The 144,179-nt window shown below is 42.5% G+C and overlaps 2 protein-coding genes and 2 pseudogenes across 3 annotated transcripts in view; 1 reads left to right on the top strand and 3 right to left on the bottom strand.

Annotated features, from left to right (window-relative positions):
• RNF7 (ring finger protein 7) overlaps window positions 1–971 on the bottom strand; it is a 9,203-nt gene extending 8,232 nt beyond the window's left edge. Inside the window, exon 1 of one of the 2 annotated variants that reach the window (XM_049785374.1) lies at window positions 764–971. In XM_049785374.1, the coding sequence (XP_049641331.1) occupies window positions 764–941 (178 nt within the window). In that variant the 5' untranslated portion in view covers window positions 942–971. The remainder of the gene's footprint in view (window positions 1–763) is intronic. The other variant, XM_049785375.1, reaches the window with a different exon arrangement.
• A 29,105-nt stretch (window positions 972–30,076) lies between these two features.
• On the bottom strand, window positions 30,077–131,882 carry RASA2 (RAS p21 protein activator 2). Its single transcript, XM_049785337.1, has 24 exons — window positions 131,762–131,882; window positions 108,527–108,644; window positions 104,016–104,119; window positions 97,908–98,002; window positions 88,071–88,147; window positions 78,136–78,219; window positions 75,142–75,214; window positions 70,429–70,505; window positions 69,382–69,483; window positions 64,641–64,797; window positions 63,666–63,814; window positions 61,865–61,979; window positions 60,408–60,482; window positions 59,143–59,266; window positions 55,693–55,799; window positions 50,459–50,542; window positions 49,868–49,945; window positions 45,470–45,543; window positions 44,893–44,999; window positions 36,957–37,039; window positions 35,677–35,885; window positions 34,740–34,843; window positions 33,209–33,398; window positions 30,077–30,456 (listed from the first exon to the last, which is right to left on the bottom strand). Exons 1-24 carry the CDS (start codon window positions 131,880–131,882, stop codon window positions 30,426–30,428), a joined length of 2,538 nt encoding a protein of 845 aa, XP_049641294.1. The 3' UTR covers window positions 30,077–30,425.
• On the top strand, window positions 109,078–111,397 carry LOC126026263 (heterogeneous nuclear ribonucleoprotein A3-like; annotated as a pseudogene).
• Window positions 116,917–117,061, bottom strand: LOC126026440 (uncharacterized; annotated as a pseudogene).
• Window positions 131,883–144,179: the final 12,297 nt, after the last annotated feature.

Raw genomic sequence — 144,179 nt, 5'->3', positions numbered from 1 at the left:
AAAGAGAGAAAGAGAGAGAGAGAGAGAGAGAGAGAGAGAGAGAGAGAGAGAGAGAGAGAGAAAGAAAAGCACAAAGCCCTCCGTTTCTTCGATGTCCCGAAATCTCTTAAAGAGATGCTCACAGAAGTTTTCAAACCCTTACTTTAAGGATGAAATCTGCATTAACACAGCGCCCGGGTTCGAGGGTGGTTTGAGATCTTTTTGTTTGTTTGTTTGTTTTTGGTTTTTGGGTCACACCCGGCATTGCTCAGGGGCTACTCCTGGCTGTCTGCTCAGAAATAGCTCCTGGCAGGCACGGGGGACCCTATGGGACACCGGGATTCGAACCAACCACCTTGGGTCCTGGATCGGCTGCTTGCAAGGCAAACGCCGCTGTGCTAATCTCTCCGGGCCCTGGTTTGAGATCTTAAAACAGAAACTAGGTGAGACCCAAGAGGATGGGGCTGTTTGCAAAAGGCCCTGGAAGCGACCCGGCTGGGTCCCAGATGCCAGACCAGAGGCCCTTCCCCGAGAAGGCCAGCCAAGCCGGGCGGGGGCAAGTGGAGCCTCGGGGTGCCAAGGAAGAAGGAAGGCCGGGTCTGGGGTGCTCAGTGAAGTCGCACGAAAGCGCCACGCGTCTTCTGGGCGGACACACCCAAGGACGGGCCTCGCGGGACCCGGCCCGGGCGCATCCCTGATCCCTGGCGCAGCGAGTTGCAGACCCGGGGCCCCTTTGCAGGCCCAGGCCCAGGCCCGGGCGCCCCGGGCCCGCGCTTGCGCTTACCCATGACCTGGACCCGGCAGATGGCGCACGTGTCGCACTCCACGTCCCAGCTCCACATGGCCACCGCGTTCCACTTCTTGAGCGAGAACATCTTGTCGCCGCCCGCCTTGGAGCCCGCGCCGCCCGCGTGCGACGCCAGCAGCGCGCACGGCTCCTCGCCGTCCTCCGCGTCGGCCATGGCGACGGGCTCGACGTTACCGGCGGCGACGGCGGCTCCGCAGCGCCACCTGCAGGCCGCGGGTCCACCCCGCGCTGAGCCCGGGGGTCGCGCGCGTTGATGGCGTCACATCCGGCCCACGCCCCGCCCCCTCTTAGGCCAGGCCGCTCGTGATTGGCTGTATTGTTTATGCGTCACATCCGGCTGTCGCCCCGGCTCGCTCATGCTCAAAGCCCAGGCCGTGCACGATTGGCTGACGTTTTTGATAGCGTCACATCCGGCCAGCGTTCCGCCCCGCTTAGGCCACGTCTGTTGCTACTGGCTGGCATCTCTTATTCGTCACATCCGGTTGTCGCCCCGCCCCGCTCAGGTTTAGGCCCAGGCCGCTCGCGATTGGCTGCCACCGCCTGGGGACTGTGACGTCATCACGCACGGCCGTCGCGTCGCCTCGCTCGCCCCGACTGCCCCGAGCTGTCAGAGTCCACCTGTCTCCTGCTGTGGTGTGCTGAGGCCGTGGGATGTGGCAATCGCGGGACCCCGAGAGGCAGACAATAAGCTCAGGCGCTTATTAACTTTTTTTAAATAGCTCAATATACTCCAGACCCTGGCTGGACCAGTAGCTGCATGCAGGGGTATACCCCTGGTATGGCCCTGGCCCTGGTGGTCATCTGTACCTGTGGGGTGCAGCCATCCTTGGCCCATACTGAGTCTTCTGGCATTGCAAGTCTTGATACTCATGAGCAACCCCCCCCAAATAATGCCTAGAAATATTATTAATACTTCAAAGAGACTTATTTAGTAGGAGACAACAATAGACAAGTGATACTATCTACGTGTGTAGCATATGATATATGCTATCTGTGTTTGTTTAAGTTTTGGGGCCACACCCGGTGGTACTCAGGGTTTACTCTTGGTTCTGCACTCAGTAATTGCTCCTGGCAAGCTCGGGGAACCATATGGGATGCTGGGGATTGAACCCAGGTTCGTACCAGGTTGGCAGCATGCAAGACAAACACCCTATCGCTATGCTATCACTCCAGCCCCTCTATCTTGTGCTTTTAATAGAAGAATTGTACTTGTTTAGGGCCAGAGCGATAGGAAAGCCAGTAGGACATTTGCCTTGCACAGCTGACCCGAGTTGTAAGATTTGTAAGATCCTCAACATCAAACAAACAAAAAGACAGAATTGTACTTGTTTATTTATTTTGGTTTGGGGGCCACACTCAGCAATATTCAGGACTGTTGGTTCTTTCTATGCACAGAGGTCACACTCCTGGCAGTGCTGGGGATCAAACCAGATTCAACCAAATGCAAAGCCAGTGCTTTAATATCTATATTATCTTTTTGGTCCAAGATTAAAAAAATTAAATATAGTGGTTCATCTTAACAGTAATTGGCCTGGATAGATAGTTCCTAGGGTGAAACACTTACTTGCATATGGAAGACCCAGCTCATTACCTGGCACAGAATGATTCCCTCAGCATTGCCAGGGCCCTATCCTTCCTTTTATTTGGGGGAGGAAGGTATGGGCCAGACCACAGTGTGCCTGGGGCTCACTCTTGGCTCTGTGCTCAGGGCTCACTTCTAAGGGTTTGGGGACCATATAGGGTGTTGTGGATCAAACTAGGGTCAGCTGCATATAAGACAAGCCACCTGAATCCTAATGCTATCTTTTCAACCACCCCTTTAAAAAAGTGAGAAACCATTTGTAAGATGGGACTGGCTAAAAACTCTAAACAAAGGCGTTTTCCCAACTTCATCTTTCCCTAACCCTCTTCTTTTGGCATGTAAAAGCCCACCTCGAGTACTTGACCTTCCCTTTCCTGGTATGGGGAATTGGTTTGCATAAAGAAAGGAGTTTTGGCTTTCAGCTGGGGCAGAGGGAGTACGAGGCAGAGAGACCAAGAAGTGAAATGCTGACTGACTCCAATAACTCTTTTCTGACTGCTTGGTATATTATTTCTTCGCTGCTACCCTGCTTCATTACACTCATCCACCTTAAGGGGTTAGAAATACTGCATTTGCGGTGATGTCACAATTTTTGGATACAATGATTGATGCTACAAGTGAAGTGACATCATTTGCAAAACTCCAATGTGTACACTCACAAGAGATAGTGGAAAAAAGACAAGTAACTGGAATATTGTTAGCCAACTAGTTTTGACCCCCTTGGCACTAGAAAGTATAATAGGAACTTCTGGAAGCAACTTGAAAGCCTTTGGTTTAAGTTTACCTTCTTATGTGCAGAAGAAAAGAGAAGAAGAGTCATGGTCAATTTAACAAAGAAAACATTGCTGCTTATATTCGGCTTTTTATACCAAGATTCTTCTGTGGCTAGCCATGAATCAGACTATTCATTATGTTTTTCCCAAGTAAAGCCAGACAACATCTCTATATAAAGATCAGAGGTCTGGAGGGGTGGAGAGGGCTCTCATGACTGGAGCACATGCTTTGCCTGCAGGAGGCCCAGGTTTCATCCCTGGCACCACATGGTCCCTTATGCACAACTAAGAGTTGCCCAGATCACAGAGCAGGAAGCAACCCCTAAGCACTGATGGATGTGGTCCAAAAACAGAACAGAGTGGGAGGGATGGAGAGAGGAAAGAAGGAAGAAAGGAGGGAGGGAAAGAAGGAAATAGGGAGGGAAGGAAGAAGGGAGGAAAAATCAGAATGCCAAGTTTGTGGGGAATCTAAGGAGAGGTCAGATTTGATCAAGTGGTGGAGTCCTAGTGTCTCAGGTTCAGAATCTGGCCTTTCTCACCTTTTTTATTTTTCCCCTTCTAGTTTTTGAGCCGCACCTGGCAGTGGTCAGGAGCTAATTTTGGCTTAGTGGGGGATGAGGCAGAAGCCACCCCAGGCAGTGCTAAGGGAACCAGGGAGGTGACCTTTCAAGGAAGTGAGAAGGTAGGTGGTGAAGCTGAAAGAGGAGCAAAGTGAGCAAAGCTCTTGGGGCTGGGAGCCAGAGCAGAGCTGAAGCAGTTGCATCTACTAAAGTTGCTAAATTCATAAGGTAGCTGAAAATTCCTCCATCATATAAAACACATGTTCATCTTGAGCCACCACACACCTAAAATCAAGATGGCTATAAATACTCATATGCTAGAATAAAGAAGCTGAAACCAGATGAGGATAGAAGGTGCCCATTGGTGAGATTGTACAAAGAGAAAAGGAGGGAAACACGGGTGAAAGGATGGAAGGCAAGGAACTGGGAAGGATGAGGAACATTGCCTGATCCTGTTGCCATCACATCTCTGACAAATGTTCTTAATTCCTCTTGTTTCTCCTCTCCAATCTAACCTCAGAGGCTGATTTTCCTCCAATTCTTTTTCTTTTTTTTTTTTTTTTTTTTTTTTTTTTTTTTTTTTTTTTTTTTTTTTTTTTTTGTTTTTTTTTTTTTTTTTTTTTTTTTTTTTTTGTTTTTTTGTTTTTTTTTTGTTTTTGGGCCACACCCGGTAACGCTCAGGGGTTACTCCTGGCTATGTGCTCAGAAGTTGCTCCTGGCTTGGGGGACCATATGGGACACGGGGGGATCGAACCGCGGTCCGTCCAAGGCTAGCGAAGGCAAGGCAGGCACCTTACCTTTAGCGCCACCGCCCGGCCCCAGCTCCAATTCTTTTTCTATTTGGCACTGTCTTTGCTCAAAATTGTTCTGCAACCCTTCAGTAGTATCAGGAAAAAAGCTGAATGTCCCTGCTGGTGATTACATCCCCAAGCACTCTCTTCAAGACCCTGATCCAAGTCTCTATCACCCAAACACTTCTAAAATGTCCTTTCTCTCCCCGCCCCCCCCATTACTTTTTTGTTTTTTTGTTTTTGTTTTTGTTTTTGGGTCACCCGGCAGCGCTCAGGGGTTAATCCTGGCTCTATGCTCAGAAATCACTCCTGTTAGGCTCAGGGGACCATATGGGATGCTGGGACCACAACCAGCAGTGTTCAGGAGTTATTCTGATTTTGAACTTAGGAGTGACACCAAAACAAAACACAAAATAAGACAAAGAGCAGGCATAATCTAATGTAACTTTCCAGTACATTGTGTATAGAAAGAACAGTGAAAGTTGTTTTGTTTTCTTAGGAGGGAGGGTTTGGGCTATGTATACTGTTTGGTGCTCAGGGGCTCTGTGGTCAGGAGTGGCACTGGTGGTGCTTAGGGGATTTTTGGTGCCAGGGTTTTGAATTGGTGTTGGTGAGATCCAAACAAGGCAAGCACTATCTCTATAGCCCTTGATGTGTGTGTGTGTGTGTGTGTGTGTGTGTGTGTGTGTGTGTGTGTGTGTGTGTGTGTGTGTGTATGATAGAAAAATATAAAGGTTTTAAGTCTTTTTTTTTTTTTTTTGGTTTTGGGCCACACCCGGTGACGCTCAGGGTTTACTCCTAGCTATGTGCTCAGAAATTGCTCCTGGCAGGCCTGGGGGATGATATGGGACGCCCCAGGCCTGTCCTGGGTTAGCCTAAAGCAAGGCAAACACCCTACCGCTGTGCTATTGCTCCAGCTCCTTAAGTCATTTGTTCTTTTCTATTCTCTGGTGTAGCTCTCCCAAATGAAATGATGAAAACCTTCTAACATTAACTAGCACAGCAAACACTGGTGCCACTAATATACCTTTAGAGCACATTCTAAGAAAAAGGAACTGGCTTAAAATGATTGATGAGCTTCATCTCATTCCATGTCCAGGAAATGAGATAGGTGCCATTCTTGTCTGTGTCTCATAGAAGGAGAAACTGAAGCACAGGAAGGCTTTCTGACTTGCTAAGTCACACATTTGGCAAGCAACAGGTTCCCAAGACATGTGGTTTCTTTAGTTCCCCACCACACATTTTCACCTCTGCACATTTCAATGATGTATGAAATGCTACTCATTCAACACGTTACTGACCACACCCCTTGTCCACTTCCCATGGAACTGTCTGTGATCTGAATGGGGAACATGGAGGCAGGAGCAATCAGAAGTTTCCCCATTTTGAGGGGCTGGAGTGATAGTACAGTGGATACATACAGTGGGTAAGGTGCTTGCCATGCATGCAACCAACCTAGGTTCAATCCCTGGCACCCCATATGGTCCATTGAACCCACCTGGAGTGACCCCCAAATGCAGAACCAGGCATCAGACCTGAGCTCTGTTGGGTGTGACTCCAAAATAAATAGTTGCCCCATTTGGAGACTCTCACTAGTTGTAGGGATGTTGTCTTTAGGAAGTGGTTTTTTATTTGCAAACTTTCCAATTGTTCCCAAAAGGAAACATTTATGAGAATTGACTCGTTCTCAGATACAGATTATGATTTCCTTCTAATTATATAAATAGCACAGGTGTAAAAGAAGAATGCCAATTTTTTTTTTACTAAGACATGGGTCTTAGTAACTGTGAAACCCACAGTTTAGAGAGAATAACAAGGGTGATGAGGTTAGCACTACTTAGAACTTTCATAAAATATTCCTAGCAGTTTAGAATTTGAAAAGGGATTAGAATTTGGTCATGTTCGCCTATTATAGAACAAGCAATCTTTCTAGTCTAGGCATGTTTAGTTAGCCAAAGAAATGGAAAGTATCTGAATGGAGACACAATTTCTGTGTTTAATTTTGTTTTTGTTTTTTGTTTTTGATTTTTGGGCCACACCGACAGCACTCAGGGATTACTCCTGGCTCTGTGCTCAGAAATTGCTCCTGGCAGGCTCAGGAAACCATATGGGATGCCGGGAATCAAAACCAGGTTTGTCCTAGGTTGTACGTATGCAAAGCAAATACCCTACTGCTGAACTATCTCTCCAGTCCTTATATGTTCAATTTTTTTATTTGTTTTGTTTTGGGGTCACACCCAGTGGCGCTCAGGGGTTACTCCTGGCTCTGCACTTAGAAGCAGGCTTGGGGGACCATATGGGATGCCAGAATTCAAACTACCTCTTTCCTGTTTGCAAGGCAAACACACTACCACTGTGTTATCTCTCTAGTGCTATGTCAAAAAAAAATTTTTTTTAATGTTGGGTCATACTCGGAGGTACTCAAGGATTACTCCTGGCTCTGTGCTCAGAAGTCGCTCCTGGCAGGCCCAGGGGACCATATGGGAAGCTGGGATTTGAACTGTCATCTTCCTGGATTGGCTATGTGCAAGGCAAATGCCCTACCACTGTGCTATCTCTTTGAATCCCCTATGTTCAATTTTTATTATTTCTTATTTAAAAAAAATTTTTTTTGGTTTTAGGGTCACACCTGTCTGTGCTCAGGGGTTACTACTGGCTATCTGCTCAGAAATAGCTCCTGGCAGGCATAAGGGACCATATGGGATGCCAGGATTGGAACCAACCACCTTAGGTCCTGGGTCGGCTGCTTGCAAGGCAAACACCACTGTGCTATCTCTCAAGGCCCTTATTTAAAATTTTTTAATTTTATTATTTATTTATTTATTGGTTTTTGGGCCATACCTGGTGACGCTCAGGGGTTACTCCTGGCTATGCCCTCAGAAATCGCTCCTGGCTTGGGGGACCATATGGGATGCCAGGGATGGAACCACAGTCCATCCTAGGTCAGCCACATGCAAGGCAAAAGCACTACCGCTGCACTACTGCTCTGGCCCCAGGAGCATAATTTTTAAAGTGTTTAGGTAAATGCACTGTTTCAGAGCCATAAAAGGTAGAGGGTCCTGCTGGAGGAGGAACTGGAGAGAGGTTGCATTTGTTCAGCTCTCTGATTTTGGTTTTTCTACTTTTCCCTAGATACAATTATCATCCATCAGAGTGGAACAATGGTTCTTAGCAATACCACCCAGAACTCAAATTGAGAACAAAATCTGCTTGTCCAAAAACATCTAAGAGCATATCCTTTTCTTTCTTTCTTTCCTGGGTTGGCCTGGATTTCTGGCTGTTTTTCCAACTAGATCTGAATGTTTCTGAAGAGATTTAAGGAGTGACTGTAATTTTTAAGACTGGCAGTTTACCTGAGAGAAGAGAGAACAATATAACAAATGGGTAAACAATCACATCACACAGCTGCATTTCATGGGTTGGGCCTTAGGCCTCTGAGATCTAATATCCACATTCTTATTATTTGACAGGGGAAGTGGTTTGGCACAGACCCAGCACTGTTCAGGGCTTATCCTTCTTTTGTGCTCAAAAATCACTCCAGTTTGTGGAACTAAAAGCTAATTTGGGTTGTATTTTAACTGAATAATTCTGTGAAATTTATATTCAGTTGGACAAGCAGGGACTCGGAAACATAACCAGGGTTAGCCACTGCCAGACAGGTATGTCAGCCATGTGCAAAGCAAATGCCCTACCCGCTGTGCTATCGCTCCAGCCCCTCTTCCTTTCTCATCTCTCATCATCCCATCTAATTTACCCTATGCTGGCTCTCTAGCCTGATGTTGCCATTTTTAAAATAGGGATAAGTTACTTCTGACTGTATTTAGGCTACAATTGGTAGTACTGGACTTTGGGGCAGCAAACTCCAGTTTTAAAGCAAAATAACTGGATTCATATTTCTCTGTTTTTTCTAAGATAAATGAATAATTTATTGTTGTTGTTGTTGTTGTTATTATTATTATTACTTTTAGTGCTCTGGGCCTTCTCCTGGCCCTATATTCAAGGGCTGCTCCTGGTGGTACCTGGGGGAGCCACATGGTACCAGATCTTGAACCTGGACCACCTGCATATGAAGCACGCACTCAGCTCCTTGAGCCATCTCTGTCGTCCCAATGAATCCTATTAAAATCTTAGAATTCTTTGCTTGGCTGATAAGAAATGGTGATGCAGGGCCATGGAAATGACCCAAAAGTCTGGAGAGCATGTTGTATTTTAATCATTTTTCTTTTGGGGCCATACCCAGTGGTGCGGTACAGGGGATTTTACTCATGACTTATGGCTACAAAGCAGACCCTTCTTCCTGGACATCTTCCTGGCCTTGAAGATTGCATGCTTGTTTGTTTTGAAGTGCCAAGTACCAAACTCAGAGCTTTGTAAGGTAAATGTATAGCTCTGAACTTTGTATCCAGTCCTTGGAACACATTCTTTGCATTCAGAAATCGAGTTGCCCCAGTGGTACCTGATATGTCTCTCCCGACACTCCCCCTCCAATCAAAGCCCAAAGAAACAAACAAATCAAACAAAACAAAACAAAGCAAAACAAAAAAACCCAGAGAAATATTATCCAGTTATTTTGCTTTAAAAGTGGAGTTTGCTGCCCCAAAGTCCAGTACTACCAATTGTAGCCTAAACACAGTCAGAAGTAACTAGTCCCTATTTTAAAAATGGCAACATCAGGCTAGAGAGCCAGCATAGGGTAAATTAGATGGGATGATGAGAGATGAGAAAGGAAGAGGGGCTGGAGCAATAGCACAGTGAGTAGGGCATTTTCTTTGCACATGGCTGACCTACCTGTCTGGCATGCGGCTAACCTTGGTTTGATTTCCAGCACTGTATATGGTCCCCTGAACACCCCCAGAGTGTCCCCTAAGCACAGAGCTGGGAATAAACCTTGAGAACTACGAGGCATATACTCAAAATACATTAGAAATATTTTAAAAGAGCAGTGCAGGTGCTAAAATGATAGAATAGTAAGTATTGTGTTTTCTGTGCATGTGGCTGATCTGTGTTCAATCCTCAGCCCTCCTTTTGTTCTCTTGAGCTCCGCTGGGGGTGGTCCCTGCGCACAAATGCAAGAGTAATTCCTGAGCACTGCTATATATGGCTGTAAAACCCCCTCCCCAAAGAAAAGAATGTAGTAAAAAGTAATATCATATTACTTCCCTCTAAAATGGCCTGTATTGAGTATAACTGAATAGTAGATGACTCTTTACTTCATTGAAAAAACAACAGAGACATCTTAATTCTCTCTACATAACCAAGAGGTGCTTCCCCTTTCCTAAGCATTCAGTATAGATTCTCAGTGGTTTGGGATGTCATTCTTTGAACTTTACTGCAGACACCAATTCCTCATCTTTGTAGTGCCATGTAGTTGTCATGCAGCATTTAAGGACAGCCACCCGCCCATGACAGTACTAGCAATGCATTGTACAGGTGATTATCTCCTTTTCAAAGGACCACAGGACCCTCAAATGTCCTCAATACTCCTCCTACAGCTATCACAAGTTGATTATACTTTGATGATGATACCAAAAAGCACATCAAAATCTCCGAGGTCTTGTTCCTTGTGATTGGTTTTCAGCCAGTTGGATTGGGAAGGAGAAGAGAGAATGAGAGTTCCTCCAAAAAAAAAAAATAGATGGGATGAGAAAGGAGAGAGAAAGGAAGAGGGGCCAGAGTTATAACAGAGCAGGTTGGGCATTTGCCTTGCATGTGGCTGACTCGAGTTCAATCCCCAGCATCCCATATGGTCCCCAAGCCATCCAGGAGTAATTCCTCAAAACAGAGCCAGGAGTATCCTCTGAGTATTGCTAGGTGTGACACCCAAGCAAAGCAATATCATGACTTAGGGGTCCAGATATAGAGAATAGCAGGTAGGGTGTGTTTGCCTTACTTGGTTCAATCCTTGGCATCCCATATGGTCCCACGCACTGCCAGGAGTAATTCCTATATAAAGAGCCAGGAATAAACCCCGAGTATTGCAGGATGTGCCCCAAAACAAAAGCATTAATTAAATAAAATTGAAAAAATCGGGGTCGGAGAGATAGCATGGAGGTAAGACTTTTGCCTTTCATGCAGAAGGATGGTGGTTCGAACCTGGGCATCCCATATGGTCCCACGAGCCTGCCGAGAGCTATTTCTGAGCATAAAGCTAGGAGTAACTCCTTAGCGCTGCAGGGTGTGACCCAAAAACAAACAAACAAACAAACAAAAAAAACCAAAACAAAACAAAAACCAAAAATTAAAAAAATCATGACTTAGATCAAAGATCCCACAAAGACCCCTAAAGAGCATCATTAAAATTCTAATACAAGCTCTTGGTAAGTTCTGACTGGAACAATGCTTCTGATTATCACAATTTGGGCCAGTGCTTCAGGCCATCCCAGAGCTCTGGCCAGTTACTAAAGTAAAAAAATAGAGTAAGCTTTGAAAATTGCAGCCGGCAGTTCTTACCAGCCAGGGGGTGGGGGGGTTTGGATGAGGGAGTAGAGGGAGATGATACCTCACCTGTCTTCCTGGCTCTTAGGGCTTCCAGAACTCCAACAGCTGCTTTTTCTCCCAAGTTGCTGCTTCCAAGGTCAATTTCCTGTAAGTAGGTGGAGTATTTATCAGGCTGGCCAAAGAAAACCACAGAATGAATGTTGTGTGCTGAGCAGATTACCAAAGAGCCTCAATCCTCTAGTTATTTTGGTCTAGGAGTGTCCTGTCAGGTGGACCCTCTTCACTGCTTTCCAAGATGATACCCTGGGGTCCAGAGAGATAGCATGGAGGTAAGGCGTTTGCCTTTCACGCAGAAGGTCATTGGTTCGAATCCCAGCATCCCATATGGTCCCCCATGCCTGCCAGGAGCGATTTCTGAGCGTGGAGCCAGGAGTAAGCCCTGAGCGCTGCCGGGTGTGACCCGGAAAAAAAAAAAAAAAAAGAAAAAGATGATACCCTGACCCAAAGTGAATCTGGAGATATCCTGAGTCCAGTAGGCTTCTTCCCAATCTAATCTTGCTAGCTTGCCTTGCCTCTCCCCGGTATTGGTGAGATAAGATCATTCAAGAAAACTTCCTTGCGTTTATTTGCTGAAACGGGTTATAAAGTATAGTGCAAAGGTGTACAGATCCATTAAACTTTATACATCAGTGAAATGTCCCCAGATCAGGGTAACTGATATCAAATAGTTTGCTAGCTCACAGAACAACAAAAAAATAACTATTTTTATATTATGTTTTAAATCTAGGGATGAACTTTGCAACCAAGGGAATAGACTGTGTGTGGAGGAAGAGGCCCTGTGAGCCCCCTTCCTGGGCAAAGGAGTAGAGAAAGGTTTTAAGTCCTCATGGGAATGGTGCATGAAATGCTTCACTCTGAGTTCTGAAGCCAGGTTATGGGGTCTAGCAAGTGAGCAGGAATTTGGGGGACATTCTGGATGCACCCCATAAAAGCGTATCCCAAATAGCTTGGGGGAAAAGTTCTTCCTCTCCCTTACCTGTCAACAGAGTTTACAACATGGACCCACTCTGGTGAGAGCCCTTGGGGAGGTGCTGGTGCTAGTTCATGAATCAGAAGAATAAGGACAGTGAGAGAAAGTGGGGGCTCTTTGGGGAACGAGGGTATGCCTTGGCTTCAGCTTTATTTTTTGCAATTAAGAAAAACAGTGCTCAGTGATTACTCCTGGATCTGCACTCAGGAATCATTAGAGGTGGTGTTTGGGGACTGTATATGATGCAGAACTTGAACCCAGGTTGCCGTGTACAAAGTAAGCATCCTACCAACAGTGCTATTGCTCAGGCACACTGGGCTTTAACCCTGAAAAATGCCAGCAGACAATTGAAAGAATGAGGAATTAATGCAGGAAGCCATCACTGCAGGCCACCCCAGGTAAGACAGGACCCCTACCTGGTGGGGCTGCCTGCCTTTGGGGGGAGACAGGAAAGAGGTCAAAACACTTGTCTTGTATGCAGTTGGTGTTATAACTTAATAATCTGTGAGCTCCAGTGTGGTAAGGGGGCAGCTGGTATGGCCATTCAGTTCCAGAAATGAAATTCTGAGGAAGCATAATTTTTAGTGAAAAAGTGGGGGAGAGATTTAAAATCTGGAAACAGATTGAGTGTCCAAGAACAGATGATGGGATAAAGCAACTATGGTACCTATAAATAATGGGATACACTTGTTATAAGAAGAGATAAAGGGACCTGAGAGATAGCACAGCAGTAGGGTGTTTACCTTGCATGCAGCTGACCCAGGATGGACGGTGGTTCAAATCCCGGCATCCCCTAGAGTCCCCTGTGCCTGCCAGGAGCGATTTCTGAGCACAGAGCCAGGAGTAACCCCTAAGCACTGCCAGGTGTGACCCAAAAACAAACAGACAAAAGAGAAAAGATGAAACTGGGGCCAGAGCAATAGCACAACAGAAGGGCATTTGCCTTAAATGCAGCCAACCCGAGATAAATCGGATTTGATTTCTAGCATCCCATATGGTCCCCTAAGCCTACCAGGAGAGTTTCTGAGCTCAGAGCCAGGAGTAACTCCTAAATGCCACCAATGTGGCCCCAAAACAAAACAAAACAAACAAAAAAGGGGCTGGAGTAATAGTACATAAATAAGGCATTTGCCTTGCATGCAGCCAACCCGGGTTCAATCCCCGGCATCCCATATGGGTCCCCTGAGCCAGCCAGGAGCAATTTCTGAGCACAGAACCAGGAGTAATCCCTGAGTAATACCAGGTGTGGCCTAAAAACCAATAAATAAACAAACAAATAAATAAATAAAGATTAAATCAAGCAATTACCACAATGTGGATGGATCTGGAGAGTGCCATGTTGAATTACGTTAGGAGAGGGACAGACACAGAATGATCTAAGATGTTAGAAAGAAGGAAGTGGGGCCGGGAAGGTGGCGCTGGAGATAAGGTGTCTGCCTTGTAAGCGCTACCAAGGAACGGACCGCGGTTCAATCCCCCGGCGTCCCATATGGTCCCCCCAAGCCAGGGGCGATTTCTGAGCACATAGCCAGGAGTAACCCCTGAGCGTCAAACGGGTGTGGCCCAAAAACCAAAAAAAAAAAAAAAAAAAAGAAAGAAGGAAGTGTGATAAGGGGTAAAAAATGACCAGAGGCCAAAGAACTTGAGACTACAGAACTGAGCTGTACCATGGCAAGGGGGAGTGGGGAGAGTGGACAGGGTGGAAATTTATGTATATGAAACTCTATCAATAATGGTACTGTAAAACACAATGCCTCAAATTAAGACAAAAAATAAAAAATAAACATAAGGCCAAATATTAAAATATGAACAGAAAATGAGAGAGAGAAAGGCTGTGCGGTAACGACAAATGTGCGTGTTTTCATGTGCTGCTTGAAACTCAGCCCTCTGGTGGGAGTTGGGTTGGGGAATTAGGAATTATATTAGGGGGACCGAAGCTATAGTACAGCATGTTTTGCATGTGGCTGACCTAAGTGCAATCCCTGACATCCCATATGGTTCCCTGAGCACTGCCAGGAGTAATTCCTGTATGGATTAACCCTTGGCCACTGCCCAATGTGGTCCCAAAACTAAAAACAAACTATTAGAGAAGCTCAAGTAACACAACCAGTTAGTGTGTGACATTTAGCAATATGTGCAGAGAAACAACATTGGGCTACCAATGGAGGGTCTTAGACACTTTGGTGGTGGTGAGGTATGAGCACACTGTCCATCAAGATAAAAAATTTGGGGACAGAGCAGTGGCGTATCGGTAGGGCATTTGCCTTGCACGAAGCTGACCTAGGATGGACCGCAGTTTGATCCCCCAAGCCAGGAGTAATTTCTGAGTGCATAGCCAGGAGTAACCTCTAAACATCACCGACTGTGGCCCAAACACCAAAATAAAACAAACAAAATAAAGCAAAACAAAAAAAGATTAAAAATTTTAATACTGCTATCAATATGTTACCTAAACTATAATAATAAAAACAGTAATTTAAAAAATCAGATGTATTGGGTATGCATGCTTTACATGCAGGACCCCCTTTATCCTCATTCCATTCCTAGCACCACCCTGAGCACTGAGACAGGAACTATCCCTGAGCACCATTAGGTGCAAAACAAAACAAAATATTCAGTTAATATTGTTCCAGGCTTTAACATTTTGGCTCCTGAGGTTACTTTCTAATCTCCACATAACAAAGTAGCCTCAGAATGACCCACATACTTGAGGTTCAAGCAATAGTACAGTGGGTAGAGGGTCTACCTTGCATATGACCGACCATGTTTGATCTCCAGCATCTAGAGCACCATAGGAGTGATTTTTGAGTGCAGAGTCAAAGAGTAACTTCTGAGCATATTAGGTGTGGCCCAAAAGCAAAAAATAAAATTATTAAAATTGTTATATCTTACAGTGGAGTTATTAAAGTCATTATCTGAGTCTTTATTGTATTGTTTGCTAGTTGTGCCTTTTGTATTATTGTTTTTGTTGTTGTGCTTAGTTGGCTTCTAGACTACTTTACCACATATACCATGTATATTTATACCACATACTTATATATACACCATATATATTTACCATATATACCATATACTTTGTTGTGCCCCTCCTGGGCTGTCAGAATTGTGGAATTTGGAGGTTTTGCAACTGTGAGCTCTAAGGTCTGTAGAACTGGGGTGATTCTTGGACTACTCTCTCAAAAGGAGCTCCAGAGCTTTCAGTTCAAAGACCAGTGTGTCCGTGAGTTGCAATGGCTTGGCTTGGCATCTCTTCCAAGATTAGTCATGAGACTCAGAACAAGATTTCAGAGTAGCTCTAATATTGCAATCCCTCCTCCCCAAGAGCCTATTTGGACACTATTTGGAGCGACTGTCTTATATCGGAACACAAGGCAGTGTCATGTCTATTATACAAAGAATGAGCAAACAAGACACAGTTCCAGAAACCACTATGAACGTGATGGTGAGTCAGAGCCAGTGGAAGAAAGAATCAGCAACACCAGACCATGAACTCATGCAGGTTGTTTCTACATCTTATAAAATAAGGAGATGGAATCAAATAAAATAAGGGTGTCTTTTATTCTTTTTTGTTTGTTTGTTTTTGTTTTTGGGCCACACCCAGCGGTGCTCAGGGGTTACTCCTGGCTGCCTGCTCAGAAATAGCTCCTGGCAGGCACGGGGGACCATATGGGACACCGGGATTCGAACCAACCACCTTTGGTCCTGGATCGGCTGCTTGCAAGGCAAACACCGCTGTGCTATCTCTCCAGGCCGTCTTTTATTCTTTTTAAGGAGAGACTGACAAATGACTGTTCACCTCCCCAATCACTTTCTTCCCCTCCTTTCCCCAGAAGTTATTTTATGCTCATGGAACACTCTTGTTTTATTGTAACTATAGTTTTTTATTTAGCTGAGCATAAATGCAAGTGTTTTGATACTGTTTCTGAGACATTTCCATTATTTTCACTTCATTTTTTATCTGCAATGTTGAACTTAGTGCATTTTTATTGCTCTTTAGTTGACCCTTGAACAGCTTGGCTGAAGGTTAAGGGTCATTTACCTCCACTCACCCTTCACCTCATCCCCTCAATAATAAAAAAAAAAGAGCCAATGTTTAGGGGTTGGAGTGATAGCACAGTGGTAGGGCATTTATTTGCCTTGCAAATGGATGGACCTGGGTTCAATTCCCAGCATCCTTTATGGTCCCCCAAGCCTTCCAGGAGTGATTTTCTTTTGTTTGTTTTTGTTTTTTTGTTTTTGGGCCACACCCGGCGTTGCTCAGGGGTTACTCCTGGCTTTCTGCTCAGAAATAGCACCTGGCAGGCACGGAGGACCATATGGGACACCGGGATTCGAACCAACCACCTTTGGTCCTGGATCGGCTGCTTGCAAGGCAAACGCCGCTGTGCTATCTCTCCGGGCCCCAGGAGTGATTTTCTGAGTAGAGTAATCCCTGAGCAACATTAGGGGGCTGAGTGTAACCCCAAAGTAACAACATCAACAAAAATTAACAAAATAAAAGCCATTTTTAAACTTTGAGGCAATTCTCTGGATCTCTGGAGAATACAGTTATGTGTACTGTTGGTTGAATCTGTGAATCTGAACAGGTAGAAAAATACGTGCAAGCGGGCCTGGACAGTTGAAACTGCTGTGGTTCAAAGGGTCTTAAAAGACCCCCACCATATTTATATAATCCAGTGTCTTTTTTTTTTTTTTTGGTTTTTGGGCCACACCCGTTTGATGCTCTGGGGCTACTCCTGGCTATGCGCTCAGAAGTCGCTCCTGGCTTGGGGGACCATATGGGACGCCGGGGGATCGAACCGCGGTCCGTCCTACGCTAGCGCTCGCAAGGCAGACACCTTACCTCTAGCGCCACCTTCCCAGCCCCTAATCCAGTGTCTTTTGCCCATTTCATTGGACATCTTGACAATTACGATCAGTACTTCCGGGAGTATTTCTGTTTGTCTTCAGGTAGCCACGTACATATACGAATGTTGGGCCTGTACGGAGAGGGTGGAGTGGTTGGGCCATAGATTGGCCATGTCAATAACTACTGCATCACCCTTTTCCAAAGTGACTGTAGTCATGGACCCTTTCCTTGTAACATGCACGTTTCAATGTTCTTATTTTGCCTCATGGTGATGTATTTTCATTGTTGCTTGCCAGTGACTAACTGCTGGATTCTCTCTTTTTTTTTTATTTTACTTTTTTTTTATTGTAAGAATTTATTCAAGAGACAAAATTGATTAACATAATGAGGTAAACTAACATAACATAATATAGTGACATAACATAACATATAATATAATTGATATCATAATAATACATCTAAGTCAAAGAAAGTTTCTGATTAAAAACACAATTTTTTTTCCATAATGGCTTACATATCTTTCACAGTAATATTTTAGGTACATATTAACATTGAATCAGGGGAATACCCAAGACCAAATATGTCCTCCCCCCATTCCAGTTCCCTTTCTACAACCCATGTACCCCACCATCACCCCCCAGGGCTACTAGAGTAGGTGAACCCCTCTTTGTCTGGCTTACTATTAGTGATCACATATCGGTTTGATCCTGGAACCCTCCCTTGTTTCCCCCTCTATTTAAGAGGCAGAGCTAGATAAATTGAGGTATGTGGTTTTGTTTGAAGGAAAGAAAAGCAATAGATTGGGGTACAAAATAAGAAGAAAAAAAATAAAAAAGAAGTCAAAAGTCAAATATGCTGAAAATGGGCGAAGTCCCTCTAGAGGCTTCCAACCTCAGTTTGAGAGAGGATGTGAAAAAGGTAATTGAAACACCACAACAATACAGAAAGAAATATCAAATTAAATAACCAGTGAGCACTACAGCAATAAAGACAGGCACCACACAATAGTCTCGGTTCTGAAATCAAATCATGCTCGAGTGCAAAAAGAAAGAGAAAGACAAGACAAAATAAAATAAAATAATATTGGAGACATCAACCTTATGGATTCTCTTTTTAATTTATAAAATCAGGTATCATAGTTTTCAAGTATGAAGTCATGGTTTGACTTTTCTAGAGTACTACAGCATTCCTCCTCCAGGGTTTCCAGGTCCCTCCACCATTATCCCAGGAGCCCTTCACCGGCTCCTCAACCCCTCAGTGTCCAGGTTTTTGCTATTATTCTTATGGTCTTTTGGCCACAACCGGCAGTGGTCAGATGTTATTCCTGGTTCTGTGCTCAGAAATTGCTCCTGGCAAACTCAGGGGACCCAATGAGATTTTGGGGATCAAACTTGGGTAGGCCGTGTGCAAGGCAAACGTCCTGCTGACTGCTATCAGTCTGGTCCCGGTTCCAGTCTTATTGATAATGTCTCAGGGTCTTTTTCCAATCGCTTTTTTTTAAGTTTCTAACTCCCTTCTTCATTTCTCTATACTCTGCAGAGGTATGAGATTATCCAGTATTTCTTTTTCTTTCTGACTCATTCCACTCAGCATAACACCCTCCGGTTCCAGCAAACTAGATTTTTAGCTTTCCTCAGAGCTGCATAGTTTTTCCTGGTAAATATATATAACATAGTTTCTTGATCCACTCATTATAGTTGGGCATTTAGGTTGTTCCCAGATTTTTGCTATTATAAAATAGTGCTGCAATGAAGATCAATGTGAATATGTTTTGTTTGTTTGTTTGTTTGTTTGTTTTTGGGTCACACCCAGCAGTGTTCAGGAGTTACTCCTGGCTCCATGCTCAGAAATCACTCCTGGCAAGCATGGCGGACCATATGGGATGCCGGGATTTGAACCGATGACCTTCTGCATGAAAAGCAAACGCCTTATCTCCATACTATCTCTCCGGCTCTGTGAATATGTATTTTTGAATGAATGTTTTATGTAGATTCCAGAAGGGAAATCAGTGTCACGTAAGGTCTTACTCCTGATGTGTTGAGAAATCTCCAAACCACTTCCAGAGATGCCAAACCATGCAGTAGTTGTTCGTGTTCATGTTTTTTTTTGTTTTTTTTTTGGGTGGGGGGCCACACCCGGTGGTGCTCAGGGGTTATTCCTGGCTATCTGCTCAGAAATAACTCCTGGCAGGCATGGGGGACCATATGGGACGCTGGGATTCGAACCAACCACCTTAGGTCCTGGATCGGCTGTTTGCAAGGCAAACGCCACTGTGCTATCTCTCCGGCCCCCATGTTCATGTTTTTTTTTTTTTTTTTGGTTTTTGGGCCACACCCTGTGACGCTCAGGGGTTACTCCTGGCTATGCGCTCAGAAGTTGCTCCTGGCTTCTTGGGGGACCATATGGGACGCCGGGGGATCGAACCGCGGTCCGTCCTAGGCTAGCGCAGGCAAGGCAGGCACCTTACCTCCAGCGCCACCGCCCGGCCCCAATGTTCATGTTTTTAATGAGAATTTTTTTCATGTCACTATTCCATTTTTATTGGCTATTTGGTGTTTATTTCAATGTCTTGAAGATGTATATTTGATGTGATTTGGTTGGCTCAGAGGCTCCAAGGGGGCTCTATGGCTGAATCATGTCCTTGTTTCTATTGGATTTCCCGGCTGCACTCAGGGATTACTCCTGGTTCTGCAGTCAGAAATCTGGCAGGCTCAAGGGATCATATGAAATGCTGGGGATTGAACTTGGATTGGCCACATACAAGGCAAATGCCTTACCTGCGTGCTATCACTTTGGCCCCGCATTTCCTGTCCTATTACTGATAAATTGGAAGTTCTTTTATATAGCTTTTGTGTATGAACTTCTTTTTTTTTTTTTTTTTTTTTTTTAGTTTTGGGCCATACCTAGTGGTACACAGAGCTTACTCCTTTTACATCTGGTTCTATACTCAGAATTTATTCCTGGTTCTGTGCTCAGGTAATCACTCCTGGCAGTGCTTACGGGACCCTATGTGCCAGAACTAAACACAGCTTGGTTGCATGAAAGGCAAGCTCCTTATCCTTGTACTATCTTTCCAGCCTATACTTTAAAGTTCGTTGAAGAAATTTTTTTGTTTTGTTTTGGGCCACAGCTGTGGTGCTCAATGCTTACTACTGGCTAGGATAATTTCTGGCATGGCTCTGGGGGGGGGTGGGGGAACATATGGGGTCATCATGGATTAAACCTGATTAGGTTGAATGCAAGGCAAGTGCCTTACCCACTGTAGTACTCTCTCTCTCTGGCTCCATGAAACCTTTGGAAAACCTGTGACTCACAAGTCTTGAGATCTCTGGGAAGGAAGGAAGGAAGGAAGGAAGGAAGGAAGGAAGGAAGGAAGGAAGGAAGGAAGGAAGGAAGGAAGGAAGGAAGGAAGGAAGGAAGGAAGGAGGGAGGGAGGGAGGGAAGGAAGGAAGGAAGGAAGGAAGGAAGGAAGGAAGGAAGGAAGGAAGGAAGGAAGGAAGGAGGGAGGGAGGGAGGGAGGGAGGGAGGGAAGGAAGGAAGGAAGGAAGGAAGGAAGGAAAGGAGGAAGGAAGGAAGGAAGGAAGGAAGAGGGAGGGAGGGAGGAAGGAAGGAAGGAAGGAAGGAAAGGAGGAAGGAAGGAAAGGAGGAAGGAAGGAAGGAAGGAAGGAAGGAAGGAAGAGGAGGGAGGGAGGGAGGAAGGAAGGGCAATGCAACTATTTCAGAGCCTCCCTGAGAGGATCTTAACACACACTGCAGATAGGCAGGGAAATATTTAGCTAAGGGAACCCTCAGTCCTGGGGCAGGCAATGGGGAACACAGGCATCACATCTCTTGGTATCCCGGTACTACCTGGAGGTCGCAGTTGGTGTCCAGAATCTGTTGTTGCAGCCTCTTCCCGCACCCAGCACCTCGGATTCCCTGCCCCTCTGAAAATTCACACTGACAGGTGTACTATCTTCAACTGGACAGCAGCTTCTGGCGTCTGGTCATGTCCATGGAGATGGCAGGATATGGCCACAACTAGGGGCAGGTCTGGAGGTGGTGCCGGCTTGAAACTCGAAGGGCCTGGAAGGTGTTACTTTGGAAACTCCTGGTGCTTCCCCTCCAGCTTATGGCCCTAGGTGTGGAGAGAAGCTAGGTAGAGGACAGGACAGAGGTCAGGAAGGGGCGTTGGGGACAGATGTGTGTGGTCAGCTAGGAAAGGTCCCCCAGTAGCCCTGGTAACGATGGAGACACACACACTGATATAAAGGGACAGCATAAGGTGCCCCGTAGAAGGTTATTCTTTTTGTGTTTTTTTTTGTTTGTTTGTTTTGGTTTTTGGACCACACCCGGTGATGCTCAGGGGTTACTCCTGGCTTTTACGCACAGAAATTGCTTCTGGCAGGCTCGGGGGACCATATGGGGTGCTGGGATTCGAACTGGGTCTATCCTGTGTTGGCTGCGTGTAAGGCAAACGCCTTGCTGCTGTGTTATCTCTCCGGCCCCAGGATGAGAGATCTTTAAGTCTAGCTTTGAAAGCCAGGAGAATCCTCCAAGTGCAGTGGGAGGTTCCATTGGGGTTCAATCTCTAAGTACCCCCAGACCCCATGGAGTAGTCTTCCAGAACTAGGAAAAAAGAGCTCCTGAAATGTCTAAAACAAACAAGAAAACAAACAAAAATAAACCCCAGAAATAAAAGTTGAGAAAAAAAAAGGGGGGGAATTCACAGCAAACTGCCCACTGAAAAAGGTACTTTGCCTCCTCCAGGCACCTGTATTTTTCCTTATTATTTTGGCTCAGGTTTCCTGAGATCTAGGCAGAGGAGCCTGGTCTGCAGTGGAGCCAGGTTGTGCACTTTGGGAGCCCAAGAAAGTGGGGGATGAGGCAGTGAGGAGGTGATGATGAGAGAAGTCTTCTGTCCACCCCTACTGGTTTGGGTTCAGGGAGAGTGGTCAGTGCACTGAGAGTCCAAGTCTGAGCATGGGAGTTGAAAAAATTGACCATTTATTTGGTTAGGGAGATGGAGCACAAGGTAAATGCCTGCTTTGCATGTTGGGGCCCTAGGTTCAATCCTAAACACTGTACCACTGGGAGTGGCCACCTCCACCCCCTCAACTACAATAAAACAAAAAAACAGCAACACAGAAGCTGATTTCTAGTTGGGTCTGTCTGAACTCCAAACCCATTTTGTCTTCCTTGTGCATAATAAAAGCCTTAACACCAACGGAAGCAGAAGCACTGGAAAACCCCTCTAACATATTGGTTCCTTAACAAAAAAATGTCAGTGGCTTACAATGCCACTGGGCCTTGAGTGTCAATAGAATTGCGCCCCGATAGCCTTATTCCGCTGTCATTTTGAAAGCATGATACACTCGTGAAATTCTCTGTCTGATGTGAAATTCTCTGCCTGCTGTGAAACTGAAACAGCAGGAAGATAAAACAAGGTCATCTGAACTTTCCATAGATTCTGTCCACTTTATTGGGTCAACCAATCATAATGAAAGGAAAACACCAAATCTTTCAACCCAACACAGAATGTATATAGAAAGACTGAAGGAGAGCTGGCGCCATAGTTCACAGGACTGAGTATGTGCCTAGCTCGACTCCTGGCATCACTGCTACCCGAGTGTGTGACTCTGGCTAACAGTTATGCCAGAACCCTCTGGCCTTCTTGAGATTTGCGTAGGGCCCCCCATCACAACCCATTTAAAAAGACTGAGCTCCAGGTGGACTTTATTAGGGGTCCCCAGGCTTCCCCCCCTTCCCTACTCTAGAGAGGAGGAGCAAAGGGAGGGGCCGGGCAGATAGCTGGCTTCCGGTGCCTTGATCCTGGAGGCCAGCTCTTCCCAGGTATTGGGGTTAGGGGACACCCCATGCCGGATGCCATTCTCCCTAACTATCTCCCCTTTATTCCAGGTATTCCCTGGTTGCCGGCCTAGGTGGACTCTATCGTGGTCCTCAGTCTTTCCGCCTTTGTCTCCCTTCACTAAGGAGGGGACGCATGGGGTGGAGGGCGGGCCAAGGCAGCACTGGTGTATGTCTTGACATTCACTGGTATTTTTTTTTCTCATTGGTCTTCATTTTAAAAACCATGCGGGGGTACCATATATATTCAAAATAAAAATGGGAGGATGGACTCTCAGGCTGGGAAGAGGCCAGTGCTCTTTTTCTACTTGTTCACTTTCAGCGGCTTCTTGGCCTCTTCCTTTCTTCACTGTGTAACTGTGTTTGCTACCATACTAGGTTTCTGATTAGTTCCCACATACGGTGACTGAGTCCACTGTTTAAGTTAGGTTGTTTATTTTTCCCCACTTTTTATCCCTTTGTTATTTGTTAAATAAGGAAGTTAGTAGAAGTGTCCCTCCATTTAAAGTTTATATAAGAACCTGTTGTGTATGGAAATATTTTTGGGGATTACTATGTTGCTCACCCTAATCTGATTAGGTGATTGTGCCCTACCCTAGGGTGTGACCTGGCATTCTGCCCCCACCCTAGGGTAGGACCTGATTCTGCTTCCACCATTGGTTGGTATCTGATCCCACCATGGGGTGGGACCTGACTCTGGAGTATAAGAGCAAGGGTCTGTGGAAGGCGGGAGCTTTTTGCTGGCTGGAACTGAATCTGAGTCTTTGGACTTCAGTTTTGTCCATCCGAATAAAGCAAATATTTCCACGAGCCTGATTGTCTGCGAGCTGTTTACCCGCCGTTTCACCTCGGAACCGTGGGCTAGACAGGGTGGCAGACACGTGCTCCGAGCTGGAAGAAAAGGGCCTCATTCTCCATCCCTCCATCAGTCAACCTCTTCAGGGGCTGTCTTGCTACAAGAACCAAGTCAATTCGATTGTTGGACTTGTTCTAATATCCCCATAGGCACCAATTTCGCCATGTGATACTGTTCTTCCTTTGCATACTACTAGACACATTAAAATGGGAAATTATATTCAAACATGTTCTTATCTTATAGAGATGGGAACACACAAATCTTGTAATGCAGTAGGACCTTACACCCTGAACATTGTTTTAAAGACCTGGCTCATTGTTAAATAAGGAAGTTTGTAGAAATGTCCCTCCATTTAACGTATATATAAGAACCAAGTCAATTAGATTATTGGACTTGTTCTAGCATCCCCATAGGCACCAATCTTGCTGGGAACTGTTCAATAAGAAATTTTGGGGAAAGAGTCCCTTAGTTTAATGCTTATGTTTGAACCAGGTCACAGGGATTGTTGGACTTGTTCTTGCGGCCCCCTTATATGCTGAAAATGCCAGGTGGCATTATTCCTTGTTTGCATGGGCACATTAAAATGGAAAAAACTATACATACAAATAAGTTCTTATCTAATAGAGATGGGAACACACTAATCTTGTGGTGCAATGGAACGTTACAAACCCTGAACATTGACATGATGACCTGGCACAGGCCTCAGAGGTTTGGGCATTTTCCAGTCACCCCTGAACCAGGGAAGCCATCTATGAAATATTCAACATTGCTAATGACATCACCTGGAAGCAATCCTCTACCGGGGAAGACCCTACTGCTGCTCTGATATTGATTTATTCAAGAGTCTTCCCTTAACACTGAGAAGATTTAAACAACAACGACTTGCATACTGGACAGGGCTTTCTGCATTGCTCGTTAATTATGAGATGAAATTAGATGCCACTCCGCACCATCTGACTTCAATGTGGGATGTACAGATTCCAGGACCTTTAATGCATATAACATATAATGCATAAAACATATAACAACAGAGACTGTGAAAGATATAACTGTATGGGCACTGCAGACAATGACCAGGATTGGACAAACTGCTTTGCCTGGAGCCTAGAAATGGTCTCTGTCAGGAAACTTCAGGGGTAGGGTTTCCTTGTACTTAGGCCAAAGGTTTTCCTTTCCATGACCCTCATACTTTGGTGGGCCCATGCAAACGATAATTGCCACACTAACATTGTTTTTACAGTGCTCCTTTGACTCCAAACTTTAAAAAAAGTTGATGGTCCCTATCACTAACAGGTATAAATAGCACAAACCTGAGAACAACAATCCATGTTAATTTATAAGAATTGTGTCCTTGTGGTGTCTTATAAATAATGCACTGTATGCAGTACTGATATATTTAATTTTGTGTGTATGCTATAATGTTTTCAGAGAACTTATTGTAAAGAACAAGATATACCTTTGATGTACTATACAAGCATTGAAAGTGAGTTTAGAATGGTAATACTTCCTTATTAAAAATAAATTTTAGGGGCCGGAGAGATAGCATGGAGGTAAGGTGTTTGCCTTTCATGCAGAAGGTCCGTGGTTCAAATCCCGGCGTCCCATATGGTCCCCCGTGCCTGCCAGGAGCGATTTCTGAGCATAGAGCCAGGAGTAACCCCTGAGCACTGCCGGGTGTGACCCAAAAACCAAAAAAAAAAAATTTTTAAAAAGATTAAAAAAATAAAAAGACTGAGCAAGAGGAAACACTTTTGGGGGAATAGGAGTGTGAGGTAATGAAAAAGTGGAGGAGATTGTGCAGGCCACTTGGACTGGGCTGTCACCAGGCTTGACCCCCCCCCTTTTTTGTTTTGTTTTTGGATCACACCCGGCAGCACTCAGTGGTTACTCCTAGCTCTACACTCAGAAATTGCTCCTGGCAGGCACAGGGGACCATATGGGATGCCGGGATTTGAACCACTGTTCTTCTGCATGAAAGGCAAACACCTTACCTCCATGCTATCTCTGGCTTGACCCCTTTCATAGTCACACCAGTGGTGAAGCAAACTTCCTGCTCCCACTGTAAAGTTTCTATCAGGGACCTGCCTTACAAGTGGTGTTGAGGAATAAATAGCAGGATCCCCACTGCTCATTTCATGCCTCATCAGGGTGGGCTACAAGGTTGCTGTGAAAAAGAAATCCCCACCTTAGCTCTCAGTGATGACCAGCCCTAAGGCATCTAATTTAGATCTCAAAATCTGCACTTTTCTCCCCAAACCCCACTGCTTCTGTTTACTTAGAGTAACAGCAACATTTTTCTTGGGCCTTTACACACTTGGGTCTGTTTGCTCGTAATGAGAGGGTCATGGATGCTTCCTGAATAGGGTGGGATGGGGATGGGCAGGGGAAAGTTCATTGCCTTGAGGGGTGGAATAGGCCCAGGGGGGAGTTCTTTTTCTCTCCCCAATACAACTTCCTCTAGTATCGGACATTCATTTCTGTTTCTCTGTGCTATTCTTGTTTGTGAGCACACAGACCTCCCCCAACCAACCCATCCCCTAGTTCTGCCTTAGCATATGAGTGATCTTGGAGCTGTGACTTGAGTATGGCTTCTCTCTCCTATACACCTTTGGCTTTGGAAATAAAGCTCTCATGAAAAAACTCCTAACCAGTCCTCAAAACCCAACTCAAAGTTCCCTCTCTGCCAGAGTGGACTTCCTTCACTCTCCAGCAGAGCACGTGTCTCCCCAAAGACACATGAAAACAAAATCTTAAACTTGGACCACAGAATTGAGGTTACCCAAGAGAGAGAAGGATGAATGGGTAGAAGGGGACTAGGAATTGGGGGTGAAATGACATTTGGAACCAGTGTGAAGTTGGATCCCCAAAACAAATGCTCTTCTAAGTCCATGTACTGCATAGACGACAATGGAAGAACTAGATCTGGGGCTGGAGGGACAGCAGAGGTTAAATATACTTGTGTACAGGCAGGAGTGATAGCACAGCAGTAGGGCATTTGCCTTGCATGCAGACAACCCAAGACGAACCTGGGTTCAACCCCTGGCATCCCACATAGTCCCCCAAGCCTGCCAGGAGTGATTTCTGAGCAGAGCCAGGCACCCTTGAGTGCCACCAGTGTAGCCTAAAAACCAAACCAAACCAAAAATAACTTGTGTATGTATATATGCATGATCATCCTTGGAAAACACATGCTCCATAACTGAGCTGTACATCCATCTTCCAGTGGTTTAAGAGGCAACCAACCCCTGCCACCTGGGTGGGGACCTGCCAGGCCTATCTCTATTCACACACCTGCTCCTCTGCATACCCAGGAGTCAGAGAAGTGGGGGGGGGACGTAGGTCCAGGGCAGGAGGGGTTCCTGCTGTCAGTCAGGCCAGCCTTCTCTTTATGGAGATGTTCAGGAGCGAGGCTGGAACACCTGGGGGTCCATATCCATTATTTGCCTGTGAGCCCCAGGGGCATGAAATCACGTGAGGAATATTTCCGCTCATGTAGATGCTCCTCCCGAGAGAAATAATACCAGCACCCCACCAGCGTGTTCTGGGGGGGTGGGGGGAGAAAGCAGCATCAACAGGCTTGTTATGACTCACAATAGTTGGTCTCAGGCATTGCCAGAAACTTCCCAGGGCCTCCCAACAATAATATTTGGGGAACATTAACTTTTTATCTGGTGTGGTTCTAGGCTCCAGGGTTCAGCTGCAGCCCCCCACCCCAAGTTCACACCAAGAAGCCAGAGAACCTTGAGGTTTCCAGGAATCCCCTTCAGCCTTGGGCGACCCCTCTCAGTGACTTCCTCTACTTCCCTTACAAACAGGGTAGAGTAATCCTAAGTAAGAAATTCCAGGACACAAAAAAGAAATGTCACACAAAGGGACAGGCTTCTTGTAATTTATTTCAGTTATTTCCAAGCGACAGTTACAAAAGTTTTTAATTTTTATAATACTCTTGATAAGAAAATAAAATTTAAATAAAAATACATTCTCAACAATACAACATGGTCACACAAATTCACTAAAGTTTTGATAACTTACACTGTCAAACTGGAGACGGTAAAAACCATAATTTTCTAGCAACATAGTTAAGTTCCAAGTTAGTAAAAATGAAAGCAAGTAAGATTAATCAAAAATGGTCATTTCAGTGTTGACTGAGGCTGTGGATCTCCTGCAGTGGGGGGGGGGGGGGGGGGGGGGGGGGGGGGGGGGGGGGAGGCTCGAGGTGCCTTCCTTACAGGCGTACCTGTGGTGTGTTCTGAAACCCAGATGGCAAGTCTTCCTGGTAAGTGAATGATCTCAGGCTTCAGAAACAAAAGCCACATTGTCACTTTTCTTTTCCTCTTTTATTTTTAAATATAGGTATCTACAATGAAGAAAGCTTAGTTCTGACAATTAACCATTTACCCGTGATAGTATAACAAGTTTTCTTTGGCAAATAAAATAATTCCATTTGATAAACTATATTCCTGGGAGTTAAAAAAAAATAAAACAAAACAAAGCTGCTATTGCCCATCGTCTTACTAAATGCGTCTTAAAAAACAAAGTTCAACAACAACAACAACAACAACAAAACTCAACAATGACAACAAAATAAGCAACACACTGGCCACAAGTTAAATGGATGGAAATGGCTGAAGTAAGATCCAGAAGTGTCCTTTCTGGCAAGAGTTCTCCCTGTCATTCCTGTCTTTGCTCCCCGGGGTGTTCAGGTTTGTAGGGCAAAGTGAGCTGCCGAGTCATTTTTCTCGTGAGGAAGAGGCTAAGAAAGCAAGCGGATCAGGTGGCAAATGCCTGAGGCCTTCTTAGGAAGGAGGTGGTGGCCCCAAAGGGATTAAGCCCCTGATTAGCTTGCAACCTCCAGTCAGAGGCATTGGTTTCAAGAGACTTTGAAGTAAAAATACAATTTGTTAAAAATTCCCACAGCAATTTAGATTGTGCCAAGTGGTTAGTTCTGGCCCAGCTGGCAATTTCCACATATTTGGTGAGCAAATAACCAGATGACTGGTCTCCACCCCTCAAGGAAAGTAGGTGATCATAGAGCCTTGGTTCCTTGGATCATGCAATGGTCTTGAGAAACGAAAGGGTAGATTTGATTAGTCAGAGAGTAACTCCTCCCCTTCCCCTTAATAGCCTAGGACTTCAAAAAACAAAACACACACAAAAAAACAAACAAACCTAAGAGTACCTGGCCATGCTCATGGGTTCTTTTTTAGACTCTTAAAATAAATTTCAATCTTAATGAAATTCAACAACGAGCAATGTCTTAAATGGGTAAGATCTTTCACATTTATATATACCAGTTTAACTGATGAAATCAACATTTAAAGAATACTTGCAAACTTCTCTTTACAATGGACCAAGAATTCGTACCACGGTGCCAACTGAGGACAGATTCTTAATTCAAGCATCTGAATTTACAGCTGTGGAAAGAAACCTATTGGGCAATTACAGTCATTTGTGGGGCAACAATGATTGTGTGCCAATGGTCTTTATAAAATAATCATAGAGCAACAATTTAAAACACTTACCAATAACATAATTGGCAAAATATAGCTTGAGTTATAGCTTATGCTTAGGAAAACACACCAAAAAAAAAAAAAAGCACTACTAGCTAGACTTACAATAAGTCACAGTTTTAAACAGAAAATATGTGTAAATACTCTAAGTTTCAAAGTACCACATTTAGAAAATGTTCCTTAAAAGACAAAAAAAAAAAAAGTAACGTGATTGCTTTTTAATACTGATGAAGCTGAGTGTATCTGTCTTAACTTCAAGATGGCAATTTGCTTCCACTGCTTATTTACATTACGGTTTTTAGGATAAATGTAAATTAGGGTGAAACTGAGGATTCAAACAGTTGCTTGCCAAAGTCCATTTGGCTAGCAGGCAATAATGAAACAGCAATGAAATATAAACATCTTCAGAAAAGCAGTATTTCTAGACAAACACTGATCATTCAACTGATCATTAGATTAGATACCAGAGTATCAAGTATAATCTGGGGCTGCCAGATCAGTAAAGTGCGCCGAGTGACTGTTCCCTCAACCTCCTGCCAGGCGGCCCTCACATTGACCTGGAAGACTCAATGAGGTCCAGTGAGTTCCCTATTACTGTCCTTCCCGGCTTGTTTCCTCTTCTTTCTCAGAAGAGAGGTCCTTACACACGTTCATCTGAACTGTCAAAACTAAAGAACAAAACAAAAACACAAAAAACACCCAACCTGCCGAAGTACCTCAAATCTCAACCCTCATGAGAAAGCTGTTAGTGGTCTCCTGTCCTTTCCTCTGCCATCACTCATCCTACATGTAAACAAGATGCATGCACCAGGGCATGTTCCCTGATTCAGTCCAGGTGTGCTCTGCAGACACCTCAAAAGATCTACCAACTCCCACTGGTGTGCTGGACGCAATGAACCAAAGAAAGTGTGATAACCATTGGACCAAAGGAATCTTTTTTTCTTTTCCTCCTTTCTTTTGATGAGGGAAGGTCTAGATGAACTCCATGGAAAACTCTGAATTGTCACGGACTGTGGTTTTCTAGTGAACACATGTTGGCAGTATAGAGCAGGCACTAATGGTAGTGAAAAGTTCACAGAACACGGAGTGTTACAAGAAGAGATGGTTTCTTGCTATGGAGGAGTTCTCCTTTTGTTAGAAAGCTTCTCAGGAAGATTCTTTCTATTAAAAAAATTGCAAAAACATGGCTTTTGACACAAAATATGAAGGGACTCTTGGGTTCCAAATTCTCTATTAATATAGCAACATCAGGTTCCCAGTTAATATCAGTTATTAAATATAATGTGAATGTAGGTGAGACTAAATCCAATGTTCATTCTTAAATACTCTGAACAAAACAGGACGGATTAAAAAATACCAACAAAAATAGCTTCCAGTTCTTCTGAATCAACTGGTTAAACTCTTAAGAGGTCTTGCCAACAATTGGATTTTCCCTAGAATAGAGTAAAAAAAAAATCAGTATTTTAAAGAGTAAAACAGCTAACATTTAAAATTACCAAGTAGCTTGTTATCCAGTCACTATTTGTAATTTCCTCTTGATAATCTCTCCTGCCATGTTTTATTTCATTAATTCAGTAAGTATTAGCCCAACCAACCATTTTGTGCCAGGACCTATTGCAGAAGTGGTAAGTACAGTCACCAAGACAACAGAAGAAACCTTGGTTGTCCTGGACGAAGACTCCCTTCTGATACGAGGAAAGTAAAATGAGTAAGGGATACTGGTCATTACTGCAAGAGGGATTATTGAAGGAGGACAGTCCAATACTAGCCAAGATCTCCTAAGGAAAATTCCGCGGGCTTCTTGTTAAGTAGAGAGGATATATGGTCAGGATGCTTACAAAAACCTTCCTAATGTCTGGGGGCGCCTGGCCTGGGAGACCATCAACACCCATCAAATGGATCTGCGTATCTGAAATATCTTCAAGGAGGACCTGCCACACCATAGGGCCTAGGCTCAATTGGCCCGCCAGGGTGCAGAGGATCACTGGGCCCTCACAACTAGGAATAAACTCATCATTTTAAAAGAATACTTAAAATTGGGACTAGGAGAGAGTCAGATGAAGCTCCACAGCATGAAGAAAATCCCAGAAAAGGCACTGGATTTTTTTTCTTCTATTTTTTTTTTTTGGGGGGGGGCCACACCCAGTGACACTATGGGTTACTCCTGGCTATTCGCTCATAAATCGCTCCTGGCTTGGGGGACCATATGGGACACTTGGGATCAAACCTCGGTAGGTCCTAGGTTTGTGCATGCAAGGCAAATGCCCTACCGCTTGCGTCACCACTCTGGCCACTCACTGGTTTTTCTTTTTTTTCTTTTTATGAATTGCAGCTCATACCCAGTGTTTCTGGAGGCCAGGAGGTTTATATCCAGTGGTGCCTGGGGAACCATGTCATGCCAGGGATTAAATTCAGAACTGCGCATGCCAGATTTGCACTCTGGCCCTCTGAACTATTTTTTCAGTCCTATTTCTTCCTTATTTTTTTAATTAATTAATTTTTATTTAAGCACCATGATTACAAGCATGATTATAGTTGGGTTACAGTCACAAACAGAACACCCCCCTTCACCAATGCAACATTCCCATCCCCTCTGCCCCTTTCCCTCCTTCCCACCCCCTGCCTGTATTCGAGACAGGCATTCTACTACAGTTATTATTATTATTATTTTTTTTTTTTGGTTTTTGGGTCACACCCGGCGGTGCTCAGGGGTTACTCCTGGCTGTCTGCTCAGAAATAGCTCCTGGCAGCCACGGGGGACCATATGGGACACCGGGATTCGAACCAACCACCTCCTTTTTTTTTTTTTTGGGCCACACCCGTTTGACGCTCAGGGGTTACTCCTGGCTATGTGCTCAGAAATCGCCCCTGGCTTGGGGGGACCATATGGGGCGCTGGGGGATCGAACCGAGGTCCGTTCCTTGGTAGCGCTTACAAGGCAGACACCTTATCTCCAGCGCCACCTTCCCAGCCCCGAACCAACCACCTTTGGTCCTGGATCGGCTGCTTGCAAGGCAAACGCCACTGTGCTATCTCTCCGGGCCAGTTAATTATTTTTTTTAAGTTCAGTAAGCTGTTTGTTTTTTCTCTCTTAAAGGATATGCGCTAAAAAAAATACAGTGGTCAAGGTGTTTGTTTGCATAGGCACATCAAAATATGGGGAAAATGAAAAAAAAAAATTCTTGGCCTGATTACAAGAAGGCCTCACCCCAGAAGTTTGTTGGCATAAGTCACTGGCTTTTCTTGACCTCTGCTTCTCCAGCTACTGACTGAGAATGGGACAGATGCATGTGGCTGCGATGAGGCCTAAAGAGAAAGCTCTTCGTGCCAGTTCAACAATTACACCCCAAGCTCTGTGTGGTAAGAACCCTGATTCCATGTGAGAACTTTGTAACTGGAGACTAGGGCTTCTCCTCTCACTTTTTCTCTTGACACTGCTGTGAGAAAATGTAAGGCTCCTGAATTAGTGCAGCCTGTCATGTCCCCATGAAGAAGGTAGCCCCATATCCTTGTATGGCCATATCCTTGATGACAGGGTTGAAATTTTGTTTTAACTTAACGGGAAACCTTAGGACTTTATCTGTGATTGTCTTTTTTTGTTGCTGTTGTTATTTTTGTTTATGTTTTTGGGTCACACCCAGCAGGGGTTACTCCTGGCTCTATGCTCAGAAATTGCTCCTGGCAGGCTCGGGGGACCATATGGGACGCCGGGATTTGAACCATCGTCGTTCTGCATGCAAGGCAAACACCCTACCTCCATGTTATCTCTCTGGCCCCTGTGACTGTCTTTTACCTGCTGCAAAAGCAAGAAAAGTCCTAGCTAGTTAAATTGAGACTTTTGACCCTACAACTTAAAAGTTTTAAAGTAAGTTTTTTTACTAATAGTTTTTTATCAGTAAATGTTTGGATTTGTGTGTCTATCTTGTACACCAACTATCTAGAGTTACGTAAATATTTCTTTGATGCAAAGGGGTCATGAGTGGAAGAGACCATTAAAAGTGGTAATAAAGCACCAGCATGACGAAACAAAAAGACTGAGATGGCTGTGTGGGCCTCTGGGATTAGTCAAGACTGAGATACATGTTCGGAGCTAGACTGGAAAGAGGGAGAAAGAAGGAAGCCAGGGTGGCAGATGGATCTCAAACAATGCAGCAGGGCATATTGAAATGCTTCCACGAGACTTACTTGCTCCCGTATTTTGCACTACTTGATCTTTTCTTCCTGTACTTTTCATGAGGTTCATCCAGCTTTTCTATGAGGCTTTTTATTTGCTGAATTGTCTTAAAGGTCGTCACAGAATCCTCAATTACAAAGTTGGAATAATCATCAGGCTCTTTCTGAGGTCCTATATAGACTGCTATAGTTCCACAGGCCTCTAGAAGGAGAAGGAAGATCTCTGATGAGACCACCAAGTGTCACCAATGCCAATTATGTTACAAACAAGAACTTCTCTTTTGATTTTTGGGCCACGTCTTGCACTGCTTAGGGGTTACTCCTGGCACTGCACCAGAAATCATTCCTGGCAGGCCCTGGGGACCACATGGGATGCTGGGGATCAAACCTGGGTCAGCCGCGTGCAAGGCAAAGGCCTTACAAATTGTGTTACTGCGCCAGCCCCACTAACAGGAACTTCTGAAGAGTCCCAACAAGAGATTCCAGAGAACTAAATCACATTATTTGTATTTATCAAAACATTATTTTTATTTCCTGAAATTCTATAGAAAACCTCATTTAGGTATCAGTTAACTTTCGTATAAGTGAATCTATATTTACATATATATATATATATATATATATATATATATATAATTTGGTTTTTGGATCACACCTGGCAGCGCTCAGGGGCTACTCCTGGCTCTACACTTAGAAATTGCCCTTGGCAGGCTGGGGGGACCATATGGGATGCCAGGATTCAAACCACCATCCTTCTGCATGCAAGGCAAATGCTCTACCTCCATGCTATCCCTCCAGTCACTAAATTTACAAATATTGCCAAGTCAATACTTAAGGAACTAATAAAGATCATGATCATTTAAAAAAATTTTTTTGGACCACACCCAGCAATGCTCTGGGTTTATTCCTGCCTCTGCACTCAGGAGACCATATAAGAATCCTGGGTATGAAACCCGAGTGGGCCACATGCCAGGCAAACATCCTACCCGGTGCGATCGCTCTGGCCCCCAATATATCTCACTCTATATATAGTACACATGTACATGTATAATGTAGATTTATATACATATATACCTACTATAGTATGTATATCTATATGTCTAGATACACATATCTATCTATCTGTCTAGATATCCATCCATCCATCCATCCATCCATGTATTATATTTTGGGGTCATACCTGTTAGTGCTCATGGGTTATTCCTGGCTCTGTGCTCAAAAATTACTCCTGGTAGGCTGATATGGGATGCTGGATATCAAACCCGGGTTTATCGCATGCAAGGCAAATGCCCTATATGCTGTGCTGTAGTTTCAGCCTCCTAAAATTTTTTCCTTCTTGGTTTTTGGGTCACATCCAATGATGTTCAGAGGTTACTCCTGGCTCTGCACTCATAAATCGCTCCTGGTAGGCTCGGGGGACCATATGGAATGCCGGTGATTGAACCGGGGTCGGTCCTGGGTTGGCCTTGTGCAAGTCAAAAGCCCTACCACTGAGCTAGCACTCCGCCTTCCCCCACCCCAAATATTTTAACTGTAAACTTACCTTCCATTTTCTGCAATTTAAGTAAACTCAGGTTAAAAAGGGAATAGATTCTTTCTGTTTCTCTGTCTTCATCAATGTCTATTTGGATGTCTGCAGGGATGCCTCTGATAAAAATGAAATGAAAAACAATGGAACATTGTACTTGTTAAGATGCCAAACACTTTTTTTTTGGGGGGGGGTTGGGCCACACCCTGTGACGCTCAGGGGTTACTCCTGGCTATGCGCTCAGAAGTTGCTCCTGGCTTCTTGGGGGACCATATGGGACGCCGGGGGATCGAACCGCGGTCCGTCCTAGGCTAGCGCAGGCAAGGCAGGCACCTTACCTCCAGCGCCACCGCCCGGCCCCGTGCCAAACACTTTTAATGGTTTGAGACTAAAGCCAGAATCACAGAATTTTGCCAAAGGAAACTCCCAAGTCTATATTAGAGTTACATAAAATGCAGTCAGAAAGATTGGTTGTATGCAGATCTAATAAGAAAAAGTTTTGAAACAAAGTAATTTTTTCTAATATGCTTTATCATTAAAGCAAGTGTAGATGCTGCTTAGAGTGCTAAGCTCTTGGTTTTGCTGCCCTGCTCAGACATGCACATGGCTTTATACATTAATCCCCACCCCATGACCTATGTACCCACTACTGAGGATCACTTTCATTACACCTAAAGAAATCCCTCTTCAACATCACTCCATTCCCTCAAGACCACTAATTGACTCTTAGTGTTTCTACAAGTCTGACCTACTCTAGATACTTTCTCTGCAGACTGTTGTATATAGTTTATGCCTTCTTTCCTTCGCTCACCAGCTTTTCAAGGCTTAACTGTGTTACAGCATGAATCAGCATTTCATTCTGCTTTCTGGGTGGATAATCACCCATTATATGGATAGGTTACTTCATGGAAAGATCAATGCTTTCCTTAATGCCCGGGAAAACACAACTTACGCAGTGCACGGCTTGCAGCCCAGAGTGTTTTCGCTTGTCTCTTGACAGCAGAGCCAGTTTCCGTTGAGATATGCTGAGGGGTGATAAACACTGAGCCTGTTCTGATTGCATCGGCTCACCCTGCAGAGCACATCAATCCACTCATTTGCTTCCACACAGTTATTGGCTTGGACGTAGAGTGGTTTCTCCGTATGTATTACTTGGAACATCTTCATAGGAAATTCAGATAAAAAGTTAGTGACCTTCTAGATATCAAGAAAAAGGGTCATGTACCATGACTGCAGTTACTTGGTTAGATAAACTAGTGCTCAAAAACCAACGAATCATTTCTTACTAAGTTAATTCTAAGGGCAATTTGAGTCACATGGCAGTAAGTAGTATATGTAACATGAAGTAGTATATATTAAGTATATATAAATACTAATATATCTAAGCATATATATACTATAAAGTTATATATATAGTATATACATATAAATATACATAAGTCATTAAGTAGTATATAACATAACATATTTTTTGGAAACCATAGCTTCCCACAGGATTAGACTGGAGTCTCAGCAGGAATAAAGATAATTTCAGATGGAGGAAAGGCAAAGCAGTGGGAAGCTGCTGAAGAAAGGAACACTTGGCTGGCTGACTGCTGGCATACAGAGAACGGTAATACATTAGGCTGTACAGATTGGCCTCAAATGAGTTCTAACTTGAACACCAAGCTGTGAAGTCTGACATGCATTGGGAGAGTTTTTTTTTTTTCTTTTTCTTTTTTGGGTCTTATCCAGATGTGCTCAGGGTTTATTCCAGCTTCACACCTGAGAATCACTCCTGGCAGTCTTCGGACCATATGGGGTACCAAGGATTAAACCTAGGTAGGCCGCATACAAAGCAAGCCGCCCTACCCACTGTACTATCTCTCCAGCCCAGAGTATTGGGAAAATATCTTCAACAGGCTAAGGCAAGTATGGAAGCCACATACATCTATTCAATATTAATCAATTCTAAGTGCTATTCTAAGTGCACAACCAATGTGCTATTTGTTACTAGCACATGAATAAATTATGTCCAGACAGTTTTAGCCAGCAATGGGTCATTGATTAATGACAAAAATGTTAAGATCTATAGTTTGAAAGGCTCAGAAATCGCTCCTGGCTCGGGGGGATCATATGGGGATTGAACCAAGGTCCGTCCTGGGTCAGCCACATGCAAGGCAAATAAATGCCCTACCGCTGTGCTATTGCTCCGGCCCCTGAAAGACTTTCTTAAATATTTGTGTAACTTACATTTTTCTTGTTGAAAGAGCTCTCTTCTAGTTTTTCCACGGCAAGGATGTTTTTCACTGGAATTGTGTAAATTGCCTCTTTGCCTAAATGGTAACAGAAGCCGGACATAATTAGGATGCCATCAGAATAATACAGCAGAGAGATTAGACTTTGCAAAGTTTAAATGCATTTTCTGGAATGGAGGCAAAAGAAACCCAATGTGATTTCCCGTGGAACAAAGATATATACTGTTAGATGGAATGGATGAATTTTAGTTTCTGTGGTAACTTCCTCTTTATTTTAAATATAAAATTAAAAACATTTCAAGGCAAATGTGGAAATAACTTTGACCTCTATGTAGGAAATAAAAACATATTTCTGAACAGTGATTTTATAGGGACTAAAGAAGTGAATATATTTAGTAATAGAGACCCACTCAAAACATGCTGAGACAGGGGCCGGGGAGATAGCATGGAGGTAAGACATTTGCCTTGCATGCAGAAGGTCAGTGGTTCGAATCCTGGCATCCCATATGGTCCCGAGCCTGCCAGGAGCGATATCTGAGCATAGAGCCAGGTGTAACCCCTGAGTGCTGCCGGGTATGACCAAAAACCAAAACACAAACAAATAAACTTGCTGAGACAAATAATTTGCTTTCATAGCAGCATTATGAAAGCAATGAATCTGAGGATATTTTTGTGTATTTTTCTAATATAAAATTTAATGAAGAGGGGTGAACCCTCAAAACACTCATTTAAAAGGATAAAATGGAGGCCGGAGAGATAGCACAGTGGGAAGGCATTTGCCTTGCATGCAGGACGGTGGTTAGAATCCCGGCATCCCATATGGTCCCTTGAGCTTGTTGGGGGTGATTTCTGAGCGTAGAGCCAGGAGTAGCCCCTGAACCCTGCAGGGTGTGACCCAAAAACCAAAATAAAATAAAATAAAAGGATAAAATGTTTGTTACTATTACTAGCACATTGTTAGCTAGTCAGATGACTAGAGCTACCAAAATTGATTCTAAAAAATAGGGAATAAAAGACAAACACAAATTAAGTAAATCTTTAGCTTAAGAAAGTAGAAACTGGGGTAAGAGTGATGGTACATTAGGTAAGGTGCTTGCCTAGCATATGGCTTACTTGGGTTTAATAGCACCCACCATGTGTCCCTGTACTTCCAGGAGTTATCTCTGAGCACAAAGCCAGGTGTAAGCCATGGACACAACTGGATGAGGCCCAAATCTTAAAATAACCTTTAAACATTTAAAAATTGGGTCGTAGTGGTAGCACAGTGGTAGGCATTTGCACGTGGCCAACCCAGGACAAACTTGGGTTCTATTTCCGACATCCCATGTGGTCCCCCAAGCCTAAGAGGAATGATTTCTGAGTGCAGAGCCAGGAGTAGCCCCTGAGCACCTTCAGATGTGTACCAAACACCACCCACCCACCCACCCACCCAAAAGAGTGAAAATAATGGTACTGGAGTGGTAGCAGAGCAGTAGAGCATTTGCCTTGCATGCTGCTGATCCAGGATAAACAAACCCTGGATCAATCCCAGGCATCCCATATGGTCCTCCAAGCCTACCAGGAACAATTTCTGCCTGCAGAGCCAGGAGTGGCCCAAAACCAAACCAAACCAAACCAAATCAAAAACGTAAAAATTTGGTTAAGGACAGTTTGGCTTGCTGGCTTAGAAACTCCATGCTAATATGCCTTGAGAGCAAAACAATTTTCACCTTAAAATTTTCTTTTTTTTTTTCTTATTTTTCTTTTTGGGTCACACCCAGAGATGCTCAGGGGTTACTACTCCTGGCTCTGTACTCTGAAATTGTTTCTGGCAGGCTCGGGGGACCACATGGAATGCCAGGATTCTAAACAGGGTCCGTCCTGTGTTGGCTGCGTGCAAGGCAAATGCCTTACTGCTGTGCTCCAGCCCCTTATATATATATATATATATCTGGTTTATGGGTCACATCCGGTGGCAGCGCTCAGAAATCGCTCCTGGCTGGCTCAGGGGACCATATGGGATGCTGGGATTCAAACTACGGTCTGTCCTGGATCGTCTGTGTACAAGGAAACCACCCTACTGCTGTGCTATTTCTCCAGCCCTTGTAATATATTCTTACAAAAAAAAAATCAAAGTTTTGTTTTTCCCCCTCTCAGACACTGCTTTAATCACAAGTGCTAGGAGGAATTGGCAGTGCTGGGATTAAACCTGTAGTGGCTATGTGCAAGGCAAGTGTCTTACCTGTTTGTACTTTATCTTTAGTCCTAAGATCCTCAAATTTTAAGTAAGACCACGAATTGATTTATAATGATTTTTTTTCCCGGTTTTTAGGTAATACACTGGCAGCGCTCAGGGGTTACTCCTGGCTTTATGCTCAGAAATTGCTCCTGGTGGGCTCGGGGGACTATATGGGATGCTGGGATTCGAACCAACGACTTTCTGCCTGCAAGGCAAATACCCTACCTCCATGCTATCTCTCCGGCTCCTAATTTATAATGATTTACCCAAAGACAATTATTTGATTAAAAAGGTTTTTGGTTTTGGGGCAAGAGCGATGTCACAGCAGTAAGGTGTTTGCCTTGCATGCATCTGACCTAGGACAGACCTTGGTTTGATACCATGGCGTCCCATATGGTTCCCCAAGCCAGGAGCAATTTCTGAGCAAATAGCCAGGAAAAAAAATTCCTGAGCATCACCGGGTGTGGCCCAAATCCCCCCCAAAAAAGGTTTATGGTTTTGAACAGAGAAGTTAAGAGTACTTCCTATGGGGCCAGAGAGATAACACAGTGGTAGGGCATTTGCCTTGCATGCAGCTGACCCAGAATGAATGGTAGTTCAAATCCCAGCATCCCAGATAGTCCTCTGAGCCAGCCATGAGCGGTTTCTGAGTGTAGAACTAGGAGTAACCTAGTTACACACGCTGCTGGGTGTGACCCAGAAACAAAACAAATATGAGTGTTTCCTGTGACAGTATAGTGGGTGTGTAGGGTGCCTGCCTTGCATGAAGCTGAGCAGGGTTGATCCCCAGTGAGTCCACTGAGACATATGGTCAGGAATCATATGGTTCTGAGTCTGCCAGTAGTGATTCCTTGGTGCAGAATCAGGAGCAACCCCTGAGCACCCCTGAGGACCTGAGTGTGCTCCCAATCCAGAACACGAAATAAAACACAGAATATTTATTTCCGAAGCTTGGTTTCAGGTACAATATCTGAAATTTATGTAATAAAGCAGACAATTTCATAAAGAGGTAAAAATCACTAATTCAACTGTCAGAAGTCTAATACCGACTTAATACCACCCTTTAATTTTTTTGGGGGCGGGGGGCACTCCCAGTGGTGCTCAGGGATTACTCCTGGCTCTACACTCTGAAATCGCTCCTGGCAGGCTGAGGGGACCACATGGGATGCTGGGAATAGAATCCAGGTCTGTCCTGGGCCAGCCCCACAAAAGGCAAACCCCCCACCGCTGTGCTCTCTCTGGCGCCTAATACCACTGTTCTACCTGTAGTGTTCTACTAACAAAAAAATAGAACAGGTGAAATCAGCAATGACACCTTGAAAAGTCACTTCAATTAGGCAGTTAGGGGAACCTTTTAAAAGGAAATGACACTTAAATTAAATAACAAAATAGAAATGCATGAGAAAATAAGTCAAATCTCCTGGAAGCCAATGTATCTAATGTAAAGGGTAGGGAGGTTATAAAATAAGACAGCTACAGCCTGAGGTACACGAAGCAAACCAGCTGCTGTGTGCTGAGAAGAGCATTAGAAGCCAGGGGCCAGAGAGATAGCACAGCGGTAGGGCGTTTGCCTTGCAAGCAGCCGATCCAGGATGGACGATGGTTCGAATCCCGCATCCTATATGGTCCCCCGTGCCTGCGAGGAGCGGTTTCTGAGCACAGAGCCAGGAGTAACTCTAAACACCGCTGGGTATGACCCAAAAACCAAACCAAACAAAAAAGAAGCCAGGGGACAGGCACCTGGGGGATGTATTCAGTCATGGGGAGGGAGCAGGATTCATGGGTGAGCTGCCTTAAGAATAGCTGGGCTCCCTATTGGGCCCTCAGCCAGCCACCCTTGACTCCTACTATGCAAAGCCGCAGTCAACGGACAGTCTCAAGCACAAGGAGTGAGGATATGAACTAAGTGGAGAGAGGAGAGTACCTCGCATCCCTCCAGAAGGTAGACACAAGGTAGCCTTGGTACTCCCCACTCTGACCCCCAGCAGTTGCTCTGTGCCCTCACTCCCTACTGCCAGCAATAAGCTCCTGAACATTCAAGCAACTGAACATACTGGAAAACAAAAACCGAGCAAATCACTGCAACGTATCATATACAACAGGAAGGACAGAGAAGGCCTCTTTGGAGGCCAGGACAGGAAGTTGAAATGTCCATGTCTCCTCAGTGGGGGACCACAGACATCCCCCAAGAGTTGTTTAAATGCTGCAGGGAGTTTCTTTCTTTAGATTTCTTATGGAAGCAAGACACATTGTCGACAATTGCTGCAGTTGCTGACAAACAAACCAGGGCAGTGGATGTGGGGCAAGTGTGCTGTCCCCAGATGTGTACACTGCTTTACTATCAGGAGAGCTCATTGCAGGCCAATGGTGTTAGCCAGAATGAGCTGAAGAAAGAATTAGTAACACAGAAAGTTTTTTACTGAGAACTTTCCAAAAACATTACAAAAGGACAAAAGTAGACAGTAAAAAAAATCCAGTTGCCATTGTGGATGCAATGCAAAATCCTACTGATCATGTGGAAAGCATTTCTGAAACACTGCACAGGAGAAAATCACCAATGAAAACCTCTGAGAGGCAGACTCTTTAGACAGAAGGGTCTGTCAAGACTGTGCAGGATGGAAGGGGAAAAAAAGCACCAAGGACTAGAAAAAAAGACGTTGATAATGGGTGGCCTAAGAGTTTCTAGGAAGAAAATTCAGGCCGAGCAGCACCCCAGCACCCAAATTCACATCAGCTAAGGGAAAAGGATTTCAAGTCCAGCCTATCAGTCAGGAGTAGGATCAAATGCAAATTTTTTTTATATGTAAGAAACCATAAGGCCTATCTGAAAATTTGTTAAATTTCTTTTGCAAAATAAAAAGAAAGATAAGTGTGTTCACATTAGGAATAGTGCCGAGCAGGGACTGAAGCGATAGTTCAGTGGTAGGGCGATTGCCTTGCATATGGCTGACTCAGGATGGACTTCAGTTTGATTCCCAGTGTCCCGTATGGTCCCCCAAGCCAGGAGTGATTTCTGAGCGCATAGCCAGGAGTAACCCTTAAGTGTCACTGGGTGTGGCCCCAAAAACCAAAAAAAAAAAAAAAAAAAGGAAAAAAGAAATAGTGCTAGCTAAAGAAACTTTGTTTTTTGAAACTTTTATTTTTAAAAAGGATAAAACATGAGAAAAAAAAATCATACCATAATCTTAAAGGGCAAAATCAGTGGGGGCTGGGGTAAAAAAAAAAAAAAAGGACAAAAATCAAACCTCGTATTAAAATTCCAGATGGCTGGGACATGTGAAGAGAAGAACAAAGAGAAAAGATGAGAAAATTCTCTCTAACTTGACTGTAGATTTAAACTGTCAACGAAAAAGTTAAAATTTCCTGTTAACAATGTAAAAGTGGAGCAAGGTGCCCAAACTGTCCCTCTAGTTTTTCCCCTTCGTGTTTCCCAGAAGTGGAAAGATGGAGTGGGAACAGTGGCAGCTGTGGGTGCAGCTAAGAGATGCTGAGTCACCGTTTTTATTTCTGAAAAGGGAGCACATTAAGGGACTGTACTTCAGATTACCCCACTGAAAAGAGAAAATAAACCCAGAAAACAAAACTTAACGGTAATCTCAGTAATCAATAAATGCAAGAGCATTCCACGTCCCTGTTAGTGGGTTTTGTGTTGGGGCAGCTATGCTGGGCACTATAATATAAGCACAGTAAGGAAACAGCTCAACTGAAGGAGCCGAACAACTTCTAAGAAGGAATTCTAGGCTGAGCACGAGTCAGAGAAAGTGTAAAAACCAACTGGAGAATAAGGTGAAAGATTAAGCAGAAGCTGGAACATCCAGAACGTGTTGGATTCTAGCATACAGCTTCTAGGAGATGGGCTAAATTGCAACCTAAAAAACATTCAAGGAAGATGCCACATTTGAGGATGGCAGAAAGACTTAAACATTTTGAATTAATTATAAAAACTGTGGGTGATAACAAAGCCACTGAGCACCAGTCTGTCGAGCAGTCTGGGTGACCAGAACATGAGAAATAAGGCATAATAAGCTGAACAATCTAGAAAACACCAAAAGCCCACGTAGTTTTTTCATAGGGGACAGTCCCCAAGTGGTCCAGAGTTTTAGTCTATGGACAACAGTACCTGTGCATCTTTAGAGTATCTCAGCAGTAAATGGGTGGGAGGGAGTTAACTTAGGGATCACAGACAGTCTGAACAGAAAGGGGACAGAGAAAGCAAACACAGAACATAACAAAGCACAGAAATCCAAGCCATTGAGCTGGGGAATGGACAACTGCACAGAGCCAGCAGCAGCCCTGGAAACATGACTGGGCCAGAGCACTGTATGACCATCACATGATTAAGGACAGCCCACGTCATTGAGAAATGTTAACTTACGTTCAATGAACTCTTTTTTAGAAGACAGGGAAGCATGTAATACATTTTAGAAAAATCCATCAAAATAGTTAAAAGCAAAAAGCACAGATACTTAAGAGCTGTAGGTTTTGGCATAGAATCACAAAACTTCATACCCTATCTTATTCTTAGAGGATCACGGATCAGAATGGGGGCTGGAGTGATCATAAAGTGGATAGAGTGCTTGTCTTGCACGGAGTCAACCGTGGTTCAATTCTTGGCAGTCTATATTATCCCCTATGCACTACCAGGAGTAATTCCTGAGTGGAGAGCAAGGAATAAGCCCTGATAATCACTGGGTGTAGCCACAATACAAAAATAAACAAAATGATCACTGATCAAAACAGATTCTTTTTTTTCCCTCATAGTGTAAGCAGTGGTCCTCAAACGATGGCCTGTGGGCCACATATTGTATTTGTTCATGTTTTGTTTCTTCACTTGTAAATAAGATATATGCAGTGTGGGGGCCGGTGAGGTGGCGCTAGAGGTAAGGTGTCAGCCTTGCAAGTGCTAGCAAGGAAGGACCGTGGTTCGATCCCCTGGCATCCCATATGGTCCCCCCAAGCCAGGGGCGATTTCTGAGCGCTTAGCCAGGAGTAACCCCTGAGCATCAAACGGATGTGGCCCAAAAAACAAAAAAAAAAAACACACCAAAAAAAAAAAAAGATATATGCAGTGTGCAAAGGAATTTGTTCATAGTTTCTGCTTTTACTACAGTTCGGCCCTCCAATGGTATGAGGAACAGTGAATTGGACCCTTGTTTAAAAAGTATGAGGACTACTGGTATAAGGGATCAAAATCAGTCTTACGTGCATATGCAAACACTTTACCATTGAAACACATCTCTGGCCCACAACAGTCTTAAGAACTGTGGGTCTACAAACTAAAAAATAATTTATGTTTATATGGGGAATCTACTTAATGAAGAAAAAGGTACAGAATTATCACCAGCGTCTTAAAAGACAAAAAGGAAAAAATTGATTTAGATTAGGAAATGCTTTAAGTGGAGAGGAAAAGCTTATTTATTCAAGGAGAAGGACTAATTTATCTTGAGTTTGATCTCAATATGTTGTAATGTAGACATAATTAGAATAATATAAAGCGCTTTTCAAAATATAACTTATAAAATATCCAAAATGAACTTAGCTTTAAAGAATGATGTCAGGAAGGACACATTGTAGTCTACTTCATCTTCAGTCATTTGAATATATGTATAGTACAATCAGTTAAATGATTCGGTACAATTAACATTAAACAGTAAAAAAGATAGCTTCATTACAGATTGGAGAAGGCCCCACCACAGAGCATAAACACAACTACCTGGTTGTTTGTGGTAGGTAAGCTCCCTGCTTGTTAAGCAGAACCACCGTTTCTTGAAATTCTTCTTTCCAATCCGAGTTCTTCCCTGAGCTCGTTTATACATTTCACTGCCCAAACAATGGAGACAAACATTTAACTACAAATATCAGAAACAAAGAACTGTCCCTTAATTTAAAACACATGGATGGATTTATGAGATGATGTTAGGTATTTGAGGATGATTTTGTTATCAGCGACTCTTGCATTTAGATTAGCCATTCTAAGGAAATAAAGTTGGTCTATAAACCTAACTGCTAGCCAGTACAAATTATAAAGAGCAAAATGCACGACTTCCCTCTGAAATTTACAGTGACAACAGTCAAAGACTAACTTGTTATGGTACTGTTACCTTTTCAGAGTACTCCAATATACATGACCTCATTTATGAAATAACTCTAAGACCGAATGAATGAGGTATTAAATTAATCAGGAATAAAAAGCCTAGCACAGTACAAAAGCCCCAATTTTTCAGGCCCACGCTCTTTGTACTTAGTATCTATTATTGGAACCTGAAGAATAACTAATTCCCTTTAATTACCCTTCTTTCAAGTGCACTGGTTCACTTGTACCACTGGACTCTTTCGTTTCAGTAGATGAAATTTCATCCAAGAACTAAATGGAGAAATGAGCGATTATTACACTTTGTAATAAGGGACATCAGACATTGTTTCCGTTTTAAATAATGCTGTGAAGTTCTTCATTATTAAGGAAAGCATGTAAGTATAATTTATAAAGCAAAACACATTTAATAATAAATGTTCTTAATTTATAAGTGACAGTTCTTTAAAAAGGATCTTAATCCAAAATCAAGTATAACATTCTCTGTAGATAGAATTTAGTACACAATCCCTTAACAGCAATTCTGAGATTTATAAAGCTCTGAATATGCTATTTGTTTTTTGACTAATAATAGCTATTTGGTTGTATATCTCCATCTAATTGGCAACATTTAGTTTGCATTTATCCTGCATGGTGTGAATATCCGTACATTGTGCCTACCATGTAAATGCTGAATCATGAGGTGCTACTCAAACTCCACTGGAGGGTAGTATATAACAGGTAACATAGATGCATCTTTCAAAAATTGAATCTTGAAATATTTTCTGGTCTCAAAGATTTTAGCTCTGGGATTGTGAACCTTTTTTCAGGTCTGGATCACTGAGTTATGGCTTACTAAACCAAATTCAACGTATAACTTACTTTTGTAAGGCAAGTGAGAATAGTTTTGACACTTTCAAATAGTGCAGTAGAGCCCTTATATGGCATAACATCCAATTGGAGAGTTTACTGCTCCTATTACGTGTAATTGAATTGAACCCTGAGACATAGTGAATGAGTTGCAGCAATTGCTACTACTTATTGGCAGTTCTTCGGTAACAAGGATTGCAAATCTCTAGTCATGAACGAGGTCTAAGGGTCAGAGCCATATAGCACAGCAGATAGGGAATTTGTCTTGCATGTGGCTACGTGGGTTCAATCCCTGCACTCCATATGGTTCTTCATGCACTGCCAGGGGGTGATTCCTGAGTGGAGAACCAGGAGTTACCCCGGACCATTGCCAGATATGGTCCCCCAAAAAAAACATAGCAATAAAAAAAGACTTAAGTCTAACACCCATTCAAGATGAAAACTCTCAATAAGATGGAAATGGAAGAAACTTTTCTCAGTATAGTTAGACATTTATCACAAGCCAAGCCATAGCAAATATTACTCAATGGAGATAAACTGAAAGCCTTTCCTCTAAAATCTGGTAGCAAAAAAAAAAAAAAAAAAGAGGGGTGCCTAAGCAATAGTACAGTGGTAGGGTGTTTGCTTTGCACGCAGCCAACCCTGGATTGACCTCGGTTTGTTTCCTGGCATCCCATATGGTCCCCCAAGCCTGCCAGGAGCAATTTCTGAGCACAGAGCCAGGAGTAACCGCTGAGCACTGCCGAGTGTGGCCCAAAAACAAACCAAAAAAATCTGGTACAAAACAAGGCTGCCCCCTCTCACCACTCCTATTAACATAGAACTGAAAGTACTTGCCATAGCAATTAGGCAAGAAAAAGATAGAAGAAGTCAAGCTCTCGTTTTGCAGATGACATGATTTACATTTGCAAAACTCCACCAGGAAACTTTCGTTTCGTATTTTTCCTTGGCACTCGACAAAAACAAAGATGTTTGTGATTCTTCACAACTTCTAATTTTTATTTGTGGGACGAATGATTATTTTGAAGTTACAGAAGAGCTTGCTGTACTACAAAGCATCAAAGGAACAACAGGCAAGGATATCAATGAAAAGGTTTGCCAAACTGAATGGTTTGGAGCTGGACTGGGCTAAGTGTGACAACTGATGGTGCTCCTAAAATGGTGGGGTCTAAGAAAGGAGTGATTGCTTGGCATTAATCAAAGATGAAAAAAAAAATAACCATTCTCATCCAATAGTCATACACTGCTTCATCCACCAACAAGCGCTGTGTTGTAAATCATTGAAGTGGGACTCTGTTATGAAAATTGTAGTATCTTGTGTTGACTTCATTAGAGCTCATGCACTAAGCCACAGACAATTTCAGAAATTTTTGTCTGAGCTAAATGTTTACTATGAAGATGTTCTGTATCACAGAGAAGTTTGTTGGCTGAGTCGAGGGAGAGTTTTGAAATGTTTCTATGAGTTATTCCACAGATTACAACTTTTCTGCTTTCAAAAAACAAAGTCGTACCAGAGCTCAATGATGCAGAATGGTAATGGCACCTTGCCTTAATGACAGAAGTAACAGAGCTACTCAACAATTTAAACTCAAAATCTGTTAATGAAAAAAACCATTGGTTGCATTTCCAAACAAAATGTGTGAATTCACTGGAAATATTGCAAAAAGAGTTAAAAATTAGATTTAAAGGAGCTTCATCTCCACGAACAGGACATTTAGCTTTCCTGCAACCCATTTTCTATTGACATTGAAAATGTGAATACCATTTACCAAATGGAACTGGCTGAATTGAAGAATTGTGACTTTCTGAAAGATGCATTCAAGTCAAGTCAATTTTTGTTTGTTTTTTGGTTTTTGGGTCACACCCGGCAAAGCTCAGGGGTTATTCCTGGCTCTATGCTCAGAAATCGCCCCTGGCAGGCACAGGGGACCATATGGGATGCCGGGATACAAACCACTGTCCTTCTGTTTGAAACGTCTTACCTCCATGCTATCTCTCCGGCCCTAAATCAATTTAATTTTTATGCATCTCTGCTCTCTGAGACATATCCTCATTGCAGGAACAATGCACTCAAAATGACAACCATCTTTGGCAGCACTTACGTCTGTGAACAGACTCTTTCTAGAATGAAACATTTGAAATCTCCCACCAGATCAAGACTAAGGGATGCACACTTGTGTGCATGTGTTATGACTAGCAGTGACAAATATGGAACCGGACGTTGACCATCTCATTAGCCAAAACAGGCCCATAGTTCCCATTGAAATATTGGTAAGTTTGTTGATTTAATTTTACTTAACTTAAATATTGTATTTGTTCCCGTTTTGTTTCTTCCCTTGTAAATAAGATATATGCAGTGTGCGTAGGAATTTGTTCTTAATTTTTGTTTTTACTATAGTCCAGCCTTCTAAAGGTCTGAGGGACAGTGAACTGGCTCCCTGTCTAAAAAATTTGAGGACCCCTGATTTAGAGGCTTCTAGCATGGCACTGTCTCTGAGTTTACTGGTAAATAAGAAAGGAAAACAGTACATTAGGGACAAAGAGCTGCTGTCAGTTTAGGAGTCTAGAGCCAAATTTGAAAAAGACTGTACTGACGGCCTACGAGTGGGTGACTGAGATAAGGGCACAGAAATCCTGGCAGCCAAACAGTCTCTTTGCTGACATCACCCACTCAACCCATTCTGCTGAAATCAGATGCTACCAGTGCGTGAACAAAGGAAAAACAAGAGAGGACGCCATCACATGCTGTCCTAAGTCTGCACATTGTCCCTCAAATGTCTCAACAATGTCCTACTAGTGAAAGGCCAGCATTTTCATTGCCTACAATTATTTTGAAAGGCTACTTAAAATCTTTCAATGGCTGCATAAATCTTGGCTGAACTTTTACTAGGCTAAATAAAACAATTCACTCCTTTTTTCCTTGGCTCTAAATTTAAAAACCCTTAGTATTTACTAAGTGCCTATTTATAGAGTTTTTTGGGTGCTGCAATAATGTCTCATTTGTTTAAGAGAATTCAGGACCAAAGAGCCTTTCAAAATATTCCCAGTTTCTAAGTAAGCCAATTTTTGTATCACAGACTGCATCACATGGGATGCCGGATGATCGAACCGCGGTCCATCCTAGGTTAGCGTGTGCAAGGCAAACACCTTACTGCTTGTGCCACTGCTCTGTAGAAGGCTTTTAAGCCTTTTAGTTTATAGCAACTTTCTTTGGGTTACTGCCAAAGTTTATACTATTTATAAAGTGTTTAATAATTTCTTTTATTACAGCAATTATATCCACAAAATACACTAAGCCTTTACCCCTTGACCAAAGGTTTAAAATTAGTGGCATTTTGCCCATTTGGCAAGACATTCTTGGTTGTCAAAACATCTTGTAATATACCACAAATCAATAATTATGCATTCAGGGGGCTGGAGAGATAGTAAGATACATAAGGCATTTTCTTTGCATGTGACCAACCTGGGTTCAATCCCTGCCTTCCCAAGCACTACCAGAAGCAATTCCTAACTGCAGAGCTAGGAGTAACTTCTCAGCATTGTCAGGTGTGGCAAAACCAAAACCCAAAAACAACAAAATTCATTCAAATGGTCAGAGTGCCAACATGATCTGTTACCAAGTCACACCGGCAATAGTAGTTCTTGCTAAAACTCAGCAAGGAAATCAATAGTTTTGCATGGGAAGAGATAGGACTAGCTCCTAGAAATAGTATCACAAGATACTATTTCCATAATAAAGCAAACATACCTTTTTAACTGCTATGATATATCCTTCTTCTTGAAACATTTTGAAAAATTCACACATGAACGTCTCCTTGAAACTTGACTAAGAAAAAACACACAGGATTTACAAATTAGGCAGAGAGCTGTGAATGTCATGAACTCTATACTTTAAACTGAGAGTTAGGTCTGAAAGGATTCTATCAGGAATTTCGGGAGAATTACAGGTCTGTGGAACTCAAGTTTTTTTTTCAATAGTTAGGTGACAATGGTATAGCATCTCCCTGAAATAGTAACTGCATCTGTGAATGTTAGGGTTTGCCTTTTTTTTTATTTGGAAAAGAAGGCATGTGGGAGAGCCAAAGACAGAGTGAAACAGCATCTAGAAGTAAGAGAACAAAGCAAAAGATGTGAAGACTCGGGGCCGGGAGGTGGCGCTGGAGGTAAGGTGCCTGCCTTGCCTGCGCTAGCCTAGGACGGACCGCGGTTCGATCCCCCGGTGTCCCATATGGTCCCCCAAGCCAGGAGCAACTTCTGAGCGCATAGCCAGGAGTAACCCCTGAGTGTCACAGGGTGTGGCCCAAAAACCAAAAAAAAAAAAAAAAAAGTGAAGACTCACCTTGCTTTTGGATAGGCTCCCCCAGCTTCCCAAAGTCTGAATTGTTTTTGAGAGGAGAGTTAATGTTCTGATTGTCTGTGCATCCTAAAGAAGATACAAAATTCAGTAGTTTCCAAGAAATTAAATTTGTCCAAAAAAGTAAAATAGAGAATAGGCTATATTGCCCCTAGACAGTGCTTCAAAAATATTCAAACAGATAAAATCTAGCTAAAGATGAACTGAAAGGAAAAAGTACTGACAGGCCATTGATAAAAGTAATTATACACAATATTACCCTTTTATGACTAATATACAGACATCACTTTTGTTTTTTGTTTTGTATTTTTAGGTATCCCTTTTTTAGGTATTCCTTTTAGAGTCTGGAAATGTCCACAGAATTTACATTTATCTACCTTGTATCTTAGAATAGCAGTTTCCAAATTTTCTGTACTCAATCTATCTGCAAGCATATTCAATAATTTATATGAATCTGTAATCAAGTTTTTATATCAAGAAAGACCTAAACTGGCTGTACAAATAAAATAGTAACAGCTCATAAAGCATCTCAGCAGCGGGCAACTATTTGGTTTTGTTCTTCAAGGCCTTTTAGGATTGTCTTCAGAAAGAATATATAAAAAACGAACTAAACAGAGTTCCTAGTAAGTTACTGCTCCTTCTACCAAAAAAAAAAAGTATATAGCTGTGTGAGTTTTCACTAATACTCCATTAGTACCATCAATTTCCTTGTAACGATCAAGGACATCTTTCATTGCTTTATGTATTCAAATAAACAATATCTTCTACTGGAAGACAGAACACGTCAATGCAGAAATGTTTTTGTTTAGTTGACATTCCTGAATATTTTAGTATCTACACTCTGAAAATAGGAGTGAATGGGAAAGAGACATTTGGCATATAACATAACCTGAAAAAAGACTACCTGAGGTATGACTATGATTTACTGAGACATAGTTACAGACTTTAAACACTGTTCAGTAAATATTTTGGAAATTTTCATTGTTTTTATAAAAGGCCCATGTTTTTTTACAACATAAAAATTTTAAAAAATGTGCTAATAAATTTCTCCAAGACTTTTCTGTTAGACTGAATTATATGAAACTCTTGGTATTTAGCTCTTTTTTTGGGGGGGGGGGGCCACACCCAGTGACGCTCAGGGGTTACTCCTGTCTATGCACTCAGAAATTACTCCTGGATTGGGGGACCATGAGACGCTGGGGGATCGAACCGCGGTCCGTCCTAGGCTAGCGCAGGCAAGGCCTTAACCCTTGCATCACCGTACTGACCCCTATTTAGCTAGTTTTGATCTAAACTTTTGTGTGTGTTTCACCATCAAATTCAAGAAAATTGTCCATCTCACACCACCCCTACCCCCAATGATGGGTCATATTTTCTTAAAAGACGCTATTTCCTTGTTATAGGCCACACCAATAGTGCTGAGGCAATTGGCTATATGCAGTCCAGGGACTGAACTAGAGTTGACTGCATACAAGGCAAGAACCTTAACCCCTGCAGTATTTCTCTGCCCTAAAAGACACTATTTCTGAATCCTCCATATCAGCAATCTGCTAGTAAGTCCCCTCTACTAGTATTATCTTCTCTACCTAAATACATGTAGGCTGGGGCTACAGAGATAGTACAAGATGTTGCCTTTTTTTTTAGTATATGTGCTGCCAAAATGAGCACAAGATACTTGCCTTGCACATGGCAGACGCTGGTTCAATCCTGAGCACCACCAGGAGTGATTCCTGAGGTGAAAGCCAGTGATAACCCCTGAACATGGCTGGGTGTGGCCCAAGGATGACAACAACTACAACAAAAGCCACCCCCCCCAAAAAAAAACCCAAATAAACATAAGAAACACACATATATTTATCTACATTTAAAAAAGTTCATCATTGGGCCAAAGAGATAGCATGGAGGTAGGGTGTTTGCCTTGCATGCAGAAGGTCGGTGGTTCGAATCCTGGCATCCCATATGGTCCCCTGAGCCTGCCAGGAGTGATTTCTGAGTGCAGAGCCAAGAGTAAACCCTGAGTGCCACCGGGTGTGACTCAAAAATAACCCCTTTCCTCCCAAAATAACTCAACAACAACAATGAAAAAACTCATCATTTAATGGGATTTCTACCTGAGATGCCACATGCCTATGAGAAAGATGCTGCCCTGGTTTGAGGTTTTAACATTTATAGCAGAAACTATAGATCTATGTTTTTAAAATAGCAGAATAAATGCCACTGTGACAGAGCCAGCAGCACATGTAAGAGAGGTCAATGGGGGCTAGGGCAATAGTACAGTGGGAGGTACTTGCTTTGCACAAGACTGACCTGGTTTTGATCCCTGGCATCCCATATAGTCCCCTAAGCCCCGCCTGAGTGTAGAGCCAGGAGTAATTCCTGAGCATTGACATCTACCCCCAAACCCAAAAAAGGCCTGGAACTCAGAAGTATGCCCTGGCTGGCTCCTGAAAGGAGCAGTCCAAAGAGAGAACTAGAGTAAAGTCAGAAGGATGATTTGCTCTTCAATGCCTCCAGAAAAATTTTCATAACAATGGTCAATGTTAACATGGTCCACATTTTTTTTCCTTTTGGTTTTTGGGTCACACCCGGCAGCACTCAAGGGCTATTCCTGGCTCTATGCTCAGAAATCGCTCCTGGCAGGCTCAGGGGACCATATGGGATGCCGGGATTTGAACCACCAACCTTCTGTATGTAAGGCAAATGCTTTACCTCCATGCTATCTCTCTGGCCCCATGGTCCACATTTTAAAGTGTAAACATTTTAAATTTTCAAATGTGTGGGAACAGTGTGCTACAAACTAGAATCTACCCATGCCTTTAAGAAGTAGGGCAAGCTCATTTTTTGATATACTTCCTACATAATGCAGCATTCAACTACTTCTTCCTTTTCGGGAAGGGGGTTTGGAACTTGCAGATTCCTGCTTATAACACATAGGTTCCAACCTCCATTGATGTATTCTTTAACCTTATTTTTTTTCTTGCAATCCTATTTTCTTTTCTACTAAAAGAGGTAATAACTTGCAATTCAAAATATTCGTATGGAGGAGGGAGATGGGGGCATTGGTGGTGGAAATGTTGCATTGGTGAAGGGGGAGGTGTTCTTTTTATGACTGAAACTCAACTACAATTATGTTTGCAATCATGGTGCTTAAGTAAAGATATTATAAAAAATATTCCTATGTGTAAAAATTTGCCATTTTTAGCTAGTTCTTGTCCCCAACCACTCAGCAACTCTTAGTCCTGGTCGTGATGTCATTACTCCTGGTCTTGATAGTCATTGGGGTGGTGGTGGTGATAGTGTAATTATTTGCTTTCAGTTTCTATCTGAATTGACTATACCCCTTACTTGGTATTAACCAGGTAATAGTTTTACTTAGATAGATTTAAGTTGCTTTATGGGTTTACCCCATTCTCTCATTTAGAAGGAGAGGATGGAAGAAAAGGTCAGACTAAGAAACCACCATGAAGTTAAATGACAGCTTGCAGTAATCCTTCTGGCATTCTGGCTAATTATGGTGCCTGTGGTTAGGACTTTCTTGAAATGTCTAGTATAAGAAAATGCAAATCCAATGTGGACACAAAGTACAGCCACAAGTTCAGAGGTGGAAGTTCTGTTTATGTCTAAAATGCTGCTCTGAAGATTTTGCTGCCAGTCAGTTTCAATGACACAACCATAGAATAGTTCTATGGGGTCACAGTGATAGTCCAGACAAATGCAAGGGCATTTGTCTTGCACACAGAGGACCGGGATGGCTTTGATTCCCATCATCCCATATAGTCCCCTGGGCAAGCAAAAAGTGAACCCTGAGATAGGAGTAATCCCTGAACAATGCTATGTGTGGCCCCAAACCAAAAAACCAAGAACACCTCTGTGAACAAAAGAACACTGGCCTACTCGCTGCTGATGTGACTCAGTGCTTTGGCAAGAGAGGATGGTTCTGTTCAGTTTTCATGGTGATGCAGGTGCTTAGTAGGAAGCAGCATTTAGAGGCCCTCTAGGTCCATTCTACTCCAGGCCCACGCATCTTCCTTTCCCTGCATTAGTCAGGGAGCACTTCCTCATTACAGTTCCAGTGTAGAACATGGGGCTTGCCAAAGGTTCTAACACCCACCTGGCCCAAGAACAGAAACAAACCACAGACTGCTGAGTTAAACAGTGGCCTTGGAGAAGAGACTGATATTTTCTTATCTGTAAGTGAGTACCAAGAGGTAAACTGGGAAGATTCATTTAAAACAGAAGACACTAAGAACAAAGCCTAATTAAAGTAAGCATTATTATTTTGATCTATTGTTAAACTTGTTTTGTTTTGGGGCCACATCTGGTGATGCTCAGGAATTCTGGCTGATGAGAAAGGGGGACCAAATGAGGTGCTGGGGGACAAATGTGGGTTGGCTACCTGCAAGGCAAGTACCTTATCCTCTATCTTATCTTTCTGGTCTCCCTATTATTTACAAAATACCTGAGTATTATTATCACTGATTTATGTAAGATTAGAGAACATTTGGAACACAAAGCTTGAATCATCAGCCAAAAATATCCTAGAGAAGAAAACAAATTTAAAAAATGTGTGGATCCATATAGTGTAAATGGTAGTAACTAGAACTTGACCACAAAATATATAAAAAAATATATATTTACAGTATCACTCGGGTGAATAAAAACTCAGTGATCCCACCAAATTATAAGAATTATTTGCAAATGAAAATAAAGCCTATAGGGGCCGGGAAGGTGGCGCTAGAGGTAAGGTGCCTGCCTTGCAAGTGCTAGCGTAGGACGGACCTCAGTTCGATCCCCCGGTGTCCCATATGGTCCCCCCCAAGCCAGGGGCGATTTCTGAGCACATAGCCAGGAGTAACCCCTGAGCGTCAAATGGGTGTGGCCCCCCCCAAAAAAAGAAAATAAAGCCTATTAACTAATAAAATACATTTTGTGCTCTAAAAATCTGTAAGGATATATAACAGTAGAGGGAAAATGTTATAAGTCCACTCTTTACCCATTACAAAGCCTAACCACTTATCAATTTTCAATACTCTTGTGTATTATCTTTTAGCAACCAAAAAAAGAGACTTTTTTTTTTGCCTTCTCTAAAATATACCCAGAATTTCTTTGGCTGTGTCAGTCTTTATGCATCAATTCTGAGACAACATAACCAAGTGAAATTGTCTTTCCTCATTGCAACAAAAATGAAAGTGGAAGAAAGCTTTGAGAAGAACACTTACTGGATGATGAGGTCGCAAATGAAAAGTATGAGGTGACACTACGGCTACAGCAAAGAAACGGAGAAATACAAAGCTGCTCACAGCAGAGTACTGAACATGAGGGTCATCTGCAGGGAAAAATGGCGAGATGTCATGCACAAAAACACGATGGCCTTGTGAAATACTGAAAAGACACGTAGACCAAGTAGGAGGATCGCTATAACCTGTCCCATCAGGACTGAGTAGATGACAATGAAAAGGGACTAAGAGAAAAGCACAGGGTTTAAGGTGCTTGGCTTGCAACCAGTTTGATTCCCAATACTGCATATGGCCCCTGAGCACTGTTAGGACGTGGTCCAATCTATCCCATTCAAAAAAAATAATGAAGTGAAATGACAGTTAATGATTATGACTAAATTAAAAGGAGGAAATCTTAGAATTAAAAAAAATCTGGAAGAAATGATAAAGGCAAAGATGCTAAGTTTTCTGAAATATTGTCATTAGGAAAAGTAATTCTTTTCTCACCTGTAACATTTCCCCTCAAATTACAACAATATGGTAACCAGTGCTATCTATTGGGAATACTGAGTCTCTTTTTCAGTTTGGAGATATGTTTCAATTTTCCCTTAAAATCTTAAGATCGGGGACCAGAGAGATAGCACAGCAGTGTTTGCCTTGCAAGCAGCCGACCCAGGAACTAAGGTGGTTGGTTCGAATCCCGGCGTCCCATATGGTCCCCCGAGCCTGCCAGGAGCTATTTCTGAGCAGAGAGCCAGGAGTAAGCCCTCAGCACCGCCAGATATGGCCCAAAAACAAAAACAAACAAAAAATCTTAAGATCAAAGGTCAGAGCTATTGTACAGCAGATAGGGGGCTCGTCTTGCATGTGGCCAACCTTGGTTTAATCTTCAGCATCCCCAAGCACTGCCAGGGATAAATCCTGACTGCAGATTCAAGAGTAACCCCTGAACATCACTGGGTGTGGCCCAAAGAATTAAATAAAAATTACTATCAGAGGTGATATAATAAAACACTGGCAAAATTTCGACTTTAAGAAAGCTATTTCATTTTATAATAAAAGAAAAGTAAACTAAAGATATCTGGTGGCTCTTTGGCCACTGACAGGTGGAGAAGTTGGTAAGAGTGAAGGAATGTCTGGATTTGAATTTTCTTCTTCGGGCCACACCCGTTTGATGCTCAGGGGTTACTCCTGGCTAAGCGCTCAGAAATTGCCCCTGGCTTGGGGAACCATATGGGACGCCAGGGGATCAAACCATGGTCCTTCCTTGGCTAGCGCTTGCAAGGTAGACACCTTACCTCTAGAGCCACTTCGCCGGCCCCTGGATTTGAATTTTAACTCCTAAGCTACTCACTAGGGCAAGTCACTGAACGTTTTTACTTCATTAGAAATACTTGCATGCGGGCCCGGAAAGATAGCACAGCGGTGTTTGCCTTGCAAGCAGCCGATCCAGGACCTAAGGTGGTTGGTTCGAATCCCGGTGTCCCATATGGTCCCCCGAGCCTGCCAGGAGCTGTTTCTGAGCAGACAGCCAAGAGTAACTCCTGAGCACCGCTGGGTGTGGCCCAAAAACCAAAAAAAAAAAAGAAATACTTGCATGCGGGGGCGGAGAGATAGCATGGAGGTAAGGCATTTGCCTGTCATGCAGAAGGACAGTGGTTCAAATCCCAGCATCCCATAAGGTCCCCCGAGCCTGCCAGGAGTGATTTCTGAGCATAGAGCCAGGAGTAACCCCTGAGCACTGCCAGGTGTAACCCATATACCAAAAGAAAAAGAAACACACGCACGCGCCAAAAACCAAACACCAAAAAAATAAAAGAAAAAGAAATACACACACACACACACACACACACACACACACACACACACACACACACACACACACCAGGTGTAACCCATATACCAAAAGAAAAAGAAACACACGCACGCGCCAAAAACCAAACACCAAAAAAATAAAAAAAGATACACACACACACACACACACACCCTGGCTTCCCATATGAAGCACACACGACGAAATGCAAGTGTCTTAGAACTCACTACTACAAATTTCACTACTGTAGTTTCTTGAGGACATGGAGTAAAAATAATGTTTGTAATCAGTGCTTAAGTATATTATTTTTAAAAAGCCTGTGATATTAAGATAAGTTATTTAAAAATTAAATGGCTTAAGTAATACATAACGAGGGCCAAGATCACTGGGGATGTGGGGTACTTGGGGATGTGGAGTACTTTGGAGAAGGCCAGGCCTAAATTTGAGACTGTTTGCTGAGTTATGAACTAATCTTAAAGCTGAACAACTGCTTGGTTTTATAGATGGGAGGAGTTTGTGGGCTGGCACTAGGCCTGCTCACTCAGTACTCTGTGCTTTTTCAGGACCTCACCGGACACAGCCAGTATTTCATCTTCCTACATCAATGTCTCTGCTACTCTCATTGTTGCTGTGAGGACTAGATTTGGTACATTTACTATCTGAATGAACTGTCCAGTCTCCGCTGTATCATCAACAAGGACTTCTGAATCTGAATTTGATCATGTCAAATAACTGAGGCCTCCCCTCCATATTTTCTCTCCCTGTCCCAAAGCAAAGAAAAGAGCAGTCTCCTAAGAAATGAGTATCACACAGCTGGGTAATACTGATTGCTAAAGTTGGTGCTTCCTCTGATCCTTTTAGATAGATATGAAGAGAGAGCTATGGCTGTCTGTTCACTGAACAGAGATGCAAATATTTAGTTAACTCCTAATTTCATGACACGTTCCCAAGCAAAGGTTTGACAAGACTACTCCTGAAAAATTAAAGTATACTATTGATACCTCAAAATTATATATACCTAGTATCTAAAACCATTTCTGCAGTTTCTAAGCTGTCAAATCTAATCAGTTTTCCCATATTTTTCCTGAGATATACACTTCATTATATCAGGGTGCACTCCCCCATTTTGGGGAAATGTGTCACACATTCAGGCTTGGGATACAGACTTTGCTTTTTTCCACTTTGGAGAGGCCTGGTGTTCTGTTTAGATTACACATCTTTCTCTCCCTTTTATTTCCCAAATTGACCTCTTTTACTTAAAGAAAGTTGTATGGAACCAAAAATTCTCACTAGTTAAATGCATGCATGTGGAAAAGGTAGTTGGTGCAAATAACAAAAATATTCATTATATTTAATAATTTCATAAGTTCCTGGAATAAACACTTCTATGCTGTCATATTCTGTCTCAATTTTCACTTTGTGAAAATGCTTTTGAATTTCCTTATTCAGAGCCTCCAGAATACTTCCACAAAATGGAATGTTTTAAGATTAAATCAGATGTCTTATTAAAATGCTAAACACTACCTACAGATAGATGTCTACAAAAAGCTTTAAGCATTTAACATCAAGTAGACCATAACTTCGCAAAATAAATCCAACGTAAGGGGAAAAGGTATGTTTTAGTAAAATCAGGTACTTACTAGGAAATCTTTGAGTAGCCATTTGCCTTAGAGAATAGAAGATATCACACATCACAGTGGGACAGCTCATACTTGATTTGACTATTGTACTGAATAACTTGTCTACAAAGTAGCGCAGATTCTCCTAGAGGATAAAAAGGAAAGGCAAACATTTGATATTTTTGACCCTTATATGTTTCTAGTAGCCTTTAATGGAAAAAAGAGGTAATGAAAATAGGTCTATTAGGCAGTCATGACCAGTATTCTCCCCCGCCCCCCTAATTTCAGCTTCTTTTCTTTTCGTTTTAATTTTTATTTTGACCATATTGGCTTACATATCTTTCACAGTAGTATTTTAGGTACGTATTAACATTGAATCAGGGGAATTCCCATCACCAAATTTGTCCTCCCTCTACCTCACCCCACCCCCCTTCCCTTCCTGCAACCCATATCCCCTACCATCACCCCCCCACACCCCCCACCCCCGGGCAGCTAGAGTAAGTGGCATGACCAGTATTCTAAAGCTTTGTTTTCCCTCTCAAAATGAATTCATTAACAGGACGGTTTGTACTCTGACCGAATTTAATAAATTAGATTTAGCCTAGCTGGATATAAAGAGAGAGATAAATGTGTGAAATAAATATTACAAGAAATTGTAGGGCCCGGAGAGATAGCACAGCGGTGTTTGCCTTGCAAGCAGCCAATCCAGGACCAAAGGTGGTTGGTTCGAATCCCGGTGTCCCATATGGTCCCCCGTGCCTGCCAGGAGCTATTTCTGAGCAGACAGCCAGGAGTAACCCCTGAGCAATGCCGGGTGTGGCCCAAAAACAAAAACAAAAACAAAAAAAAAAAGAAATTGTAGAGAATAAAATGGCCCAAAGGGAAGTCAGGGAAATGGATCAGATACGGAGGCATGTGGGCACCATGATATTCTGTAACCTGAAATAGAGGCACTGTTTTTCTGGGAGCAACTCCATGTGCTCACTGACCTCAAAGCAAGTGCTTGGCCAGGGATGGGGATACAGGCTGCATACAGAGACAGCCTAATTTTACTACTGCAACTAGAGCCAAAAGAGACAATAAAGAACAAAAATACAGCAAACACCAGCAAGGAAGCAATCCTTGAAATACAGGAGATGCAAGAAATGCTAAAAAGAGTACAGGCATTGTGTCAAGAAGAAAAGGCAGTGTTTCCCTCCACAGAGCGTGATGATAGCACTAGCAGGAGAGAAGAGCATCAACCAGTAAAGTGATTTTGATGCATGCTAAAGAAACCATGAACTTACCTTATTATTTTCCACATTGTCTCCCTCTTTTAATTTGATAGGGTCAATTTCACAGGATTTAGAGGATTCACATATCTGAACAACAAGATGGTTTCATTTAATCTCTTTTCTAACCAAATTAGCAAAATGAAAATGACTTTAATCTTTTAATAATACCCAGTTATTTATAAAAATGGAAACTAACAGTTTAAAACTCCACCCGGAAATAATGTATACCACACACACACAAAACCATATATAAAAATATTTCACCTAGATTTTGAAATGCTAGTTCAAATGCACTAACAAAGTACCATAAACATAATATCCAAAAATAAAAAAACCCATAATATCCATTATTCTGTTTATATTATAGACATAATGAGAATTCTTACGTTATCATGTGCCTTTTTGTTTTTAAGAAGCTCAAATTATTTTTTTTTATTGTGGGCAAAGTGAATTACAAATCTTTCACAGTGATATATATATATATTTTTTTTTTGGTTTTTGGGCCACACCCGGTAACGCTCAGGGGTTACTCCTGGCTGTCTGCTCAGAAGTTGCTCCTGGCTTGGGGGACCATATGGGACACCGGGGGATCGAACCGCGGTCCTTCCAAGGTAGCGCAGGCACCTTACCTTTAGCGCCACCGCCCGGCCCCTCACAGTGATATTTAAGGCACATAGGAGTAATGAATGAGGGGTATTCCCACCACCAGTGTTGTCCTCCCTCCACCCCTGTTCCCAGCATGCATCCCACTTCCCCTTCCTCTACCCCCAGTAATGCTAGTCCAACTGTTGCTCCCCACATGTACAGCTTGATGTAGATTGAGTATCATTTCTGTTATTGTTGTCTGATCTTTTTGTTTGTTTGTGTGTTTTTGGGTCACAACCGGCAGCGCTCAGGGGTTACTCCTGGCTCTATGATCAGAAATTGCCCCTGGCAGGCACAGGGGACCATAAGGAATGCCGGGATTCGAACCACCGTCCTTCTGCCTGAAAGGCAAACACCTTACCACTTTGCTATCTCTCCGGCCCCGGAGTCTGATAATTTTTTATTTCCACCAAATGGACATACGACTGTTTGGTCTTGGTATAATACATTTTTCTCCCTCCAAATTATATCATGTGCCTTTTGAATAAAAACCCACTGATGGGGCCGAAGAGATAGCATGGAGGTAGGGTGTTTGCCTTGAATGCAGAAGGACAGTGATTCGAGCTCCAGCATCCCCATGGTCCCCCAAGCCTGCCAGGAGCAATTTCTGAACACAGAACCAGGAGTAACCCGAGTACTGCCGAGTGTGACCCAAAAACCAAAAAAACCAAAAACAAAACAAAACAAAAAAACCTCAAAAACCCACTAAACAGTACCAGACCTTAATCCTTCAGTCCTACGTGGATGGGTAGATCCCTCCCAACAAGAAGCACTGAAGAAAGGCACTGCTCTGAGACCCCACAGAATGGAGCTTCGAGCTTTACCTCGTCTAGAATAGGTTTCAATGTCACTTTCAGGTAGTGCCTTCCCACTATTTTCATCATCTCATCCAGACATCGGGTAGCCAAGGAGTTTCCTCTAAAAATCGTATTTGCATCTCTGAAATACAAATAGAAAAAAAGGCAAAACCAAATGCAGTTTTAAACAATGGCTATGATACCAACACTGAAATGTTTGATTCGGCTACACTCAATTTTGCAAATTTTACTATTCATATAAAGATCTGTTGCCCTGGGGGTTGGAAGATAGTATATTGAGTAGGATGCTAGCTTTGCACACCGCCAACACAGCAGGGTTAAATATCCAATACTATATGTGGTTGCCCAGGAGTGAGCTGGGTGCGTCAGAAAAAGTTAAACACACAAAGTTTTTAAATATTCAAAATTATTAAGATATACAAACATCTCAAATATCCAAGGACAGATGACTGGATAAAGAAACGTCTCGGGCTAGAGTGATATCATAGGACAGGGCCTTTGCCTTACACGTGGTCAACCCAGGTTTGATCTCCAGCACCCCATATGGTCCCTGAGTACTGTGAGGAGTAATCCATGAGCAGAAAATCATGGGGAAAAAAATCCTGAGCATCAACAGCATGTGACCCCACCCCCCTCACCAAAAAGGGAAAAGAGACTGTGGTCAACACACACAATGGAATACTATTTAGCTATCTAGACAGAGCATGCTGCCAAGTGGATGGAACCAGAGGTGTCATACTGAGTGATGTCAATCAAAAGAGGAACATGATCTCAAAGACAGCACAGTCTCTTACAGGTAGAATACAAAAAAATAGAGTAAAAATGAGCACAAATGTTAACACACCCTGAAATTCTCCTGCAGAGCTGTGTTTACAGGAGGGCAGGGTCGGGGGTGGCATGGTGTTGGAACACTGGCTAAAAGCTTATTAGTAACAGTACTGTGCTTAAATAGAAATCAGAAAATAAAAACAAAAGCTGGGTTGGAGAGGTAGCACAGTGGTAGGCTATTTGCTTTGCATGCAGCCACCCGGGAGGGACCAGGTTTAATTCCGGCATTTCATATGAACCCCAACCAGCCAGGGGCGATTTCTGAGTGCAGAGCCAGGAGTAATTACCTTTGAGCGCTGCTGGGTGTGGCCCAGAAACCAATCAATCAATCAATCAATCAATCAAATTAAAAAAGCCCCCAAAGCTTATTAAAACAACTCGCAGAAACCGTTTTTAAAAAGTACTTCATTGGGGCCGAGAAGGTGGCGCTAGAGGTAAGGTGTGTGCCTTGCAAGCGCTAGCGTAGGACCATGGTTTGATCCCCCGGTGTAACCATATGGTCCTCCCAAGCCAGGGGCGATTTCTGAGCGCAAAGCCAGGAGTAAACCCTGAGCGTCAAACGAATGTGGCCCAAAAACCAAAAAAAAAAAAAAAAAAAAAAAAACTTCATTAAGGGAGTGGCGGCACAAACAGTAAGGCATCTGCCTTGTGTAGGCTAACCTAGGGCAAACCACGGTTCGATACTATGGTATCCCATATGGTTTCTCCAAGCCAGGAGCTATTTCTGAGCACACAGCCAGGAGTGACTCCTGAGCGTCACTGGGTGTGGCCAAAAAACCCAAAACAAAATAAAAATAACTTCATTAAGTAATTCTTGTATTGGTGGATATTATTTGCTAACTTGAAGATCTTTTATCACTTGCTTAGCAACTCCTTACAATGAATGAGATTGGTTAATACAAAAGAACTGAGACTACATAAACAACTGGTTCCAATTTCAACAGCACAAGGTGAACATTATATGAAGTAGGCCTCTTACTGTGTATCCTTCAAGTCTAATTTAGCCACTGCAGTGGCAAAAGGGACGAGTTTATCATGATGCAGCAGCAGTCGGACAAGCGGCAAAACAGCTTCATTCTTGTCTCGACATATTTCACCCAAAATGTAAGCAGCTGAGGCAGAGATTGGCTAGAATATAGAAAAGCAGAAATAAGACAAAAAATTAAGGCCACACAATCTTCAATTACTAAGCTATGAAAGCAATTAAAAAGCACTCCCTGTAACTCAGTGGTTCTCAAATAGTGCTCCATAAAGGGGGGGCGCGTCTGACTTCAGCAAACACTGTCATAACAAGCTAAGCCCCGTGTTTATGTCTCTGTATGTCTCTGGAGCTGAGAGTCGCTATGTCCTGCTTCAAACCCCACTTCGAAAAGCTATGCATTACAAAATGTGCTTATTGGAGCCATTAATCCAGACATCACCTCTAATTAAAAAATCAGCTCAAATTATTTTTTTATATTTTTTGTTTTGCAGGTTAAAGTTTTTTTTTTTAATAAAGATATTATTTATAGTCATGCAGGGGGCGCGAAAATGTTTTCTTCTTCCTAGGGGGGCATGACAGAAAATAATTGAGAAGCACTGCTATAACAACAGAGAGGAGAATGTTTGATTTTGTTTGTTTTTTGGGTCACACTCCAGGCTCTAAGCTCAGAAATTGTCCCTGGCAGGCTTGGGGGACTATATGGGATGCAGGGAATTGAACCACTGTCTCCTGGGTTGGCTGCGTGGAAGGCAAACACCCTACCACTGTGCTATGTCTCCAGCCCCAGAATGTTTGATATTTTTCAGGATGAAATCAGAAATCACAACTTCAGGGGTGGTTAAAATAAATTACGTATAATAAATATACGTATAATCTTACTGTCCTAATAAAACTTGATACTCTGATGTTCCTCATAAACAGAAATATCGTAGCCCTTTCACATTTAGTCATACCTTAAGATTTTGAAAGTACCTGAATATCTGGTGATTTTAGCAGCAGAGTTTTTAAAGGACCATAGTACTCTGAAGGGAGCACATAGTCTTCTGTGTAATTGATATTTAGCCGAAGAGACCCCAGATCATCTGGTTTTGATGACTTGTTCCCATTATCTCTTGGCTGTAGCAGGTACCTGAAATAAGACAATCAACTTTATGTGACAGTAATAAACTTGAAATCTAGGAGGTAAACAATTCACCTACACATGTGTCTAATGCTACATGTGCTGGAAAAAACAATTGTTCAGAGACGACTTAATATTTGATTTTCTTTCTGGTCCCCAAATACATCAATGGACTTTTACTAAAGATAGAAAATTAAAGTAAGGTGCCAAACTTAGATGATGCTCAGGGGTTACTTTTGGCTCTGTGCTAAGAAATCGCTCCTGGCAGGCCATATAGGATGACCATATGGAATGCTGGGAATTGAACCTTGGTCCATCCTGGGTTGGCCGCCTGCAAGGCAAATGCCTTACCACTATGCTATCGCTCCGGTCCTAGAGATATTTCCTTAATATTCTTTTTTTTTGGGGGGGGGTACACCCGGTGATGCTCAGGGATTACTTCTGGCTGTGTGCTCAGAAATCACTCTTGGCTTGGGGGGACCATATTGGGACACCAGAGGACCAAATCGTAGTCCGTCCTGGGTCAGCCTCATGCATGACAAGCACCCTTCTGCTGCACCATCGCTCCCGGCCCCTAATGTTCATTTTTGTTTTGAATCATGGGGAAGTTGGTGGGGAGAGAAATTAATGTAACAAGTTATTCAATCACACCAAATGTTTATACACATTCAGTTCTCTGTCCTGAGGTAGTTGCTATCGTGAGTGGGAACAAGATGATCTCTACAACAATCCAAATAACATAAGACTGTGCCCCGATATGAAGCTGTAAGTAGTGTGTAACTGAGTGTGGGGTACTCAGCAGCGATTGCTACCACCAGAACTTTAGGTTTGCTCAGGACACAGCATCTCAGGGAGCTGTGTAACAGGAATCATCACTGCCAGCTAGGGGAAGAAGAGCTACTCTTGCCGGCAGCAGGGAGAGACTTGCCACATAGACAAGTGATCCGAAATCTATACTCTTATCTACCACCAAATCAACTACTCACTCAAGTTCTGTGTGTATGTGTGTGTGTGAGTAGTAACGTTGTGTATCCCTGTTTGTGTCAGTATACCTAAAAATAAGAAACACCACTTCTACTAAACTAAACAAATAGAAAGGAATGGAAGAAAGGGATGGAAGAATAACCGGATCATGTTATAATTTGAGAAAACTTTTGAATCGAATAAATCAAGTCCAATTTCAGAAAAAACATGTTAGAAAACAGCTTAAACGGAAAGTGAAAATAGGTAACAAAAACACAAATTTTTCAAAGAATAGAACAACTTTCCTGATGATTACTCTTTCCTAATAAGAAAATTAGAGAGAATAGAGCTTATAACTTTTATCCCCTAAATTTTCATGCAGTTTACTAATTTCCCCACAAGGGGGTGCTAGAGGTTCATAATTGACAAAGAACAATTGTGTTTAATTTCTTCACGAAAACTTTCTCATTTTTATATCTATGGAAATATGGATGTATTACTATATGTATATATATATATATATATATATATATATATTGAGAGGTTTATCCACACTCTGTGGCGCTCAGGTATTACTCCTGGCTCTGAGCTCAGAAATCACTACTGGCAGGCTAGGTGGGGACCATATGGGATGCTAGGTATCAAACCTGGGTCAGTCCCAGGTTGACTGCATGCAAGGCAAATGCCCTATCTCTGTGCGATCACTCCGGCCCGTATTAACAAATTTTATATTTTGTGCTGTTTAAAGTTTAGTACTTATATTTTAACAGGGTTCCTTAAAATATTCCTTGCAAAACAGAAAAAATAGGAATAAGGAAATTCTATTTCTATTACTGTTCTTACATGACCAAAGCAGTGGGAAGGTTTGGGAAATCTAAAGGCCATGTCTTGCTTAAGACAGGGTCAGTAGCATGACTCAAAGTCACTTTTTAGGGGAAGCACAACTATTTTCTTAGTATGATTTTGCCACCGGCCAAAGAGCACTTGTCACACAAATAGTTGCTTTGGCCAAGCCTAATTCCTAGTTTAGGCCAAGTCTAGTTCCCTGAACACTGCGAGGTATGATCCCTAAAGCATTGCTGGATATGGCCCAAAAAACCCTAGGGTATGTGTGTATGAGGGGTTTGAGATGAGGAGGGATAAAAATTTGGGGGGGGGGGGATTTTGGGCCATACCCGGCAGTGCTCAGGGGTCACTCCTGGCTGTCTGCTCAGAAATAGCTCCTGGCAGGCACGGGGGACCATATGGGACACCAGGATTTGAACCAACCACCTTTGGTCCTGGATCGGCTGCTTGCAAGGCAAACACCGCTGTGCTATCTCTCCGGGCCCATAAAACTTTTTTTTTTTTTTGGTTTTTGGGTCACACCGGGCAGTGCTCAGGGGTTACTTCTGGCTCCACGCTCAGAAATCGCTCCTGGCAGGCTATATGGGATGCCAAAATTCGAACCAATGACCTTCTGCATGAAAGGCAAACACCTTACCTCTATGCTATCTCTCCAGCCCCTGGGATAAAACTTTTAAAACTGAGTTCAGAAGTTTATTTCAAAATGTATGCTACTTTATGGAAGGCCAAGGTGGCTGGGTGCTGTGAGTGTAACAGGTGGCCAAAGTTAGTCCATTTCTCAGTGTGAATAAGCCTTTTAACCCTTCTCGTGGATGCATTTTAGACATAAATATATAAAATATCCCCATAAGATCTAAGGTTTTTAGGAGCTGGAGAGAGAGTACAGTAAGTAGTCTTGCCTTGCATGTGGCTAACCTGGGTTCAATCCTCAGAACACTATATGGTTCACTGAACTCTCCAAGAGTGAGCTCTGAATTGCAGAGCAAGGAGTAAGTCCTTAGCACTGCTGTGTGTGGTCCCAAAATAAAACAAACAACCCCCCCCCAAGATTTAGGTATGCATGGATGAAAATAAAACAAGAATGCTGTAAGTCTAAAAATGCCAGAGACATAGTACAGTGGGAAGGGCACTTGTTTTGCATGTGGCTGACCTGGGTTTAATCCCCAGCATCATCTATGGTCTCCTGAGCACCACCAGAGGTATATCTGAGCTCAGAGCCTGGAGTCAACCCCAAGTACTGCCAGAAGTTACTCTAAAACTACAACCACCCTTCAAAAAATATTAGTAAAATCAGTCTACATGGGATACCTGCGGGAGCCCCACAGAGTACAAAGTGAAGATTGTTTGATGCTACGCTGGAAGCGGTTTATGCAAAGTAAGACTGATGCTCACAACAAGAAACTGCTAAACACTGTTTCAACATCTCTTCCAGGAAACAGAAACTGAGTCCAAAGAGTGGAGCTTCAAAGGCAAATGAGGAAGGCTGAAACCCAAATCTAGAAAGGTTGAAACCCGAGCGACCTAATAGAAAAGCCAACACCTGCATGCATCTGAATGCTATGGATAAAATAATATTTACACTGATTCTACCAGGGAACCATCAATCTCATAGCTGAACATTACTTTCATATCAGTTTAATGTCATTCTGAAGTCCTGGGAAGAAAACACAATTTTATTTATTTATTTACTTGGTTTTTGGGTCACACCAAGCAGCGCTCAGGGGTTACTCTTGGCTCTAAGCTCAAAAATCACCCCTGGCAGGCACGGGGGACCATATGGGATGCCGGGATTAGAATTACCGTCTTTCTGCATGGAAGGCAAACGCCTTACCTCCATGCTATCTCGCTGGCCCCGAAAACACAATCTTATAGCTGCTAGTAAATTAATAGGATTCCTGAAAACTGTACTCATAAATCAGTTCAACAATACTAGACCCTAAAAATTGGCATCCTTGGTGTATCCCCGTGGAAGGAAAATCAATGGGTAGCTCTCCCAAGTAGCTGATTTCTTCCACTTTTGCTTTTCAAACATCTACCATTCTTATGTTCATTAAAGTAACTTTAAAAAAAAAAAAATAGGGCCCTCCCCATAGGACTTGGGGGTTACCAGACCCTGTGGTGTTGAGATGCAAAGCCCTCCAGCCCTCTGCACCATCTCTCTAGTCCCAACAAAACTTCTAAACTGAAGATGCTAATTTGTGACTATAAACCTTCTACCCTCAACATCAAATAAAATTATAAATATTTTCCATTCTCTTCATAGTTAGAAATTAGTTTCTGAATAGAAAAAACACTGTAACTCAATCATTTTTTTTTTTTTTTTTGGTTTTTGGGCCACACCCGTTTGATGCTCAGGGGTTACTCCTGGCTAAGTGCTCAGAAATTGCCCCTGGCTTGGGGGGACCATATGGGACGCCGGGGGATCGAACCGAGATCCGTTCCTTGGCTAGCACTTACAAGGCAAGACACCTTATCTCTAGCGCCACCTTCCCGGCCCCGTAACTCAATCATTTTTATCCTAATAGCTAGAGATCAAATTATAAATCTATCATTTTAGGGGTGGGCCGGGAAAAAATATCTATCATTTTATTTGTATGTCTGCAACAGTAATAGCCAAATGAATTATCAGTAATGATTTTGGATTTATCCATTGACGATTTAAAATAATGCCAAAAAAATAAAATAAAATAAAATAATGCTAAAAGGAGAGCATGTATTTGCATATATTTATAGAACTGAAGGAGGTCACAACTGCAGAATTCACTGGAAGATTTGTTTTCTTACCAGGCCTGATGAGAGGCATCATTTCTTAAGACATTCACTGGAACCTTAATCTCACCTAGGAAGATATCTTGAACCAGATTTCCATTATTCCACAAGTCAATCCTGAAAAATTTAATCGGGCATTACCTTTTGCAAGCATTCTATCATACAATGCACAGCATCAGTAGGAATGACTACTCTGATCTGTACGACAACATTACTTTTACATGCTTACTAAAAAAAACGGCAACACTATGTATCTCACTATCTGAACTAAAGAAAGAAAAATGCTGCAGGAATTTAAAAGCACAGAGAAAGTTATTATTTTATAGTTTAAAAGAGGGTTCTTATATGACTTAACTTCAAAGTCTATTTTAACCTGAAGCAGAGAGAACTGTAGTTATAATGCTGCGGAGCTGGAGTAAAGAAACCAATATGAGACCAGTTTCTTTCTCTCTCAATAAACACCAGTTAATATGTCAAGATAGGTGATTTAGGCCAATACATTACCTGGTCAGTCCAAGCGCGGTTAATACCTTTAGATGAACACACTGTTAACACCACACCCTAACATGCATGTAAAAACCTTTCCCCTCCCAAACAGCATAGAGAGATCTGAGCCCTAGGACATAGCGCAAACTTCAAACGCATGCACCTGTTCAATTATCTTACAAAACTTCTTACCTCACTGAAATTTCTGTTAGACAGCAGATATGTTAAGAAGAATAAAAAAATTATTTCTAATTGGCTCATATACAAATTATTTTTTTATACAGCCCTTGCATCTATAATGCTATGAATCGGAAATTTAAGAAGCGGTAAAATGTGGGGGAAATGTTTAAAAATAAATTGGATAAAATAGGTAAAAAATTGCTTTGTATTTGTTTGCAAAGAAGTTAAGACTTTTGAAAAAGGTCATTTAATTGGATGTACTCTCCCCCTAGGTTTTATCAACCACCGTGGTAAAGACAATTTTCATGAGTTTTGCTCACTTTTAAAATGTATATAAATTCAGAATTTTCTTTTGGCACAGAATAAAGCGATTTGGTAAAACCCCAAAGCACATACCTAATTTCTAGCTTTTCAATGTCCTCCTCTTCTACCTGGAATTGGGACTTTCTGGTGTAACTACTGGATCTAGTTACCTATAAATAAAATGTTTTAGTTAAAAAAAATTTTTAATTTTATTCCCCCCACATGATTTTTTTTTTAAATTTTTATTATTAACCTAGAAATTTTCAGCAAAGAATGAAAACAGGAAAATGTCTCAGAAACATTTACCCAAAAGTAAAGTATATATAATTAGGGAAACAGAAAAGAATTAGATGGAGAGAAAAAAAAATCAAAAGAAACTTTGCCAGCATATGGCAGCATCAAGATCATAGATAACTGGTAAACTGTTAGTGATTTCAAGAGTAAATAGTTGACTGTTCAGTGAGACCGTATGTACTAAAACTGAAGACTTTCCCACACTTAAGATATGAATGCTCCTCCTACACTTCCTTCTTATATTTTTACCAACGCAGCTAAGACACTGGCAGGAACTTCCTCAACTATTGCCTGCCTGTCCTCTGGTATGAGCCATTTCCACACAACCCCTACTTCTCAGTGTTTTCCTCCCAGATGACTCCATCCACAGACATAGCCTGCTGCAAGAAATATCAATCACATCTGTTTAAATCAATGCTCCTTCCTTCCTTCCTTCCTTCCTTCCTTCCTTCCTTCCTTCCTTCCTTCCTTCCTTCCTTCCTTCCTTCCTTCCTTCCTCCCTCCCTCCCTCGTTCCTTCCTCCCTCCCTCCCTCGTTCTTTCCTTTATCCCTTCCTCCCTCCCTCCCTTCCTAACTTCCTTTCTCTCTCTCATCCTTCTGTTCCTTCCTTAAACCAGCTTGTTCAACTCACACATTTCTTCCCTTAGATGGTTTTATTCTTCCTAGCTCTGTCCCTCTGCAGACAAATCTCAAAGCTGTAACCCATTGGAACAATCGCCAATTCCTCAAGAATTATGAGAATAGGCCTCCCCAGAGACATCTGAAGCCTCTCCCACCATTTCAGACAGCAGATTCCTTCCTCACCCACACCCCAGAAGTTTTCCCTTCCTCACCCACTGAGGAAAAAAGTGATCATGCAGCTTCCCATAAATATACCCTGGAGTTTTCACAGACATTGTCCAGCTATCTTCTGCTTTCTCTGCTTCTTTCTTTGACACCTCTTTTTGGGGATATAGGGAAATCCCTGGACCGCTTTCTCCTCAGAACTTACACATACGCATTTTTCTCAAAGATTTTGTCTTTGGTTTTGCTCTGAGGCTAAACAATGCAGTCTGAATTTACCAAGTTCTTTCATCTCTATTATCTCCTTTGTCCGTAAAAATGCTGCTCTGGAGGCCAGAGAGAGAGCACAGCAGTAGGGCGTTTGCCTCGCACGCAGCTGACTCAGGACAGATGGCAATTCAAATCCCGGCATCCCATATGGTCCCCCCAAGCCTGCCAAGAGCAATTTCTGAGCACAGAGCCAGGAGTAACCCCCAAGCACTGCCAAGTGTGACCCAAAATTCAAAATAAACAATTAATAAAAGAATGCTACTCTGATGCAGGCAGAGCTAGATTTATTATTACCCTTGTTTCATAAATGAGGAAGCTAGAGATTTAGTGCAATGCTCACTCAGACTGAATGTCTTATAAATAGCAGATCTGAGTTCTTCACTATTCTTTCTAATCTTTTCCTCCTTGGCTTGCTTGATTCTATGTAAGCAAATCATGAGTATTTTCCTACACAATTCAAATAATTTAAGTCACAAATTATCTACTAGAAGATTTTACAAGCAGACTTCTATCTAGAAGCTCAGTTTGTTCAAACATGGCTTTTCTTTTTTCTTTTCTGTTTTGGGTCACACCAGCAGATTCAGGGGTTACTCCTGGCTCTGTGCTCAGAAATCGCTACGGGCTGGATTGGGAGACCATATGGAGTGCCGGGATTTGAACCACTGTCCGTCCTGGGTCTGCTGAGTGCAAGGCCAACACCCTACTGCTGTGCTATCTCTCTGGCCCCGGCTTTTCTATTTTTCCAGAGTTAAAGCCATCTGAAACCTTATTTGACTCACTCCTCTGTCATTTCTTCTCTAAACAACTGTTTTCATGTCCTTCATAATTTCCTTCTGTCCTTTCTTGTTTTGATATCATGATCTTGAATCAGGACTCCTCTCCCACTTTAAACATCCAAACGACAAATCTCTCTCTTTGGTTTTTGGACCACACCCACTTGAGAATTTTTTTTTATTTTTTGAGCTTTTGGGTCACATCCGACAGCGCTCAGGGGTTACTCCTGGCTCTGTGCTCAGAAGCTGCTCCTAGCAGGCAAAGGAGACCATATGGGATGCCTGGATTCGAACCAACATTTGCCCTAAATCGGCTGCGTGCAAGACAAATGCCCTACTGCTGTGCTCTCTCTCTGGCACCAACCCCTCAAGAATTTACTCTTGGCTCTGTGCTCAGAAGTCACTCCTCCAGGTTCAGGGGACCATATGGGATGCCAGGGATTAAACCTAGATTGGAAGCATGTGAAGCAAAAGCCCTATACACTGAGCTATTGCTTCATGTACCCCCACCCCTTTTGGGTCAAACCAGTTGTGTTCAGGGCTTACTCCTGACTGCATTCAGGGATCATTCCTGGCAAATTCAAGGGATCTTATGTCGTACCAGATTGAACCCAGGTTAGCAATGTGAAAGGCAAGTCCCTTTCCACTGTACTATCTCTCCAGCCTCTATTCATTTTAAGCCTGTTAGCATAGAGATCATGGCTTATTCTTCTTTCAAATATATAATAAGCTTATAACTAGTTCAAAAAAAAATTCAGTGGCTAACATCTAAGCATCTTAGGCAGAAACTCAAAATTTACACTAACTCGTTCTATCTAGGTTTTATTTATTTTATTTTATTTTTTTGGTTTTTGGGTCACACCTGACAGCGCTCAGGGGTTACTCCTGGCTCCATGCTCAGAAATCTCTCCTGGCAGGCTCGGGGATTCATATGGGATGCCAGAATTCGAACCAATGACCAGAAGGTCATTGAAAGGCAAATGCCTTACCTCCATGCTATCTCTCCGGCTCCCTATCTAGGTTTTAAATGTAAGCTCTCTATAGTCCCTTACATCAATCTCCCAGTCAAATCTCTAGCTGCTCTTTAGACATAACTTCCTGTCTTTCTGTCTCTAGGTGTCTGCTTAAGATGTTCCTTCTATGACCTTTTCTTTCCATCTATCTTAAGCAGGAACAGAACTCATATGATTTCACCATCGTAGACGGTTTTATTCCTGCTTCTCTGCACACGTCTGTGGTTTCATGTCTCTCGCTTTAGCTTAAGGACAGAGACGAAACTTTACCTTTATAATCAAATCAACAAAGCACCTTCTAAATCAATTTATTTTGGGGTTTTTGTTTTTTTGTTTTTTTTTGTTTTTGTTTTTGGGCCACACCCAGCAACGCTCAGGGGTTACTCCCGGCTCTATGCTCAGGGGACAGGGGACCATATGGGATGCCGGGATTTGAACCACCGTCCTTCTACAAGAAAGGCAAACACCTTACCTCCATGCTATTTCTCCAGCCTAAATCAATGTTTTAAGGCCTAATAGTATGCTTAGCAACAGTAAGCAGATTAGGCCCTGACTTTCAAAGCTCAATCTGTTTTTTACAAGTTGCACCTGTTAAGATATAACACTCATTTATAAAGACAGAACAAATGAACCTAGGCAGGAAACAGAAAAGTTTCACACAGGTACATTTTTCTGGCATGTTTTTCCTTCTTCCTTATCTCTACCCCATAATTCTTTCTATTTCAATTCTGGCATTTCTTGAATCCATGTTCCTTTATTCCAGTAATCAAGCATGGTTAGATATGCTCTCACTCTCACCACTCCAAATATTAAATATTTCAAATATCAAGAAAATAGCTACAAATAAGACAAAGCACCAAAATAAACTTTCATCTCCCAAATCTCCCCTTTGTATTACTCTACTCTGCAGCATATTCTACAGTTCCAACACATTCTTTAGAATGGAAAGCTTACTTTATTTCTCAGTGGCTTTCAAACAGAAAAAATAATTTCCTTAAAATTCTAGATAGAGCCTAGACCTCCAAAGCGCTATATGACAAAAACAACAAAATAATGGTACATGGTTTACAGAATAGACTACAAAAGGACTTACTAGTAACTTGTAGTCTTAAAGCATTCTCACAATTGAACTGCATTTTTTTTTTTTTTTTGGTTTTTGGGCCACACCCTGTGACGCTCAGGGGTTACTCCTGGCTATGCGCTCAGAAGTCGCTCCTGGCTTCTTGGGAGACCATATGGGACGCCGGGGGATCGAACCGCGGTCCGTCCTAGGCTAGCGCAGGCAAGGCAGGCACCTTACCTCCAGCGCCACCGCCCGGCCCCCTGAACTGCATTTTTAAAAACACAAAATTTAAGTGGAGGTTATCACTGTTTTCTCTTACAAAGTTATCTTTTCACAAGAAACATATAAGACATTTATATTTAGTGATTTGTGTAAAGTTAACTGGAATTAGAATTTAGTCACCTAGACCCTTATTCCCAAGCACCCGGAACTCTGGCTCGACTTGCTTTACTTATTGAACCCTCCCCCACATTTTATGCCATCATTCTCCTTTCAGGAGGAAAATGCTTACATGTGTAAGTTAAAAAGTTATTGTGACCCAAGTTTGAAACCTCACTCATTACTAAACTTTCATTCCATGGTAACATTCATATAAAAAAAAAATAGTTACCTCAAAATAAAAGATTTCATTGAACTGCGGATTGCTCGTCTTCTTCTTTACTTTTGTCTTCTTTTGGTCATTCCTGTTCCAATGTGGTAGAGTTTTACCTTGTAGAACTTAATAGCACACAATTATAAAACATGCTACTATTGCCAGCCTGGGAGGGTAGCCCCTGCTTAACTCAGCTGACTCAGTCCTCTCAAGGGAAAAAAAAAATTGGGGGCTGGGAAGGTGGCGCTAGAGGTAAGGTGTCTGTCTGCCTTGCAAGCGCTAGCATAGGACGGACAGAGGTTCCATTCCCTCCGTGTCCCATATGGTCCCCCCGAGCCAGGAGCGATTTCTGAGGGCATAGCCAGGAGTAACCCCTGAGCGTCAAACAGGTGTGGCCCAAAACCAAAAACCAAAAAAAAAAGGAAGTCTAGAAACTCAAATCAAAGAAAATAGTAACTTATTTTTCTTTTCATTTTTTTTTTCCCTTTTTGGTTTTGAACCACACCTGGCAGTGTACAGAGGTTGACTCCTGGCTCTGCACTAAGGATCAGTCCTGACAGTGCTCAAGGCGCCATATGGGATAACAAGAATCAAACTTCACTCACCTGCATGCAAGATAAACACTGTATCTACTATACTATTGCTCCAGGACTGAAAATAGGAGTTTTGTCTATCACAAATATGCCAAGATTGTAGGCCCTCTCTAAAGCTGTACAAGTGGGGCCAGAGCGGTGGTTCAGGGCATAAGGCCTTGCGCGCGCTAGCCTAGGACAGACTGCAGTTCAATCCCCTGGCGTCCCATATGGTCCCCCAAGCCAGGGGCAATTTCTGAGTGCAGAGGCAGGAGTAAACCCTGAGCGTCAGCGCATGTGGCCCAAAAACAAAACAAAAAAGAGCTATACAAGTTCAAACTTCTTTCAGGTGTTTTTTTCTTTTTAAACTTTATTTACTGACTGATTGATTGGTCTCTGGGCCATACCCTGCAGTGCTCAGAAGCCATTCCTTGCTCTGCACTTAGAAATCATCCCTGGCAGGCTGGGATGCGGAACCAGTCCCTCAGGGGTCAGCCGCTGCCACATGCAAGGCAAACACCCTACCACTGTGCTATCTCTCTGGCCCCTCAGGGTGTTTTTGTTTTTTGTTTTTTTTTTAAAACACATCCTATTATATAAACAGTCTAGAACAAATCTCAGAAGATAATGAAACTATATACTGGAAAAATACCTGAGGAACATAAAAGCATCCATGTATTTACTGAGGTGCTGGTATCAAATCTAGTGCCTTACACAAGCAAAGCATTCTACAGCTGATCCAGGGCCTCCCTCTGTGGGGGAGAACCTCCAAATGGTGGGCCTGGTGATTCGCTAAGGCCTCTGAGGACCAGGGATGAAGTACTGCTCAGGTCTTTCAGTGTTGGGTCAAAGGTGCTGGGGAACTATGTGGTGCCTAGGGTGTACTTTGACCCTGTATTACTGCCTTGGCACTCATACAGAGATTATGAACTCAGAACCCCAGAGGGCTTCTGCTATAGGAATGACTTTATGAAAGAACTTATTATTTTGAATGTATTATGGATTCAAATGAGGTCCAAAGAATTGTATATGAAAGTTGCTATGCCATTTGTACCCACATTTCCTCAATGGAATTATCTTACACAATTAGAGAACAAACTCAAAAAAACCAATACTGACTTTTAAGACATGAATTCATATGCTAAAAGTTTCTACCTAGATGTTATCAAACAATTACATCGACAAATTTATGTGTAAGATACAGGTTCTAGAAATTAAAAACAATTCTAGAAGGGTAAATATTTTTAACACTGATGTTAAGAGTTAAAACCAAATATTTGTATCATGTTAAAAGAATTAGAACTAAATTCATCAGAATGAAAATATAGGGTTGTCTACTAAATTAAAAAAAAAAATATATATATATATATATTTTTTTTGGTTTTTGGGCCACACCCAGTGACACTCAGGAGTTATTCCTGTCTGTGTGCTCAGAAGTTGCTCCTGGCTTGGGGGGACCATATGGGACACCGGGGGATCGAACCGCGGTCCATCCTAGGCTAGCGCAGGCAAGGCAGACACCTTACCTCTAGCGCCACCGCACCGGCCCCATAAATTTAAAAATATTTGATAACAAATACTAACATACAATAACATACAGTTGCGTAGGGCTAGGTGCTTAATATTAATAGCAAATGTTCTATTAGTACATATAATTAATACTATTAATGTACTAATAGGAAATGTTGATTTTGCAAAGTGATCAACTGATGATCTAAGAGTATTTAGAGAACTGGAGAGCAGGAGAAGAGTGTATGCCACATGTGTATGCATACTTATATAAAAAGAAGACTGTGTTCTTTGTTTCCTGGTTTAAAATTTCAACTTCTAGACACATTTCAGAAGAGTTTGATTCCGAACAAAACCACAGTGAGGCTCTAAGGACAAAAATGTAAAAGTGATTGTTTCAAAAGTGATTGCTTCTGAATAAATTCCCGTAAGTAATTTAATTCTACAATATGTGGCACTTCTCCGGATCTGGTAATAGAGCAGTTTGATCTCAGCTTCAAATACCTTCAACAAAGCACAGATCCCAAGAGCTGAAAATGCATTTTTAGTTCCAACCTGCTTTCCAGGTAAAAATATGGAAGCTGCTCTTTTATCCTGGGCTAGCATTTTTAAAGCTGAATTTATAACTGCAAACATTTTAAGATGTTTGAAAGCTGGATGGCTGGTGGTGAATGGAGAAGTTTACTGTGTTTCAAAGTACACTTAGCTATTATAAAATTGAATTTGCTCACGGGTCTATTTGCCTGTCAGATTGGAAATGGTACCTCTTTTTCCTTTCTGAAAAAGCAGACCTCTAGCGTCCCTGTTTTCTCTCTGTAAAAGTAGACCTAGTGTTTTGCAAGTAAGTGTTTTAGCTTTTTAAAAATTAATTTCTTTTGTGACATCAATAAAACTTTGGAAAATGAAATCTAGAATAACTGGATGATGTTACCTCGAAGGACCAATAAGAGACACGGTCGCATATGGGTCACAGCTCTGTCCATTGATGAGAGGCAAGCCATGGCATGCCAGGATGCTAGGGAAGAAAAACCGAACATCAGTATACATTCAAGTTAAATAACAAAGCACATTACTTCTTAGTACAAATGAGTTCTATTCAAAATTTGAAATTGCTTCCCACATGTCTGTGGTTGGATGCCTCTACTTCACTGATTCTGACGCATGTATATATATACTTGGTCAATTACTCTGACTTTTCAAAGTAAGGCTACGATAAATAACCCCCAATCAGTACCAAGATTATCAAATGATATTTCACCTAGACCAACTAGCTACCTATCCAGCAAGATATATTTTTGTTTGGTTTGGTTTTTGAGGGTCACATCAGTAACTCAGGGGTAAAGTTACTTCTGGCTCAGTCTCCCCCCAGTAGTTCTTAAGGACCATGTGGTGGCAGGGACTGAAACCAGCCCTCCAACACGTAAGGCAATTGCTCAGCCTATTGAACTATCGCTTCAGCCCTAGCAACAAGGGACATTTTGTGATCTGATAAAATATCACATCTGCTGTGGTTTCTGAAACGGAAAAGCAAGTGGTGCAAACCTTCAAAAAGAAACTACAAACCGAGCTAGATCTATGGCATCATATCCTCTCTGCTAAAGCATGAATGAGAAACAAGTAAACAATGTGGTTTCCACTTCAAACCTGATTCATAAACAGGGCACAAGTCTCACACAAGCCTGTGCAGCTTTTGTTCTGACTAACAGGCTGTGGAAATATTTCAGACAAATAAATCCAAAGTGACATGAACCACTCCATGGGTTATAGTTATTGGTATTTATAAAGAACACATGGGCCGGATAGCACAGCGGTAAGGCATTTGCCTTGCATGCAGCCGATCCAGGATAGAGGTGGTTCAAATCCCGTCATCCCACATGGGCTCCCGTGCCTGCCAGGAGCGATTTTTGAGCACAGAGCCAGGAGTAACTCCTGAGCGGCGCCAAAAAACAAAAATTAAAAACCAAAAACCAAAACAAAACAAAATAAAAACAAACATAATACCTGCTGCCTTCATGATCTGTTTCTAAAACTGCCTCATTAAAACCTTACTGAGAAGCCAGAGAGATAACACAACAGATAGGAGATTTACCTTGCACAATTGCCTGACATCCCAAATGGTACCCTGTGCACAGCCAGGAGTGATTCCTGAGTGTAAAGCCAGGAGTAATCCTTAAGCATCTCGAGTGTGACCCAAAAATCAAACCAAAACAAAAAACCCAAAAACATTGAGTTTAACAATTTGGCTTAACATTTAAGGGTCAACATTTTTAAATGTCTATAGGAGACTCATGAGGGTTACTAAAAGGATTTTGCTTTCGCTGTTGAAGGATGTGTCTATTAAGTAACATCCTATTCCTCTCCATAACCCACTTATGAAGTACAAATGATGTGTTACTGATAAAGAGATGACACTATGACTCATTTCTATTAAGCTGCACATCAAAAATAAAATAAAAATGTTAAAGCCAATTTGGAAAGATAACTGTTTATAATTTTAGACGTAGGTACTATAAAACTTTCCCAGTGTTAAATACTACTTGAAAGTTAGACATCTTGGGCTAAGCCTCAAAATGATACCCAGTTTTTCTAGAGCACTGACAGTTTACTATTATTGTCACAAAATCCATCCAATTCTCACAACTGCCTGTCAAGAAGAGTACCACATGATGACATTTTATAGAAGCTAAGGAGGGGACAGAATGATAGTATAGCAGGTTCAATTCCTGGTACCCCATTATGGTCCCTTGAGCCTGCAAGCAGTGATCTCTAAGTACTACCATATGTGGCTCAAAAACAAAAATAAAAGGAAGAAGCCAGAGCTATGGCTCAATGGTACAACCCAGACTTTGCATGTGCAAGATCTTGGGTTGGACCCTGGAAATGAAAAAGAATGAACAAGAAAGGAAGACTGAATATGGGTAGTCTGAAAATGTCAAAATCAATCTAAGTAGGAAATACAATTTGTATGAAGTGGGCTGAGACTCAACTTCTACTTTCTTTTGGGGTCACCCAACACTCAGTGGTGCTTTGGAAGCACCCAGTGATATTCCAATAGGTCCACTAAATGCTTCAGAGACTCCAGGGCCCTGAGGAACAGACCCACAAGCAATATTCACAAGGCCCTGGGGATTGAACCCAGTTTGGGAGCATGCTAGGCATAAACCCTAACTACTATCCTATCTCCCTGCTCCTCCTCAACTTCTACTTTCTTTCTTTTTTTTTTTTTTTTTTTTGGCCACACCCGGCGATGCTCAGGGGTTACTCCTGGCTGTCTGCTCAGAAATAGCTCCTGGCAGGCACGGGGGACCATATGGGACACTGGGATTCGAACCAACCACCTTTGGTCCTGGATCGGCTACTTGCAAGGCAAACGCCGCTGTGCTATCTCTCCAGGCCCAACTTCTACTTTCTTAACTATTCTAACGCCCAATATCCTTTCTGAAGTTTCACTGAACCCAAATAGGGTGAGGCCAAAAAAACAAACAAACCCCCAAATAGGTTGTAAAATAAAAGTTATCTCATATAAAAACCAAATTTGAAAAATATTAAAGAAAATAACTTTAAAGTATAAAACCTTAAGAAATATAGCCCTAATAGAGATGAGGGCTGGAAGGTCCAGCTCATGATATAAAGCTCACCTCAAAGAGTGGTGAGTGCAGTTAGAGAAATAACTACACTGACAACATAACAATGTAAATGAATGAGGGAAGTAGAAAGCCTGTCTCAAATACAGGTGGGGGGCAAGGAGGTGGGAGATTTGGGGCATTGATGATGGAAATGTTGCACTGGTGAAGGGGGGGTGTTCTTTTTTTTTTTTTTTTTGGTTTTTGGGCCACACCCGTTTGACGCTCAGGGGTTACTCCTGGCTATGTGCTCAGAAATCACCCCTGGCTTGGGAGGACCATATGGGACACCGGGGGATCGAACCGCGGTCCATCCGCTTGCAAGGCAGACACCTAACCTGTAGCGCCACCTTCCCGGCCCCGGGGGGTGTTCTTTATATGATTGAAAACCAACTACAATCATGTTTGTAATCAAATTATATAAAGATACTAAAATAAATAAATAAATAAATAAAGTCCAGGGGCCAGAGAGATAGCACAGCAGTAAGACATCTGCTTTGCACGTGGCCAACACAGGACAGACCCTGGTTTGAATTCTGGCATCCCATGTGGTTCCCTGAGCCTGCCAGGAGTGACTTCTGAGCACAGAGCCAGCAGTAACTCCTGAGCGCTGCCAGATGTGACCCAAAAACCAAAAACCAAAAAAAAAAAAAAAAAAAAGAGAGAGAGAGAAGAAAAAGAAATATAATCCAATATATAAAACTTCATACACCACAAAACTGTGATTTTTACAATCTAAAAATTTAGCTTATAAAAGTACTTTAAATGGTTTTTTTGGTTTTTGTTTTGGGGCCACACCCGGTAACACTCAGGGTTACTCCTGGCTATGCGCTGAGAATCTCTCCTGGCTTGGGGGACCATATGGGACTCCAGGGAATCAAACCACAGTCCATCCTAGGCTAGCATGGGCAAGGCAGATGCCTTACCACTTGCGCCACTGCTCTGGCCCCAATTATTTTAAAATTTTAAATGAGTGTAATAACTGAGTAACCGAAAAAATTCAATATTAAATATATATATTTTGGGTCACACCCTGCAGCACTCAGAGGTTACTCCTGGCTCAACACTAAGAAATCACTCCTGGCAGGCTCAGGGGACCATATGGGATGCCGGGATTAGAACCATCGTCCTTCTGTATGCAAGGCAAACACCCTGCCTCCATACTATCTCTCCGGTCCAAATATAAATATATATATATATATATATATAAAATTTTCCTTGTCATATTTTATAAAGATTCTTTTCGTAATTACCTTTTTTATACAATACTCTTTTATCAGTAAATCAAGCAACTGCATAACATAAAATAGTGGGCATGCAGACATTGCAAATAACCTTAGGGGGAGGGTGAAAAAAATAACCTTAGCATACTAAATTGTCTCATTTTGTTTCCATATGGCTTTCTAAAAATAAAAGACAACATTAACCCCATTAACTTCTACCTACAACAAAGGTGGGAGTTAGAAGGGAATGAATTTGCTCTTGCCTCCAACACAATTAAAGCAGTGGACAGCAATTAAAGCAGTGGCACAAATGCCAATAAACCTATATGCTGGGACTGGAGAGACAGTACAGCAGGTAATGTCTTGCCTTACACATAGCTGCCCAGGTTCGACCCTCAGCATCCAAAATGATCCTCCGAGCACCTACAGGAGTGATCACCGAGTGCAGAGCTAGGTGTAAGCCTTGAGCAAGCACTACTGGGTGTGGTCCCAAACCCAACACCAAAAAAACTAAACACCCCCAACAAAAACCCACCAAAATTCCAACAAAAATGCATATCTTATTGGACCCACAAAGACCCTAAAGAGCCACAAAAGCAATTCTGAGGATGAAACAATACCAAAAATGGGAGTACTCAATGCTTTCCAACCTCAAACTAAACTACTAAATGATAATAATTAAAATATCACAGGATCAAGATAATAAGACATAGATCAAAGCATAGAATTGAAAGCCCATAGGAACAACTTATGTATGATAAAGAAGCCAAGAGCAAGGAATATGGAAAAGCTCTTCAAAAAATAGTATTGTGCAAAAGAATGAAGGCCCTTATCTTATACCATACACACACAATTAATTAAAATAAAATGAAAGGGGCATGGGACTTGCCTTGCATGCAGCTAACCTTAATTCATAACCAGCATCCCATATAGCCCCCAGAGCACCATCAAGTGTGCTTCCTAAGCATTGAGCCGGGTATAGCCTTGAGCATCAAAGAAACAAAATATAAAAGGCCCTCAGAACAAAACCAAACAAAAACGCACTGAAAAAAAAAAAATCTCCACAATTAAAACAAAAGGTAACCCACTAGATGAAAAAATAACTTAGCAAATCATCTATCAGACAACTTTAATATTAGAAGACGATACACTTACCACCAATTAAAAATAAGCAGAAGCTCTGAATTAATATTTCACCCCAAAAAAGGTACTGAATGTGTACAAGCCCATGAAAAGCTCACAGTTCTTACTGCCAGGAAAATGCAACTCAAAACAAGAGGCAACACCCACATCTGTGAAAATGGCTATTGCAGGAAACAAATGGTAGACAAGGATGCAAAGAAAAGGAAACTCTTTCTTTTTTCTTTTTTTTTTTTAGAAGGGGAAAGGAGAGAGGATGGGGGAAGGGGAGAGAAGGGGAAAGGAGAGAGGATGGGAGAGGGGGGAGAGGTGAGGGGAGAGGGGAGAGGAGGGGAGAGGAGAGAGAAAAGAAAGAGGAGAAGAGAGAGGAGAGGGGAGAGGGGAGAGGGGAGAGGAGAGAGGGAAGAGAAGAGAGAGAAGAGAGGGGAGAGGTGGGAAGAGGGGATGGGAGAGGGGAGAGGAGAGAGGATGGTAGAGGGGAGAAAGGAGGGAGAGGGGAGGGGAGAGGGGAAAGGAGAGAGAGGAGTGAGGAGAGAGAAAAGGGGAGGGGGAGTGAATGGGAGAGGGGAGAGGAGAAGGGAGAGAGAAGAGGAGAGGGGAGAGGGGAGAGGGGAAAGGAGGGAGGAGAGGAGAGAGAAGAGAGGAGGAGAGAGGGGAGAGGGGAGAGGATGAGAGGGGAAAGGAGGGAGGAGAGAAGGGAGAGAGGGGATAGAGGAGAGAAGAGAGAGGAGAGGATGGGAGAGGGGAAAGGAGGGAGGAGAGGAGGGGGGAGAGGGGAGAGGATGAGAGGGGAAAGGAGGGAAGAGAGGAGAGGGGAGAGAGAAGAGGTAAGGGGAGAGAGGAGAGGAGAGAGGGGAGAGGATGGGAGAGGGGAAAGGAGGGAGGAGAGGAGAGGGAAGAGAAGAGGAGAGAGGAGAGAGGGGAGAGGGAGAGGATGAGAGGGGAAAGGGCGGAAACTCTTGGATACTGTTGGTGGGAATGTAAACAGTGTAGTCAGTATGAAAAACAGCATAAATAAAGCCTTAAAAAAAAAAAAAGAAGGGTCTGGGGATATAACTTAAGTGAGAAAACACATATCCAGTGAAGCCCTGGGTTGGATCCTTGACACTTCCTGCCTGTTCCAGCACTACTGGTATGGTTCTTGTAACCTCAAGAACTGCTAGGCACCTATTTAAAAAAAGTTTTCCACTCTGTGTTCTTTCTTGAGTACTCTCTCATTTTCCTTTACTCTCACTGTAGTTCCCAAATCAACTTCTTTAAAACAGGAAACACCATCTGGTCCAACTATCCCAATGCTGGGTATTTATCCAGAGAATAGGCAAACACTACATGAAGCACCTCCTTCATCTAGGCATTAATTCGCAGTAGTCAAGAACATAAAACAACCCACGGATGGATAAGTAAGTAAAGAAGATGTGGTATTCCTATACTTAGTATATTCAGTAGTAGATGGGATACTACTCAATCATAAAAAAGATGAAATTCTTTCAAATGCAACATGGAAGAGTCTCGGGGGTGTTATAGCCACTAAAATCAGATGGAGAAAGAAACAATATGTGACTTCACTCATATGAGGGAAGGAGAGAAAACAGAGACAAAAAAACCATTAGAATCTAGAACCAAAAACTCATTTCCAGAAGAGTTGGGAAAGATGGGTGGACAGGAAATATAAATGTGGGGCTGGAGAGATAACACAACGGAAGGGCATTTGCCTTGCAAGTGGCTGACTCAAGACCAATGGTGGTTTGAATCCCGGCATCCCATATGGTCCCCTGTGCCTGGCAGGAGCAATCTCTGAACACAGAGCCAGGAGTAACCCGAGCGCTGCAGGGTGTGACCCAAAACAACAACACAAAAAAGTCAATCTCAAAGGTTTTATTGACAGAATATTCTTTAAACAACAACAAAAAAATAACTATTTGAAGACAGCCTAGAGATAAACCAAAAGCTAGAGTTAATAATAGAGTGGCGGGGCCGGAGAGATAGCATGGAGGTAAGGCGTTTTGCCTTTCATGCAGGAGGTCATCGGTTCGAATCCCGGCGTCCCATATGGTCCCCTGTGCCTGTCAGGAGCAATTTCTGAACCTGGAGCCAGGAATAACTCCTGAGCACTGTCGGGTGTGACCCAAAAACCACAAAAAAATAAAATAAAATAAAATAAGAGTGGCAGGTGTGGGTGTGACTCTAAGAGTAGAACGAGAGGGATCTATATAATGGTAGGGAAGTTCTGTGTCTTGATGGTGGTAAGTAGTGGCACAAGTCTACAGACCATGGAATTACATATAGCAGTGTTTACTATAAAATGTTTATATATAAAATGTTGGATTTTTTTTACACATTATGTTATCTATTTAAATAACTGTAAGGCTATATTGTACCTTGTAATTTCACATAAAGGTATGAAATCCAGGCACTATATTTCTCTTAAATCTGGATATTTTTGTTAGTTTGTTTTGGGGCCACGCTTGGAGGTTCTCAGAGGTTACTTCTTGCGTGGCACTCAGGAATTACTCCTGGCAGTTTTGGGGGATCATATGCTGGGGGGTCAAATCCAGGTTGGCTGCATGCAAGGCAAACACCCTAGCCAGCCCCTAAACCTGGGTTTATTAAACAATCTATGTATTCGTTTTGTTACTTATAAACAAGATAATCAGTATCTACGCAGTTATAATCAAAAATAAAAAGCTAAAGAAGGTTGAAGTACCAGTATAACACTGTCTAAAATTCAAGAGGATTATGCTAAGTGACAAAAGACACAAAAGCTACATACTCAACTGTTTCAAATGTGCTTCGTAACCAAATGAGCAGAGGGAGGTAACATAAATAAACTACCCAAATATCTATAGTCCAGTGGTCCTCAAACTATGGCCACATATTGTATTTGTATCTGTTTTGTTTCTTCATTGCAAAATAAGATACATGCAGTGTGCATAAGAATTCGTTCATAAGTTTTGTTTTTACTATAGTCAGACCCTCCAATGGTCTGAGGGACAGTGAACTGGCCCCTTGTTTAAAACGTCTGAGGACCCCTGATTCTATACTATGTGTTCTCGATTTGTGTGGTCACAACCAACATCCTGAACTGCTTTTAGTTGGCTAATGCCAAACTGAGTAACTGACAAAAAAAATAACTAGCCAGCAATTTTTAAAAATCTCAATATAATGAAAGACAAAGAAAGTTCAAAACTATTACAGCTTAAGGGGCTGAAAGGTAGTAGTACAGTAGAGAAGGGTCTTGCCTTGGACATGGCCAACCCAGGTTTGATCCCCAGCATCCCGTAGGATCCCCCCAAGTCCACCAGGAGTAATTCCTGAGTGGAGAGCCAGGAATAACTCCTGAGCCCAGATGGGTGTGGCCCAAAAACAAACAAACAAAAACTATTACAGGTTCAGGAAATTCAAGAGACATGATAACTAAATGTAATACATGATCTTGGACTGCATTCTTATAAAAGAATATTACTGAATAGCTGAAAAATTAAATAACTCTAGAGTAAAGTGTTAGAATATCATAAAAACTGATTATACTTTTATTGTAACCAAGTCTAATTTCGAGAATTTGTTAGGTAGACCGGTTATTTAGGAAAATAACTTTATTCTGAAGAAATACACATATATAAGGGCTAATGATATATATATATATATATATATAGATCTATCTTGACATGTCCATGCATATGTATACAGTAGGCCTATATATAATTATGAATATCTCCTTTTAAAAGCGTTCAGAGGATGGAGAGATAGTACAGCTGGTAGGGTGCTTGCCTTGCATGCAGTCATCCCAGGCTCAATCCCTGGCATCCCATAAGGTCCCCCAAGTACTGCCAAGAGAAATTCCTGAGTGCAAAGCGCACCGTCAGGTATAGCCCCCAAACCAAAATAGTAAGAGTTCGTGAAAATTAATGATACACATAGTATTTATACAGAATGTACCTCAAAAAGTTAGGATGTACATAATTAGAAGGCTAACACAGATTCTAGTGCAATAATAAAAGAGTCACCTATTTCCTATCTCTAAGGTAAGTAGTAAGAGAAAATAGCATGGGGGGGGGTGGACCAGAGATAGCATAGAGGTAAGGCATTTTGCCTTGCATGCAGAAGGTTGGTGCTTCAAATCCCAGCATTCCATATGGTCCTCTGAGCCTGCCAGGAGTGATTTCTGAGCGTAGAGCCAGGAGTAACCCCTGAACACTGCCGGGTGTGACCCCAAAACAAAAAACAAAAAAAAGTATAGGTGCTATTTGGATATCATGACAAAAAAAGAGAAAGTGGTTAAAGAAATCAGGAATATCTTTAGTTTGTTGATAAGAGAAGGGCTGGGTAGCTGGGAAAGATAAGGGATTAGACTAGATTTCCAGAAGTTAGAATACTGAATACTTTAGGGAAAAATAAAAAAAGACTTGAGGGCCAAAGAAGTGAAAGGAATTCAAAGTACTGAGAATCAATACTGGCTACTACTAGATTAGTGTTTGGCTTTTGTCCCAAATGCCCTATGTTCTTCTCAGTGGGGTCAGCTTCTAAAGGCGCTGCACTTTCTAGAAAGCTTTTCCAGATTCCTCCTGCCGGAGAGTTAGAAACATTTTTCTGTAAAGTCCTACTGCCCACCTATGCCCTACTACATGTATCTGTCATCTAACCCATATAAAATGAACATGGTTGAAGACATTAATGACTCATCAGCACCTAACAAACTGGATGAGAATATAAGCCAAGTGAATAAAATCAATGTGATGAAAGAAAAAATAAGCATTACTTTCTGTAAAAGATTTGTGAAATCATCAAAAAATGAAGTTGACTCAGGATTCAAAGAATATAAAATAGGATTAATATCAAAGAGGCTTCTTCCGAGCAGATTTTAGTTAAAGAAATATGCTTACTGTACAGCAAGTTGCTGGCACACAGTTCCGTTCTCTGTTATCAGTTCATTCAGTTTTAATTCAAGATGAACTTTACCCTATAATGACAAAAAATTAAGATAGTCACCTACTTTTTACTATTTAAAACGTATTTTGTTACTTGAAGGTTTACAGTACTGTCAATGATAGTTTCATATATACTTTGTTCCAACACATACATCCCTGCCACCAGATTGTCCTCTTTCCTCCACCAATTTCCCAAGTACACTCCCTCTTCCCATCCACCCTTTTTCCCTTTACCCCAGATAAGCTGAACAACGTAGACCAACTCTCCAGTTTTCGTTGCCTTTGGGCCTTGCTGCTCCTTTACTATTTCTCTTTTTGTCCCACATATGTACCTCTCTGAGGAACTCCACTCAGGGGAGTCATCTCTTTTTTTGTTTTGTTTTGGGGTCACACCTGGCAGCGCTCAGGGATTACTCCTGGCTCCACGCTCAGAATCACTCCTGGCAAGCTCGGGTGACCATATGGGATGCCGGGATTCAAACCAATGATCTTCTGCATGAAAGGCCTTACCTCCATGCTATCTCTCCGGCCCCTGAATCATCTATTTTTGACAAGGGTATGCATTTTTATGTATTAAAAATGGTACCCGTAACAACTATGTACTAAATATTGGTGATCTTTAGCACATATTTTTGTTCCCACTAACACGATCTAAACTTGTTAAATTTAAGTTGACTAATATCAATATAGAACAAAATTTTGTTTTGATTTTGGATCACACAAAGAAGTGCTCAAGAGGTACTCCTGGCTCTGTGCTCAGAAAATGCGCCTGGCAGGCACAGGGGACCATATGGGATTCCAGGAATCGAACCCAGGTCTGTCCCAGGTCGGCTGTGTGCAAGGCAAAAGCCCTACCGCTGTGCTATCTTTCCGGCCCCTAGAACAAAATTTCCAAAGAAGCAAATATATCAAAGAAGGTATTCAAATTAGCAATTTTAAGCTTAAATCAACAAACACTTATGTATCTCAATTATCATAAGTGAAAATATTCATATTTATATTTTAGAAAAATTTGAAAGAACAAATCATAAAATGTTAAGAGTGCTTAACCCAGATAAACCCATCGATAAGAAAAGTAACATTAAGCCAAAGAAATTGTACAATTCTGAAACAGTAAAAGTAAGTTAAAGTTAGTTAGATCTCGTTTATCACTTCTTTTACAGTAACTAATCATGGGCTATCTACAGTGTTAGGAGTGGCTAGGAATCTATAGACATAAAATACAAAGGAATTCCGAGGTGGAGAAATAGTACTGCAGGTAAGGCACTTGCCTTGCATACGGCCTATGTAGGTTTGATCTCCAGCAGCCCACATAGTCTCAAACATCACCAGGAGTGATTTCTCTCCCTCCCTCCCTCCCTCCTTCCTTCCCTCCCTTCTTCCCTTTCTCCTTCCTTTCTCTTTCTCTCTCACCCTCCCCCACTCTCCTCTCTCTCTCCTCTCCCTCTCCTGCTCACATATACTATACCCAGCATGCTGAGGGGTCACTCCTGGCAGTGTTTGAGAGACTATATGTGGTACCAGAGATGAAATCTAGCTAAGTCATATGCAAGGCAAGTGACAGACCCACTATATTCTCTTCCCAGTCCAAAGAAGACTGCCTACCTTTTTCCAGTTGTATTTTTTATTTGGGGGAGATTCTGCAGGTACACAAGAACCATGTAAGGTTTGAACTCAGGTCTCCTGCATGTAAAATATGTGCTCCAATTTCCAGCCCATTGAACCCAGAGTCTAAAACCGAAGCTTAAAGCAATTTTACCATTTTATTTATGATGTCTGATAGTAATTATAGGCTAACAGCACTTCTAAAATCTGTCATACAATGTCTAGGGATTGTTCTAATTCTAAAACAATCAAAAACATTAGAAAAAGAGGGATAGCATGGAGGCAAGGTGTTTGCCTTGCATGCAGAAGGACAGTGGTTCGAATCCTGGCATTCCATAGGGTTCCCCCAAGCCTGCCAGGAGCGATTTCTGAGTGTAGAGCCAGGAATACACCCTGAGCAATGCCAGGTGTGACCCCACCTCCCCCCCAAAAAAGAAAAATGTTTATCAATCTGATGTAAAACTAAAATCACAGAATTGTATCAAGTCAAGCCTAGATATAAGATATTTGATGTGGGCCCGGAGAGATAGCACAGCGGCGTTTGCCTTGCAAGCAGCCGATCTAGGACCAAAGGTGGTTGGTTCGAATCCCGGTGTCCCATATGGTCCCCCGTGCCTGCCAGGAGCTATTTCTGAGCAGACAGCCAGGAGTAACCCCTGAGCATCACAGGGTGTGGCCCAAAAACCAAAAAAAAAAAGAAAAAGATATTTGATGTTAAACTACCAGGATCATTACCATTAAGTCAAAGACTACATAGTATGTTTATTACACCTAATGGCTGTTAAATAGAACATTCTTTTATTATTATTATTATTTTTTTTGGGGGGGGGGGGTTGGGTCAGAAATTGACCCTGGCAGGCACAGGGGACCATATGGGATGCCAGGATTCAAACCACTGTCCTTCTGCATGAAAGGCAAATGCCTTACCTCCATGCTACCTCTCCAGCCCCAAATAGAACATTCTTTTGTTATTAGTCAACAATAACATACTTGTGTATTAACCTGGTTAGAAAGAGTGGGGAAAGAACAGGTAGACAGACTGGTACTATTACTAAGGTGGAACTAAAATTAAAAAGCACTGAGTAAAATTAAGGGAATTATTTCTAAAATACAAAACACTATCTTAGACACATAATATGACTATGACCACAATACTTAGCAGAAGAACCAGTTCTCAAATATGGTGTACATCAATTTGTAAAAGAATATACACACATGTACACATATGCATATGTATGCATTTAGGCCAAAACAACGAAGGAAGTTGTATACCTTTAGCTGAGAGACTTTCATAGATTTGCTATTTACTCATCTAAAGTTTAAGGTTCAACCAACATCAAATAACTCAATAAACCCTCAGCCAATGGCTAATAACACCATTGTGAGATATACCAACTTTCACAAAGTTTCTGTAACTGAACTAATTTTTTTTAATTTTGCTATTGTATTGTAACAAGCAATATCAAATAAATTATTTTGTGCCTGCTAAGGGGAGAGAGAACACAACTGGGGATGATTGGTGGAAGGAAAGTCATGCTTGTGGCAGGATTGATAAATGGAAGGTTGAAAGCCAAGTATATTATGATTAACTTTGCAAATCAGTGTTTAAATAAAGGTAGAAGAGAAAAGAAAAAGAGTATGTCGTGGATACAAACAAATAGAGAAAGTTTTAGCAAAAATAGGTTTACAGGAGATGTGGCTGCTAGAGCAAATTGATGGGTCAAAACAGTAGCTAAGACTGACGCTCCCAAACTTAATTTAGCCCTTAGAAAACTACCTGAAAATCTATTCTTTCTTTTAAGCAACAAAACAGGAAGTGCCACCACTGCCCCAGCTACTTCTACTCCCCTAAACTGTCCCAGCAACCCCTTACACCGCAGGGACTGGGGGACACAATTGCCTATTGTGGCAGACAAATGGTAGGGAGCTAAGGGTGTATCTCAGTGGTAAAGTATATACCTTGCATCTGAGATCCTAGTTTCAATTCCTGGCATGGAAAAACAAAACTGTCAACTATCCCCCCCTTCAGATAAATGAAAAATCCAGCAAATAGCTAGAAAACAAAAAAAAATTATTTTTTGTTTTTGGTCACTCCCAGCAGCACACAGGGGTTAGTACTAGCTCTGCACTCAGAAATCACCATTCCTGGCAGGCTCAGGGACCACATGGGATGCTGAAGATTGAACCCTGGTCGGTCACATGCAAGGCAAACGCCCTTCCCACTGTGTTATCACTCTTGCCCCAAAATGAATGAAAATTTTAAATGAAAAATAAAAAGCTAAAATGAAAGTATATTTAATAGCAAAAGAGTCAATAGTTCTGGGCTGGCTAGAAACTGGCTGGGAAAAACACCTACAGTGAGGTACTGAGTGGGAGTAAGTGTAAGTGATATGAGATGTGGAAAAGTGCTTGACTAGTAAGGAGACTGGGGCTCCAGAAGAAACAGACCTGGAAACACCCCAGAAGGACTGATGTAAGGAAGCCCAGATGCAGTCAAAATATAACAAAAGTGCTGAAAACAGAAATGAAAGGGAATATCTTTTTTTGTTTGTTTGTTTTGTTTTGGAGGCACACCCACTGACACTCAGGGGTTACTCCTGGCTATGCGCTCAGAAATCGCTTCTGGCTTGGGGGTACCATATGGGACACCGGGGAATTGAACTGCGGTCCATCCTAGGCTAGCGCTTGCAGGCAGATGCCTTTCCTCTAGCTCCACTGCTCTGACTCTGAAAGGGAATATCTTTAAGATGGCTAGAAGAGAAAGAGATATCTACACTCAAGTGACTAACAATAAAATTCTGACAAAGAAACTGTAGATAAGTTATGTGTGCTGTGATTTGGTCTACAAATGTGTGCTAGTTATTCAGTCTCCTAAGGAAGGTTCAATGATTAACTGATAACTTTTATATAGGTCAGAATATATTAGAGGATTAGATTGCTGAAACTATAGTCTACACTTTTTTTTTTTTTGGTTTTTGGGCCACACCCAGTGATGCTCAGGGGTTACTCCTGGCTATGCGCTCAGAAATTGCTCCTGAATTGGGGGACTATATGGGATGCCAGGGATCGAATTGAGGTCCCTCCTAGTTAGCGCATGCAAGGCAGACGCCCTACCACTTGTGCCACTGCTCTGGCCCCTGAATGTTTTTCTTGACATTTCTCTGGCCCCTCCTTTTTCATTTAATTAGCCCTGGCTATGTTATATGAAATCACATCACATCAATTTAAGAACATATTATCCAAATATTGTTCAAAGACGGTATTTTATGTTCATTATGTTTTAATTACTTTAAAACTTCACATGGAAATGTGATTTTATATTCAGTGTATTCTTTTTTTTTTGGTTTTTGGGTCACACCCAGCAGTTCTCAGGGGTTACTCCTGGCTCCACGCTCAGAAATCGCTCCTGGCAGGCTTGGGGGACCATATGGGAAGCCGGGATTCGAACCGATGAACTTCTGCATGAAAGGCAAATGCCTTACCTCCATGCTATCTCTCCAGCCCCTCAGTGTATTCTTTTGAGGGAGTACACTTGACGGTGCTCAAGGCTTACTCCTGACTCAGGAATCACTAATGGCACTCTTGGGGGACCATATGGGATACTAGGGATTAAACCCAGGTTGATGTGCAAGGTAAGTACCCTATTCACTCTATCTCTCTAGCCTTAGTCACATTTTTTTTTTTTTTTTTTGGTTTTTGGGCCACACCCTGTGACGCTCAGGGGTTACTCCTGGCTATGCGCTCAGAAGTTGCTCCTGGCTTCTTGGGGGACCATATGGGACGCCGGGGGATCGAACCGCGGTCCGTCCTAGGCTAGCGCAGGCAAGGCAGGCACCTTACCTCCAGCGCCACCACCCGGCCCCTAGTCACATATTTTTAAAAAAATATTTTCATGGGGCCGGGTGGTGGCACTGGAGGTAAGGTGCCTGCCTTGCCTGCGCTAGCCTAGGACGGACCGCGGTTCGATCCCCCGGCGTCCCATATGGTCCCCCAAGAAGCCAGGAGCAACTTCTGAGCGCATAGCCAGGAGTAACCCCTGAGCGTCACAGGGTGTGGCCCAAAAACCAAAAAAAAAAATATTTTCACAATATAAATAATAGATGAAAATCATTTTATTGGTTTTTATCACAATACACTAAAAATCTTTTTTTTTTTTTTTTTTTTTTGGTTTTTGGGGTCACACCTGGCAGCGCTCAGGGGTTACTCCTGGCTCTATGCTCAGAAATTGCTCCTGGCAGGCTCGGGGACCATATGGGATGCCGGGATTCAAACCACTGTCCTTTGCATGCAAGGCAAATGACCTACCTCCATGTTATCTCTCCGGCCCTGAGGGAAAAAATGCTTGTTTGAATAGGTATGTCAGAGGCTATATTACTTTTTAAAAATCTGTCATTTCTGGCACAATCCAGAAATTCAAGATAAGCTTGTTGGTAAAGACTTATTAACCTAAATAATTAATATCAAAAGGACATGACTGACAGTACAGCTGGCTTTACTGCTTGTATTAAATTGTGTAAGGCAAACACTCTTAGTCAAATGAACACCAACTTCTGCAGATATCTGGTTTAATTGCTCTTGTGAAAAGCCATGCCTTTTTACCATACCATCTAGAAAATAAGGGAAAAAACCATAAGTGAGTGATAAATTCCAGGAGCTAAGAGTAGGGCTCCAGATCAATGAAGTCAGAGGATGATTTATAGGAAGAAGCATAATCATGGTCATTTCACGTGCACAGCAAAGAAGAAAAAAGGAATCCAAATGAAATAGGATAGAAGGCCTGGAACAAAAAGTAGAATGTAGAAAGACTTCTAAAAGCATAAACTGTCAATGAACTCTGTGAGAGGAGGCCCAAGAGACATGGGGAACAAGAAAACCAATGGTATTCATACTCAATCTGCTGAAGGGTCTGAGGTCAAGTTAGAGCAGGTTAAGAAGAACAAGGTCCACTACAGGGTAAAAAACAACCCACCTAAATGTATAAAAGTGGACTTGTGGGGCCGGAGAGATAGCATGGAGGTAAGGCATTTATTTGCCTTGCATGCAGAAGGATGGTGGTTCAAATCTCGGCATCCCATATGGACTCCTGAGCCTGCCAGGAGCGATTTCTGAGCATAGAGCCAGGAAGAACCCCTGAGCGCTGCCGGGAGTGACCAAAAAAACAAAACTAAACAAAAAGTTAACTTGTGAATATTAGCGATAACGCTATGAATGGCTTCAACTAAAAATGGTTAAAATATTACAGTAGGGCCAGGCCAATAGCACAGTGGTATGGAATTTGCCTTGCACGTGCTGACCCAGGACAGACCTAGATTCAATCCCCAGCATCCCATATGGTTCCCCAAGTCAGGAGTGATTTCTGAGCGCATAGCCAGGAGTAACCTCTGAGCATCCTTGGGTGTGACCCCAAATAAAAAACAAACTATACATACATATATAGTAATAGTAAAGCAACTGGGAAACAATTTAAGATAAAACAACTCAGGGGTTACTCCTGGCTCTATGTTCAGAAATCACTCCTGGCAGGCTCAGGGGACCATATGGGATGCCGGCACTGACCTTCTGCATGCAAGGCAAACGCCTTACCTCCATGCTATCTCTTCGGCCCCCAAGATAAAACAATTCTTAAAAATTTTCAAAGGCTTTGGTGTGAGACTCACCTTACTATACTACTAGAATTTTCATCTGGGGGAAGAATGTTTCTACACAGTAATTACAGAAGTGAAGAGAATTTGATACACTGAGGTTTTCATTTCACAGATGAGAATCTATCTGCAGACAACAATAAGTCAGTGAATCTTGGTGGACAAATGCAGTAAGTGGCAGAGCTAGGAACTCAAATATTTCCCCACGTACAGAAGAGATAGTAATCATTTCTTTCATCTAAATACCTTTCTGCAAGATCAGAGTCCTGACCTAGATGAATGACTGACAGTGACTTCATCCTCAATCATACCAGATTAGACTGTGGGAGACAGCTCCCCCAAATCTGGTCAAATTATTGCCCTAAACTGTGGAAAAGAAATGAGTCAGACCTTAAGAGAGTGAGCAGCTAAATAATCATGAAGTTTCAAAAGCTGATGTGGCCATTTTCTCAGTTGCAGGTTTACAGAGAAGCAGAAGTCAGACACACAAGTCTCATTAGGCAAACAAGCAGAATACAAGATCTCATTAGTAGATTGAATGTTTTTCTTTTTTTCGGTTTTTGGGCTACACCTGGTGACGTTCAGGGTTACTCCTGGCTATGCGCTCAGAAATCACTCCTGGCTTGGGGGACCATATGGGATGCTGGGGGATCGAACCATGTCTGTCCTAGGTTAGCGTGTGCAAGGCAGACGCCCTACCGCTTGCACGACTGCTCTGGCCCTGAATGTTTTTTTCTTGACCTTTCATTTTGCCAAATGAAGTTGTAATGAGACCAAATAAAGCATCAACTATTCATTTGGCAATTTAAAAAGGAAAGAAAAAAATCAACTTATTTACATTTAACGGACACATGAGTACAGAGAGATGGATCAATGGGTCTCAGTTTCCATTATGTGTCTCTTAGGATGTCTTCTGCTGTATTGAATTAGGCCCACCCTTTTCTTTGGGGGAGGAGGTGGAGTAGCTATAATTGGTAGTGCTCAGAGCTTACTCCTGGCTCTGTGCTCAGGGATCTACTACTGGTGGTGCTTGGAGAAACATATGCAGTGCTAGGAAGGGGCACTCATGTGCCTAAATCCCGTATGATCTCTTTAGTCCCCTCAAATTTCATTCTTTTTGTTTTGGGACCACACCTCTGCACTCAGGAATCAGTCCTGATAGTGCTTGGAGGCCCAAATGGAATGTTTTTTGTTTTCTTTTTTTTTTTGGTTTTTGGGCCACACCCGTTTGACGCTCAGGGGTTACTCCTGGCTATGTGCTCAGAAATCGCCCCTGGCTTGGGGGGACCATATGGGACGCCGGGGGATCGAACCGCGGTCCGTTCCTTGGCTAGCGCTTGTAAGGCAGACACTTTACCTCTAGCGCCACCTTCCCAGCTCCCCAAATGGGATGTTAAAGATAGAATACAGTCAATCGAATGCAAAGCAAGCAGTCTATCCACTGTTGCATCTCTCTGGCCCCTCAAACTATATGTTACGGAGAAAATAATCATTCACCTGATTCCAAATGCAAATCAACTATTTTATGAAATCTCCAACCTAATACAAACTATCTACCCGATATTTTATGAAATCTTTTCTAAGACAATTTGTACTATAAGAAGTACATACATTGTTTTATTTTGTAGCTTTTTGTGTTGTCCCTTTTTGGAACACATCCAGAGGTACACATACCTCAGGGTCACTCCTGGCAGCATTCAGGGGGTCACCCATGTGGGAAATATGCACTCCAGCCCTCTGAGCATTGTCGAGGGCCTAAGATCTATTTCTCTAAGAACCTGACCCCAAGTCTGCAACTCCTCATACAGCCTTACAGTTTTCTGCTCATAGTTGCCATAGCAGAATTTCCTCACACATCATAAAGCCCCCTCCTCTTTCCCAGCTAATCTGAGTAGACTCTTGTTCCATATACTAAGGGATTCCGTAAGTCCTTGATGGCCACGCGTGCCAGCGGTGGCACACAAAGGCCTTGCAGCTGGCACTCGGGAAGGGGTCTGCAATTAACATATGCAGCGTGGTGGGAGGCGAGTATGCCGGTGTCTGCTTTGCAGCTCACCTGGCAACAGGGCCGGACTGACCATTGGGAAGACCAGACATTGTGCGGCAGTTTGGGCACTCGGGCTCAAAATCACTGATCACTGCCCTAAGTGATCACCTAATTGATAATTTGAGATCTGGAGTCAGACATGATCTTTAAGAAATCAAAACTTAGTAGTTCCCTAATTTGGGAGATGTTATTTAACCTCCATGAACCCATTTTTCTTATTTGTAAATGGAGATAATACTCTTTACCTACCTGAGGACCAAATGAGATAAGTACATTAAGAATTTTGTACTGGGCTTGGAGAGATAGCACAGCGGTGTTTGCCTTGCAAGCAGCCGATCCAGGACCAAAGGTGGTTGGTTCGAATCCCGGTGGCCCATATGGTCCCCCCATGCCTGCCAGGAGCTATTTCTGAGCAGACAGCCAGGAGTAACCCCTGAGCACTGCCGGGTGTAAGCCAAAAACCAAAAAAAAAAAAAAAAAAAAAACCTTAATATTTACCTGAACCTCTGAATTGGAGTCAACAGGTTGTAGTGAAAACCAAGTTTCTTTGCCACTGTGATTACATAAGTCTTCTTTTTTGATGGCTACTTTTCCTATAGAAAATAATGTAAAAAAAACATTTTATTAAATTATTAGAACTGTTATGTGTAATGCACTAAAAGTATCTTGAAGCGATTACCTATTGATATTCAAAAATGCAGTTTCTATCACTTATTTTTTTATTTTTCTATAATTTCAAGAAGGAAAACGTTCCAATTCCCTTGGGCCTACAGAGATCCTTCTTGAGGTTATTTTAAATCAAGAAATTAGAAAAAAAACAACAAGTTTTATTTACACACAACTGAAATTTTTTAGAAAATACTCAGATTCTGGGCCCGGAGAGAAAGCACAGTGGCATTTGCCTTGCAAGCAGCCGATCCAGGACCAAAGGTGGTTCGAATCCCGATGTCCATATGGTCCCCCGTGCCTGCCAGGAGCTATTTCTGAGCAGACAGCCAGGAGTGACCCCTGAGCACTGCCGGGTGTGGCCCCCCCCCCAAAAAAAATACTAAGATTCACATTTTTATCCAGACTTAAAAAGCAATTAACAAGAATAGTGCAAACTAATCCTCTTAATCCTTTAACACTATGAGTAAATAAAATGTTCTGTCTGAGCAGATATATTTGCATTTAATGAGCTTATGGTTCCAATTAAGAGAAAAAGAAAAACAATACCATAAATCACTAATAAAACTGAAAAAAAGACCTGAAGATCATGGGAGATTAAGACAATAATTTTATTTAAATTTGCTCTTTATCAAGACACTGTAAATAATACTTCATTATATTGTTTCAACTCATACAGTCAGAGGGGGAAGTAAAAAGAAATAGAAATCAAGGCAGTTCCCTACAGAGTTTCTACCTCTCCGTGAAAAGATACAGTACAATGAACAAAGTAGTAGGAGAGGAAGAAACAAAAATGTTCCTATTATAAAGAAGCCTTTGCCATGTTGATACAAATCATTTCCTTCCTCAATTCAATTTTAAGTAGGCAAAGTTTTGCATGTAAGTGACAATTTACTCCAAGATTCTACATGAAAGCTTCAACCAAGAACATAAACAATGCTGAAAATAATTTGCCTTTTTTTAATCAAATATGAATTTTCCTTTTAAATACCTTATTTTTGGTAAATTTAAAGCACAGGTAAGTACCACGTTTACTGTAATAATTATTCCTATGCCTAAGAATATTCCCACTAAATGTAGAAATTTTTCTTTCTTTTTTTTTTTTTTTTTTGGTTTTTGGGTCACACCTGGCAGCGCTCAGAGGTTACTCCTGGTTCTTGCTCAGAAATCATCCCTGGCAGGCACAGGGGACCCTATGGGATGCCGGGATTCGAACCACCGTCCTTCTGCATGAAAGGCAAACACCTTACCTCCATGCTGTCTCTCCGGCCCCTAAATGTAGAACATTTTAATATGACTCAACTAAGGAAAATTCTTGTATCAAGTGATTTGTTTTCCAGTATGACTATTGAATAATTTTTTTATTTAAAATACTACCATAAATTCTATATTGAAAATAAAAAAGATGACTTTTAGAAATCAAAGCCTGAATTTAAATTATAACCAAGAAATGTACAAAGACTTTGATATCATACATAAAAGCAAAACTGAAGTCTGAGTGATAACACAGCAGAGAAGGCACTTCCGTTGCATGCGGCCCACTTGGCCAACTCAGGTTCGATTCCTGGCATCACATATAATCCCCAGAGCCTGCCAAGAGTGATTTCTTTTTTTTGTTTGTTTGTTTTTTGGGGTCACACCTGGCAGCTTCAGGGGTTACTCCTGGCTCTGTGCTCAGAAATCGCTCCTGGCAGGCTCAGGGGACCATATGGGATAACAGGATTTAAACCATCGACCTTCAGCATGCAAGGCAAATGCTATCTCTCCGGCCCCGCCAAGTGATTTCTAAGTATAGAGCCAGGAGTAACTCCTGAGCACTGCTGAGTATGCCCCATCCAAATTATAAACCTTTTCTTAAAAAGTAGTTGGGGGTCTAGGGACAAGTCCATGGAGAACATATGATCACAAATCATCCTGTGATTCCACATAACACCTCAACCAAGCATGTCTGAGTAAGCAAGGCAACAAAAAGGAATCTGACCCCCAGTCAGCACAACTGTATATACACTAAAATCAAATGTTACTGACTCCAGTCACTGTAACAATGAAGGAAAAGGAGGGGAAAAGAGGTAACTGCCAATTAAAGCAACAATGTCAAGAGTCAGCCTCTCTCCAGCCCTTATTCTACTCATCCTCTCTCTAGTGGTGAACACTTAAAGATCTTGACTTCTGCCCTACACCTGTGACTCTTCTCAGCTTCTTAAGAAGATCCTCATTTCCCACTAAAGTCTCATTTTCTCTACATCCCTTCTTACCTATGCCCAGGACTATTTTCCCCAGGAAAAACTAATGCCTCTTCCTTTTGTAGGAGGAAAAGGGATGGGGAAGTAGACCAAACCACAGTCAACCAAGGTGACCACCAAAATAAGATGCTCCTCAAGTTTGAAACCAGTCTTCCTCTTTTCATTCTAGCTCTCTCAAAATGCTTCTGTTATGTTTCTTTTAGTAAGTGACAGCTACACGAACAAAAGGCTTTTTTAAATTAATTTTTTTAATTTTTTGGATCACATTTGGCAATGTTTGCAATTTACTTCTGGCTCTGCACTCAGGAATCACTTCTGGCAGTACTTTAGGGACCATATATGGGATGCCAGGGATTGACCCCAGTTGGTTGTATGCAAAGCAAGCATCTTATCCACTCCAGCTTAAAAGAGTAAGATTTCTGTTTGTTCATTTCTGGCCAGACTTGGCTGTATTCATGAGACTATATGGGATGCCGGGAGTTGAAACGGGGTCAATTACATGCAGGAGAGCGTCTTAACCTGTGCTCTCTCTTCACCCTCTTAACCAAAGCATTTTTAACTATTTCCATTCTTTGTGTTACTGCCCTTATTCCTAGACCCTAACTCCAATGTGAAGCTACTACCAGAGCACACTCCCTCATCTACATTTCCACTGTTGGTACTCTATTATTAATTTTATTTGATAATAGCCTTCTTATTGGTCCCTCTGTCTCTGATCTCCTCCTAACCCAAACCATAAAGTATAGATTACATATTTATTTATTTATTTTTGGTTTTTGGATCATACCCAGCAGCGCTCAAGATCTGGATCTACTCCTGGATCTACGCTCAGAAATCGCTCCTGGCAGGCTCGTGGGACCATATGGGATGCCGGGATTTGAACTACGATCCTTCTGCATGCAAGGTAAATGTCCTACTGCTGTGCTATCTCTCTGGCCCACATATTTATTTTTTAACATTTATTTATTTATTTATTTATTTATTTATTTATTTATTTATTTATTTAGGGTTTTGGGCAACACCCAGTGGGCTTGGGGCTTATTCCTGGCGCTATGCTCAGAAATCACTCCTGGCAAGCTCGGGGGACCATGTGGGATGCCGGCAATCAAACTCAGGTCTGTCCTGAGTTGGCCACGTGCAAGGCTAACACCCTACTGCTGTGCTATCTCTCCAGCCCCAGATTATATATTTAAAGTGTAGGTATATGTGCTTTAAAAAATGTTTCATACAGTTAATTATATAGTTACATATAAACATATACTTAAATATGCAACCTATCAACACTGAATTTGTAGTTTGAAAGGTATTGTTATAGACCCCAGGAAGTTGTTAACCTACCAAAGTATGTGTTGCAAATATAATTATATGTAAATCTTTTAAAACCCACAGTTTAGGGATCAATATATAATCCATAGGATAAAATCAAAGTTCTCTGGTAGGGATCAGAAAAAACTAGTCTCATCATCAAAAACTAGGCCCCAACGGCTGGAGACTCAGTACAGTGGGTAAGGTATCTGTCTTTCACAGCTGACCCAGGTTCAATCCCAACAGCATATGTTCCCCCAAACACTGCCAGAAATAAATCCTGAGTTCTTTTGTTCGTTTGTTTGTTTTGTTTTGTTTTTGGATCATACCCAGCAGCACTCAGGGGTTACTCCTGGCTCCATGCTCAGAAATTGCTCCTGGCAGGTACGGGGGACCATATGGAATGTCGGGATTAGAACCAATGACCTGCATGAAAGGCAAACGCCTTACCTCCATGCTAAAACAGGCCTCAATTTATATTCCTATCTTCACTTCTATCCACTTAGGGGTGCACAATCAGTAATGAAATACTTTTGGGATACACAGAGGCTTCCCATCTCCTGGCAGCATCTCTAATGGTGCAAGCTTTCTGAGTATTACCCTAGCAACAAGAATAAGGTGGAAACAGGACAATCACTGATAAAAAAGAAAAAAAAAAGTCTGCCACTCTGCAAAAAAAAAACCAAAAGTGGCCCCTACTCCTATGGATAAAGCTAAAGCTACACTTGTCCTCTTGCTGGAGAGTGTGCGGCTACATCAGTGAATTCTTCCCACCTTTCTTTATCTGGTCTTTTCACGCTGCAGACTATGTCCTGGGACTGTTTTAAAGGGTAATTTGGTTTAAAGGATGTACTTTTGGAAGTATTCTAAAACAGTTTATCAAAACAACAGAGAAGCCCGATAATGGACTTATATAAGAAAAATTATGTGCAGAAAAGTATAGAATTTGGGGGGGGGGGTTTGGGTCATACCTGATGACTCTCAAAAGTTACTCCTGGCTATGCGCTCAGATATCACTCCTGGCTTGGGGGACCATATGGAACACCAGGAGATCGAACCATGCCCGTCCTAGGTTAGCACATGCAAGGCAAAGGCCTTATCACTTGCGCCACCACTCTGGCCCCCAAAAGTATAGAATTTGTTAAGGAATTTGAAAGCAAACGAAGAAATAAATGAGATAGTAGTTAAGAAAATAAAGTCAAAGCTTGTAATTATTTGAATTGTAAGGAGACTTGAGCATATGTCAATTAAGAAAGGAGAACCTAAGATGGTAAGTCAGGACACAAAAAAGGAGAGGATTATATATGCAAACTACATACCTCAACTGTATAAAAACAAAGATTGCACTGCAAAGTCTACAGAAGTCATTGTATATGTGGTCACCTTACCTTGCCCACATCTGTTGCCCACAGACAACTCAAGACAAAAACAAAAAACATGGGACCAAAAAGAGATGGATGGTTCAGCAGGAAAGGTACTTGCCTTTCATGCAATTAATTGGCCCAGGTACAATCCCTAGCACCACATACCACCCCAAGCTTCATCAAAAGTGATCCCTGAGGGGCCGGAGAGATAGCATGGAGGTAAGGCGTTTGCCTTTCATGCAGAAGGTCATCGGTTCGAATCCCGGCGTCCCATATGGTCCCCCGTGCCTGCCAGGAGCAATTTCTGAGCATGGAGCCAGGAGTAACCCCTGAGCACTGCCGGGTGTGACCCAAAAACCACAAAAAAAAAAAAAAAAAAGTGATCCCTGAGCCCAGATCCAGGAGTAAGCCCTGAGCATAGCTCGGTGTGGCCCCAACACAAAAATAAAACAAAAATGTTTTTTGAAGCACACAACAATAGTTGCCAATTTACTAAATGAAAAGAGATCTTTGATAGTCCGTCCATGACCTGGAAGTATCATATTCAACTAGAAATCTAGATCTTAAAAAAATAAACTGCTGGGGCTGGAGAGATAGCATGGAGGTAAGATGTTTGCCTTGCATGCAGAAGGATGGTGGCTCGAATCCCAGCATCCCATATGGTCCCCTGAGACTGCCAGGAGCAATTTCTGAATGTAGAGCCAGGAGTAACCGATGAGCGCTGCCGGGTGTAACCCAAAAAACAAACAAACAAACAAACAAAAACCCACAAAACTGAGAAGCAAGTGATAATGAGCCTTACAAAGAGGGATTTATTAGGCTACCACTGAAACACACAATACTGAAATATATTCCCTTGAAGACATGTTACATACAAGCAAAGCATTCAAATTAAAAATCAGATCCACTAAGGAATATGGAGTCTGTTAAACATGTATCATTATCCACTGTTTTCAACAGCTAATAGAGGAAAACGATATATACATATACTCACATTGTGTTCAAAGAAAATTATGAATAGTACATACCTATACGAAGGTCTCTTTGTAAAACATTCTTATCAAAAACATAGAATGACAAATACTGGAAAGTTCTTGGAATTTCAAAGTAAAATTCTTCATTGAAAAATGGGCTAGAGAAAAATGAAAAATTCATTAAATTTAAATTCAACAGTGTTCTCAAATGACATAATTTTAAGTAAATTTTTCCATGTTTTGCGACCATAATTATGGTCTTTTGTGAAATATGTTTGGGCCGTCTCCACATTATTTTAAGACTTTCTTCTAATAGTGTTGTTTTACATAAACTCTGGATACAAGTCCTTTGACAGAATATACTGTCCCAATTCTAGCTTATCATTTCAATTTCTGACAGTGTCTACTGAAGAACAGACAGCTCTTAAGTTTCAAATCCAGTTTATTAACTTTCCTCTTTTATAATTGATTACTGCTTTGGAACATCCTATGAAATCATTTTGTTTGTTTTTGGACCACATCCAGTGATGCTCAAGGGTTATTCCTGCCTCTAGACTTGCAGGTCATTCTTGATGGCTCAGGGGGACCATTGGAATGCTGCAAGTTGAATTGGGTTGGCTGTGTGCAAGGCAAGTATTCTATCCATTTGTACTATTCAGGCTCGAGCCTGAATATCCTGTGAAATCTTTTCCTACTCCCATGTTGCTGATATTTATTTCCATGAAACAGATATTTTTCATAAATTCATTTTAAGAATGTCATTTTGGGGGCCGGAGAGATAGCATGGAGGTAAGGCGTTTGCCTTTCATGCAGGAGGTCATCGGTTCGAATCCCGGCGCCCCATATGGTCCCCTGTGCCTGCCAGGAGCAATTTCTGAGCCTGGAGCCAGGAATAACCCCTGAGCACTGCCAGGTGTGACCCAAAAAAAACCAAAAAAAAAAAAAAAAAAAAAAAAAAAAGAATGTCATTTTGATAGATAAGTTTAAATTATGAGTAAATATTATAAAGACACAAATCTCTAAAATGCCAGTAAACGTAGTATCTTCTTTCCTGAGAATACTTAAAGAACAAATGGATACTTTAAAATGCCACTAATATGGGCCTGAACAGTAATACAATGGATGGGGAGCATGCAAGTGTCCATCCAGGTTGGATCCCCAGCACAATGGTTTCCCAACCCTAGTCAGGAGTGATACCTGAGTGCAGAGTTAAGAGGTTGGGACCCAAAACCCTAATTTTTGAAAAAAATAAATTCCATTTATAAAATGCATTCTCCCAGAACGGCACACTAAAAGAGAATCTAATATACAAAGTAAAAAAGTTATAAAAGTTGTTTCTGGGGGCTGGTGAGGTGGCACTAGAGGTAAGGTGTCTGCCTTGCAAACGCTAGCCAAGGAAGGACCGCGGTTCGATCCCCGGCGTCCCATATGGTCCCCCCAAGCCAGGAGCGATTTCTGAGCGCTTAGCCAGGAGTAACCCCTGAGCATCAAACGGGTGTGGCCCCAAAACAAAACAAAACAAACAAAAAAAAAAGTTGTTTCTGCTCTTGCCCAGAAAACAGCTCACAATTTTTCAGTTATCACAACCTATGACTGTGCATGACTCCTGAGGAAATTCTTTGTGTGGGAAAAGAAGCATTAACAGACTCTAGCAGTGACTATTTAATATTACCTTCTTCCTAAAATGATTCAAAAAAGAGCTTCAGGGGCTACAGTTTCCCAACGGAACGCCTAGTTATGTCTTAGGAAAGGTCTTGATACAGGTAAGATGATTAAAAAACCGTGATGTTCTAAACCCATAGGAGATCCAAGTGTTATTCACTGACTTTCACATAACATAGTTTATCACAATATTCACAAGGGTGAAAAAGAACTTAAAAGCAGGTGAGAAAGGGTTAACATTACATGCTCTTTCCCTGTTTCATAAGGAAAAATTTTAGGAGGCACACAGGATTCAACAAAAATCGAATGTAGGGCTAGATCTACTGTAATTATATGAAATCACCTAAGGTAATCACAACTAAACCTAAAGTATCTTCAAAACACAGTGAACCTAAAGAAAAAAATTAAATAGGAAAATTGTTCATATTTTCTTTACCACTACAAATAATAGAAAAGCAAGTTGTTGTTTTCTTTTTAAAAAAAGCAAGTTGGGGGGCCGGAGAGATAGCATGGAGGTAAGGCATTTGCCTTTCATGCAGAAGAATGGTGGTTCAAATCCTGGCATCCCATATGGTCCCCTGTACCTGCCAGGGGCGATTTCTGAGCATAGAGCCAGGAGTAACCCTTGAGCACTGCTGGGTGTGACCCAAAAACCAAACCAAAAAAAATAAAAAAAAGCAAGTTGGTAGATTTTATTCACTTATAAGGCTACAAATAACAGCCACAGTATTAACATTTCAAATAATTACTAGTTTTAGGTATCACTAACTATTGTGATATGAAATCTATGTACACCAATAATAAATGATATAGAATAATCATACTCATATGTGAGGTATTTATAAAAAGATGGTATGGTATTAATATCCAAAGACAATAGAAGAGGGCCAGAAGAACCAGTCCATGATTGGAAGCTTGCCACAAATAGCAAGGGAGTGCAGTTAGGACAGAGAAGGGACCACTGTAATTATGACAGTTAAAAATGATCGGGGCCGGAGAGATAGCATGGATGTAGGGCATTTGCCTTTCATGCAGAAGGTCATTGGTTCAAATCCCAGCATCCCATATGGTCCCCCCGTGCCTGCCAGGAGCAATTTCTGAATGTGGAGCCAGAAGTAACCCCTGAGCACTGCCGGGTGTGACCCAAAAACCAAAAAAAAAATAATCACTCTGGAAAAGAACTGAGTGCTGAAAGGAGATAAAGTGATATGCATGATACTCCCTTAATAAACAATAGTCCAAATCACAGTGTTTAAAAGGAAAAAAAGGGAAGAAGGGTTTATCTACCGAAGAGGCATGCAGGGGGAAGGGAAAGAGGGAAACTGGAAGCATTGGTGGCAGGAAATGTGAAATGGTGAAGGATGTTGTACATTGTATAACTAAAACTCAATTATAAACACTCAATTTGATATTTGCCTCTAACTTTATTATATCAATTATACAGCACTTCAGTGATTCAATTTACAACACATAGACAACACCAGAATTCCACTACAAGGACAAGTAGTTTATAATTAAAGATGTGAAGCATAGTACTTCAAGGATTTGTTTGTTTGTTTGTTTTTGGGCCACATCCAGTGATGCTCAGAGGTTACTCCTGGCTACGTGCCCAGAAATCGCTCCTGGCTTGGGGGACCATATAGGACGCCGGGGATCAAACCAAGATCCGTCCTGGGTCACCCAGGTGCAAGGCAAATGCCCTACTGCTGCACTATCACTCCGGCCCCCTAAAAGGTTTTTTTGTTGTTTGTTTGTTTTGTATACTAAGATATTTTCAGCTTTATTCATGCTTTTCCTATAAAGAACTTAATAGGTATTTGAAATTATACATACTGAAGAAGACAAAAGAAAAACGCTTCAGAGGTGGGTGAGAAAAAAGAAAAGCATAGAAAAAATGGCTAACAAAGACTACGCAATAAATATTTGAAACAGTTTATGATTGACATGAGTCGTAACATTCAACCCCAGCCCTGGATTTAACTCTTTTTTTCTAGGCCAGACTACATTCCTCCTTGCAAACACAGCTCTCTGCATGAGAATTATGTCACAAACACTATTACAAGGCAAGGTGGCACAGTAAGACTTAATGAACTAGGGTTTATCGTGATGTCCCCATGTGCTACTCTACTCTGAAAAGATGAGACAGTCCTTACAAGAAACTCTTACTTCATTAGATAACTTGAATAACCAAGAGGTAATTTATACTTCAGAGAATAATTATGTACTTCCACAAAGGTTCACACAAATGTACAAAATTTAGCTGAGAAAAGAAACGAAGAGACATGATAGCAATTTATTCTGCAGAGGATAATTATGCATTTCCACAAAGGTTCACATGTACAAAATTTAGCTGAGAGCAGAAGCTGAGGTTCCTGATAGCTTCTTCAAAAGCCTGCAGAGTGCCATGTGAAATACACTCGTACCCCAGAAAGCCGAGTGAGAGAATTAGAAGTAATTAAGAGGAAAACACATTTTGAGGCCATGAAAAGCCACATAAAAGCAAGCTCTGTCTATCTTGTTCTTGTAAGATATGGCAACAAATAACATCCAGCAAGGCCTTGGCATAAACAAGGTTGCTCAGTTTGATAGACTAGAATTGATTAAGTCAAAGCAGCTTTTGAAGGGTCAGAAAAGTGCCAAGAGTGACCAGGCAGCTTAGGACACAGTGAACAATTTGGTCATAAATTAAGCAAGAGCCAGGTGACAAATTGTCAATTGTCAGAAGGAATCAGACACATTGAGGCTCACTTAGGACATGAGATTCGGTAACTTAAAAAAAAAATAAATTCAGAATGTAAAAGGAAGAGTATCATTTTGGATGATCAAAGTCTTCCGAATTAGTCTAAAAATTGTGTAACATTTATTATCAATATAAATCATAACTTGTCAAATGTTTTACAAACCTTAAAGATTTTTCAACAACTTGTGTACGATAAACTTCTTCTTGGTCCAAATTTATGGTACAGAAGCAATCTCTCATTTTGTTAGGTCCAAGATACGGCAGTAAGTTTTTCGCTTCACCTATTAGTACAAATATTGAAATTCGTGTGAAATAATCACCAGTTGCTTCAAGCACATACAAAAAAATTACCAAAACACAAAAACATGAATTTGAAAGGATATAAACTTATTTCCCTTGCAGAATTATCACAATAGTTAATATCTGAAAATAACCCAAGTCCCTGATGAGAGAAGGGTGACAAAGAAGATATTGTATATGCACACCACAGAACATTATTCAATCCTTAGAAAAGATAAAAATATTTTGTCTTTTGCTATAGAATACACGGAACTGGAGGATGTCACGTGAGAAATAAGTCAATTGGAAAAGCATCAATGACCACATCCAATGAAAACAAACCCTCAGTCTAACTACAGAATTGAGGTTACTGAAGAGACGGGGTGCAGACTAAAAGGGTCTAAAGAATTATGATGACAGATACTAGTGATAAGCATGGCATATAACACTGGATCCCTAAAACACAAACACTTACTTACACTTTGCAAGTCAGTAAAAAAAATTTTTATAAAGAAGTGATCAGACGGGGCCAAAGAGATGTAACAGTGGGTAAGATGTTTGCCTTATGCAAAAATGATTATGAGTTCAATCACTGATAGTTCCCCAAGCACTGCCAGGAATGATCCCTGAGCACAGATAGAGCCAGGCATTAGCCCTGGGTATGGCCCCCACCCAAAAAGAAGCAGTGACTAGACACCTCTACCACCAGTAAGAATGCCCTGTAACGAAAAGCTCAGAAACAACCAAAGTTTCAGGGATGTAGTGAAAAAGGAGTCTTCCTTCTCTTTTGGTGGGCCTTCTACTGGTTTAGCCTCTTTGAATCACAGTATAGAGACTTCTCAAACAGAACTACCATTCAATCCAGTAATTCACATTTCTTAGGATCAACCACAAGATCACAAAAACATTCATTAAAAAACATGCATGCATAGCTATGTTTAGTGCAGCACTATTTACAAGAGCCAAGATCTGGAAATAACCCAAATGTTCAATGATTGGTGAATAAAGTTGTCATTTCTATGTCCAGTGAAATACTGCTCAGCTATAAAACGAAATCCTGCCTTTTGCTACAAGTTGGATTGAACCAGAGTATCATGTCAAACAAAGAAAGTCAGAGGGAAGGCAAACTGCCAATGCTCGCACTCATAAAAAGCAATGAAATAGAAAATCGACAATATCCATTGAAAATAAATACTTGAGCTGACAACAGAACTGAGATTAACACAAAATCGAGGTAAAACCGCCGCCCGGTCGCCCCCAGTCTGACTCTGGCTGTCATCGCCGCTGGGGGGAAAAGGGCCATGGTCCAAAGGAACCAGAGCAGTTGAGAAAACTGTATATCGGAGGTTTGAGTTTTGAAACTACAGATGATAGTTTGAGAGAACATTTTGAGAAATGGGGCACACTTACAGATTGTGTGGTGATGAGAGACCCCCAGAAAAACCGTTCCAGAGGCTTTGGTTTTGTGACTTACTCATGTGTTGAAGAGGTGGATGCAGCAATGTGTGCTCGACCACATAAGGTTGATGGACGAGTAGTGGAACCAAAGAGAGCTGTTTCTAGAGAGGATTCTGTAAAGCCTGGTGCCCATCTAACAGTGAAGAAAATTTTTGTTGGTGGTATTAAAGAAGACACAGAGGAATATAACTTGAGAGACTACTTTGAAAAGTATGGCAAAATTGAAACCATAGAAGTTATGGAAGACAGGCAGAGTGGAAAAAAGAGAGGATTTGCTTTTGTAACTTTTGATGATCATGACACGGTTGATAAAATTGTTGTTCAGAACTACCACACTATTAATGGGCTAATTAATGGGCTAAACAAGAAATGCAGTTTGCTGGATCTCAAAGAGGTCGTGGAGGTGGCTCTGGCAACTTTATGGGTCGTGAAGGCAATTCTGGAGGTGGTGGACGAAACTTTGGCCATGGTGGAAACTTTGGTGGAAGAGGAGGCTATGGTGGTGGAGGTGGTGGCAGCAGAGGTAGTTAAGGAGATGGTGATGGCGGATATAATGGATTTGGTGGTGATGGTGGCAACTATAGTGGGAGGTCCTGGTTATAGTAGTAGAGGAGGCTATGGTGGTGGAGGACCAGGATATGGAAACCAAGGAGGTGGATATGGCGAAGGTGGTGGAGGATATGATGGTTACAACGAAGGAGGAAATTTTGGTGGTGGTAACTATGGTGGTGGTGGCAACTATAATGATTTTGGAAATTACAGTGGACAACAGCAATCAAATTATGGACCCATGAAAGGGGGCAGTTTTGGTGGCAGAAGCTCGGGCAGTCCATATGGTGGTGGTTATGGATCTGGTGGTGGAAGTGGTGGCTATGGTAGCAGAAGGTTCTAAAAACTCAACAGCAAAGGGCTACAGTTCTTAGCAGGAGAGAGAGCCAGGAGTTGTCAGGAAAGCTGCAGGTTACTTTGAGACAGTCGTCCCAAATCCATTAGAGGAACTGTAAAAATCTGCCACAGAAGGAGCGATGATCCATAGTCAGAAAAGTTACTGCAGCGTAAACAGGAAACCCTTCTTGTTCAGGACTGTCATAGCCACAGTTTGCAAAAGTGCAGCTATTGATTAATGCAATGTAGTGTCAATTAGATGTACATTCCTGAGGTCTTTTATCTGTTGTAGCTTTGTCTTTTTCTTTTTCTTTTCATTACATCAGGTATATTGCCCTGTAAATTGTGGTAGTGGTACCAGGAATAAAAAAATTAAGGAATTTTTAACTTTTCAAAAAAAAAAAAAAAAGAACTGAGATTAACAAAGAGGGTGGTGGAGAAGACAAAGGGAGAAGGATTGGAGGCTCCAGAAAGAAGTCAAAGTTGTGGAGGGTGTTTGGCACATTGGGGACAGTGATTCAGCTGAAAATACAAACATTAACACTTTCGTAAATCAAGTTACTACAATTAAAAATTAACAAAAAAAAAAAAGAAGGGGGGAGCCAGTGAGGTGGCGCTAGAGGTAAGGTGTCTGCCTTGCAAGCCAAGGAAGGACCACGGTTAGATCCCCCGACGTCCCGTATGGCCCCCCAAGCCAGGGGCAATTTCTGAGCACTTAGCCAGGAGTAACCATTGAGCATCAAATGGGTGTGGCTGAAAAAAATAAGTGATTACAAAAAAAGATGGACCAACTTGGTCAAAAGGAACTGGTGAGAAGGAAGAGAAGAACTCTGTAGAAAAGGGCTGGCAATTCTAGCGGACACTGTCTTCTCACTTCAAAAAAGAGCACTTCCTCCACCCCAGCCACAGTCTACTCCAAGAACTGGTCTCCACAAGAAATCCCTCTTCCACCTACTAGCATTAATTTTCCTCTCAAGTGGCTCTTGATATTTCTCCATTTCTCATTTCAGAACTCAGCTTAACTTTACCAGAGTCTTTGTCAGTGATTTTTTTTATCACCTTGCATGCGTTCTTTAACCCTCTCCAACCAGCTTTTGGCCTGAGAACTTGTTGACCTTCAAGGCAAGTTCTAACATAATGACAGCCAGCAGACACTTGACAAATATTTGCTGATCTAATATGAAAGAAGCCAGTAAATCTATTTTAAAGTTCTAGTGGGATATTCATAAGCACAGCAAGTAGAGTGTTTGCCATGCACCTGGCTGACCCAGGTTCAATTCTCGGCATCCCGTATGGTTCCCTGAGCACTGCCAGGAATGACCCCTGAGCACTGCTGGGTGTAGTTCAAAAATAAAAAAAAGAAAAAAGATAAAAAGAAATTAGACAACAGTGATAAATAAGAAAAGCAAAATAGCTGTTATAAAGGAAAGACTAAAAATCATGAAACCAACACTCCTCTCGTACCTCCGCTACTGAGTAGCTTAATAAGTTTAAATCCCCCCCAAAACAAAAATCACTGAATTAGTGGTTTCCTAATAACAGTTGCGCTAAACAAACTCATTCTTATTGTCTTTTTTTTTTGGGGGGGGGGGGGGGTTTTAACACTCAGCAGTGCTCAGGGGTTCCTCCTGGCTCTACGTTCAGAAATGGCTCCTGGCAGGCTGGGGGGACCATGAGATGCTGGGATTTGAACCACCGTCCTTCTGCATACAAGGCAAATGCCTTACCGCCATGCTATCTCTCCAGCCCCTAAATATTCTTTCTTATTGGATTATTATCTCCTTAGAATTTTTCTAGTCTTCACTATGACTTATAACACTGTTACTAACTACATGTAGGGGAGAAAAATCTCTAAAACTAGGACTTTAGAGATAAAAAATTAATCCTTCACTGGATATTTCTCCCTCACAAGTGTGCCAAAAACACCTTTACTCTACACAGTGGTTTTGCCCAACCATGAATTAGCCTCTTGTCATAATGTGGTAGTAATTGGTCTTCGGCATCACACAAACTTTTTTTTTTTTTTTTGGATCACACCTGGCGGCGTTCAGGGGTTACTCCTGGCTCTGCACTCAGAAATTGCTCCTGGCAGGCTCAGGGGCCCATATGGGATGACAGGAATCAAATCACCATCCATCCTTGGTTGGCCATGTGCCAGGCAAACGCCCTACCATGTGCTATTGCTCCAGTTCCTGCATCATACAAACTCTTAAGCAAAATGTAGTGTTTAGCTTTGACCCATCCTTCAGATTGCTGCAAGGTACCTTTCCAGCAAGTGAATGTGGATATAAATATAGATAACAGATACAACTCACACCTTGCTCAAACATTTTCAGCAGCTACATAGTGCCTACCAGTGCCCACATCATAGGATAAAATCTGAAACTCTTTAGTGTGTCATAAAGCCTTCCTCAACTGGCACCATCTCTTTCCTATTTAGCCTCAGCCAACTTAATCTACCCTCATACCATGTTCTAGCAGTACTGCACTCTTGGTTCCTTGAACAGTTTCTCTCAGGCTTCTTTATGTCTTTAATGCTATTTTTGTTGTTGTCTAGAATGTCCTTACCTTTTTCCTCTCCACCTCTCACGCAACTCCCCCCCAAAAACTTTTTTTTTTTTGGTTTTTGGGTCACACCCAGCAGCGCTCAGGGGTTACTCCTGGCTCCACGCTCAGAAATCGCTCCTGGCAGGCTCGGGGAACCATATGGGATGCCGGAATTCAAACCAATGACCTCCTGCATGCAAAGCAAACACCTTACTTCCATGCTATCTTTCTGGCCCCACTATACTTGTATTAATGTATATTGAAAGAAACAAATGTATTACCAAGAAAGAAAACAAAATAGGGTAGGAGAGAGGGACTGTCAGGCCCAGGGGGTGGCTAGAAGGAGGAGACAAAGTATTACAGGACAGCCATTAAAGACTTTTATAAAGGAATCTGAGCAGAAACCTGAAGAAAGTCAATGATGTAATGAGTTAATGCAGCTCCCTTCGGAAAGAAATGGACAGGTTGAAAGAATAATATGTGCAAAGGTCAATGGACAGGTTGAAAGAATATAATATGTGCAAAGGTCTGTGGACAGGTCAGTTCGACACAATGAATGAACAGCCAGGCCAGAACAGCTGTAAAAGTATAAGCAGAGTAAAAAGAACAACAAAGGGTAAAGAAGGGAAGGAGATAGAATAAATAGGGTTTTGTAAACCAATGTTTTCAATGGTCTTAGGGTTTCTGTTCTTCTCAGTGAAGAGAGAAAAGATGGAAGCAGGAGAGGACCTAGGAGATTAGTATAACGGTTTGGTCTAGAGAGAAGAGGGCCCCTTGGGAGCATGGAGTTTGAAGAGACAGTCCAACAGGATATTTTGGTATTTTGAATGTGGGTGGGTGTTGGATTACAGGTCCTACCTTAATTATTATTCAAACTCCATCCTAGGGTGTGATCTGGTGATTGGATTATTGGTATTCCTCTCCCACCCTAAGGTGTGACCTGGTTCTAGGGTTCTGAGGAAGGCAGACATTCATTCTTAGGTCTTCCTCCACTAAGATGCTTCTTAGGAGCAGAAAGCTTATGTGGTGGGATTCCTGGCTTAAATGCTGGATTTCCTGAACCCGTTCTCGTACTTTTCACTGTGTGGATTATTTCCTGTGTCAATGTTTGCTTCCAGACCTGTGTCTCACCAGATCCTCATTTTGGAGTCTGGAGCTTCTGCTTATAGATGGGGGAGATAAACAAGGATCCAGGAAAACTTCTAAAACCTGTGTGTCTAAGCATCCTAAGAAAGAGAGCAGGGAGGGAAAACAATCTATACTAGACACACCAGGCATACTACAATAGGTCTCCTAAACCTTCTATACATTGAAGTACAGATGCCCAGAGTACAAGAAGCCCTGACTGGAGACAGAATTCAGATTCATTGGCAAGTACATGGTATTTATAAAGTTGAAGGACTTTGATGCCCAAAGGGAGAAAATGGGAACCACATGTATCTCCACATTTTTGGTCAGTCAAGATACAAAGGAACCAGTTGGGGAGAATGCTGGACTTCTCGTCATGAGCTACACATTTCTTGAGGTAAAGGACTAGTATCTTCCATTTTATAATGTTTAGCTTATAAAAGAAAAATAGAAAGTAGCTACTGAATACGTATGTATGTATGCTTATAACTATAAGTAAAACAGTTTTACCACCACATCAAACATTATGAAACTGTGTATAAGCTTCTTCTCAATTAACATAAGCTAATCTAAAAACTCAAACAGTTAAATAAATTTCCTGCAGTTACCAAAGCATTAAATGTAAGAATTTTAGCATTAATACAGATATATCGTGTCAAAGATAAACAAACCAATTCTGAAAGTTACACCAATATCTGAAATCCAAGTGTTGATTGAATTCCAAGAAAGAAGAGAGAAAATAAAAAAAGCCAAACTCTGTATCCTCACTCAGCTAAGCCAGTCAGTCAGTCAGTCAGCTAGACAATAAATGAGGAAGTAAAAAAAAATGGTGTCAGTGTTAGGTAAGAATGACACCGGAAATGACAGTGGGAGAGGCTCCATTGAGAAGGTAACTTGTACTTAATTACAAGTACAGAGTAAGTCCTGAGTTCAGAGCCAGGAATAAGTCCTGAGTACCAAACACTAGGTGTGGCTCAAAGACAAATTTATATTTTTGATTTATCTTTGTTTTGTTTTGATTTTTGGGCCACACCTGGCGGCACTCAGGTCACTCCTGGCTCTGCGCTCAGAAATCGTCCTTGCAGACTCAAGGGATCATATGGGATGCCAAGATTCGAACCACCATCTGTCCTGGGCTGTCCATGTGCAAGGCAAACGCCCTACTGCTGTGCTATCTCTCTGGTCCTCCTTTTTTGATTTATCTTAATACTTAAAGACCTAAAAATATTGCAAGCAAAAACTATAGACCAGAGATCCCCAAGCTTTTTTGGTTTCTCATCCCTTTTCAGAAAAAAAATTAAAAAGCACTAAGTGCACCCCTGGAAACCTGTAAGTGAATAAAGTGTGCCCCAATTTGTGAAACACTGCTGTGTAGACATAAAAACCCAATTTCTTTCTTTCAGGCGAGGAAACCCAGGCAGGGCCTCATGCTTGCAAAGCAGTTGCGCTAATGACTGAGTTATACCCTGGATTCAGACAGACTCCATCTAAATCACACCAATCTTGAGTCAGCTTTACTACAATTCACCTGATCTCTGTGGTCTCTGACCAACAAACGTCTGCAGCCCTTAATTATCAACATTCTATGTTTCCCAATCCAAAGTTCCCTAACACACTTAAAACTTAAAGAGCATAGCAACACTGATTGAGAATGTTTTTGAACATTGCTATACATTACTTGACCAGTTCAATCTGATGAACACTGTAAGAACTGGATATACATTTCTACTTAAGATCCATCCATAATAAGAGTACAGTGGAGCAGGCCCTTACCTTCTGTCTGGGGTTCCATCACCCCAGTCTCATATGGTCCCCAAGTCCCACCAGGAGTCATCCCTAAGTGCAGAGCCAAGAGAAAGCCCTGAATACCACCTGGTATGGCCCTCAAAGAAAACAAAAACCCATCAAAAAACTGTAATTGTGCCACCATTATTAATCATGTTTTGGCCCACACTTCAGTGAGTGTATAGGCATACACACCAAGTCTGCTACATCAAGTCAACCTACATTTTCACAACCACTTTATATGATTATAAAAACTACTCTTTTCAACTTAAAGAGGAAGATGCTGAGGTTCAGAGAGCTTAGGTGACAGCTAAAAAATGATATGTTCCCAATGTGTTATATTATCAATTATCATTCATTTGATGTTCATATACCTATATAATTTAATACATAAAGAAAATAGATGTTTTTGTAAACGGTGAAAGAACTTTTTTACTCGTTTATCTCCAGTGTTCTTTTTTTTTTTTTTTTTGCCCCCCACTACCATAAATTACGCAGTCGAGTTTCCCACATTAGAGGAAATCGCAGGGGTCAGCACGCCCAGAGTGCAATGGTCGAGCCTCACCCTGGGGGAACCACCTTCGTGATCATGGAATCGCCCCTGCCAGTAATGGAGAAAGGAAGATAACTACCAGAGTCACACACAACCTCCACAACTGATTTACCCTGGAAAGTATGTCATATTGTCCTGTCCCCTTTCTTCTACCTCCACCATGTATGGTAGCAAAAGGTGAGAGGAAGGTGAAAAAGGTTTTTGTAGCTGTAACTTCCCTTAGTTTCACCTTAAAAACATTGCTGGAAGTTACACATTTTTGATATTCACCAAACTAGGAGAAATAGCACCAATAGCCCTTTGTAACTGAGTGGGTTTTCTAACACATATCACTACCAGTGATAACTGTTCTTTAAAAAATATAATTCACAGAACTGAGGAGCAAATTCAAAGGGCTGGAATGCAAGCTTTGCAAGAGCTTGGCAAGGCCTAGCACCTCACCAAAGCATCTCAGCATTGCCAGAGATGGCACAAAAACAACAACAACAAAAACCCAACAACAAACAAAAATTACAAGAGCCTACAAAAATCCTACTCAACTGTTAATATTCAATATCAACAAATTCAATGATTCAGATAATCTGTTTTTGTCTAAAAACAGATTCTGAGATTCTTCTGGGACACAAAAGCTAAAGCACAAAGCATGTCTGGCATACAAGGAGCCCCAGGTTTGGTCCCTGGTGCATAATGGCCTCCTGAGAACCAATGGCTGGTGACAGCCCTGGTGACCCCCAGCACTACTGGAAGGCCTATCCCCAAAACAATAAAACCTGCACAAACTGTAAGTGCCATTCCTGAAAAAATTTCAAATCAAGGCTAAAGCAGTATTTCCAATTAACCCCTCAAAACATTCCCATCTTTTTTTTTTTTGGTTTTTTTTTTGGGGGGGGGCCACACCCGGTAACGCTCAGGGGTTACTCCTGGCTATGCGCTCAGAAGTCGCTCCTGGCTTGGGGGACCATATGGGACACCGGGGGAACCGCGGTCCGTCCAAGGCTAGCGCAGGCAAGGCAGGCACCTTACCTCTTGCGCCACCTCCCGGCCCCCAACATTCCCATCTTTAGATACAACTCATCAGTGGCAAAGTCTACAGGACACAGTTGCTTTATGCAGCCATCTACAGAATGATGACCATACAGAGACCTATAATGCTATCATACTAATCACCTCTGCCTAAAGCTTGGTTCACAACAACAAATTAGGAAACTACAGTGCATGAAAAGGCCAATTTCGCAAGGTATTGCCAGGAAGCATCCATGGGTTCTAGAGAGACCTCACTAACTTGCGGGCAGGATCTTCCTGTTGTCTGCCTTGGCAACTTCCGGTTTCGGTTTTTAACATGTGTGGGTTCTCTGAGCACCCTACAACCTCCTTCTCGGGAGCAGATCAAACTCTGAAGCACATGTGGTAGGAATCACTTCTAGGAGAATGGTTACTTCATCTACACAAAATTTATCATACTCCTGAGCCAATGGGACATGTTTGGCACAGCAAGCAAAGGAAAGAACTAGAGCCAGATGGAGGCTCAAACCAGGAGCTACAGAAAGGCCATTCACAATGTCCTGGGAGTGGTCTCTTGGGAGTCCACGGGGACTCCTTACCAATGAAGGCTTAAAAAACACAAATGGTAAAGAAGTGCGCCTCGGTATGTGCTGGTCTGTATTTTTTCAAGAAGAATTAATCACATATTCAAATACACAAGTTCAGGCAATGAAGAGTAACTTTTATTTTTGGTTAATCAACTCCCCAAGATAAATTTCATAATATCCCTACTTCGCGATTTTGTTGACTAAGCATTATGGGAAACCACAAGCCACTAATGGATAATTATCCAATTATAGTTTCTTGACAAAAATCAATATCAATGCCCCTTCCTAAAACTTACATCTACCGGGCTGCTTGGCAGAGACAACCTGACTTCCTTTGAAACCTGTGTAAACAATCAGATGGTTCTTTGCTAAGACAGGAATACAAAGATTCTTCATACACTGAGATTAAGTGAAATAATTTGCTAAGGACCCCCAACACAGTACCTCAAAAGTGGTAATGCCTGCCTCCCCCTACCCATTAAGGAGATTTCATACAAAAATCAAACTGTCCAATTTCAAAACTAAGATCTCCACACTATTCACAGAGATATTAGGATTTACATTTATTTGGTTATTTTTATTGGGGGAGTCACACACAGCAGTGTTCAGGGACTCAAATCAGCACCGGTATTCAAAAGCACTATAACTGCAGCGACAGACAAGGCAAGTGTCTTAAAAAAATATAATCTCAGTCCTTTCTTTCTAGTCCCAATTGTTATATTTTAGAGAACCAAAGTAGTCAATATATTTTTTTTACCACTATTCAATGTTTCTTTGAAATTATATCAAAATAAAAATCTCCCAAACACTTGACAGAACAGTATATTGTATATCTAATACTAACATCTGGTTACAGGTCCCCCACTTTGTGATCCCAAATAAGACAGTCTTGCAAAGCAAATCAAAAGAACCTATCACATTTGCAGACTAACACAGTATTAACTTATTTTATAAGTCACTTTTTATAACACAGCCAATACATAAAAGACATAAATAGGCTGTGTAGGAAAATTAAATCCAATGAATGCTGTAGTTCCAACAGTGAGGAAAGTACTTATTTCTCAAATAGGCACCAAATTCTGAAATTAACAGGCTTTGTTCACACACTGGTGACTGAAAAAATTTTTTCCGTATTTTTCATCTCTCCTTTTCTTCCAGTTGCAATGGGGGTGGGGGGCTGCACACACTTCGCTGTCATCCTCACATTTGGTTGTGGTGCTCAGTGGGGATGGCACACTGACTTGGGCACACTTTTTTGTATGTGGTGCCAGCGTCCCAACAGGAAGGGAGTGGGGATGGCAGTTTAGGGCACATGGGTAGATCCAGGAATTAAACTTTTGGCCCCATGCAGGGCAGATAGGTACTGCCAATCAACAATCCCTAAACCCTCTTCGCACTAAAACTGTTAATAAATTGGAGTTTTCCCTGATTGCTATTCAACTCACAAGTATTCTCTTATGTTTACTAATCCTTTGAGTCACCTTTCTGTGAAACATATAGTCATATTCTTTATTATTTAATTTTTTCTCTCAAAATTTGGTATGAATTTTTGGAAGGCATCTTATTTACTAGTGAAACTGCTTCTGACACAACTTAATGTTAGCTAATAGTAAAGAGTTGAGCTGATTATTTCAGCGTTATTTACAAAACTAACCTTGGTTTTAACTTATGACTTAAGCAGAAATTTTCTATGTATTCTGACATGCACAGAGAGGGAGGCAACATAGCAAATAGTTTAAGAACAAGAGGCTGAACTTGAGTGCTAGTTTACCCAGTCTGAAAGCTCTACACTCATATTTTGTCTGTTCCTAACCAACTTCTTTAGTTTAGTCATTTTGTCTTTATTAAACTGTGAACAGTATGTATGTAGAGTTAGCTTGAGGAGCAAATTAGTATGCATGAAATGCTTTAAATCAGGGTCTGGCATAGAAAGTGTCATGCTTGTCCTGTTAAGACATTTTGCAAAAGGAGCCAGAGCACATAGAGTACAGTGGGTAGGACACTTGCCTTGCAAGGCACTGACCCAGGTTTAATCCCTAGCATTCAATAACCCCCCAACCCCCGAACTCCACCAATAGTAACCCTGACTACCACTGGTTTGATCGAAAAAGAAAAGAAAAAAAGAATTCTGCAAAGATGTTCACAATCTTTTGTTTGTAACTCCTCTCTTTTTGTTTGTTTGGGAGGCAATGCTCAGGGATAACTTACTTCTGGCTATGAACTCAGGAATTACGCCTGATTGGCCCTGAAGATCATTTAAGGTGCCAGGGCTTGAACTTGGTTGGCCTCGTGCAAGGCAAGGGAAGTACGCCCTAAATGGGGTACTATTGTTCTGGCTCCTGTAACTCCTAATTTTAAATTTTCACTTATCTTTCCTTGGTTCTTTTTCCTTCTCTATTCTAAAATCAGACATTCCTAAGCAGATAAAACCAACAACTGATTGTGATCAATTTATCTCACAATAAATGAACTTCTTAATAAACACAGGTATCAGCCAAAACAATTTTTTTGTTTTGTTTTGTTTTTTTGGGCCACACCTGGTGATACTCGGGGGTTACTCGTGGCTATGCATTCAGAAGTTGATCCTGGCTTGGTGGACCATTGGGACAGCAGGGGATCAGACCACAGTCCATCCTAGGCTAGTGCTGGCAAGGCAGATGCCTTACCGCTCCTCGCCAACGCTCCAGCCCCCAGCCGAAACATTTAAATTAAAAAAGCAATCTTTTGGGGCCAGAGAGATAGCATGGAGGGTAAGGCATTTGCCTTGCAAGTGGAAGGATGGTGGTTCGAATTCTGGCATCCCATATGGCCCCCCACGCCTGCCAGGAGCGATTTCTGAATGTAGAGCCAGGAGTAACCCTGAGCGCTGCTGGGAGTGACCCAAAAATCAAAAAAAAAAAAAAATCCAATCTTTCTATGAAAAGAACAGTGTGTGAACTTCCGTACTGAATTCAAACATTCCACAAATCATAGGACTCATAATCCACTAGGGAAAAGGGACAAAGGGAATAAACAGACAAGTTCATACACACACAAAGGAATAAAAATAACTTAAGATATAAAGGGATCTTTGGTTTTATTTAGAAGGAAGTACAAATTAAAACTATAAATTCAGCTGGAGCAGTGGCGCGAGTGGTAAGGTGTCTGCCTTGCCCGCACTCGCATAGGATGGACTGCGGTTTGATCCCCCGGCATCCCATGTGGTCCTCCAAGCCAGGAGTGATTTCTGAGTGCATAGCCAGCAATAGTCCGTGAGCGTCACTGGGTGTGGCCCGCAAACAAACAAACAAACATAAAAAGCCAAAAAAAAAAAACAACTATAAATAAGATAGTCTTTCTCATCTTCAAGACCAGTAAAGATCACAGGAAGTTTTAAAATACACGCTATGTGGGTGTTAGGAAACAGGCATTCATATACTGCTGCTGAGAACCTAAATAACCATTTCTATAAAATGTCATTTTTTGCCAATCCAAAATAAAAATACAATCAATTTAGCATCTAAAATTTTATCTTACAGATACAGATACTCATATTAAAAATGGCATACAAACAAGTGTAAGTAATATTTGTAAAGACTATGGTTGAGGAGTAAATAGTAGGGAACAGGCTAAAGATTATAGTCTATGAAAATGATAAAACACATTGCTGTTGTATTGTTTTTCTTAAAAAGTGAGGGAGTACCCTATTTCCTGAATATAAAAAAAAAAATCAAGTCATATTGAGTATAAGAAAGTAAAAGGGGTCCGGAGAGATAGCACAGTGGTGTTTGCCTTGCAATCAGCTGATCCATGGACCTAAGGTGGTTGGTTTGAATCCCTGTGTCCCATATGGTCCCCCGTGCCTGCTAGGAGCTATTTCTGAGCAGAGAGCCAGGAGTAACCCTGAGCACCGCCGGGTGTGGCCCAAAAACCAAAAAAAAAAAAAAAAAAAAAGCGGCAGTATAGGCTGGCATGTACAAGGCCTGGGGGCCCCACACCACTGGACATAAAAAGTGCTATTAAGTGCTATTAAGCCCACATGGCTGGGCCGATTGACTCCAGAGTGGCTCCCAAGTCCTCCCCATCCCCAACCCCCACACTTGTAAGAGTTCTTTCTCCAAAGTAAGAATGTAAACAATGCAACTATCTTGCTATAATCAGTATGCTGGCAAAATAATATATTAACACTCATTATCTTTTTTTTGTTTGTAAATGATTCATCTCTGTAAGGAAAAAAAACTATTAATATAAGACCTACTGTGGGACAAGACAACTTATTTTTCTAGGAGCCAGAGAGATAACATGGAGGTAAGGCGTTTGCCTTGCATGCAGAAGGACAGTGGCTCGAATCCCAGCATCCCATATGGTCACCTGAGCCTGCCAGGAGTGATTTCTGAGCATAGAGCCCAGGAGTAACCCCTGAGCACTGCCGGGTGTGACCCAAAAACAAACCCCCCAAAAAAACTATTTTTCTAGGCATACCCTTTTGTACCTTTTAATTTTTGAGCCATTTATTTGTATTAGCTACTGAAAAACAAAACAAGTAAGTCCTTTAAAGAAAATAACCATAGAAGAGCACACAGGAGGGAAACTGGCAGAGAAAAGATGCACACAAGTAAAGGGATTGGTGTTGGAACATCATATGCCTGAAACTTAATGATGAATAACTTTATAATTTAAGGTGATTCACTTAAACTTTAAACCTTAAACATTGTAAATTGTGATTCAGTTTTTAAAAAAAAAATTAACTAGAAAGTTAATACATTTAGCCCTCCCTGACTTTTTACTCTTAGCCTCCCAGTTGCCATGCCCAGCAGGTGGCTGCCAGTCATTTAGGGAGTTTGTGGCTAGTTCAATTGACAAAAACAGAGGGTAACCGGCCTCATTAGCCCAAATGACTGCTAGGAGCATTTTTAACTGCAGATATCCAGCCCAGTACCATCCAAGAAATAACAATTAAATACCTCAAGTAAAGCCTAGACATGCCTTTTAATTTTTAATTTTTTTGTTTTTGGGCCACACCCAGCAGCAATCAGGGATTACTCCTGGTTCTGTGCTCAGAAATCACTCCTGGCAGTCTCGGGGGACCATATGGGATGCCAGGAATTGAACCCAGGTCCATCCTGGGTCAGCTGAGTACAAGGCAAACGCCCTACTGCTGTGCTATCTCTTCGGCCGCCTTTTTATTTGTTTAAGTTCACAGATAAGAGTCAGGACTGTCAAGGCAGTCAGGACTAAAAACAACTGAGTTAGACAATGATAAAAACAGATCTTCTATGTGCTGGCTTAATCTCCACTGAAGTCACTCTCATAGTGTCATCCCCTCTCCAAATCCTTAATTCATAGAGCACTGACAAACAGATGAAAGGTTTGCAGATGGCATAGGGAAAATTTCTTATTACTTTTGGATGTATTGTTAGATGGAAGAACAGGGTATTTTAAGTATGAAATGCATCCATGTACAGTATTCACAATAATGAACAGTAAGTCCTCTGACGGCCAGGGATGAGGGCCAACAGGTCACTGAGATACCTGGCCCCTAAAGTCCTTCAGTGTTCTGAACTTCATCTGTAAAATGAAAGCATAAAAACAAGGTCGATGTTTACTTTCTGCTCTGAAACATTTGCTTCTTAAATAGGGTGTAGGCCATGACCCCGATATGATGTTTTATGTAACTTCTTAAAGCTTTGCTTTAAAATAAATTCCCTTGGGCCTGGAGAGATAGCACAGCGGCGTTTGCCTTGCAAGCAGCCGATCCAGGACCAAAGGTGGTTGGTTCGGATCCCGGTGTCCCATATGGTCCCCCGTGCCTGCCAGGAGCTATTTTTGAGCAGACAGCCAGGAGTAGCCCCTGAGCACCGCTGGGTGTGGCCCAAAAACCAAAAAATAAATAAATTCCCTTATGATTGATTGCCTATTTTATAAACCTATATACCTGGGGCTCAGTAAAATATTTCAGAAGCTCTGTTCCAAACTTTTCTTTTTCTTTTTTTTCTTTTTTTTTTTTTTTTTTTGTGGTTTTTGGGTCACTCCCGGCAGTGCTCAGGGGTTATTTCTGGCTCCAGGCTCAGAAATTGCTCCTGGCAGGCACAGGGGACCATATGGGGCGCCGGGATTCGAACCGATGACCTCCTGCATGAAAGGCAAACGCCTTACCTCCACGCTATCTCTCCGGCCCCTCCAAACTTTTCTTAACTTACAGGTGTTTAAAGGCAACTAAAGTCTAATCGGCTTTTAATATAAATAAAAATCTTTCTTATTCCTTTCACAACTGAGGTCTAATGTACAGCTCAATGGGCTGAAGCCTTAAGAGACACTAGAATATGTATTATGTACCGATTAATCATTTAATGATCATGGGAAAGAAAAGCATGTTTAGGATTCAAGCAACGTCAAAACTTTTAAAAAGAATGGATCTTGGGGGGCCGGGCGGTGGCACTAAAGGTAAGGTGCCTGCCTTGCCTGCGCTAGCCTTGGACGGACCGCGGTTCGATCCCCCGGTGTCCCATATGGTCCCCCAAGCCAGGAGCAACTTCTGAGCACATAGCCAGGAGTAACCCCTGAGCATTACCGGGTGTGGCCCAAAAAACCAAAAAAAAAAAAAAAAAAAAAAGAATGGATCTTGGGGGCCAAAGAGATAGCACAGCAGTAGGGCATTTGCCTTGCATGCAGCTGACTCAGGGCAGACAGTGGTTTGAATCCCGGCATCCCATATGATCCTGGAAGCCTGCCAAGAGCGATTTCTAAGCACAAAGCCAGGAGCGCTACAGGGTGTGACACAAAAACCAAATCAAAACAAAAACAAAAAAATGGATCTCATACAAATTAGGTATACATTTTAAAAGACACTCATGTATTAAACGTTCTGAGGTACTGTCTTAAGAGTAAATGGTTCCAGGTCAAAAGGTGTAAGGAAGCAAGAGGAGAGCTCAGAGGGTTGCTGGGTATCTACAAAGCCCTGAGTCGTACCCGGGCACTCTATGGTTCCTCCTCACCCAAAAACACCTAGTGCAGACTTGGAGGTTCCAGCAACACACTGCTAAGCCAGAGCACTAAACAGTCAGAGCAGGTCTGTTCTGCTGAGCCTAGGACCAACCAGAACCAACTCCTACACCCTCAAACAGGGCTCAAAAGTCCTATCCTTCCAATTCTCCCAATCCCAACAACAACAACAAAAGAAAGTAATAATCAAAGACAGTGCTCGAAGGAATATCAAATATCTCATTTTACAAGTAGGAAAACAGGGATTCCGCCAAGTTAAAGAATTTGACCGATTAAAGTCATCTTGGCTTTATTCTTAGACTATTCTCAGATATTCTTAGACCAAGCTCAGAAAAAGGCCTTTTATAACTCAGTGATGTTTACATCGGTATCAGTATACAGCCTATTATTTTAGCTAAAATAATTGTTTAAAATTATATAAACTTAAAAGACATAACAGAAATTCCCCTCGATGCATATAAAAAGCTCATTACTTTACATCAAACAGTGGCTACACAGCAAAATTTTGTTAACCATTCTCATATGACCTAATATTGTCAAATAATTCCTTTTTTTTTTGGTTTTTGGGCCACACCTGGCGGTGCCCAGGGCTTACTCCTGGCTGTCTGCTCAGAAATAGCTCCTGGCAGACACGGGGGACAATATGGGACACTGGGATTTGAACCAACCACCTTAGGTCCTGGATCGGCTGCTTGCAAGGCAAACGCCGCTGTGCTATCTCTCCGGGCCCGTCAAATAATTTCTTACTGTACATTAAGGAAGTAAGATTAGTATCTTTGATTAAAAGATAAAATGATAGTTTTATTCATTACATTAGTTCCACAGTCCCTAGGTCTGTTCAAAGAGTTCTGAGTTTAAAAAAAAAACAAAAAAAAAACTCTATGAACTCATTGAGGTTTACCTCCTGTCTTCTTCAGAGCAAATGATTAGCAGACTGCACTGTGAACTCTGACAAAGAACCCCTTTCTCTAGTTTCCAGCCATCTGAAAGATGATTCCTCCTTCATTCTAAATAGCTCATCATTTCATTTCTGACAGTCACGAATTCTTAAGATGAATAAACCCTTTTTAAAATCTTTTTCTTCTATCAGTTTATTAAATAAACCATCTCGGCTGATTAAAAAAAAATTCTTTGCATCAAGAAACATTTTCACTTCTGCCTGAATTCTATATCTTAGTGAATAAAATTATACTTTTATCCTAAAAAGTTAAAAAAAAAACCCGCATGACAAAAACATCAAATGTGTGAGAACATCAGATTTTTCTTTTCTAGGCTCAGAACCCTGAATAACAAAAGTTATGGAATACAGACTTGTAGCAATAGCCAAATCTACTAATAAAAAGCGATCAGAACATTTAGAAAAAATGTGTCCCTTTCCTAACATAGCAATTCTGGCATCACTTAAATTGAAGTTTGGCTGGCACTGGGATTTTTGAAAGGGTGAACTTTCTACTAGAGAAATGGAGAGTTTCCTTTTTCAGTGCACGATCCTCTTCTAGCTTGTTTAGTTATCAAATTCACAAAACAGTGTCCTGCAGAGCATCTCTCAAATCTTCAGGGCAACCAGTAGTAGGGCATTTTCTAAAGAGCTATTCTTCTCTGAGCACACCAGCTGAATGAAATCGTCCCTGGAAGAGCTCAGTCAAATGCTGAGATTCCCAACTTATTTGGCCTCCTGCCCCACTGCCTCCTTTTCCTAAGAAAGGAGTGAGTGACTCAGCGCCCCCTCTCCCATCTTCCCTCTGCAATAGAACAAACAGAAAACATAACTCAACTGCACCAAAGGCTACGGCCACACCATACCTCCTCCATGCAGAGGTTGAGGATAAGGATGGCGGAACAGCACTCTGGGAAGCACTGGTCTAAGAGGAGAAATAAAGAAATGATTTCTATGAAATGTACTATAAAAGGAAATGGATAAGGAAGTGCATCTCCGAGCAGCAGGAAGTAGACTAATACATCTTCAGGGCTGGGATGGCAATGTCCTTTTGAAGACTTTGGTCTGCAGATCACAGGACAGGCTTCTGAAGCATAAGGAAGAGTTCCATCTTATCAGTATAGGATGGTAGAAAGAAAGACTCTCAGAGGCAACAAAATAGGTAATAAATCAGTAAATCAGTAATCCCACTGTTTTTTGGTTAGTTTCTTTTGGTTTGGTTTTAGAGCCACACCCAGAGGTGCTAAGGGATTATTACTCCCCACTCTGTGCAAAGGAATCACTTCTGGTGGAATTTAGGGGATCATATGTGGTACCCAGGATTAATCGAGGGTCAGCTGGTTGAAAGGTAAGCTCCTCACCCACTGTATTCTCTCAGGCCCTGCCATTCTATCCATTTTAAAGACGAGGAAGACAAAGCTTCAAGATAAATGACCTAAAGTAAAAGAATGATAATTAACAAAATACAGATCTTCTGATGTTAATCAGTTTTGAAGAACAGTAAATATCAGTATATGCTGAGCAAGAATCAAAAGATTAGTTATTACCTCTTTCCTACTATACTCATTCTAAGAGTTGGTCCAAGTCTGACCCACTTCCTGGGGGACTTGGAGAAATGATTAGAGGACAGGATTTACTTAATCCTATCAACCACCTGAAACAGGTGTTTGTGCTCTCTCCACTTTACACCTGAGAACACAAAGGCACCCAGAGGTTAACAAAATTGGGTTAGTGAAAATTCAAAAATCCTAGGACTACCCTGCCCTAGTCTATAATCTCTAGCACCTGACCATCCCTCCCTCACGAACCTACTGTCCTCAACACTTTGTCCAAACACTTCAGAGCGAACAAGTAAGTTCTGGCACCTATCAGGGGGCCATAGATCTTTAATTTTATTCCTTATTCACACAAACTCTTGTGTTTTTTGTTTTGTTTTGTTTTGCTTTGTTTTTTGTCTTTAGGTTATACCCAGAAGTGCACTGGCTCTGTGCTTGGGGGACCATGTAGGATGCAAGGGATGGAACTCTTAGGTCAGCCATGTGTAAGGTAAGTGCCCTCCTACTGTTATATCACTCCAGCCAGAATTCTGGGTCCTTTATCAACCTGTCTACCCTGAGCAGGGAATTTCATGACTAAGATTGCACAGGTTCTTTCAACACATTTTCCAGCAAATTTCATAGAGAGCAGACACACTGTACATCACAAAATAAGATCAGAAAGCCCTATAAAGGAGAAAGCCTTTACCTCTGTGGGGGGTGGTGTGGGGGGGGGGGGGTTAGGAGCAAATGCATTCTCAGTGCCCTAATAAACCTGCTATTCCAACCAAAGGAGTTGAGAACACAGGATGGCATGTTAGTTTTCTTTCCATTTAATGAAAGGTTTAGGGGTGGGGTGAAGGAAATTTGGCTATACCCGAGATGCATGCAAGCCATACCCAGTGGTATGGCCTGCCTTAGCACAGTTCTCCAGCCTCCTCCTTAGTTTTCTTCATCAAGAATTCATATGACAAGACTTGGACACCCAACCATGAAATCCACCACTTGAATACAGTTAAGAAAATGAACCCTTTGAAGCTGCCATGGTCTTTTAAGAGCACATGATCTCAGGGACTTGGATATCATCATGTCAGACAAAATATTATTAGGGTTTGCTACTATCAGCTGACTGACCACAAAATGGTTTTCCAGTCTGTCAATTATTTTTGCAAAGTAAATGCAAAGCTCAATAAATGTGGAAAGGAAAACCCTACCAAAGGTTGCAAATTATCATCCTGAAATTTGAAAAACAGGTAAAAATTCTGGCTCTCTGGGACGATTGGAAGTTGAACTGAAAGGTACAGGAAAAGGCTTCTTCCGGCTGCCTTCCAGTTCTCATGCACTTTTACATCTCCAGTTCTGAGGTTCTTGCTGTGAAATCTAGAATCTGTGAGGCCATCACCAGACTAGTGAGCACCACGGATGTTTTCTCTCCATGTCTCCCCATTCAAAAAGGAAAAACTGCATGATTCTCCCATCCCCAAACACTGAGGAGTCAAGAGCCACCATACTATTATCACTATGGCTTTAGCACCTGCTAATGAACCCTCCAGCTCCCCACCAAATAGACCTCAGAAAAGTTCAATGCCAGTTTCAGGGAAACAGAAAGTGTCAGGGAGCCAAAGATCAACCACTTTGGACAATAGAAGCTAAAAAGAACTTCAAAGAAATGGAGGATAGAGGAGAAGCCTCCCAACAGTTTTCATCTGAAGCAGCAACTTCCTGAACTGCACTATAGGTTGGGAAATTCCAAAGGCAATAAAAGGATGGAGTGTTGTAACAGATGGAATACTTCAAGTAAAGCTGAAGAGGTAATAGTATCCTCAGCAACCTAACTATCCATCCATCTTGCAAGTCTGGGTAGTAGTTCTACATAAAAAGAAATAACCTTGTGTTTTTACTTGTGGTCAGATGTGTCAGCGGGATCTTTTCATGTATCTTTGTCACGAAGAGGTTGCAAATGCTGGATTGCTAAGCTGCCCGACCCTAATTCTGGATTCCAAGATGGGCAGATGGAATCCACGGAAAACCCCACAGCAAATCAGTAGGATTCAGTGACAAAATAAAAAGTAAAAAGAAAATCAGTTTAAGAAAAAACAAAAACTTGGAATGATAATTCAAGAGTGCAAGTATAGTAGTCCTTTTCCCATTTCCCTGAATACCAAACTGCGCACATGCAAACATGAAGACTTCATCTGAATTCTGAAAAGCGTATAGCTGGAAGCTAACTAAAATGTTCAGAACTTGGGAAAATAGACAAGCTGTGCCTTTTTCCAGGTGACAAGAACTATACTTTTTTTCTTGATAATGTCATGCTACTTCTGGGAATAAAATGGTGAAAAGATTTGACTTACTGCTGAGTTTTACCAAAAAAAAAAACAAAAAACAAAAAACCCTGATGATGTAAAAATGTAAAAAAAGAGAATAAAAGAGAGGGGCCAGAGTGGTGGCGCAAGTGATGGGGCGTTTGCCTTGCACACCGCTAATTTAGGATGGAGAAGTTCAATCCCATTGGCATCCCATATGGTCCTCCAAGCCAGGGGCGATTTCTGAGCGCATAGCCAGGAGTAACTCCTGAGGGTCACCGTGCGTGGCCCAAAAACCAAACAAACACACACACACACACATTAAAAAAACAAAAAAGTAAAAAAGAGAAAGAGGAAAAAAAAGGCGATCTCTCTAGATCCAGAGAGGGGAACACTCTACATCCTGTGATCCTGGGCAAGAAGAAGCATGGTTTGTCATTTCAACGCCATGCCATTTTCTTCATTCTGAGTAAAATTTCAAAAAATAGCGCCTCCTATAACCAAGGGGCTATTTGCAAGAAAACAAGAAGCGCGTTTCCAACTTGGGGCTACATAGGAAATAAAAAAGAAAGAAAGAAATGCTCAGGGCCGGAGAGATAGCAGGAAGGTAAGGCATTTATTTGCCCTGCATGCAGAAAAGGTCAGTGGTTCGAATCCCGGCAGGCATCCCATAGGGTTCCCCCAATAGATAGGGTCTCCCAATAGAGTCAACCAGGGGCGATTTCTGAGTGTAGATCCAGGAGTAATAACCCTTGAGCACTGCTGGGTGTGACTCCAAAACAAAAAAAAAAAAGAAAAGAAATGCTCATTTTCGACCCAAGCAGACTCAAGTTCGTTTTGGAGCAATGATTTGTTATTTGCAAAAAAAAAAATTTTTTTTTTTGCAAAAAAAGAAACACAAATTTGCAATGTGTCAATGCATAATGGAAGCAAAGCAAAGACTGCTCTTGGAGGAAGGGGCCACTTGACAGCCGAAGAGTCAGTGAAGAACGATGCTGCTGCTGCTGCTGATGATGATAAATTGAGGAGGAGAAGTGGAGGAGGAGGAGGAGGAGGAGGAGGAGGAGGAGGAGGAGGAGGAGGAGGATGCATGTATGTCCACAGACGGTTAGGCTAGCTAGAGCTGGGCGCAGAAACTTGGTGCAAGCCAGCAGCCGTCGCAATGAGCAAGCGCAGCAAGGGCCCCGTGGCCCCGCGAGCGCACATCCTGCCCGCGCAGGGTGCCGAGGACGCGAGGGGGAAGCCGGGCAGGTGTTCCGGCGGGGCCCGCGCCCCACGCCCCAGCCCCGCGGCAGGCCCGAGCCCGAGCCCGGCCCGGCCCGGCCCTGGGAGGCGCCTCCCGCCCGCCCGCCCGCCCGCCCCGCACACCCCGCCCGGGCCCCGCCGCCCCCGCGCGCCGCCCCCGGCCGGCTTACAGATCTTGCCCCGCAGGCTCTGCAGCACCCGGACGTCGCGGCAGTCCTCGTCCCGGGCCTCGGGTGCGCTCGCTGCCGCCTCGGAAGCAGCAGCAGCGGGCGCCGCCGTCGCCGCCGCCATGGTGCCGCCCGCCCGCCCGGCCCGCGCCGCAGCCCGCCGCCGCCTGCGTAGCCCCGCGAGGCGGAGCTCCCCGGGAGCCGCCTGGGCGAGCCGCGCGCGCTGGCCACGCCCCCGGATGCGGTGACCACGCCCGCCGCATCGTAGCCACGCCCACCGTCGTTTCCGGCGAGCCCGTCTGCCCGCACTAGCCGCGCCCACTGCCTCGGCAAGCCACGCCCACTCTAGGCCCCCGGCTCGGCCCGGCCGTACCTCCGACCCCAGCGACCCCGCCCCCGCCCCCACTCGCCACGCCCACCGCCTCGAAAAGCCACGCCCGCTCTAGGTCCAGGCCCAGGCCCGGGCGGCCCTTCAACCCCGCATGCCCCGCCCACGGCCGCTGGCCACGCCCATTGCTGCCCTCGCCCCGCCCCGCTCGGGCCCATCCCAGCCCGGCCGCTTCTTCTCCTCCGCCTTCCCCTCCAATCCGGGCCGCCTGCACTCCCCGGACTCCAGGCTCGCTTGCTTCTTAAAAGCCCAGGCGCAAGTCGTGGGGTCGGGGGTGGGGGGGCTCCACGTGGTTCCGAGCTGAACGGAAAGGAAGCCCCCCTTGAGAAAATTCTGGCTTCCCCAGAACCCCAAAAGCTCCTGTGAATTGGACACACACACACACACACACACACACATACACACACAACCCTCCTGTGAATTGGACACACACATCCCAACTTTCCCAGAACCCCAAACCCTCCTGTGAATTGGACAAACACACACACCACCTTTTTCTCCCCCCCCCCCCGTGGACTCCCAGAAAAATCTAGCTTCCCCAGAACCCCAAACCCTCCTGTGAATTGGACACACACACACACACACACACACACAAAGCTCCTGTGAATTGGACACACACAAAACCCTCCTGTGAATTGGACACACAAAAAAAAAACCCTGTAAATTGGACACACACACACACACACACACAAAATAACTCCTGTGAATTGGACACACACCAAAAAAAATCTCCTGTGAATTGGACACACACACACACACACACACACACACACACAAAGCTCCTGTGAATTGGACACACACAAAACCCTCCTGTGAATTGGACACACACACAAAAAAAAACTCTCCTATGAATTGGACACACACAAAAATAAACTCTCCTGTGAATTGGACACACACACACACACACACACACATACACACACACACACACCCACCAAGCTCTCCCTCCCCCCCCCCCCCCGTGGACTCCCAGTTTTCCTGATGTTTTAAGAGAAATCTACTAAAAAGTAAAGAGAAAAGGCATGGACCTCAAAGCTACCTTACTGAAAAGGGGACTCAAGTGCATTAAAGACCCCTTCCCAATAACTTCTATGAGAGAGACAGACAGGACAGACAGAATACAGTTCGCACAAGGTGGTTCAGAAAGATCACAGTCCTGAATCACAGCATGGACTTTATTAAGAACTAGGCTGGGCCCCAGAAATAGCACAGCGGGAAGGGGGCGGCTTGCCTTGCATGAGCTCAACCTGACTTCCATCCCCAGCACCTCTGATGGTTTCTGAGCCCCCCCAGGGACTGATTACCAGCCCTGATCACCGCCATTGTGCTGGTCCAAAAACTAACAAACAAAACCAAGAGTCCACATTTCAGAAACATAACTCAGAGAGACTCTCCCATCCTAGGAGTGCATTTCTTGAAACATGGATGGACGTCACACATGTTTGTATTTGCTCAGGCATTGGTTTCCTGTCAGGGGAACTCTTTCTTTAGTTTATTTTTTACTGAGGTAACTTGGTTTACACTAGTGTTTCTGTTGTTGCTCTTGGCAAATCAAGTTTCTGCCTCACCACCAACCAGCACTTACCACAGTGGCTGTGCCACTGTCCCTAGGTATACCATCCAGTCCTCAGTACTCTTTACCATGAGTAAACTGCATGAATAATGCCCTGGTATGTGATGAGGCGCTGATTTCCTGGCGTTGAGGTTATTAGCTGCACTCCCCAAGAAGGAATAAACTGATTTAATAGGGCAGGGCAGGAGCATCATCACATCTGCTCAGCTCTGACGAGTTTTTAAGAGTCAGACTGAGTGAGTGATAGCCTCAGGAACTGCTTGGCCAGTAGAGCCCTCACTAAGCTTAGTCTGGTGGTGCTCCAGAAAAAAAAAGAGTAACCCTAGGAGAAAAGAACTAAGCTGAGGAGGCTGGAACTTGGGAAGAGATATCTCAGGGGTCAGTTAAGCGAGAGGTGTTGGATTAAGTGAGCCAACCTCTGACGTGGATGTTTTGCTCTCCTTTCAAATGGAAGTCCAATCATTTGTTTCCTCATCCTCGTTTCCAAAGTTCTCAGCCTGAAAATAGGACACCCCCATTTTTTTTTAAATCTCTGGTTCCTCTACCGTTTTCAATGGCCACATCCTCTAATTTCACGGAAATGTCTTCTCTCCCTCCCTGCCATTCTCTATTGTCATCCATGTTTCCATCACCCTCATTAGACTCTTGATAATATGTTCTCACTAGGGAGAAGCTTTGCTTCAATGAGGGCCTGAGCTGATGAGACACACAAATTTGCATGGAACCTAATGCTAGCACTTTCACATATGTGACAAGTAGAGCATGTTACCCAATATTTGGGACCTATTTTTTTTTTTTTTGTATGCTTTGTTTTGTTGCTTTTTTTCTTCTTTGTTTGGGTTTTTTGGTTGGTTGGTTGGTTGGTTGGTTGGTTAGTTGGTTGATTGGTTGTTTTGGTTTTGGGGCCATACCTGGGAAAGTTCAAGGGTTACTCCTGGCTTTACCTCAGGAATTCCTCCTTGGAGGTGCTCAGAGAACCATATAGCATGCTTGGCATTAAATCCAGGTTGGCTGTGTGCAAGGCAAGTTCCTTACCTGATGTACTATCTGGTCCCTGTGTTGTTGTTGTTTAAGAGTAAAAATGAGAATACTATTTTTACTCTTTCTTCTTCAAAAAGTTATTATGTAAGAGAAAGGGGTAAATGAATAGTACAGTAGGTAAGGTGCTTGCCTTGCAAACATAAAGCTCCCCCCTCCCCCCCGGAGCTCCTCAAGGTGTGGCAAGAAAAAAGTAACACAACAAAAGGTTATTATGAGGTCTGACATGATAACTCCAGAACCACCAGTGGCTCACACTTGGATGTGATTTAATTAGCACAAATTAATTAGTACCTTCGTCAACATGTTAAGTCATTGTGGAAAGCTGCAAGGCAAGCATCTGAAAGAATGAATACTGGAGTTTGACTTTACTTAAATTCTCACATACTAGCCCCCCCACCCCCCGTTCCTTCCATTCCTCCTATGTACCACATACATGAATCTTCCTAAGGAAATAATTGAAGTTTGTCACTTGTCTGTTCAAAAAAAAAAAAAAAAATCAATGGTTTCATTCATCCCTTCAGTCTGCCAGGAAGCGCCACTGCCCGGGTATGAAGAGAGTAGAAATCACTTAAAGACTAAAGTTCAAATTCCTCAGCCCAGCCTGCAGGGTTGGGACAGACCCACCTCCTTTATCTGGGCCACAGAGAATGACCTCGTCCACTCTCTGCCTAGTGCAGTTCTCTTTCTGTAGATCTATCCTAGGATATATATAAGCTTGGGTCTCTTTCTCGGTACTTGTCTATTTGCTCTCTTCCAGTCATGGAGACAAACTCATTTTTCAAACATGTATTGGGTGATTGGACTGAATTCTATTAACTCACTTTATCCCTCCAGTTTGCTGCCACAACACTTTTCCTATTTTGAAAATTGTCATGTCGGGGCCGGAGAGATAGTATGGAGGTAAGGCGTTTGTTTGCCTTGCATGCAGAAGGAAGGTGGTTTGAATCCCGGCATCCCATATGGTCCCCCGAGCCTGCCAGGAGCGATTTCAGAGCGTAGAGCCAGGAGTAACCCCTGAGCCCTGCCATGTCTGACCCAAAAACAAACAAACAAAAAAATTGTCATGTCAAGTGATAGAGAGGCCTTGCGCATATGAGACGCTGAGTTTCACAAAGAAAGTTATGATTTCTGTTTTTCGGTTGTAGTCATACCTGCAAAAAAATAGTTTCGAAGAGGAGAGGAATGCTTTAATAAGATCACTTGAAATAGAGTCTGTGTTGGGTGTTTTCCTTTCTTTGACATAATCAGTACCTGGACCAGAGTCTTCCAATTTTCCACCTTTCCACGAACTTTACCAGAAATGCATTTCTAAATAGTTTCTAAAAATATGAAAACAATTTAACTTGCCGGAAAGATAGCACAGCAGTAGGGGGTTTGCTTTGCACACAGCTGACCCAGTACTGATGGTGGTTGATTCCCGGCATCCCATACGGTTCCCTGAGCCTGCCAGGAGCGATTTCAGAGCGTAGAGCCAGGAGTAACCCCTGAGCCCTGCCAGGTGTGATCCCCCCCCAAAATTTTAACTTAAAACCACACTATTTTATTTTCTTCCTCTTCAGCAGTCACCGTGGGAGTAGGCTTCTTAGAGTAATTAGACTGTTTTATTAAAAGCCGGAAATTCAGTTTTTCCTTCACCTGGTGTCATTTTTCGTTACTCCCACTGCTGAAGAAACACTAAAACCCATCAACATCCTTATGCAGATTCTAGTATCTGCTTTACAAAGATCTTTAGCAGCATCAACATTTCCTTAATGGGATAGAGTTGGAAAATATGGGTTTGTGAAGACTGATAAGATTTACTCCCAGCACAATTACAGGAAAGTGGCTTCCCCTCTCTTTATTGCCTGCACACTGTGTTTTTAATTCATCTTGAGTTCCTCTCATTTCTTCATGCTGTTTAGTAACTTGGACAATATTGCATCAGACACAAACTTGCGCTGCACTTCCTTCCTCAAATTATTAATGAATGCGCTTAGAGGCTCTCAGTCAGATTTCTCCCTCCTCCATGATGATGAGCAACCATTGACGGCTTGCCTTTTCCTCTTTCTTCATGCATTTTTAACCCATTCAGTCATTTTCACTCCTAGATTAGCTTGCTTCATGCTGACCTACTTCTCCTTTTTTTTTTTTTTTTTTGTTTTTTTTTTTTGTTTTTGAGTCACACCCGGCGGTGCTCGGGATTACTCCTCCTGGTTTTGCACTCAGAAATCATTCCTGGCAGGCTTGGGGGACCATATGGGATGTGGGATTCGAACCACTGTCTGTCCTGGATTGGCTGCATGCAAGGCAAACGCCCTACCGCTGTGCTATCTCTCTGGCCCCCCGCTGTCCTACTTCTTGATGGCAAAAGAGTCTTACAGCTAAGGATGAATTCCAGTACTTTCTAGAAGTTCTAAAATAGTGTCAATGAATGAGAAATCCATTTTAAAGTGCAGGGATGGTTTATGGGGACTCATCCCAAAACTTTTCTGTGATACAACATTGTTTGGCATCAACACCTCTCTGCCTTCATAGGTCCATGCTCTGATCTGCATTGGTCATTCCCTTCTTTGGGGGGATGTCAGGGGAAGAAAACCAGACTTGCTTCTTCTTTTTTTTTTTTTTTTTTGAAGTAAATATTTTTATTAAGGAAAAATTAGAGAGGAAGAAGTAAGAAAGTCCCACTGCAATCAAGGAAGGTATGGAGAGATAGTACAGTGGGTAAGGTGCCTGCCTAGCTTACACCTGACCCAGGTTCTATACTGATACCCAGACTCCCCAAGCCAGCCAGGAGTGATCCCTGAGCACAGAGTCAGGAAGAAACCCTAAACACCTTTGGGTGTGGTCGCCAAATAAATAAGTCAAGGAGAAAAATGAATGACACCTCCTGAGCAGGCATGTGGGTAACTCTGGAATGAAGTGACCATACTTGCTTTTTAATCTCTAACTGTAGATCAGTTTCACATAGCTATTTCCGGCACAGCAGTGGAAAGGCGGGTTCCTTTGGTTACTGACCACTTGATTTCCCCATTCACCTCATTAGAGGACCATTGGTCTCTGAAGCACTAGGCACTCAGTTGTGTTATACAAACAGTCTCACAAGCCCCATCAACTTGCCCATCAGCTTATCTTTCTGATAAGGTTGATGGAATAAAGGTGAGGCATGAACTTAAATAGTAGAAATATTTTTTACAGGACATTCTACATTTAAAATATTTTTCTTTTTACTCCAGGATCCAACAGGGCCAGAACAAGGATGTGGCAAGACTTTATCCTAAATCTTCTGGATTCTTTTTATTTTTATAAAGTGGGGGGGGGGCTTTGGGCCACACCCAGCAGTGTTCAGGGGCTTACTCCTGACTGCATTCAGAGATCATTCATGGTAGTGCTCAGGGGACTGACTATGGGGTGCTGGGGATTGAGCCCCTTACCTGTGGCTCCAGCTGTTCCTTAAAAACATTTTGACAGGGCCCGGAGAGATAGCACAGTGGCATTTGCCTTGCAAGCAGCCGATCCAGGACCAAAGGTGGTTGGTTCAAATCCCGGTGTCCCATATGGTCCCCCGTGCCTGCCAGGAGCTATTTCTGAGCAGACAGCCAGGAGTAACCCCTGAGCATCGCTGGGTGTGGCCCAAAAACCAAAAAAAAACCATTTTGACAGTGTCCCAGCTTCTGGAGAAGGAGGATGTTAAAGGCCAGAAGTTTGAGCATGGAATAATCAATACCTTTAAGCTAGATTGACTCCTACATTCATGCCTTCAGTTTCCTTTTGAGTTCTGATGGCATAGCCCTACAAACTTGGCTAGACTTGCATGTTTTGTTTAGTTTTGCTCTGTGGTCAATTCTAGAATTTACTAGTGCTAGGGCTCAGGACACCCTATGCAGTGCCAGCGATGGGACCTGGGTTGGTGTCATCCATACAAAACCTAAGTCCCTTGTACTTGTCACTTTAGTCTGCTAGTACAGTGGGTCTAGGAAGACAACTGAAGAAGCTGGGCACAGGGGAAGAGTTGTTCATTCCCCATGAAGCCTATAGACGAGCTTATTGGTGTGAATCAGAGCACAGGCTATGAGGCTGCGACCTAGCTGATTTTCATGTTCTTGAGACACGAGATCTCCCTACTCCATGTCTGGCGCTAAAGTGCTATTGTGGACAGGGCAGTCTTCTGGGAACCCAGGGTTTGAAGGAGCCAAGTTCTGAGTGATGCTGGTAATGGTGAGAGCAACTGCTGAGAAGATTCACATGTCATGCTGAAGATGGGAAAGCTGGTATGTGTTGAGGTGATACTTGTCTCAATGCCTTAATAGCAAGCTAGTTCCAGAAATTTCAATAGACAGCCTGAGTTGCACCAATAATACTGATTGTTTCTGGGGATATAAAAGGACTCTGAGGGGGTGGAGAGATAGCATGGAGGTAAGGCATTTGCCTTTCATGCAGAAGGTCGGTGGTTCAAATCTCGGCATTACATATGGTCCCCTGTGCCTGCTGGGGTGATTTCTGAGCATAGAGCCAGGAGTAACCCCTGAGTGTTGCTGGGTGTGACCCAAAAAACAAAAAACAAAACAAAAAAAAACCCACAAAGAACCTGATACTGTCATATCTCTCATTGTCTAAGCAACATATTTCAATATTTTGGGACCAGAGAGATAGCAGGGAGGTAAGGCATTTACCTTTCATGCAGAAGGACAGTAGTTCAAATCCCGGCATCCCATATGGTCCCCTGTGCCTGCCGGAGTTATTTCTGAGCATAGAGCCAGGAGTAACCCCTGAGTGCTGTTGGGCGTGACCCAAAAACAAAACAAAAACAAAACAAAACAAAACAAAGGACTCTGAGGGGCCGGAGAGATAACACAGCAGTAAGGCATTTGCCTTGCATGCAGTAGGACTGTGGTTTGAATCCTGGCATTCCATTTGTTCCCCTGTGCCTGCCAGGGGCAATTTCTGAGTTTAGAGCCAGGAGTAGCCCCTGAGCGCTGCTGGGTGTGACCCATTCCCCCCCCCCCCAAATAAATAAAAGGACTCTGAAATAATGTCACACATTGGGAGGTGCCATTAGCTCCCCACCTCCATTCCCACCTTGGCCAGTCTCTACACCTATCAGACTTTGTGGGTCCTGAATGATCCCTCCCATCTCTGTTCTTTCATCCTGCTTCAGGGGACATCCCAGGGAGCTGTCACTTCTAATTACAAAAGAAAATTATCTCAGTGTCCAAAGCTGGAGCATCTCATTTGCTTTCATTTTGGAGTTGCCCCACTCTCACCAGGTAGGACCAGATTTTGAGCAGGTTGGGGAATATCTGCCAGATTTTTCATCTGTCCAAACCTTGTGTTCCAAGAAATGCAAGGCATTCAGGGTGTGGGTGGGGAGTAATGTTTAAAGTTTTGTGTGTGTGTGAACTCATTTATTCTAAGATTGCCCAATCAGCTGTCACACCTTCCTACTGACATGGAATAAATCTCTTTGTATTCAGTTTTCTCAGGGTTAACTGTCCCTTGAAGTTGGGACTCAGCTCAGGGACTCAGTTCTCTGCAGAAGTTAAGATGGGAAGAAACTTGGTTTCAAAGAGAAATGTGAGGCAGAAGACATGAATAGGCCATGGGCATAGCAGGAAGAGCTTGGGCAGTGCCACCATATCCTGTGCAAACCACAATGTCTGGGTGATGAGCCAGGTGTGACCCAAGTATTGGTATCACATGAAAATCTTTCCAGTTTGACTCTCTGACCCACCAAGAGATTTTGAGAGCTGCCTAGGACTTTGAATGTGGCCTTTCCTACTGGGTTCTGTTGTTTCAAACAGACACAGTCCTGCAATACCCATTATCAATTAGACTAAGCTATTTACAGTGCCCAGTGCCCATTGGGGTAGAGGGTGTTCTGTTAGGCTCCCACTGTTCGAATTGTTCAAGGTTCACTCATCGCCCCATCCTGCTTCCATAAGTCAGGAGCCCTGTTGACTGTTCAAGAAGCAGAAAACAGGTCAAAAAGATATTCCAGGGGATAAGATTGGTCTTGCAGACTGCTGACCTGAGTTTGATCCCTGAATCATAGGGTTCCACAAACATTACCAAGAGTGAACCCTGAACATGGATCCAGTAGTAAGCCCTGAACACTGCTGGTGGTGGCTTCCTTTCCCAAATCCCCCCAAGATAAAATAGGGCTGGGGAATAGTACAAGACTCTGGATCAATTGCCAGCAGCATATAGTGCCCCCAACAGTGCTTGAGGCTACCAAATACTATGGGGAAGCCCAGGAGATGCTCCTCTTTCTCCTTAGCCCTGGAACAGGTTCCAGACAGAACCGTATCTGCATGCCCTCACACTAAGCCACTGACCTGGCTAAGTAGAGTCCCTGGTCTCTTGAGCATTGCTTGGGAGGCCCTCACCCTCCAAAAGGAAGCACAAAATAGAGATCAGGTAAGTAAGAAGTGGAAGTACTTGCTTTGAATCTCACCTACTCTGCTTCAAATCTCTAGCACTACATATAGTCGTCTGAGCACAGCCAGGGAGCACTCTTTTTGTTTTTGTTTTTGTTTTTGGGCCACACCCGGCGGTGTTCAGGGGTTACTCCTGGCTGTCTGCTCAGAAATAGCTCCTGGCAGGTACAGGGGACCATATGGGACACCGGAATTCGAACCAACCACCTTTGGTCCTGGATTGGCTGCTTGCAAGGCAAACGCCACTGTGCTATCTCTCCGGGCCCAGGGAACACTCTTTTTTTTTTTTTTTTTTTTTTGGTTTTTGGGCCACACCCGGCGGTGCTCAGGGGTTACTCCTGGCTGTCTGCTCAGAAATAGCTCCTGGCAGGCACGGGGGACCATATGGGACACCGGGATTCGAACCAACCACCTTTGGTCCTGAATCGGCTGCTTGCAAGGCAAACACCGCTGTGCTATCTCTCCGGGCCCAGAAAACAGTTTTTTAAGTCAAAAACGTATTATAGAGATAGTATAGTGGTTAGGCCACTTGCCTTGCATGTGGCCAACCTAGGTTTAATCCCTGACACCCCACATCTTGGACCCCTCAAGGAGGGAGTGATCTCTGAGTGCAGCAGAATAAACGTTGAACGTCATTGGATGTGGCCCAAAACTGAAAAAAAAAAAGAGTAAAGCCCAAAACTGGCTTAAACAATTATAGTTTTGTTTGTTTGTTTTTTTGTTTGATTTGTAATTGTTGGGGCTAGATAGAGCCAGAGTGATAGCATAGTGGGTAGGGCATTTGCCTTGCATGCAACCAACTCAGGGTTGCATCTGTATAGTCCTCTGAGCACCACCAGGAGTAAGTATTGAGTGGGGGGCCAGGAGAAACCCCTGAGCATTACTGGATGTGACTTAACCATCCCGCCTCAGTAGTGGGGGCTGGAGAAATAGTACAAAGGGTGCTTGCTGGAGAGGGACACTCCTCCCCAGGGAGTACTTATAATCAAAGACTTCTGGTTCTCTAGTAAGAAAAAGGGTCATAATTATAAAGTGGGTGGGAAATTCTGCCCACTGTGTCAACACAATCACTGTCCACTGAAGGTGTTTCTAGCTACATTACACTTGGTATACCCCCAGTGTCTTCTTCCATCAGCAACCACGTTCTCCTGTGGGTACAATCCCTCACTATAAGGCTCATAACCCACTTCCTACTGTCTTGTTTATTTGCATGTAAGATTCTCAAAGACTGGACTCTTTTGTGGGGTTTGGTGTTGAGGCTGAAGCCCAAAGCTTCACCCATGTGAGGCCTTGTTCTTTAGCTCTCAGCCAGCTCCCAGCCCAAAACTGGACCATCTTTCCTGCGGTTAGTTCTCATGCATCTAGAAAACAAAAGAAGGCGCTTGCCACATATTTGATGAATGAAGAGTGAATGTGCAAGTCGGTGAGACGACCTCCAAAAAGCTGTTCATAAATATGCTCCAGATTCTGAATTCAAAACCCACAGAGGAAACCAGTGTAGACCACACATCATTGTGCTCGGTTGAGTCCAAGCTTTGTAGCAAGTTTGAGTGCAGAGAAATAGGTCACATCTCTGAAGTCCCGGAAGGAAGGAGAGAAAGAAAGGTACAGGCTTGGGGTTTGCCATCGTTCTCTCTGGGCTGGGGCAGAGTATCAACAGCAGCTCAGTTTGGGACAGCAAGAACCCCAGAGCACAGTAGCTTCAGGAATACAACTGCTCTGTATCCTGAGTGAGACCTAAATGAATCTCAGAGTGGTGAATTGGTTTTATGCTTGTTAGGACCATGAGGATCTCCAGGCACCCATAGTTATCTCCCCACAGCTCTGAATCACACACTTCCTTTCTACTTGCCTCCTGGGAAGCCACCCTGGAGTGGCCAGGGGGTGGTGAGCCATAGGAGCTTTGTGGCCAAGCCTGCCCAGTTTCCTCTTTTCCTGTTCTGATTTTCTCTTGTCATTGTGTCCACATGAGGAGTAGCTGGGAACTCTGCTCATGGCTTAGAGCCACTTTGTCTTGTCAAGGTCAGCTATGAGCACTGTTTGAAAGTCACAGAGCTGTCTGGTCCTTGCAAGCTGGCCAGGACCTGCAGTCTCCTCGCTCTAAGCACCATGGTGGTGCAGCTGCTATTCAAAGTCGCTCATCAACTCACTCCTTAGCTTCCTTTTCTCCACCTTCACCTCAGTGGGTCTTCAGCTGGTCCAGGATGCCAGGTTTGAGGAGACCAGGAGGACACTATATCCCTGTCTGCCTCCTAGACTGAGGCCAGTGAGGGTCCCTTACCAGCTTTCTGGTTTGTGGACATCACCAGGGTGCAGGTATAGACAGGCTGAGAAACATTGGGTCACAAACTGGGCACCAACCTTCAGTCCATAGATGACCCACAGATGTGATGAGGTAGAAGAACTGAGTTAGTAGCCCAGCCACACCTAGAGATTGTCCTCTCCACACTTCCTGGGAGAAGAGACAGATGAGGCAGTCCCTACACTAAGTTCAGGTAGGTCCCTATCTCCTGCCTTTCCTGGGAGGCATCTAGCACCTGGAAATGCAGCTGCCAGGGGGCATCTATTCCTGAAATCCTCTCTAGCCACCGCTGTTCAGTGATAGATGTCCAAAGCACACTCCTGGTTGGCCCCAGCTTAACCTTTTTTGGGGGATGCAGTTTAGGCCATACCCCCAAAATCCTCAAGGAGCACTTGTGGCAGAGTTTGGAGAACTATATGAGGTGTCAGTGATTGAACTGGGGTTGGCTGATGAAGGCAAGCAAGTGCCTTCCCCACTGTTCTATCTTTCCAGATCCCAGCTGCTTTTTATTTAGGGGCTATATCCAGGAGTATTGGAGAGGCCCCAGATCATTGTAACAGAGGCTTAAGCAGAGTACAACAACAAATGAAAAGGAAAGCAAAGGGAACCATTGCATTCCAGGGAACCGAAAGAAAGTACAACAGGTAGGGCTCTTGCTTTGTACAAAGATGACTGCAGTTCAATCCCTAGCATACATATAGTGC

Source organism: Suncus etruscus, chromosome 13, assembly GCF_024139225.1.
Source record: "Suncus etruscus isolate mSunEtr1 chromosome 13, mSunEtr1.pri.cur, whole genome shotgun sequence".
Classification (NCBI taxonomy): Eukaryota; Metazoa; Chordata; class Mammalia; order Eulipotyphla; family Soricidae; genus Suncus; species Suncus etruscus.
This window is presented reverse-complemented; position numbering and strand designations above follow the sequence as displayed.

What these genes read in the sequence shown, in the direction of transcription:
- RASA2 (XM_049785337.1), bottom strand. Translation starts at nt 131,882, where the DNA reads ATGGCGGCGGCGACGGCGGCGCCCGCTGCTGCTGCTTCCGAGGCGGCA. An exon ending in ACTCCAATTCAGAGGTTCAG is followed by an intron (nt 88,148 to 97,907) that starts GTAAATATTAAG and finishes TTGTCATTATAG; the next exon opens with GGTAAAGTTCATCTTGAATT. An exon ending in GGCTACTCAAAGATTTCCTA is followed by an intron (nt 55,800 to 59,142) that starts GTAAGTACCTGA and finishes TTTTCCCTGCAG; the next exon opens with ATGACCCTCATGTTCAGTAC.